The 110,839-nt window shown below is 40.9% G+C and overlaps 10 protein-coding genes across 14 annotated transcripts; 3 read left to right on the forward strand and 7 right to left on the reverse strand.

The window, feature by feature from the left end:
• Nucleotides 1–9,284: 9,284 nt before the first annotated feature.
• LOC311047509 (uncharacterized protein) lies at nt 9,285–22,528 on the reverse strand. The gene is made up of 6 exons (XM_084060248.1): nt 22,151–22,528; nt 21,522–21,805; nt 16,312–16,488; nt 13,868–14,077; nt 11,652–11,865; nt 9,285–10,819 (listed from the first exon to the last, which is right to left on the reverse strand). The coding sequence occupies exons 1-6, from the start codon at nt 22,473–22,475 to the stop codon at nt 10,641–10,643; spliced, it is 1,389 nt and encodes a 462-aa protein (XP_083916374.1). The 5' UTR covers nt 22,476–22,528; the 3' UTR covers nt 9,285–10,640.
• A 5,208-nt stretch (nt 22,529–27,736) lies between these two features.
• prpf18 (PRP18 pre-mRNA processing factor 18 homolog (yeast)) lies at nt 27,737–36,886 on the reverse strand. Of its 2 annotated transcripts, XM_084060394.1 has the most exons (11): nt 36,710–36,886; nt 35,570–35,647; nt 35,340–35,366; nt 33,696–33,797; nt 33,471–33,584; nt 31,976–32,122; nt 31,688–31,759; nt 31,019–31,159; nt 30,847–30,918; nt 30,585–30,740; nt 27,737–28,524 (listed from the first exon to the last, which is right to left on the reverse strand). In XM_084060394.1, exons 1-11 carry the CDS (start codon nt 36,773–36,775, stop codon nt 28,444–28,446), a joined length of 1,056 nt encoding a protein of 351 aa, XP_083916520.1. In that variant the 5' UTR covers nt 36,776–36,886; the 3' UTR covers nt 27,737–28,443. The 2 variants fall into 2 exon arrangements, with proteins under 2 accessions (XP_083916520.1, XP_083916521.1); XM_084060395.1 differs by lacking the exon at nt 35,340–35,366.
• Nucleotides 36,887–39,114: 2,228 nt separating this feature from the next.
• Nucleotides 39,115–48,360, forward strand: bend7 (BEN domain containing 7; the record flags this gene model as incomplete). The annotated part of the gene is made up of 10 exons (XM_084059557.1): nt 39,115–39,178; nt 39,727–39,804; nt 39,892–40,218; nt 42,348–42,464; nt 42,556–42,905; nt 43,104–43,211; nt 43,538–43,655; nt 43,870–43,983; nt 44,443–44,484; nt 48,302–48,360. The coding sequence occupies 10 exons, from the start codon at nt 39,115–39,117 to the stop codon at nt 48,358–48,360; spliced, it is 1,377 nt and encodes a 458-aa protein (XP_083915683.1).
• Nucleotides 48,361–49,851: 1,491 nt separating this feature from the next.
• On the forward strand, nt 49,852–57,661 carry sephs1 (selenophosphate synthetase 1). 2 transcript variants are annotated; one of them, XM_084060865.1, is made up of 10 exons: nt 49,852–49,897; nt 53,132–53,254; nt 53,378–53,474; nt 53,563–53,666; nt 53,791–53,898; nt 54,597–54,751; nt 54,856–54,946; nt 55,053–55,152; nt 56,062–56,274; nt 56,363–57,661. In XM_084060865.1, exons 2-10 carry the CDS (start codon nt 53,159–53,161, stop codon nt 56,575–56,577), a joined length of 1,179 nt encoding a protein of 392 aa, XP_083916991.1. In that variant the 5' UTR covers nt 49,852–49,897; nt 53,132–53,158; the 3' UTR covers nt 56,578–57,661. The 2 variants fall into 2 exon arrangements, with proteins under 2 accessions (XP_083916991.1, XP_083916992.1); XM_084060866.1 differs by lacking the exon at nt 49,852–49,897 and adding an exon at nt 50,187–50,370.
• On the reverse strand, nt 56,842–71,033 carry cpt1b (carnitine palmitoyltransferase 1B (muscle)). Of its 3 annotated transcripts, none has more exons than XM_084060862.1 (19): nt 70,778–71,033; nt 68,690–68,856; nt 67,877–68,016; nt 67,293–67,464; nt 66,737–66,838; nt 66,422–66,559; nt 66,248–66,325; nt 65,288–65,395; nt 64,670–64,754; nt 64,277–64,472; nt 63,563–63,748; nt 63,060–63,165; nt 62,832–62,948; nt 62,451–62,615; nt 61,337–61,471; nt 60,043–60,195; nt 58,741–58,854; nt 58,496–58,588; nt 56,842–58,356 (listed from the first exon to the last, which is right to left on the reverse strand). In XM_084060862.1, the coding sequence occupies exons 2-19, from the start codon at nt 68,828–68,830 to the stop codon at nt 58,225–58,227; spliced, it is 2,361 nt and encodes a 786-aa protein (XP_083916988.1). In that variant the 5' UTR covers nt 68,831–68,856; nt 70,778–71,033; the 3' UTR covers nt 56,842–58,224. The 3 variants fall into 3 exon arrangements, with proteins under 3 accessions (XP_083916988.1, XP_083916989.1, XP_083916990.1); XM_084060863.1 differs by having other exon boundaries at nt 68,690–68,860; XM_084060864.1 differs by lacking the exons at nt 67,293–67,464; nt 67,877–68,016; nt 68,690–68,856; nt 70,778–71,033 and adding an exon at nt 66,927–67,052.
• Nucleotides 71,034–72,091: 1,058 nt separating this feature from the next.
• LOC311046979 (kelch repeat and BTB domain-containing protein 11) lies at nt 72,092–76,213 on the reverse strand (the record flags this gene model as incomplete). The annotated part of the gene is made up of 8 exons (XM_084059558.1): nt 72,092–72,274; nt 72,397–72,554; nt 73,625–73,779; nt 73,920–74,071; nt 74,231–74,582; nt 74,801–74,985; nt 75,100–75,288; nt 76,070–76,213. 8 exons carry the CDS (start codon nt 76,211–76,213, stop codon nt 72,092–72,094), a joined length of 1,518 nt encoding a protein of 505 aa, XP_083915684.1.
• Nucleotides 76,214–78,739: 2,526 nt separating this feature from the next.
• On the reverse strand, nt 78,740–92,375 carry chkb (choline kinase beta). The gene is made up of 11 exons (XM_084059334.1): nt 91,848–92,375; nt 89,880–89,988; nt 88,779–88,892; nt 87,993–88,126; nt 87,565–87,669; nt 85,104–85,162; nt 83,690–83,777; nt 82,970–83,078; nt 81,909–82,015; nt 81,272–81,353; nt 78,740–80,031 (listed from the first exon to the last, which is right to left on the reverse strand). Exons 1-11 carry the CDS (start codon nt 92,312–92,314, stop codon nt 79,975–79,977), a joined length of 1,431 nt encoding a protein of 476 aa, XP_083915460.1. The 5' UTR covers nt 92,315–92,375; the 3' UTR covers nt 78,740–79,974.
• A 1,970-nt stretch (nt 92,376–94,345) lies between these two features.
• Nucleotides 94,346–96,009, reverse strand: LOC311046980 (zona pellucida sperm-binding protein 4-like; the record flags this gene model as incomplete). The annotated part of the gene is made up of 5 exons (XM_084059559.1): nt 94,346–94,417; nt 94,504–94,645; nt 94,753–94,945; nt 95,047–95,201; nt 95,999–96,009. 5 exons carry the CDS (start codon nt 96,007–96,009, stop codon nt 94,346–94,348), a joined length of 573 nt encoding a protein of 190 aa, XP_083915685.1.
• A 4,899-nt stretch (nt 96,010–100,908) lies between these two features.
• LOC311046981 (zona pellucida sperm-binding protein 4-like) lies at nt 100,909–103,087 on the reverse strand (the record flags this gene model as incomplete). Its single annotated transcript, XM_084059560.1, has 7 exons — nt 100,909–100,980; nt 101,078–101,222; nt 101,307–101,499; nt 101,601–101,755; nt 102,183–102,280; nt 102,372–102,556; nt 102,817–103,087. 7 exons carry the CDS (start codon nt 103,085–103,087, stop codon nt 100,909–100,911), a joined length of 1,119 nt encoding a protein of 372 aa, XP_083915686.1.
• Nucleotides 103,088–105,927: 2,840 nt separating this feature from the next.
• On the forward strand, nt 105,928–109,148 carry LOC311046983 (zona pellucida sperm-binding protein 3-like; the record flags this gene model as incomplete). Its single annotated transcript, XM_084059567.1, has 6 exons — nt 105,928–106,356; nt 106,586–106,701; nt 107,310–107,413; nt 107,537–107,714; nt 108,853–108,970; nt 109,062–109,148. The coding sequence occupies 6 exons, from the start codon at nt 105,928–105,930 to the stop codon at nt 109,146–109,148; spliced, it is 1,032 nt and encodes a 343-aa protein (XP_083915693.1).
• Nucleotides 109,149–110,839: the final 1,691 nt, after the last annotated feature.

Below are 110,839 nucleotides of genomic sequence, written 5' to 3' on the forward strand. Positions count from 1 at the left end.
AGAGGCTTTTCACTAAAGTTATTAGTGAAAGCTGTATCACTAAGTAGACACCGCCTGCTTAAATCTTCAAATTCTTCATTCACTTTAACTCACAAAACACGACAGTCCCCATAGGCGAGTAATGAATAATCATTAGCAAAAGGTCCACAAATTATTGATGTAAAATAAGCAATGATTTTTTTTTTTGTTCCGCAATTTATTGCCATTAACAAGTAACTTGCAATCCAATAAATGTCAGTGTGGCTTTCAGTTAATTAAAGGGAAAGATATTACACAGTAACGCAGGGTGGCGTTTATATCTCAATTTCCACAGACTGCAATTTACTGCCGGGCCTTTATTTGAAGGGACCCACAAATAATGGCCATTAAGCCGTCAGGAGATGGACAGGAGATCACATTAATGAAATTAGATAAGGTAGTGCAGTGATATACACGGTTCCACCTCTGAAGACCCACAGACACACACTATGGAGGCACGTGCGCTTGCACACTCACAGAAACGCATGCACAGAAGGAACGCACAAAACCATGACACGTGAGGACCGCATGGAGGTTAGGGCTGCATGTTCCACAGTTGCTCATCCGTTTTTCCCCAAAAAAACTCCTTGCCTTTGCCTGACCCGCTCATCTAGAACCCCCCCCCCCCCCCCCGCTCTTGTCTCCACCTGTGCTGTACTTTTCTTCCAGCCTTCCTGCAGCCCAGTTAGGTGCTCAACATGAGGGCCGCCTGTCAGCTCATCAGGGAAACTTTCCCTGTCTGTCCTGAGAAGTGTAGTCAGTCAGTCAGTCAGTCCGTCAACCCCTCCATCAACACTCCTAACCAACACACACACACACACACACACGCTCGCACAAGTGCACAGACACACACACACACACACAGGCCTACACATGACCGCGTCCCGTCCCCCCCTTTCCCCACAGTAACGGGGAGGTGTCACTCGGGGAGGCAGCAGCAGTCGCTGGTGTGACGGCTCTCCTCAAATCAGAGACCATCGTCCCTGTCAACAGCAACCTGGCCCTGAGGCTACCACTGTCACACCACGTACAACCACTCCACCCCCACCACCACCACCACCCCCTGCCTGCCCAACAAAGACTGGGGAGAGGAGGAACGAAGAAGTGGAGGGTTAGAGGAGGTGGTGACGGTATAGTGCACTAGCTGGAGCACTGCTGGGGCTCATTTCCACTGCACCGTTCGGGGGTGGTTGGTGGCTGGTGGGGGCGGGGGAGGGGGGGGAGAAGGCGAGGGGAAAGGGGAGCAGGATAAAGGGAGGGGTGAGGGATGTGTGTTTTAGTTGGAACAGCGGGGCTGATTTCCACGCTGACAGAGAGGCCCAATTATTAGCTGTGACAGTTTAGGGAAATTGTGCGCGCGAGTGTGATGGAACAGAAAGAGCTGAACAGATAGGGGAACTGATAATTGTTCTCGCTGACGCGCGGGTCAGGCAGCCAGTAACCCGACTGTGGGGCTCAACTTATTCATTTTTCGGTTTCACTAGGGCAAAGGAAGAATGAAAAATAAGCAACATTCTTATAATTGTTTTGTATTTAAATTGTTAATTACATAATTACATAGTCATTCAATCATTATTCATTCTTTCTCTCTTTTTTTTTTGGGGGGGGGGGAGTATTTCTTCCTAAACAGGATGGTAAAGACATCTTTATCCACACCATTCTTTGTCTTTACATGTTTTAGACAGATTTGAACCCAAGACATTGTGGTTAAGGATATTTAACTGATTGAGACACCACGGTGCACCGAGGACCATAGTTTCTTGAATATTTCAAGAAACTTTGTTTTACAACCATTTCCATTTGTCTTCTTTTTTCCCTGCGCATTCTCTTTCTGTCGCTCTCTTTATGTGTGCATGTATATGAATGACTTAGGCTGTGTTTGTGCTGGCAGCAAACACAAGAGACCCTGTGTGCAATCGGACAAGGTGCCGATACCTCAGTCATGTGACAGTGACTTCCTGTCTGCATGTCAAGACGGCGACTGAAGGCTTGTCAATACTGTCTCGTGTTCACACGCCTTCCCATCTTCTCAAAAACACATGCTCGCACGGCACAGCCAATACAGATCTGGTAACACTTGGTGTTTTCTCTTACTCTCTGTATGTGTAGGTATTTTGTGGATATCCTGCAAAGCACTGGTCGTCAAAGTGGGGTCCGGGGACCCCCAGGGGACCTGAGGGGGTTCCAGGTGGTCCCCAGCAAACGACACGTGAGCTTGCCTTGTAGATTTCTTACCTAGTCCCTGACACAACAACTTTCCTTCCTGAAGGTTTTGAAAACCACTGCTCTAAAGTAATGCTGAATTCTTCAAAACTTCAAAATAATTACATATACATGACTTAAGATTCATGCTTTGGATCTGTTCATTTGAGAATAATTTCATGCTTTGAAAACCAAACGCTGTAACTGAATTTCCAAGATTCAAGATAATGTTACTTTAATCTTTAATAATTAATATTAGAAATTAAACCATCACCATCACATTATTTTAACAGCGATTATTTTTCTCTTTTTGTTAAGAAAATCCTTCTTAGATCCTTGGTCCAGACTGAGGCAGCCACAGTGTAGGGTTTGCCTCTTGGCCTTGCACCCAAACTCACAGAGCCCTGGTGCCATTTCAAAGGACAACACTGCCCTCCCGTGGCTAAATGACACCACAAAGAAACTACAAAATAACATTACGGTTGTTTCACTTTCAAGTGCTTGTCACAATTTATATTTCTTTTAAAATGACTTCATTACCTTGATTACCAATGCTCAGTGGCATTCTCTATATCTTGATCTACGCCAACCTGAATATTAATTTAACTAGCTAGGCCTAATGCAACACACAAGGACACACACATGCAACTCATGAACTGGCACAAGTTGATAAAGAAGTAAAAGATCCATGATCCAGTAACATAATTTCATACTGACAGCATAAAGGCTCTATAGTATAGGGCCTTCTGAGTTACTGCCCCTCTCTGTGGAACTCACCTCCAACCCATATCAAAACAGCCCCCCACCCGTTCATCTTTCAAAACTGCCCACTACCCACTTATTCAGACTTGCTTTCCCCACCAAATCCCTTTTCCGTTGTATTACCATTCTATTTGTAGATTTTGTACTGTATTTTTGATTGATTGATCTAATACTTTATTTACAGTTTGCAAATAGTACAGTGGTACGATTATACAATGATGCTAAAAGGATAACACAAAAAGCCCTAAGGGATTGTTTCCATTGGGGTCCTGTGTATTCAATTCATCAAGATATTTAAAGACATACAATAACATACAAGAAATTATCAACACAAGTAGCAATAAACGTATATGTACAGGAAACAATGGGGGGATGGGGGTCATTTCTGGTTCTAAGCTTGAGATTAGAAGACTTTTCTAGGACCAGTTACAAATTGCAGACAGGTGCTCTTTAATGGCGGTTTTGAAGGAGGGTAAGGAGTCGCACCTTTATGTCTCTGGGTAGGGCATTCCACATTTTGGTAACATAGAAGTAGAACGAATTTAACCCCATGTTTGTGCCGAATCTGGGTTGAACGAGATCAGTTCTCTGGTGTTGTGCCTGTTTTCATTTTTTTATTCTCTATTTTATTTAATAAAGTTATTTGTCTTTGAGTACCTAGAAAAGCACTATAAGTTATTATGCATGTTTGGACTGAGCGAGGCACGTTGCTGTGACAACAGCCTCTCCCTGCCCTCCTACGTCTGCTTAACATTTGCCATTGATTGGTGCCAAGCCCCCATTGGCAGGTCTAATTCATTTACGAACTTGTCATTCCCCATCATTGATTAAGTTGTCCTTCATCCCAGTTTTAATTATATGCAAAGATAAAAGATTTTCTCATTATTGTTGTTTAATCTAATGAAAGGCCTCATGCTACAGCGGGGCCAGTTCAGAGGTGCAGCCTATTGGCCTTGGAGGCCACAGCTAGCCGATTAATGTTTTTAATTAGACCGAGCGAATGGGGAACGGGAGGGAGAGTTTTAGCTGTCTGTTAGACAAGAGGCCTGGACAGGCTGGCATGGTGTACTGTTTAATAGATCTCAGCAGGTCACCGCCTCTCACCTCTATTGACTACAAATCAAGGCCTATCACTCTTTAGCATCCACTCCGCTGTAGGTCCACCCCTAAAACTGCCCGAGCCCGGATGAAGACCAGCTATCCTAAGAGAACTTGAAATGTGTTGTTGGGGGGGTTTTCACCAAAGCGCAAACATGGGAATCAAGAGGCATGTTCAGGTCAAGCAGCCAGGGAGGCAGATAGCCAGTCATACAAAGCATTGTTAATGGAGTTAACAGTGAGATGGCCTCTAGAGGGCGTCTTTGGATGCATATAAACATACATGGCATCAAGTCAACACCTTTAGTGCCTTAGAATGTTTTTTAACCACTTCAAGTGGCATACTGACTGTAGGCTACACACACACATGCAAACACAGCAACACTTTTCTGATCATAGCCTCGATTGCTTTGCAAAAACGGTTCATTATACACTTTGTAGATTTGTGTACTCACTCAGATCGACTTATTCATTTTGTTGCTTTGTTGTTATTTCTTCTGGGATTGTTGCAAGCTGTCCAGTCGAGCAGTAGTAAAGCGTCCTGTCCAGCGAAGATTTTAGTCATCTATGGGGTATAAACGCGAACCATAAATAGGCCTGTCACCAGTAGTGGAAAGTAACTAAGTACATGTACAAGTAGTGTACTTAAGTATAATTTTGAGGTACTTTTACTTTCCTGGAATATTTCCAATTTTCTATACTTTTACTTCTACTCCACTACATCTCAGAGACTATTGTAATTTTACTCAAGTACAATTATTTGTAAACTTTAGTTACTTTGTAGATTTTGATTATTATTACAAAACATACATTAACCACTTTAGCCCTATTTAAACTTTGGCTTTTTGAAATAATATATATAGCTATATAATAAATAGCTGCTCACAACGCAGCTTGTAGATCTGCTATTTTAAAATATTTTCTTATACATTTTATACACTTGAAAACTTGTGAAATTGGACATTGTGCATAATGAGTACTTTTACTTTTAGTAGCCTACTTAAGTATACTTTGATGCCAATACTTTAGTAGGCTACTTTTACTTTACTCAAGAACATGTTTTATATCAAACTTGTACTATTTCTAAATTGCAGTATTGCTTTTAATTAAGTAAACGATTTGACAACTTTTTCCACCACTGCCCATGTATGAAGGGAACTTCGTACTTATGGTCGCACGTTTCCTTTTCTACACCACACACCTGATCCTCGGTAACCGCCTTCCATTTCGACATCTCGCCACTCTGACTAGTGGCAGGCAACCGAACAACAAACATTTGTGCATCTTTTCCAACGCTTGATGATGGTAGCAGGTCTTCTCTTGAGTGCGTTTAAGATGTTTATTTTAATGCAGGTATGATGACATGACAGCATAAACAAAAGCCGGGTTGTAAAACGGATAACTAACCAACGAACTTATAACACGAAAATAAACCGGGAAAGCACTCAAAACACAACAAACTATGGCTTCCCCTGGCGCCCACAGCTGAAACCCAAATGACTGCACCGTGAGTTCCAGCCTGAAACCAGGTGAAACAGCACAACATCACAGCGGTGGCGTTTCACTGTTTTAACCCAGCAACCCTATTTACATCATGCCAATGCTAGTGTAAAGCATTCCCAGCCCAAACATTAACGTAACTAATAATTGGGCAGCGGGACCCGGAAATGACCGTAATCATAACACCGGTGCCCACCGCCAAATGACCAGTCCGCCCCTGAATTGGTTTCATACTACTGCCACAAATGTGATGTTAAACATCACATTTGTGACAGTAGCCTACCATTTGTCTACTTGGGCTGCTATACAGTTCAGAAACCTGCCTACCAATGACATCATCTGGGCAGGGTTAGCCTGTATCAGGGTTAGGGTTAAGATTTCAAACTTTTTATTTCTTTCTTTTCTTTTTCTTTTTTTACTTTAATTTATTGATGCAATAACAATGGTTTCAGCATGCTAACTTTCCAATGAAGAGAAAGGCTAGTTTTTATTAGCTTGGAATCTCCACGATGATGTCAATGGTAGGCAGCTCTGGTAGGCAGGTTTCTGAACTGTCAAAATACTACTAATAATATATAATAACAATAATAATAGCCTAATAATAAAGGTTTCTGAACTGTCCACATCCAACCAATAAAACATAGTGAGTAGAAGGAAATTGCACCATTTTATAGGCATTAGTAAGGACCAATTAATTTGCCCCCTCAAGTGTTTTATACAGTATATAGTGATATAGGCCTGGTTGAAAATGGGTGTAGGCCTAATAATAGTTTTGCCGTAATTACAGCAAAACTAAAACAGTATTACATAGGCCTAAATTAATTATCTTTAAATGACAGGCTAGATCAACTAAGAATGTGAGATGGGCCAACAAGTGGAGATTCACTGATTTAGTTCCCTGTGTGGACCAGTTTGACAGTAACAAGGTGCAAGCAGGTATTTTGAAATAGCTTTACTTAAAGCCTCATTATGTAACTTTTATGAATAAAATGTAATTTTGTCTAATCTGTGTGGTAGAGTATGTTAATACAATAACTATACAATTGGGGTGGTTGTATTTTGTCTCCCTGCTCTTCTATTGAGACATTTAGATGTGTCAAAGGTCATGTCTCACCTATAGACACAGGATCTGACAAGAATTCTGACCTGATGGTCGAGATTCAATTTATGCCCCGAGAGCAAGCAGGGCGGCTCTATTAGCTCATTGGTAAAAATGTCAGCATTTGAGCAGGAAACCGGGTTCAAATTTGGGGTAGAAGAGGAAAGCTGCTTTAAAAGCATGTTGTGATGTATGTGTGTTTATGTAGTCTTGTATGTTATATCAACGCGATCTCTTTTTTGTATAAAATGCTATACATTTGTACGTGTATATACGTGTATGTAACATAAAAACTGTAAAATAAAGTTGTAAAAGCATGTTGTGTTAGTTAGATACTTTGCTAACCAAATGACATATCAAACAAAAAGAAAGGCCTGGGGATCCCTCCCTATCATTTTGGTGTCAACATTTTTGCTTAGCACTATGTGTCAATAGGCACGACCCATACACTAACTATAAATAAACTATAAACTATAAATATTTGAAGTTTTTCAGAAAACTTAGGTCAGGATTTAGATGGTGTTTTTAGAATCGGCCTCAGGTCTAAATGGGTTGTGAAATGTATACAGTTTTCTTGTGTGCAGTAGGCTAATACAAGCCAGACTTCTTTGCAGGGGACATCAATCATTAATGCAAAGTAACTTGAGTAATTTCTCTTTTTGGTTTTGCTGCAGAGAACGACACTCTAAACTCACAAAAAGGACTGGCACAATTTACTGCCACACATAATAAAGGCTGGCGTAAAATCAGTTAATAGTGAACTTTGAAAAGAAGGTTTCCAGTGGCAGCCTCTTTGAAAAATCCAATAATCTAAATGCTGATCAATTTTATTTGATTGGTATTTAACCCCATGATCTTTAATTTTGGGGAAAGGTTTTGTTTTTATTTTCCCTCCATCGCTAATAAAGTCTGCCAGTATTCAATGGAACATATGAAGCATTAAAGTCAGTTTGATGGAGAGTTGATTGTAAAGTGGTTTGGTATCACAGTGGCAAAGTGACATATTGAGTAACTCAAATATCAGAGGGATTTAAAGGTTTAGATACATGTCTATAACATCCATACTACCAACGTGCTCTGTATTGTTGTATTGAGCTGTAGCAGCCTAGTTCACTACAGCCACCCAGTGAGTCATATTCTGACATCACTGGGAGGCAGAGAAACTACTACAGTCAGGCAGAGTTTCATGCATGTGGCTGCAGAAGCAACCTGACCAACTCACATCATTTGGAGCAACCTTACATGAAATGCACACAGTCACTGGTATAGGCACAGCATCAGCAGGGCTCTGTGACTGTGAGCAGGAGAACTCAGATTTCTCAGTCAATATAGTACGCAGTGAGGATTGTATTGTTTCCATTGATTTCAGTAATGATGATCATCCACAAAAATCAAGAACAAAAAAACAATAATTTAGCTGTGCTCTGCTCACTCTACAGCATAGAATAGAATAGGCTGAATACGTCACATTCACATAACCTAAAACCATTTGGTTTTTGGAGGAATTCGTCTCAAAAGTCTGTTCAAATGTATTCTGATTCTTACTAAAAAAGGTCTCTGCGGAGCACATATCTCTCCACCAGGCTAGGTTGGTTACCCAAGGCTGTGTAAGTCATAGGTTGCGGCTGCCAGGACCCTAGGAAGCTGTGGGGGGAAATAGCTTTTCTTTGACATACAGTTCAACGTTTCACATTTGTAGCACGCTCTATGGGCTGAGGAGAAACCACTTTTGGAGGTGCAGTCTGTACCGCAACATGGGGTTAATTGGATGTTGCGTTCATGAGATATATGGCGTTTTTGTAAGAAATAGGTCCAATCACAGGCAAACCATATTAAATATCAAAAAACAGTTTGACATTGTTTTGTCTCATACCTTGGCCTACTGGCTGCATGCATGAAAAACTGTATGCTTATCGGTCCTGCGGTTTGCGAGATTGTGCACAGACAGACAGACACACAAACAAGGGCAACAATAGGCCTGGCTGAAATAATGGGTTTTAGTAGGAGTAGCAGAGGAGACGTAGTAGTCTTAATAGCGGTATATGGTATGGTATTAGTAATAGTAGTAATAGCAGTAGTGGTCCCAACAGTAGGGAGCAGTACTAACAGGAAGGAGTAGGCTACATGATTTTGTTCTTCTGAATCTCTCTTTGGTGAACTGTTTATCTTTGTCAGACTGAGGCATCCCACCAGTAAGGCAGGGGGCACTGATAGTTAGCAGGATAGCTGTGACCCTGAAAAATAGACTAAGCATTCTTCACCCATGTCTTGAATGAACCCATGGTGTTGTCTTCCCACAGACACACTGGGCATCCAGTTACAGATGCCAGAGTTCTCTACCTCTCTACTTGAACACATTCATAATATAATAGATCAGACCAGACTCCTATCATGTTCCTCCTCAAGTTGATGTACTGTATGTACCTGATGCAGTACACATTTTGTACCAGTAGAGGGTAGTACTGCTCTATATTGGTTAGTCTGAGAGGGAAAGATATGTTAAAAGATTAAGATTAAAATACTTTCTGCAGTATTTATTCAAGGCAGAGAAAATACCTATGTAAAATAGTAACATACATAAGCAGATAAAGCAAATTTAGGCCCATACGTATTTTATTAAACAAATTTAACAATGATTTGCTTTGCATAAATAACATATTCTTTATCACTTCACTCTCTGTATCACTTCAATCAGACCAGTGTGTACAAACAGGCTCTTGCTTGGCACTTGCCGCTGGACATAAGGGCACAATAACAATTCTATATTATAAACCTTCCATCATACAAATAGATGTATTTTAGTGATTATTGATGAGCTGAGGTGAAAATCTGACATCAGATCCCTGCAAAATGCACGTAGTAATGTGCGTTGTGTAGTTGGAACACACATTACATATACACAACCAATACAATCTTTGAAACAAAATGTTCATTTACGTTAGAAAGGACATACAGATGTTCTCACAAAAATAGCTAAATCTAGTGAACAAACATTAGATATCACAGAGGATGACCCAACACTAAAAGTTTCAAGTTTCAATCAGCTCCACAAAATATGCTTGTATCATTTCACCTTTTCACTCCTTCCTTGAACGCATCTTACACATTTGCACATTACTAATCAAGATTTCTCAGTCTCCCAGTGACAAACCAAACCTAAAACAAACCACAAGCATGATCTCTTTGGCTCTTGCGGCACATGGACAGTAAATACTTCAGGTCTAAGACACAGCTGTCCACTAACACTGGGACAGGGACACAGGGAATCCTCGGTCTGCCTTTCGTCTCTAAGTTCTGACACCACTGAATTCACAGACTGCAAACAATCAGCCTCGCCCTGGATGTTAAGTCAAAAAATAATTCTTTAACAATCACGCAGTAGCAGTAGCAAAATACCTCCTTGAAATCCATTTATTCATCTGGATGTGATTCAGATTGACTATAGGCTCTGCCCTGCTCTACTTGTTCACTCTCCGTGGGGAACTTGCAAATACACCAGCAGTAAAAGACTGGGTTTTCACAGCAGAGTTTTATTTGCACAAAGTCTGTGGAAATAATTATCGTATTATTAACCTCTTTTCTAACTGTCATTGTTTCAGTTACAGAAAAAGCTGCAATAATATGTTGGTGTAAAGAGAGCCCACGAGCACGGTCCTGTTTTCAGTTATGGTCTCTCCACTTAACAATATCGGTTCGCATCAATCCAGTGCATGTTTATTGTGTTGGCCATCTGGTCACTTATATTACCCGGAATTATGGTAAGTCCCTGGTCAAATTCTCACATTCATTATACTTATCTGCTTAGATAAGGTCAGGCACACACAACTGTATTCAGCACATAATTGCTAGCGATCCATCTCGCACTGTAAACACAAGCAAAGATACCGTCGTCCGCCATCGTGACTCACACTCAGATTCATGAGTGGCGATACTCATCCTCCAGGTCCTGCTGCCATGCATGTCACTCATACATGGACTGAAGCAGACCTGTCTGCTTGAAGGTATCGGCCACCTGTCTGGTGTGCTGGATCTTAGCTGATAGGGCCTCCAGAACATCGTTCTGGTCAACAGCAGTGGCTGTCCGGTAGATAAAGGTCCCCAGGGACTCTAGTCCACGCATGCCCAGGTTCACTCCGCAACCTGGAGAGGAGAGGCAGAATGTCATGAATAATAGACATTATGCAAAACAACTCAAAATAGGTACAAAGAGAAGTCCAATGTGCTTCAGCCGGTTCAAGGTAGAAGGGACTTGAATCGGAGAGAATAATACCTGGGCACTTCAGGAGAGACTATACCCAAATAAAATCCTGGAGCGCTCGACTGGTCAGCACGTATTTATTATTTAGCAGCGGTGACTGACGTTGAGACTGTCGTTTTCCTCAGAGTCAAACAGTTTGACTTTGAGGAAGACGCCAGTCGAAATGCCTGCTAAATAATAAATGTGTGCAGACCAGTCGACAGCTCAAACTAATCTCAGAGGTGGCCAGTTAATTGATTTAATAAGGGGTAATAACATATTTTTTGGCAGAAATAACTTAAATTGTAGCCTTGAGGATACACTTAAGCTCTTAATGTAAGACATTGCAGGGAACATAAATACAAATTTAAAGGCTTCTGAGTACAGTAGTGATTCGCAGTTCGCACGCACACACACATGTACACATACATACAAACGCAAGCGCACATAGAGTACATACACTGTATACAGTGCATACTGCACGTTGCATCATCCACTCCTTCCTTGCAACTCACTCTGTCCTGCTCTCTTTGTGTCAGCCACACAAATGGCTTTCTGTTCTATAAATAGGGACCCTTGGTGTTTCTTTCACTTGGTTCTCCTCCTACAGTCATAGAAGATGATGTGTGTATTTGAAAAGGGCTTTCCACAGGGCACAATAAATATGTTATTCCTATGTCCATCTACATCCTTATTCCAAACAATGCCATTCAGCTGTGTTTGGTGCACAGCTACCTGTGTCAAAATTGAGAACACGCGCTGCTTCGCCTTCCACAGTGACCGCCACGTTGTCTCCCTCGATGTACGCGGCGCTGACCCGTCTGTGAGACAACTGGATCTCAAACAGCCGACGGCTGCACTGCATGTGATGCAGCGTTAGGTCGTTGAGGCGAGGCTCGACGTCTGTCTTGTAGGCGTTGAACGACTGGTGGAAGATGTTCTTCATGATCTGAGCAGAAGGACATGAAGGGGTGACATTTTGTTTTTTTCTTTTCAGTACAGTAGTCCATTACTGAATGCACTGGTGTTTTATTAGGGCTAGTCCATTAGTAAACAACCCCTCATAATGTATGTTTGAGGGGTTCATCAAACGCATTAATTGCAATGTTCCCAAAACAATTCCAGCTCTCTGTCCTCGGTTTCCAGTCTTACTTGTCCCCTCTAAATAAGAAAAACAAAAACAACCTGTCCTCTGATGTGCTTTGTGTCAATTCTCCAGATACTGGCAAATTGGCCTCCTCTGTTCTCTCTCCCACTTACTTTCTCTTTCAGCATATATCTGCACTTCTTCAACCCAAACCAGCAGTCATCAGTTACCAAGTAACCAAGGCTTTTGCGTGTATGTGAGCACGCTTGTGTGTGTGTGTGTGTGTGTGTGTGTGTGTGTGTGTGTGTGTGTGTGTGTGTGTGTGTGTGTGTGTGTGTGTGTGTGTGTGTGTGTGAGAGAGAGTGACATCCTTCGTCTAGCCTTGCTGCTGGCCTTGGTGTGTGGGCTGTTGTAAAAGAGTGTGAATGTTTGCGCTCTGTGTGGAATGCCACCCACATAGCAACAGTAGTACCAAGGTTGGTCAGACAGCGGTCCTGACTGCAGGCTATGTGATCAGACCAGAATTTGACATTAAAAAGCCAGACAAAATAGCAACTGCTCAGAAGCAGCATCTGCTCCTGCCGGGCATTGTGGGAGAACAAGGAGTCTGGCAGCTGTAGGTGATGCTGATGAGAGGATTCAACCCTCCATTTACTCCCCGTCGAGTAACAGCAGGGTACAGATGGCCTCTAGACTCTCACTCACTCGCTCTCTACTCTCTCTCTCTCTCTCTCTCTCTCTCTCTCTCTCTCTCTCTCTCTCTCTCTCTCACACAAACACAAACACACACACACACACACACACACACACACACACACACACACACACACACACACACACACACACACACACACACACACACACACACACGCACACACACGGATGATGTCTAGCGGCTCCCTCTCTCTTTCCCATTTGTATCCGTCTTTTGCTGTGTTGTTTCGCAATCTCCTCACGTGGACACTCATGCGGGTGGGCACACACACACATGCAGGCACGCATCCACGCACACACAAACGCACGCGCACACGTACGTACGTACAAACACACACACACCAGAAATAATGGTAATCATACGACAACCAAGTCTATAATCCGATGCCATTAGCTGAGTGAATGTTGGAGAATAAGCAGGGTTGAGACCTGTGGCCTGTGTCATTATTAGCCCTTCTCTCCTCTATTAAGATGGAAATGTCATACAGTATATCAGCCTGGCCAAGCAGGCAGCAACGGCCCATATCTGGCCCAACAGAAGAGGGAGCAGGAAACGGCCTGAAACCAACATTAATTTCTCAACTCATAAAATTCATTTTTGGTGGTAGAGTATTATTATTCAAACTCCTCTGTCCTTTTTCTGTCATTAGATTTTTTCAAGAGCTACCTCTCAGGGACAGAATTCTGTATTGCGTTGACTAGAGCCCAACCGACATCTGTACTGGCAATTGTGCAACCTTTTAAGAACTAGATTTCCAGACCTTCAAATCTAGTCCTATATTGCGCTGATCAGAGCAAAGGTCATTTGACACTCCTCTAACACTATCGTAGTGCCCCATATGTTAGCAAGTTAGGTTTTTTGGTGTGACTATTCTCATACCACATACCTCTAGGCTTTATGCCCCCTATGTTTTAATTCCTATTGTTTTGTTTCAGTTTCTCAGGTGTTTTAATGGTGCCAATTTTGAGGCGGATTGGAGAAATGGAGCACCTGTGGTCTCTTAGGGCCACACATGGCCCCTGGTGTTACTATTCTCATGACACACCCATGAACAGTGATTGTGGCAAGTTTGGTGCAGATTGGATCAGCAACGGACACGAATATCTGGCATTGATCGGGCTAGTATTGCATATTAAAAGAGAGCCTTACTGAGGAGTTTGCAGTATGCCGGAGGAAGCGGACCATCTTGGTGTCCGTGGTGGGACAGACTAGGGCCATGTAGCGGTTCCTGAATGTCCCGTAGATCTTCAGATGAAAGCCAGCCTTTGCCGCAGGGTTCCGATGTTCTCGGAGCGCCTCCACTCCGTAGGCAGACAGGTCAAAGTACAGGCTGTGGGCGCGGATCTCTGGAGTGGGTACCTGGAAAGGCGGGGGCAGGTAGAGAAGCAGAGGGGAGGTAAAGGAGAGAGAAAGGAATACAGAACAGATGTTACTCACCTAGATCAAATCAATTCACAGTCATAATCCAGTTTTACAAGCACCAGAGATGGGATTACTGTCATGTTTGCTGTCATCATTATAGCAATAAGATGTGTGTACATAAGCACTGCCAGAAAGCCTTTGGGGCTCAAACAACAAGCTAATGCTACTTGACTGCACACGTATGGTCTGTAAATATGTTCTAACATACACCATGTCACCATTCTCACGCGAAAATGTTGATTTTTAACAGTATGATCATGCTAAAACACTCTCGCCTTCTCTCCTGAATCGTCTGCCTCCCTCAAGTCAGAGCTGATCCCGTTTCCCATGACAGAAACCAGACCAAACGGGATCAAACAGCATTTTCGTCTAACCGTTGTCAGGGGAGACGAACAAGTGATGGGGGTCCGTGTATGGGAGAGACAGAATGAGATGGAAGGGGTGAGGAGGGGGGAGATGGCGGGGTAGAATGGGAATGTAAGGCCAACAGGTCATATCCTAGGAGGCAAATTCAATAACTGGAGGAAACGGCCACAGAGGAAGGGGGCCAATGAAGCCAGCTGCACAGATCCTGAGGAGAACATGATGTGACCGACACATGAGGCTGTGATGACTGAAGGTCGTTAAGGGGTTTAATAGAGTGTAATCTGGCTATTTATCTGCTAACTAATTGCTCTTTGAGTGACACTGAGTTAAGCTAAAGGTCAGCTAACCATTTTCTTGTTTAGAGATACAAATGAAAAAATACAGAACCGAGGCCTCCTTGGATATCAAATAAAGAATTGGCAATGTTGGCTTGTGTCTTAAGAGCTATGCAGGATATGAGATGACTGCTGTGGTGAAGACTGTAATGTAACCTACGTATCTTTCATCAGTCTCCATCTCAGTGGAACAGCCAGGGAGTCTCTCTATCTTCGTCTGTTTCAATGCCTAACAGGCTGTTGGTTTTTGTCTGCAGGTTGTTTGAGGTTGTTTTTAGCACTAGCTGTCAAAGGGGCATTGTGCTGCAGATGTATTTCACATCTCTACATCTATAACCATCCATCCTTTCTGGACGTCTGGGCTTTATCCCTGAGTCATCGTACTAGGGACCATCTGCTTATATTCATGACTGATGACCTTTGGCAAAGGATGTGAAAAACATCACGGCTGATGAATATGCTCCGCATTCATATCCACCAGCCAGGGAAGAGAATAAATGCTTGGTCCGAAGCAGGTAACAGTTGCTTTATCATTAAGGGCTTGAGGTACTTTGTTGCGTGCAGTGTCACACACCGAAAATAGCTGATCTACAAGCTCACAATGCGTCGCACCATGCCGCAGTGTATCGCGTTGTGAGCTTGTAGATCGGCTATTTCCGATGTGCAACACTGCTGCGCAACTATAGGTATTAATCCAGTTTAAAAGTTACACATGATGAATTATTGATATAGTGTAGTTGATGCCTCATTCATACAGGTTGATACTATTATTTTGCTAAATATTTTTGATGCTCCATCGCCGTGTGACAGTGTAATGTCGTGCACCGAAAATAGCCGACCTACAAGCTCACAACACGAGGGCTCTTTTCAATGCGTGACACCATCGGAAGTATGAATCTGGCTTTACTGTCTGTCACCTGACAGTGTCAGGACAGCAGCTGCTTCACTCAGGGTCAATGAGCGGTCTGCAATAACGCCAGTAGTGCTGCAGATGGGATCCAGCCAACCATTGATGGCCGACTGCTTTTATTAGTTAGTTATTGTGCTGTTCCACGTTGCTGTTTGCTCAGACCAGCTCTCTGGGTCAAACAAAGTTAGCTAGCCTCTCCCACACAGCAATATCCTGTCTGTACTGTCCTCACTCTGTTTACACAAGGCCCTCTCCCTCTCCACAACCTGTTTGTTATTACCTAAGTATGTGTGTGTGTGTGTGTGTGTGTGTGTGTGTGTGTGTGTGTGTGTGTGTGTGTGTGTGTGTGTGTGTGTGTGTGTGTGTGTGTGTGTGTGTGTGTGTGTGTGTGTAAGAGAGAGTGCATCCATTAGCGGAGCTGTGTGTGTAGGTGTGTGTGTGTGTGTGTGTGTGTGTGTGTGTGTGTGTGTGTGTGTGTGTGTGTGTGTGTGTGTGTGTGTGTGTGTGTGTGCGAGCGTGTGTGTGTGTGTGTGTGTCCATTAGTGTACAAGTGTCCAGACCTGTCTCTGGTCCAGTCTCTCTATAGTTGCATTAGCTCCGTAGGCATGGCAGGATTCCACAGTGTAGTCAGAGCTGATACCCAGCACAGAGCAGGAGTCGCCGCACGAGCCATCAGCCACCACAATCACACGCGGCCAGTCATTGCGTGGCATCCTGCGGAGGTACTCCTCTGTGAACTGAAGCCGCAAGGGAACACAATAACATCCTGAGCGTTAATTTAACCCATTTAGACCTGAGGCCGATTCTACAAATGTCTTCTAAATCAACGTTTTCGTGCCAAGGACCCCCAAAATTATATGTATTTGGCCGCGGACCCCCATCTGAAAATAGTTTGTGCCAGGGACCCCCAGAAGAGAAGATTTGTGTTAAAAACACTTTCAAGATATATATATATATATTTTAAGAAATAGCAAATGTACAAGCTTGCAGCACGGCACAAAGTGTCACGCTGTGAGCAACGCGAAAATAAATAATTACACAGAGGCTTTCCCGGTTTTAATGCGTTCGAGAGTGTACAAAAAGTAACATTCAGGATCTTACAGTACAGCTGAATGAGGGAGGGAAATAATAGATGACGCTAGGCGATTATTCACACTCAGTGGCCGTTTTGTTCTTATGTACACAGTATGACTGTTTCCGTCAAACAGTTTCTCACAACCCGAGTGTGACATAAAAGTGTGTGGCCGCCGTGTGACAATTGCATCAATAACATTGGATGTTCATGTTCCTTTTAAAAAATATATTTTTAGGGCATTTCTAGCCTTTATTTGACAAAGTCAGTGGAGAAAGACAAGAAATGGTAGAGCAAATGATTTGGCTGGCTGGGAATTGAACCATAAAAATGGTGTTAGGGGTTTGGTGTCTTGCTCAAAGACACTTCACAACTAACCCAGGGGGACCCAGGGATCAAACCGGGAATCTTCCATTTCCCAAGCGGTTACTCTACCACCTGAGCCACTGACGCCCCATGTTCATGTTTATATGAGCCACTGAAGTGGGTTTACAAGGCCTGAGTGTAGCGTGCAAGCATCACATCCATTTATGAACTTTATTTCTGTCCTTGTATGCATTGCTGCTCTTTAGTACAATAGTAGCGTCTAGATCCTGCAACAGACTAAAGAGAGAGAGAGTGAGTTAGGGAAAGAATGACAGACTGAAACGGAGAATGAGGGGGCAGTGCACCAGACATCAAAACTGAAAGTGCTTCCTGGGGGCTATATCAGCTGAGCGCCTAAGAACTACGTATGTTTAATTCTTAAGACTGCAGAGAACAGGTGCTTCACAAAAGCCCTTCTCTGCATTCAAAGACCTCACAAAACCTACAAGCTGGGAGGGAAAAGAATCAATCATTAAACACAATGTTCTGCGCAATAAGGAGGAAATGGGTGACTTGGCAGTTACTCTAAACAAAACGGAAGTTTGGCGCGATCAAAGGCCTCCGTGACCTTGGCCACCATGATTCAGTAGGCAGCCGGGACTCCTGCAGCACTGATGAGACCAGACACTGGGTCAGGAGAGGTACTGTAAGAAGAGCTGCTGCATGGCCATGGAAGTGATGACTAGTAACACATTACTGTACAATGAACTAGCACCTCACACAAGATGTTGCTAGATGTTTTATGATGTTGTCTATCTGGGCGTTATTTGATCTTGTGGTGTGCCACCGGATGAAACAATGAAATAAGGGAACTTTGAGTTGTGGTTTTGGTTAGCTCTAAAGAATCCCACATAGCATCTACCCTAAGACAGCTTGACAGATACATATTTCACGACATATGTTAAGCTAATATTCTGGACTTTCACAATGTTTATTGTTTATTCACACTTTTACATAGAGAACAACTTAATCGACATCTGTCGATGGTGTGTTGCATGGCGAAAATAGCTGATCTACAAGCTCGCAATGCATCACATGATTAAATCACAACACGTTGTGGGCGTGTAGATCTGACATTTTCACATTTCGGACAAATTTGTCACTTTTATGAAGTATTTGAAAACTTTGGATAGTTATTGTCTCTGCCAGGCCGTGTGTCTGTCCGTCTGTGAGCAGCTAATCTCCGGCACCGTTGGACCAATCGGCAGGAAACTTTGCACGCATACTCCTTTGAGGCAGAGTAAAAATCTCACCAGGAGGCAGGTTTTTGCAAAATAAATGTTTGACTGTGGTGACACCGCAGTCTAACAATCATTCTGTTTTTTAGAGGCGTTTCTTTGCGAAAAACAGGGCGTGACCTTCAAATGTGGGCGTTTCAACATTTATTTAGCCGGCAAAAATGTGTGTGGCTTTGCGGAAAAAAGGCCTTTTCTGCTAAATGTGGGGGTGTGACCTTTGTGATGATTGGTTCGCTCTTGCTTCCCAAGTTCCCATGCTCTGGAGGAGGTGCGGCCCTGGCTTACACACACACACAGCCAGAGAAGGGCAGGACGACGCTGGCTGCAAACTCATATGTTTTATGAACGAGAGGGCGCTTTGGATATCATCTCCATAGTACTAGCATGCAGATTGACACGTGCAACTCAGACAACAACAGCACTCTGAGCTGCCACTACCTCTTGGCGCTAATAGCGTTAGCGTATACATTGTTTACTCATTGATACAATGGAGCAGAGCATCGGCGAGCGCTGCAGCTCCGACATTCCAGCGCGTGTGTGCGCGCATCCGCCCCTCTCCATTCTGCCAGGCAGTAACCTTGTGTCAAACGGCGCTCCTCAGAGCGGACACAGGCAGCTTTCACTGGCCGTGATTTTTGGCTTCAAGCGACGATAGCACCCGAACGGTGGGTCGTACCGGACGGGGGGCTATTTGTCGGGAAGCTTTGCACGCACACTCCCAATAGGCCAAGGAAGAATCTCCAGCCAATTTATTTGCAAATCGGTTTTGCAAAGTTTGCAGGCCCTGGGTAGACAACCCAGCCTGGCCGGGTTGCCTACTAGAAAAGTGTGCTCAGAGCGAGGAGCACACTTTTCTATTGAAAATGTTTTAAACATTTTTACCATCATCTACAGAGTCAGCTCCCCCTCCCCCTTTTCTCCCTATTCAGTCATTGCCAACTCCTACTGCTCCAACTACTCCAACAACTACTGCTGTCCCCATCGGAGTAGCCAGGTTCTGAACCCTAGTCTTTGCCTCAAAGTCAGTCAAATCTTATAATGGAACAGGAAAATGTTACTGGCTTAAAATAACTGCACAGGAGACTTGACCCTCTTCTTTGTGCCCTTTGTGCCCTTGGGAGAAAATGTGGCTAAACTTTTTCCATATCACAAGATAGCATTTATTTTCACAGAAGTTTGTATCATCTTCCATGCATCATTTGTCAAATTTTCACCCTGAAATCTTGAGTTATGAAACTCACAGGTCAAATGTGAGCTTAGATTTCCAATTACAAGCTATCTAGTCAAATGAAAAAGCTTAGCACAGGGCTTTGCTCACACCATCTCACACTAAAGACCCTTGTTTGCACTACTGTACATGTTTTGCACTATCATCTTGTGTCCCATCTTGTTACCATTGTTGCACAAATCCTTTCAGGATTAACCTCTTTTGATTTCAGCATCGTTATCTAATACATTTGAATTGAATTTTCTTGAAAGTGCACAAATGGAACCAAATGGAAATGGACCTGTATGGGTCCTGTGGTCCAACAGGCTCGTAAGGGTCCATTTGGTTCCATTTGTACACCCTCAGAGTTAAAATGAACACTCAGGACTTCACAGTGTGTCTAGACCAATCACTTGACTTTCCACTGGCCTTAAAAACCTCACTGAGGAATGGCCTCATCTGCTCTCAGACTAACATTATTCACTGTGGTGTTATGATGTAAGGAGGTTTTTGGAGATTTGTTGAATCCAAAGCTTAATCTACAGCAGGGCTGATGTAAGTATGTTATTGGGTCTCTGGGATGTCATATGAAATACTGGTTTCTCTTGCTGTAGAAATTTACAGTCAGCCATAAATCAAGGCTTGCCTGACAAGGAAGATACATTCAGTGTGTTTACGTCTGCCCTGAGGGTTAAACTGGCTCATAGCGAGACCCATAAATAAAGTGGGAAAAATAGGAGCGTTCTTTCATAGACAGATAAAGAGTGTGCTATTGGGCTGCAGCCCTTTTCTGTTTGTTCCAGAGGAGAATGAAACCCCCAATGACTGTTTTCATTCACTGGTTCTGTCACCATCTATGCTGATGGTTATCGGACCCTTGCCTGAGTCAGCGCGCGCACGCACACATACGCGCGCACACACACACACACACACACACACACACACACACATAAACGGCAGACCCCTGGATTTGATCGCTAGCACCTGGGGAGGATCAGGTTTTGACAGAGGGACAGTGAGGAAACATCAACAACACCCCACCCCCAGTGTCTGAAATGTGATGTAGTGGCGGATAATTTGAGTCTTTCTCCCTTAACACCCCCCCTCCCCCCCTCTCTCTGTAATATCATACTGTATGCTGTGTACATGTATATCACAAATCAAATTAGTAACAGAACATTAGGTGTGACAATTGCTGTTAGAGTGGAATATCATTTTCAATCATGTATAGCAGATAACCTATTAACAAAGGCACATAGGGATTATTTAGGACTATTAAAGACTTAAAGCCGGGGTGCCGTGATTTTCAGTGATCCCCCCCCTCCCCCATAAAACATAATCATCAGGTATTATAGTTATACTAGGAGGAAGATTTTTTTCAAAAAAGTGTACAGAAATTGTTAAAATTATGTTTTTATGTGGACACGCCTCCAGTTCATTAAGTATACCTGGTTCTCACCTTAGCACCACCCACCTGTCCTAGTCCCTCCTCCTCCTCATGCCCACACCTGTTGTGTTATGATAATGAGGGGGAGGGTATGTTTTTACTATGTCACTAAAGCGCTGTTTTTCTATTGGCACGTTTGACCCTCAAGGTTTCAGCCTCCAGGTAGAAACTCAAAATAGTCAGAGAAGACATAAAACAACATAAAAACACCACCAGGGGGCTTAATGAAGTTCTATCAACCTCATAGACACATGAAAAACAGAACAAGTGCAAAACCATGGCACCACCTCTTTAAAGCTGGTTCTACAAACTACATGATTGGGCAACTGACCAATTGCATGAGGGCCTGATTAATACTGTTTCCCTGGGCTGCAAAGGTAAGTGGTAGTGCGGTATGGGCTATATAAAACCTCTCAGAAAGCAAAGGGAGACTTAGCTACCTTGGTGCCCAGCTTCACTTTGACGTCCACCTTCTGCTTCTTCTGCTCCAGGATGCTCAGGAGGTACTCCTGGAAAACCCCGATCTTGGTGAAGAAGTGCTCGTTGTGCCAGCACCCCTCCATGTTATCGAAGTCCACCCCGAGTCCCAGCAGGAACTCCACGCTGCCGGGGTCCAGGGCGATCTGCTGGGGGCGGCAGAGCAGGGCTGTCCGGTACCTCTCATCCAGCACGGTCAGTTTCAGCACCTTGCCCGAGCGGACAGCGACCAGGGCAGCCGTCAGCCCTGTCACAATTATTACATAATCGACTAAATCGCAATTATTTGAGATAATCGCAATTAGCCGATCTACAAGCTCACAACGTGTGTCATCATGACGCGTTGTGAGCTTGTCCATTGACTATTTCCACTATTAATGTTTTTCTTAAAGTATAAAGTTATTAAATAAGTCATTTCTTTGTATATTTACGTTATGTCTTATGTGTCATCATTTTCCCTGTGCAACTTCAAAACACAGAAATGTTATTCGTAATTCTCCAGTTTTCAATTAAATCGTCAATCGCAATTATTTGAGTGACAATTAATCGTCGTGGTAAAAACATATATCATAATCGTGACAGCCAGCCCTACCTATGGGTCCCGATCCGATGATCAGAACCGATATCCTCGCCCGCCACTGCCTGATGCCGTCCAGGCTGACTTTCACCACCGTGTACACGATCACCGCCAGCAGCGTGCTGAACGCTGTGTCGTAGGCTACAGCACGATACTTCTCCTCCGCGCTGCTGACTCCAGCGTTGTTGTCAGTCTGCAGCCCGTCCATGCTGTGCAGTGTGCGTGCGGACACAATTGTGTTTCGTGTGTGATTGTGCCAAGAGTGGTTTTGCGACGATGAGCGCCTATATGTTAATGTCGCCTCATCATCATCATCATCATCATCATCATCGTCGCCCATGCATTCATTCACTAGAGGAGAGAGAGATGCAGGCACTTACTGCCGCAAGTTGAGCTCTCGGCAGCAGCAGCAGCAGCAGCACCTTGGATGTCATTCCTTTTCTCACACTCTCCTGTGGGCTGTAATAGGCTGTAAGTTTAGAGGGCGTGTGAACGAATAGCTCCCCCACTCCAACCAAAGCAATGACATTATTAGATCTCTGAATTTGCACTGAGTTCAGGGATGAAAGGAAAGTCACAGAAAATGGCCTATCTAAACCACAGGAGGTGGACAGTGTCAGCTGTGTGCATGAACCTGAGGGACGTAGCTCTCTCTTTCACCCCCCCCCCTCTCTCCATATAGTATCCCATACTACACACACACACACAGACTGTGTGTGTGTGTGTGTGTGTGTGTGTGTGTGTGTGTGTGTGTGTGTGTGTGTGTGTGTGTGTGTGTGTGTGCATTATACATGTACATTTGTGCATCTATATATATATATATATATACACAAAATGTATTAATACATTTTAATCACACTTTACCAGTCCATTTCACATTAGTCATCTGTTCTTTTTAACCATTTGAGAGCTATTTTTCTTAATCAGTTCCCCTCCCCCCATTTTTTATATTTCTTTTTTTTTGCATTACCCCCCAAAAGTCACCTATAATGATATGCCCAAAATAGGGATGCCAGAGAACGGGTTAAACCCAACCACTGTTCCCCTCAGCCCTGGCCCACTGCTGTCATCCACTTCTCATCTCCACTCTCTCTTATGGTCTCAAACTAAAGGAAGCTGCAACCATGGTAATGTAAAGATGTGACAGATTTCTTCAAGGCCAAAATGTCTGTTGTAAAGGTATTGTTGTGGTGTTCCAAGTTACAATGGAAAGACATACGCCGAGCACACTCTAATCACAAGTGGTGCAATGAATTTTCTGTCCCTTTCATCATCCCCCGGCCACATTCGCCTTTCATCTCCACTCTCTCGCCTGGTCTCATACTAAAGGAAGCTGTGGTAAAGATGTGACTGATTTCTTCAAGGCCAATATGTCTGTTATATTGCAGACATATTGCAGGTATTGTTGCAGATTGGGACCCACAGGGCCCCATAGGGCTGAGGAACCCAAGCAATTTTTTGCAATACCTCAAGTCGGCGAAATGCATTTGGCATCAAGGTCTTTCTCTGAAATTGACCAGTGTTGGTCTTCTTAACAGTTTGTCACTTGATTAGTTGATTGAATACTTTATTAACAGTTTGCAAATATTACAGTGGTACAATGATGATAAAAGGATAACACCAAAAGCCTTAAGGGCTTGTTTCCATTGGTCCTGTCTGTGTATTCAATTGAAATTGCTGTAAGTGTGATCCAACCATGATTGGCCCAGATTCATTGCACTGTTTAGCATTTCAACTCATATTCTGACATTTTAGTCTGTTTGAGCTCAGTCAGTAAAATGAGCATTTTAAGAGGCGGTGATGACATCCTGTGATGACCCTCTACAGGGAGACAGGAAGGTTCATAAACTGTCTATACAGAGAAGAAAGGCAGAGGAGAATTTTGCCTGTGTGAGACAATACTGCAGCATCATTTACCCTGTGTGTGTGTGTGTGTGTGTGTGTGTGTGTGTGTGTGTGTGTGTGTGTGTGTGTGTGTGTGTGTGTGTGTGTGTGTGTGTGTGTGTGTGTGTGTACACTAGATGTTCAGCCACTACCTTGGCCTTCACACCTAGATTTTAAATCTACTTCGCAGCTTGAAAATCCAGTTTCAATAAGGGCATGTTAGGTTTGTGACATAACATACAGTATACAGTATATGTCATATAATAATAGATGTTCAAGCCATTCACATCTTGAAAATCCAGTAGCACTGATCAGAGCATTATACGTATATATATATATATATATATATATTCAAAAACTGTAATAACAGCTTCTGGATATTTGTTTTCACCTATAATGACATAGGTGAAAAAAGGGACGTTGGGTTGAAACTGGTGAACTGCCAGTTATCCACAGGGAGAAAGAGAAAGAGAGCGCGAGAGAGAAAGAGAGAGAGAGAGAAAAAGAGAAAGAGAGAGAGAGAGGGAGGGGGAAAGAGCAGAAAGACCCACTAAGCCTTTACAGGTAATTGGTTTCCACCTCTGCTCAGGAGCCTGGCAACATCTACGATTACCCAGCCAGGACCCTGATCAAAAGAAAAATAAAGCACTAATTAAAGACTGGCAAGCTGGCGGACGACCACAGACAAGGCACTTCCAGGAAAATAATAAGTGGAGCGAGTGGTCACCTAGGAACAGAGAGATGGGCTGAAATATGCCACTGTTGGCCAATGATGCTCACCTTATTACCTTATGGTAATAAGATGCTGTCCTTTATGTTGAGAATCAGCTGAAAGGACGAGCTCAATGAAAACAGGATTTTCCGGCAAGCAAAAGCACATATTTAGCGAATGTTGCCATAGTCCATGCAGTTGCATAAATGTGCATTATGCATTTTTTGTGAAATCTACCATGAAATTTAGATAGGGTCATAATGATCTCAACTAACCCAAATGTTTATCGACATAATCGAGTGTAAAACAATTCTCTAAACAACAAGCATCCAAACAAGACTCTTGTCTTGAATCTAACATTGGCGCTGCGTATATGCAATTACACAGGGCAATGATGCTAATCCTTCGATTAGGCCTGGAGATTTGTGTTAATGACACGGTATGGATCCCCACTAAACCTACTCAATTCCGAATGGGAACAAAGGGACAAGAGAGCAGTCACTCACCAGCTATCCCATACTTATGGCCATTAATGTGGCTCTGCATAGATGACAGGCCACTGCAGAGAAAAAAGATGAACGGCCCTAATGGCAAGAGTACAGCTCTTCATTGTTGTGAGGAATCACAGGCAGCATTAGAACAACATAACCCAAATACAGGGCCGATGCCAGTAGAATGGGACCAGGCCTCAGTTTAGTGTGCAGCACTTTCAAAAGCATTGCACCACTTGAAACAAACAGGACAGTCAAGTGGCCCAGAGATGACAGCAGCATAAAGAGACGTAGAGAGAGACAGAGAGAATAGAACAAAAGGCTACACATATCAAGTGAGCCCAATGTTTTGGGGGGTTTCACGCAAACAATACAGAGGTCAGCCTTGTCAGAATGGGCAGACGCTAATATTGAAAAAGAACCATTGTACTGAGGCATATCAGTTATGCCTCTTAGGAACAATAAGGTGGAATTTGGAAATTGCTTGACCTTGGACATTGCTTTATGCTTGGAGACTCCATTATGGAGGAATAATTGTCCGTGAAGTTGTTTATTGATTTCCCAGGAATAGATGACTCACACGCCTGAACAAATGCTTCTTTTTTCCACTAACCTCTCTCTCTCTCGAGCTGACAATAGAATTTGAACAAACATGAACTGATTTTCACACTTCACATGCTGCAAAGAATATAGAAAGCCACATTTTTGAACATTTTTTCGAGTGGAACTCAAAAGATACATTTGTCTGTCATGATCACCCAGTATCTGCAGTGTCTCTGATAGGCTATCTGAAGAAAAAACATCGGTCATCCTGTTTTACTTTCCACATTCAGTGTCTTCCTTTATTTAATTCCTTCCTTACACCACAAATCACTTCCCTGCACAGCTAAATCCTCTGTGTCAATTGAACTCTAAAGTGTACAAATGGAACCAAATGGCCCTGTAAGGGCTTTTACTGTGTGCGCTCCCCTATGGGCCCATGGAGAGAGGTGTCATCATGTGTCATGCCCACTACCTCAAGTGTGTGACGGGTACAATGTGCCAAGTGTTGCCAGCAGTGGTGGAAAAAGTACTCAATTGTTTTACTTAAGTAAAAGTATCTATGTTAGAAACGATATAGAAATACTCTGTTACAAGTAAAAGTCTGGAATTCAAAATTTACTTGAGTAAAAGTTCAAAAGTATTGGTATCAAAATGTACTTAAAAAGTACCAAAAGTAGAAAGTACTCATTATGCAGAATGTCCAATTTCACAAGTGTTCAAATGTATACAAATCTTTTGAATTGTGAGCTTGTAGATCTGCTATTTTCAAACGGCCAAAATGTATATAGGTAATCTATATGCCTCTGAGATGTAGTGGAGTCGAATAACTGATAATTAGAATTACTCAAGTAAAGTAAAAGTACCTCAAAATTGTACTCAAGTACCGTGCTTGGTTGACCTTGGTTGGAAAAAAAAACATAACTTTCTCCTCTAGTTGGATAGAGTGCTGGCTATGAGATAACACAACCAACACACATCCCCAGTGTTAAGATAAACACGCACAAAGAAACCCATTATTCATTTGAATTTGTATGTAAATATCAGGTTTTGGATAGTATCCCTTTTGGCAGCGGGGCCATAAACTGCACTAAAGCCAAGATGTGTGGTTTTCCTTTACCCACCAAGGACATTGAGCGGGATAGTACCACATTTGAATGCCTTTTTAACTCCTGTTAGACCATAATATATCAGATTATGTTACAGTAGGCATTATATGCATTCATGTACCCTACAGATATTTGCAGCTTTTTACAGCGATGGAGCTGCTGTTCTTTGTACGGTTGAAAAAAACGCCCCAAAGAAATGTAGAAGAGATTTGTTATGGCAGTGCCACCTAACCCTTTGTTCTCTCCAGCTGAGATTTGACTAGTGTGACGCGTTCCAGAACTGACACACACATACAGTGACGTGGGCTGAGGCGGTGAGGAACACACTAATAACTACAAGGAGCAGATCAGGTCACCATGGTTACTGAATGTAATAAGGTCAGAGTGTCTCCATTATCATCAGCAAGGATTTCCATCAGTGGCCAGGTGGCCGTGTAGGTTCATCCATAAACAATGTTTGACATTACAGTAGAAGACGATGGATAGGCTTGTTCCTTGATCAGCTATTGTCAACTTGTACGTCTTAAACGTATTTCAGAGTTCTTATTGAGCCGCGTCACATGGTATCACAGAGGTGAGTCTTTATTAGGAGTTGTTTTCCTACAGACACATTTTATAGTGACACCAAATGGATGAGAGGGGATATGCTATAAATAGCCCGGCTCTTCAGCGGGTGGAACAAGGGAACACATTCTTCTGAATTTAAAATAAAATCAATAGGGGGCAAGTACAGTGAGCTCTTGGAAATGGGATTATTTATCACAGGATCATATAAATAATCTAAAAATAACTTCGATACTCATCATAAAACATAATTTGATTGCACTAAAATGGAGACAAGTACGCTGCTTTGACTAGTTCCAGCTGCTGTTGTAAAACTTTATTATTGAAATGAAAACTCAAAGACATGGTTGACATATTATTTTGACATTTCCTCTAACAGAAGTCTTGGGTGTAATAAAACTTACAATCAATTTCAGCCAAGGACATCTTCCTTGAGATATTAAATCTTTTTAAAAAGGTCATGTACACCATTATCCTGTCTCAAAAGCAAAACAACTCAGTAAAAATGGGTAACTCCTTATTTTCCTTTTCCTATTTCCCTTGGGCAGTGTTTCTCAAGCAGTTGTAAACTAAAAGCAGGTTGCAGGATGTTCTGGCAAGTTCAAGGACAAAGAACAACTTCCAACGGGGAAAAACATGTTATTTAATATATTGGGTCATTGCTTTCATAGTCACAGAAGTCCTGCCCTCGTGTGAAACCAGTTCAGGCACATTGCCTCAACTGGTTGCAATATACATGGCTGCAACAAGTAACTGTGACAGGGGTTCTATTTTTGTCAGACATTGAAAAAGCTCCAGAGGTTATTAACTTTAAGGTTGTTGTCATTACATTTATTAATTAACATCATTGTGATAATGTACTGATAGAATGGGTTCACCCCTGACACACACTGGAACAGTCATGTAAAATCTGGGTCTACCCATTTCCTCAAGTTGGAGTCTATCACTATCCTTTTGAAAGTCCATGGTGTAAGAATACATCTAAATCCTTTAACATATTCAGTGAACTTATAGGGCATTGTACTCAACACACTTTGATGGGTCAGTTGTGAAGTGTTTCTGGCAAATGGTCATTAGTCTCTTCATTCCCTGTGGAGATAAATTAAACAAGACTTAACACCGAAACATTATTTGTCAGTTTGACTCGTGCCAAACTAACCCTAACCCAAGAAACACAGGCACATATATCGAGACCCCCCAACATCACCGCAATTCTGCGTTGTTAGGCAACACCCCAGATTCCGACAATGGACACACTCAGCACAAAACTGGTTGTTGTCTCCGCCAGAGGTGGAGAGTATGTTTTCGTCTCGGTCCTTCCGTGTGTCCGTCCGTCTCAGCCAAGCTAACATTGGTCAAGCTTCACGTGACACGTGACAATATGTTGTCACCGAATGCTTTGATTGGCTAGCGAGACGCATGACGAAATAAAATCCTATAAATAGGTGTGTCACTTCAAAAAATCATTTATATTTTTGGATGTGAGCTTCCATCAGCCAAGCAAACATTGGTCAAGTGACACGTGACAATATGTAATATAAATAGGTAAGACAGGATTAATCAGGAACAGTACTGGCGGAGACCTGTGCTCCGAGGAGCACATTTTCTAGTTAAATAGTGTTTTGGGTTTTTGGTTTTTGTTTCACTGGAGATAAAGGATTATACACGGACATTTGTGCCAATGATGAGTCATTAAACCAGTGAGATCTTTTTTTATTTTCACTGCTCAGTTGTGGATTTCCTGATGCCTTCTGTTCCAAATGCCAACAGCCTGGGTGTTGTCCCGGACAGTCAGCTGTCCTTCAAGGCACACATTGCAGCGGCCACTCATTCTTGTATTAAATTCATTCTGCTCCTTATCCAGGCCTCAGTCATTTCAAACTTTGACTACAGTAACTCCCTCCTTACTGGCCTCCCAGCATGCTCACGTAAGCCCCTCCAAATGATCCAGAATGCCACAGCATGCATGGTCCTCAACCAGACAAATTGTTCACGTCTCCCCCCTTTTCTGCTCCTTTCATTGGCTTCCAGCACAAGACCTACAAGGCAACCAAAGGCATGGCACCCCCATATCTTCAAGGCATGATCCAACTGTACATCCCTTCCCGCTCACTTTAGATTAGTAACACAGTAATGCTGTACGAGCCTTCCCTAAAACACCCTGGACAAAGTTCCACACGTCCTAGACTCTTCTCCCTCCTGGCTCACAAACTGTAATAAACTCCCCATTACAGTCAGAAGAACTGCAGATTCTCCAATTTTCCACAAAGAGTCACTTCATCAGACTGCACCTCATCCCCTAGCACTTCACTCTCCTTGCATACCTTTTCTTGACACTTTTTCTTTCAATTGACGCCAGTCTACTAGAGATACTGTATATATTGGTTACTTCACGTTTTGTTTCGTATATTTGTTTTTCTCGACCACAACTGTTAAGATAACACGTTGTTTAGACATATGTTAGGTTCCTTGTTTACCTGGTATCCTAGTTTTGTTGAGGCACTAAATTGTTCTCTCTGCACTCCATTTGTATGACAATTTACCTTGTTTATTGACTAGAGTTTATGCTTACTCTGCTTATTCTGATCTCTTACTTGTCGCTCTGAGTAAGAGCGTCTACTAAATTCTAAATCAGATTAGCTATATTTTCTGTCTGATTATTGACTGGACTATGGATTCTTTATTGATATATCCTGACGAGTTGTAGGATTATTTTTGTTTGTTTGGAGTTTTTCCAGGATCCTTGATAAATTCCAGGACCCTCGATGAATTCCAAACCTTTTCCAGGACTGGAAAAAGTTTTCTAATTTTCAAAATATTCCCAGGAATTTCATGACCGTGGGGACCCTGAATATAGTTAATCAGAATCTCCAGGAGATCGACCCGTCGCTTCAGCATAACAACCCTGGCAACGTCGGGCGAGCTAATAACGCAGCTAATAAAGAAGTGCCAAGTTTTTCCCTTGTTACAAATAATACAATCTGTTTTTATTTATAGACTAGAGAGAACAATTATCAAATTGCGAATTGTAAAGTTATTTCCTTAAGACTACAGTACAAAACCCTGAGTGTCAATTTAACTCTTACTCGCTACCTCTTAACGCTGATGTTTGTGTATCTAGTTGTTTAGGGATCATCTTGGGTTCTCACCTGAATGTATTTTCTCTGCGTCTCATCGTTCAGGACATGCGCCACGTGTTTGGAAAAGATCTTCTCTCGCCCTGTACGAGCATGGATACCCACCATGGTCACACCGATGGGCCAAGGAGCATTACCGATGGCCATCTGCAGATATGCATCATTTGCCTGGGAAGGAATATGTGTACGGTATATATCAATTTCATGAGCCCAAAGACATGTGAAACTTCAATTCAAGGACAACATCTTTTACGAGTAGTTAGAAATTACTTACCTTGACATATTCTCTTTCCAACATGAATTTGATGATATCAGTGATTGACTCTTTGATGTCAGCTGGTAAACTCTGGAAAAGAACAAAGTAAAACATCAAATACGAGCAAAATAATATACTAACTAAATCATACGCCTTTAACCAATTCTACTGATTGTTAAAAAATGGTTACCTTCTTTCTCAGCTTCCTGAAGAGGGGTTTGAGATAGGTCTCAGTTTGTGAGTGAGTGGCGCTCTGCAGCTTGCCCTGAACACTGCGCTTCACATGGTCCTCTCGGCTGTTCAGATCTTTGGCCCAAACACCCAGGAGAAACTACAACACGAGTTGGAATGGAATACAGAGGAATATGATAACTAACAACAAGTGAATGAAAATGATAAACTGAGTAAATTAACGATAAGTGAATAAAGATGAATTGTTCTGCTGGCTAAATGTCTCTCCCAAAGACAACCAATAGTACTACACATCTATTATCAAACGGCTCCCTCTAGTTTCAAAGGCAGTGAATTGACCCTATATGGAGTTACCTTTCCTTGGTGCACGTAGACCTATGTCCCTTACCTGTTACACTGGTCTAGTGAACTTTAACTTAAGAACACTGCACCTGCTGCTAACTTTTAATCTTGCCTCATGGCGGCATGTGTACACATCTGCATTTGATGCTAATGTTCTAAACATCATGTACATACCTCCTACTACATATGCTATCTGTATATAGCATTTATTTATTATTTTACCTGTTTCTATCCTGTTTGTCTTTTCTATCTATATCCACTCCCTTCTCACGAAAAACTACAAAATGATGGGATTGAGTTGATTCTGATGCATTCCCAGTCTTACCCTCAACACTTGGTAAATTATATCCTGGTCACGATTGTCATCTCCTGTGCCCAGGCAAGTTTTCCCAATAGCCTATAGGACATTCGGAAAATAAGTTGAAATTGAAAAAACTTTTTCCAACATTAACGTATTAAAATGTAGTTAGACAGATGGATTGATTCATGATTCCTAGATTTTACAAATAACAAATAAATCAACAGTTAGATTAGGAGATGGAATTTAACACACACTGACCCCATGGCTAGTCAAAATCGTCCCCCCCACCCACACACACAAATTGCACTCTACCTCCAGTTCTTGTATGGTTGTATTCTCCTCATGAACTTTGAGATCAAACTGTGTGTCTATTTCTCCTGGCTCTGTTCCCCCCACGATCTCATTCAGGTACTGCAGATCAATCTTGTCCATGGCTGCCTTCAGGTCGTTCCTCAATCCCTGGTACCAAAGGACAGCAGAAAATATCAACATACCAGTGCCTTCAAATGGAAATTGTGTGTCTGAGAAAGATACAGATGGTTTACTAAAGCACCAGATTTATGTACAGGCACAGTGCAATTTGTTCTATTTGTGCTTGCAATCTGTGAAATTAACATCTGATTTACTTAGGCAGCAGTTAATAACATAATCAGCAAATGGGAACCTCACCTCCAAGCATTTTGGTGTGTGTAGCTAAAGTTCAAACATGGATTTCCCGGTGGCATACCCATTTCTGGTTCAGTTTCCCATAGCTTCACTTCACTGGGACAGCAGCAAACCGGAAACACATATGAAGATGTCATGTGTGTTTCCGGTTTAAATCTGAAGCGAAGGGAAACTGAACCGGAAACACATATGCCAATTTTTGGATGGTGGCCATCACACAGCTCAAAAATGAAAATAAATGCTACATTTAGTGATGCTGAAATTCCAATATTGATTAATGAAATAACAGAATGCAGATATATCTTGGGAGTGATGCAAATCCAACTGAGAGAAATAGGGAACTACACAGTAGTTCACAAAAGAAACTAGTTCACAAAAGATGACAGGACATTAAAGAAAAATAAAGGGAAAGGTTGCTTATAATAAGATACAGTGGTGGTGAATCACTACTGACCCAGAAGGTGTACATGGTATTGATACAGCTGATATCTCCCTAGAATCCAGAACATTTTGTCTCAACTCTTGTGTTTTCTGCCTCAACAATCCAGATGCCAGATAATGTATTTGCAAAGAGCTTGAATATTGCCAGGATGGCATGGGAACGTTGTGTGGGAGGTTAAAGGTAACCTTAGACTTCTTCCAATAGGGTAATTACTACGCCATTGCTTAAATTGGTATATTTTGATTTACTGCTCGAGTTGACATGGTGTTAATAAATTATCTCGTCTTTGAGCCTACAGTCATCTCTTTCTTGCTGCATTTACTGCTGCCATCCCGACCCCAACATTCCTTAAATATACATTAACATATTCATTGGCATCTACTAATTAGAGCTAGAGAATTTCCCACAACAAAACTGCTGTTCAAATTGCATGAACGTTAGTAAATCCAGTGAACCACCCTTTGCACAATCCTATGCATAGAAGGAGAGAAACACTTTGTGATGACAGGAAAGGTGCAATTCAGATCACAACACAAGCAAACAGCACTTCCAGGCCAGTTCACCTCAGGATAAAAGACACATGTCTAGAATGTATTTCTAAAATGTATTTCACTGCGAAATTTCAGTATGAAACAAGATATGGCTATGCCGTAATTCAAAAAGAGCACACCTCGCAGTACAGCTTAGTATAATTCATACCTTGTTAACTTCTGGGGCCAGAATCTCAATCTTCCGGAGTCTTTGGAAGGCATCGTAGTCTGACTCTCCAAAAAAACGGACCGGCTCCCCTCGCTCCCTCAGCCGTCGGATTACCTTCACGACCACAGCAATGGATTATGGGTTTCATATTTTATATTATGTAGTTTGGGGATAAACAGAGGAACTGGTGTAAACGGAAGTTATTCATGTCATATGGTGACTCACCTCCTGCCGTGACAACGTCATAGGCAACTTCTCTTCTGTAAGCTCCAACTCCAACCCTGGATTAGATGTGGTGGATGGCTCACTTTCCTCCTCCTTATCAGTCTTCAAAACAAAATGGATGAAATGGAAACATACTGCAGTTAGGGCTTAACTCTGGCTACACAGCATAGAGAATGCCACAATTTCCCCAGAAGATTGCCATTTAAACAAATGATATCACTTTACACACAAAATAAAATTAAAGGGTGTATTTGTGAAAGTGTGCCGCGTTTCATTGAGAGATTACACATGGAGACTTGAGAAAGGCTTAGGACACTCCTAAACCACTGGTCTGTACACATTCAAGTGCCTATCTACTCACCTGTGATGTTTCTATAAAAGCAAGCAGTCTCACAACTTACCAAAGAGACCAAACATCCACATTTTCTTAATATCCATATTGTGGCATTGTATAGCTGTCAGAAAAGAAAACAGGACTACCAGTATCTTAACCAGATACTGGAAACAGATGTGTTCAGTACAGTATCAAAAACTCCAATAAGGGCATTTCAAATGTGCTTTCAAATGTGCTGCTAGAGCATGCTATCAACGGCACATGCATCTCAGCCCACTTAGATTGTGGTTTGGAAGACACAATCTAAAACAAAAACAAAAACACAAAACCTTGTCATAAAAAGCCTTCCAAATGCACAAAAGACCTTGCTAAAATAAATACGCTGCATTTGTAAAAAGAGCGTAGCTTCATACTTTTGACACAGAAATGTAGTTTTTCCCCAAGAGCCATTGTTGCAAGGCAATGCAAAACCAGTGACATGAAACCAAGGGAAAACTTAAAGTTGGCACAGCTACGAAAGCTGCTTCCACATGTGCAACATAAGAAGCACAACTCGATAACCATGTTTTTAATAGCAAACAACAGAAATTCATTGTCTCATGCTGAAATCCACACTCTGGCTGTGTCCCATTTGGTTTTTGTATGGTTTCCTTTCCTTGCCCCGTTGCCTTCTGACAAGAACTATTAGAAATGGCAAGCAAACCTGGGTCAAACAGTATTCAATCACAGATCATTCTTAGTGAGTGTTCCAACTGCCATGAAGTACCAGAGGGTATTCACCAGATTTGGATCATTCAGATATATTTTCACTTAAATGTTTACATAAGACATTGATAGTATAACATTTCTGGCACTAACTAGCCTATACTGCCCTGTTGTCCGCTGTGTGTGCGAGCGCACACACGCACGAACGCACGCACAGGTTACCTGCAACTACAAGCACGATAAGAAAATCATTAAAGTATTATAGCAAATACGATTTGACCCAGGTTTCAAATAGTTTTGAAACATACATTATATAAATGTATACGACGTACATAGCAAAAATTCACCGGCTGATAGCCACCAATACTAATTTGCAGGATCCAGAGCATTAATAACAATTTGTTGCCATGATGACAATCATTAGAACTTTAACTAGTGAATAATAGCAAAGTTACCAACATGTTAATATTTATGTGCACATCATAGCCAGTCTTTGGATGACCATCGAGAAAGTGCCAAGGAAGGGAAAGCTTTTGGAACACAGTCCATTTGATGGTCCTGCTGTCATGCATCCTGTCAACTATCTTTACTGTACCATCCCATACCTGTCTCTCAGGAGTCTCTTTCTGAACCTACAGATGCAGGCAGAAGATACAGGTTGGGGAGAAACAGCACAGTCAACATAGACACAAAAACTTATTTACACCTCCTGATCAACCCCAGAGCTGTTTTTTATCTGGGCAAATATGCACAACACTAGGCTTAGAGTGTGGCGTAGGACTGCGTATACAATTGAATGAGTTATGTAGGATGTTTGTGGATGTTTCTTCATTACCTTATATCCACATCTTTTGTAATAATCCTCTTCCTCCTTGCGTGCCAAATCAGCCCTTTTGAAGTACTTCTTTGTATCCTGAAAAATATGTTAGTAGCATTTATTTCACTTGAAGCCAAGTACACGTGGTTACATAGGCTTAATTTGCAATTATTTTAGGTAGTTCATGGAATAAATGTGAGTACACTACACACGCAGTACACTGTAGATTTAAAGGGGGTGTAAGTGTTTAAAGGGTGTAAAGGGGCTAGCGAAATTGGAAGTGATGAAACAAAACAATAAGCAGATTTTTTTTCATTGGAACAATATAAAATTGAAGCTGATAAATGGGCTCTCTCCCCTGATTGGAACTTGGTCAGGACACATTTCGCATACAGTACAGTATGTGCAAATGTACAGTGACAAAAAATACCCCAAGGAGGACCATATTATTATTATAGCAATCGTTACTTTTACGTTACAGTTTAACAAAAAAAATATCACTTAGAGCACCTTTAAAGGCCAGTCCTATCACATAAATGTTAGATGAACTATTCTGAACAGCCGTGTTTCCACCCCACGGCCTCCAGATGACGCTGTGGATTTTACTCCACTACTAGTTACTACGCAGATTCTGATTATTATTACAAAACATACATTAACCACTTCAGCCCTATATACATTTCATGTGAACCATGGCTAGTACTGGTACAGTTTGATACCAATACTTTTGTACCTTTCCTCAAGTACACTTTTAATTCCGGAGTTGAGTGTTTCGACATTATATGGAAATGTTAGTACTTTTTCCCACTACTGTAAATACCACACAACAACGCCACCTCGAGGCCGCGGTATTAGTATCAAATATCTCAGGCCCATAGCGTCAGAACTCCTTCTACACACTATGGACCAGAGAGCTAGTATCTATAATGCTCTGTGTTTCAGTCCTCCTTATGTAGAAGAAAACTCATGAAAGCCATTTCAATCGTTCCAGTGTGTGTGTGTGTGTGTGTGTGTGTGTGTGTGTGTGTGTGTGTGTGTGTGTGTGTGTGTGTGTGTGTGTGTGTGTTTCTCTAGCAGTGTGTACAGTACTGTGTGAATCATGCCACGGGCTTCCACTAGCTAAGCTAACCAAAACAATCATCTTTTTCAAGCACTCACGTCAATAAGATCTCTGTCTTCAATGAGCTTTCTCTTCCTCGCGATCTCAGCCTTCAGTAAGTCCATTTCAACAACAGTCTTCGGGCTGTTATTTGATCTCAATAAACCTCAACACATATACAACAGGCAAACCCACAAGATTGTACGGTTAGTGATAGTGAGACGAGCCTGGCATGCTAGGCTACCAAACAACACGATAGTGTTGCCAGGTTTTGTGAAATATATAAGCAACTGGTCTATAAAAACAAGCCCAAAAGAAGCAACTTAGGTCACATAAGCACTTTAAACCTATTATGCATCTACAAGCTCACAACGCGGCAGCTTGTATCTGCTATTTTCAAGACACTTGCAATAAAATGTGTAATATTTGGAATATATTTTTTGAAACATTGGAACAACACAAATGCTCCCTGGCTGCACAAAACATTTTCATGAAAATATTTGAGAACTACTGGTTTCAATAATAATGTAATAAATGTGGAAGCAAGCCTAAATAAGCAACTACACTTTAGAAACAAGCCCAAAAAAAGCCATAGCACTTTCTTGAGTTTAAAATCTTCGTAATAGACCTTGTATTGAACTGTACTCCCCTGCGCTTGTCTTTGCAAACTGTTAAAGTATTCAATCAATCAATCAATTCACAGAAAAATAAGCCCAAAGTAGCTTATAATAAGCAGACATGGCAACCCGGAAGAAGAACTTTTGCCGGAAGTGAGCAAAGGAAGTAAGTTATGAGAGACTTTTGGTTTTGGACTTTCAAGATAAAAGTCTACAGTGACTCGTTAAAAGCTTTGAATTTGAAAGGTTAAAACTGTGGGTGGGTGGATTAATGGGATAAAATACAAACAAAGCGTTCGTTTTGTAGTGTGAGTGGGTCTGTGGGATAATTCGTCTATGCAGTGTATAATTTAAAATAAATGCTATGAATACATGTTCAGGAGAGAGGAAAACATATGTCAAAAAGGCATTTATTACATCTGGGCTACAGACATTAATGTAAATAAGTGTTCAGGTTCAGGGAACAACAAGCTAGAGGGGGAGAATCAATTGATAATCAATCAAGACTGTCTGTCACACACACACACAGTATATACGTCCTAAGTAACCATACTGCTCCTGACCATATATATACTGCTCTCTACAGGACTCTTTGATCCTGTGAAGAGCAGTTGATATCAGACTGATGCTCCCTGACAGGATGCTCTTATCTGGATGGTGCAGGTTGTTTCAATCTGAGCGGATATCCTGAATGTCTTCAGCTGTCAGAGTAGAGATGTTGCTGTGCCTTCTTCACAGGGTTGTCGGGTCCATGTCAGGTCCTCAGATGAGGTGGTGGGGGCTCGGAAAGGGGCTGCATAATGGGACAGGGAGGGATTCATTCCATTTGAATACACAGGAAATCATTCTAGGAGCTGTGTGTGGATTTGGCCACAAGTGTAGTTGGTTCATTGGTTCTCAAAGTGGGGTCTGGGAACCCTACAGGCATCCTTGGGGGTTTCCAGGGGCTCCCCGGCAAAAGTAGTTAACATAGCATAACAATCATTTTTATCCATATTTATATGTTGGCTATTCAAAAATATCAGATCTACAAGCTCACAGTTCGTAGATCACAGATCTACAAGCTCACTTCGTGCCGCGCTGTGAGCTTGTACATCTGCTATTTTTGAAAATATTTGAAAAATATCATTTTTTTAAAAATAATTTTGAATTCCTTTTTTGTAACACAAATTGTCTCTTCTGGGGGTCCCGGGCACAAACATTTTCAGATGGGGGTCCATGGTCAAATACATATTAATTTGGGGGTCCTTGACATGAAAAAGTTTGAGAACCACTGGTCTGGGTGGTCCATGGACCTCAATATCTAACAAAGGATATACACTGGACAATGAATTGGAAACTCTGCAGTATAATAATAATAATAATAATAATAATAATAATAATAATAATAATAATAATAATAATAATAATAATAATAATCATCATCATGGGTTGTTACTTGAATTACTTTGACACAAAATGTTTGGACACTGGTGTTACTATCTGGACCCTCCAGACCGTACCATCAGGTGGCGCAAAGGGATGTGACGATTTTTTAAATATTAAAGTCATTTATTGATTTACATAGCGAAAAGGACCAACCTCATGAGAACCAGAGGATGAACATGGAAATGCAGCAAACGTTGGTTAAAAACTGTTGTGGTCATTATTGACTCCATTAAGGGGCAGTTAGATTAGAATTAGCAGCAGACAGAATCTGCAGACCAAGCCTAAAGCAGAATTTTAACTGATTAATAAGGCAGATGGACTGTGATCCGGGTGCGTATAGCCTCCTGTACTGGATTCGTCTTCTGATCAGCGATTCTCGGGTTTACAACTTAATCTGTAGCCTATATTAGATCCTAAAGATGGAGTTTGGGGAAAGGAAGAGAAGAAGGAAGTCACAGAGCTATAAACTGATCACGGATGAAGGTAGGCGACAGATTGCAAGACCTTGCAAGATGCGCGTGCTGTGTGACTGTCTGGGTATTTGTCTGTCGCTGTGTTGCACGCAGTGACGAATCAGTAAACAAAAGGTTTCGCCACGTCAATATTTTGCAGACATTAATAGCAATACAAAGGCCAGGTAACGACCGTTTGTGCCTATTAACTAACAGAATTAGTTTGACATAATTAAGTTTAACTTTAATTTAACAATTATTACCTGTCCTAGTGTTAAAAAATGATGCATTCTAAAGGCATACTATCAGATCACTTCTTGGTTCCCTATCTAGACAAGTCTAGACTCTACTTCATACAACCTACAGGTGGTGGAATCTGCATCCGATGGGAGGGGGCTGTGCATGGCTAGCATCAGCATCAGCCTGCGCAATTCTCATTAAGAATGATTATTAATGATCATTCATTTCCTATTCCAGGCAGCCCCTGTGGTTTTATTGGTAAATTCTTTTTGCTTTAAAAAAAATATATATTCCAACTATAATTGAACTATATTGAAAATGCTGCATTTTGTTATGCAGATTTTGAGCCAACATATTTGGGGAACTCCAGTTGCTCGGATACTAATGGAGAGTGTAAAGATGCTGCTGTACCTGATGGTGGGTACTGTCTTTGTAAAGATTTCACATCATTACAGATGTTCAGTGGCTATATTATTATGTAATAACTCACTGCTCTCTGTTTAGTTTGGTTAGGGGACGAAAGCATGGAGATCAAGAGACAAATCACTGGCATGATGAGGCTTCTGAACGATAAGACTGGCAGGGTTTATCAACGAGTGGGAGCGGAAGTGGAGGGCTTGAAAAAGGAGCCCCGGCATGAACATCCAAATTGGACGCCAGCCACATTATCTCTCCCTTCAGAGGACCACCAGAACATCTGGGACTCCACAGAGGATCCAGGACCCTCGCCTTCATACACAGCCAACCCCACCATCAATGGCCAGAGCTGTGACCAATACAAAGCCCTCAGGATCTTCAACAACAGCAAGGGCTTGATCACAGTGAATGAAGGTGATTGTAGAGTCCCAAAGCATTTTTGGACAGATGCGAACACAGCTTGAGTCAAAATTTCAACAGAAAAAAACAAGAATGTAAAAGCTCTGGTAGCAGCCCTGAAAAGGCTACATCTAACACCAAAGTGTTTTGAGATTTGAACCGACCAAAATTTTAATCCTAGAGAGCTCTGTAATCACGCTGGGGCTATAACAAAGAATGATTCATCCTGCAATCTGACTATGAGAGTGAGCAAAATGTACATTATGGCCTGAGGGTGGTGCTAAAGGAGAGGTCACGGGGTCAGCAAAATAAGTAGAGTTCATTCTCTGGGGGGCATGAAGATGCAGAACAAATCCCTTTACAATGTAGCAGTTTTGACAAATGTTGTTTGGACCAAAGTGGTGGACGGATGCACCAACCAACCAGCTGGCCAACACTGCAATCCTTGGATCTTATCTTATTTAACCACTAAAATTAACCAAAACATTATTAAGAGGGGTTTATTTGTCACTCACTCATATAGGTACAAGAAGCTTTGGTGTGGCATTTTCCGCACGACTGTGCAACATCATCTGCATGCACTGGATAATAACTAAAATGAAAATAGTACAGTACTGTATGAAATAAATAAAATAAGAATCAAGGAAGCAAGATAGCCATAACAGTGAATGTGCAAATGGGGAACGTGCCAAATTAGGGAATGGGGGGTATTATGAAATTAAAGTCAAACATCAAGTCAAACATCAAAAGTATTTTCTGGCTATGTACATCAAGAATATATATATACATCTGTGCAGTAAGACAAACCTGGTATAATTATGACTCTGACAGCCACAGGGAACACCTCAAGCGCTTACCAGTCCACATCATCATAAACCATCCATTACTGGAGTGCTGTTTTATCTCTCAGAATTCTCGTAGCTCTCCCAAGCATCTGCTGTTGTTTGCGTCCTGCAGAGATGGGAGGGAGTTCCCACTAGTGCGCTCGGCTGACTGCACCACCCTCTACAGAACTTGCAAATCCTTGATACTGAATACCAAAACGCTCGTCCCAAAACACAGTTGCCCTGGGGCAAATCCTGCGGTATTCGCCTGGTATTCCTAAACGTAACCTCAGTAAATTATTTTTGATTGATTGAATATTTTATTAGGCAAAACATTTAAAACATCACAATAACATTTATAATACTTTGTCTAAAAGGTCCGTCCAAAAAAGTCCTTGCGGTTTTGTTTCTATTGGGGTCCTTGGAATTCAATTCATAGACATATATAGTAGCAACCAAACAGTTCAAATATCAACAAAAAAATACAGAGAAAATAACACTATATGTACAAACAAAACAAAAATGTTTAAAAAAATTATGATTAAAAAACATATGTACATATGTTCCTAAACATATGTTCCTAAACGTAACCTCAGTAAAACGGTGCCAAAACCTAACCTTATTCCCAAACTTAACCTCAGCAAAACTATGCCTAACCCTAAACTTAATTGTAATGAGCGGGGGCGAGCGTGTTTTGGGTACCTTGAAGCAGCTATTACCGTATCATTCAGTGATGGCCCCCGTCAGGATGCTCTGGGTGGTAGTGGAGTAGAAGGCTCTCAGGACCTTCTGTGAGACCTTGAATTTCCTCAGTTGCCTGAGGTGGTGCAGACATCTCGCCTTCTTTGCCATGGTCTCTGTGTGCATACTACAAGTCAGGTCCTCTGTGATGTGTACCCCCAGGTACCTGAAGCTGCTCACCCTCTCAACTCGTGTGCCATTGATCTGGAGGGGCATGTAAGACCTCTCTGCCTTTGGTTACAGAAGTCCACGATCATCTCCTTGGTGTGCCCCTCCTGCTGTGCTTACTGCAGGGGAGGAACACACCCTTTCCACAATGGCTGCTAGGCCAACCACACGAGCTGCCAGGATAGCACTCGCAAGTTGTTAGCCTCAAACCATGTGTAGAATGCATTCAGCTCATTCACATTGACAGGTAGTAGCAATGTAGCAAGTAGCAATGTAGACAATTTGCCTATACAGTATATTCTCAGCCACAAACACTCACAAATATACAGCACAAAACACATTGAAATGCAGAGTTTATAGTACAGTATGTTTTAGCAGTTGGTTGTGAACTATTGTCTTATTGTCCCACAGAAGTAGTCCCTTCTGCAGCACCAGAACACTCTTGCTGTATGTGTAATTGTAAGGGCACCTTGCAGGCCATTTTGCAAGAACTACGTGCCATGAGGCGGATAATGCAGACTCAGAAAGGTCAGTACGTGAATACACATTGAAAGAGATTCACAGGAAGAGAGTGATATTGAATTGACAAACTCTCATTTCATTGTGTTTGTCTTTCCAGCATCCCTGGAGAAGCAAGAAAAGGCAGGCTCGCCATGCCCCCCACGCCTTTGCCCCGGCCCTGCCCCTCGCCGTCGGCCTCGCAAGAGGAGGCCGATCTTCAAAGCAACACTGCTGACTACGTCAAGTAGAAGTGCCACTGTTACCTCTCTGCCACAGTCTCCAACTATAGCTTCGCCTTTAGAATCTGGAAGAACGGAGGAACACGAGACAGAGAGAGACTTTTCCACACCCGGCCCTATTTCTTCAGGGGTTTCTCCACTGTGTGCTCAGGACAATCTAGTAGCTGCTGCTGACAGTGATACACCTCTCTCCGCCAGCCAACTAAGACAGTCTCATCAATCTTCAGAGGTATGCTCTCTATGTCTAAGGCTTACCCACTACATCTGGCTTATCATCATCCCAAAGTTTGAATATGTGATACTTCCTACAATGGCTTCATGGGTGACAGCTGAAATGTTTTATCATGTAAGACGAAACTGTCCCATCAAAATCCAACCCAGCCCCACCCCCACCAGCTCACAATCCTACTGTATGTTTCCTTTTAAGTCAGAGGTGCGTCTGGCAGAGGACTATGATGTGTTTATCCCCAAGGCCCAGCTGGACTCTATCCTGGTCAACTATACACGCTCTGGCAGCCTGCTGTTTAGGAAATTGGTGTGTTTCTACTGTTTCTGGAGCGAATTATATTTCATGTGCTTGTTACAGTACACACAGTAAAATCCTGAGTGTTAATTTAACTCTGAGAGTGTATAAACGTAACCAAATGGTCCCATAGAGGTCCACTTGGTTACATTTGTACTCTCAGTAACACTCCGCATTTTACTATGTATATATGCAGTATACAACTAATGGTCAATTATATTTCCTTTATTCTGAAGACAATTAAATGTGATGGTTTTCTTTCAAGAATGTTAGCATATGATGTCAATGGGCCGATACTTTCGTGTTGATGGCTAAACTATTTTGACTTGTATGTTTAGGTCTGTGCCTTCTTTGATGATCCTACTCTGGCTAACTCCTTGCCCAATGGTAAAAGGAAGCGAGGTCTCAATGATAACCGCAAGGGTCTGGACCAGAACATTGTGGGTGCCATCAAAGGTACACAACAGACCATACATTTCATCCCCCACACTGGCCACACACAATATCTAGTTGATTAATTCACTGCAAAATCGTTCATTTCGTAAAAGATATTTACACTCTCTGGGTTAAATTGAAGTGTATAGATAGATGACACTTCTTTTTGTTACAGAAGGACATCATATTTAATTATGTTAAAATAAAGAATAGAAGTCTTGTGCACTGTGTCCAGTGTTTACAGAGAAATACTGCACTGCACATAGAATAGAGAAACTCCCTGGACCTCGAGACTGGGTCCAGATCCTTCAAGACCAGATTAAACTTGCCAGGAGAAGACTGAAAAGAGGTACAGTAAGAATAATTTACTTCTGTATACATATTAGGGCTTGGAGATATGACTTCAAATCAATATCATGATTATTTCATGATCTCGATTACGATTAATGAACGATTATTTAAAAACAAGTTCACAATGCATCGAACTTGTAGTCTGGCTATTTTAGCCATTTGTGTACACCACCATTGTACAACAAAGTGTAATACAGGGTTTACGTGGTTAATCAGACTAATCAATTTAGTTGAATACAAAATTCTGTGAGAATTGTTTTGTGTTGATTCATTGATATATAAGAAAATAATTGTACAGTAAGTCTGTTATTGGTTCTAAATATCAGTTTTCGATATATTTTCGGTTTATTACCCAGCCCTAATACATAATACATACAACAACATTCACTGGTCATCATGGAACAGTTCCTGCTGACATGCATCTTTGTAAAACCCTTTTTCTCTTTTGGCTGATCAGATGCTGCAGACAACGAGGATGCCTTCAGTAGACCATGCACAAGTATGAATGGGCATTTGCACATACCATGCATTTGGCCTCAAAATATATTTTCTATTTCTATTTTTTTTGTATTATTATTGTCTCCGCCAGGCCGAAGGCTATGTTTTCGGCCCTGTCCGTCCGTCCATATGTCCGTCCGTATGTCCGTCCGTATGTCCGTCCGTATGTCCGTCCGTCCGTCCGTCCGTCCGTCCGTCCGTCCGTCCGTCACACACACACACACACACACACACACACACACACACACACACACACACACACACACACACACACACACACACACACTGTGCGTGTGTGTGTGTGTGTGTGTGTGTGTGTGTGTGTGTGTGTGTGTGTTCGTGCGTCCGTCTGTGTACAGCTAATCTCTGGCACTGTTGGACCGATCAGCTGTGCACACACACTCCCTGGAGGCCAGAGCAGAACCTTCGGCCTGTTATAAACTTTGCTTTCACGCTCATTCCCACCATTTACCACTAGGCCAAGGAAGAAATGCCACCCTACATTTTTCAAATTGGCCTCCTGGTGGCGTTATAACAGGCCGATTCACGTTTTTGCCTATAACTCTTGAACCTAGGTCATACAATCAAAATAATTTTCCACCTGACAAGTCCAAACATCACCCAAATTATCTCTGTAGTCATGTGACCAAGATGCATCTGTCCGATTTTTCGGATTCTATTCCGATTGACTACGATTGGCTTTCAAAGTTTGCTGGAGGGGCCCATTTTGCACGACATGCTACAAGCATCGCTGAACCCTTCAGCGGGAAACTTTGCACGCAAACTCCCAGTAGGCTATAGGAAGAATCTCCACCCATTTATACAGATTTTCGGTCAGTCATAGCGCCACCATGAGGCAGACTTTTGCTTAACACATTTTTTGTTACTACTCCTACCGATTTTGGCTCTAAACCTCACGCAAATCAGTATACATTATACGTATCTGTCACATATTCTCATATTCCATTCCAATTGGCTTCCAAGTTTGTGGGGTTGGCCATTTTGTTGCATGCACATTCCCACTAAGCCAAGGAAGAACCTCCATCCCACATTTTTTAAATCTCCTGTATGGTGGCGCTACAACAGCCCACTTCACGTTTTGGCCTATAACTCTTGAACTGTAGGTCGTACAATTAACATCTTTTGCCTCTGGATTCCTTGGATCATGACGCAACTTATAGGCCCTGTTTGTGCCAGATTACATTTTCTGCCATAGTGTGTTTTCTTCAAAACACACTTTTTGCTACTACTCCTACAGACTTTGTCTCACACCAATCGGTACACATTATCTCTGGGGTCATGTGATCAAGATGTATATCAAGATGATTTTTCAGATCCCATTCCAAGTGGCTATGACCACAGTTTGCGGTTTCCGGCTTGGCGGAGACCTGTGCTCCAAGGAGCACACTTTCTAATTTATACATCATTATTTGTTATTATTCTATACATTTGTATTTATTTATTTTTCTTAACGGTGTTAATTGCCTGTCTGCATATATATTTATTCAAAGAAATAAATAAATAATGTATGCACACATACTGGTGTATATAGATACAGTAGTGCATACTGTAATATATGTTATGTTTATGCAGGGCTGGACTGGGTCAAAAATTCGGTGATTAATATGTGCTGTCCCTTCAAAATAAGCATAAGAATAAATCAAATAAAAATACGATAGTTAGCCTCTACAGTACTCACTAACATGCAAGAGTGTGTTGCTCTTATAAGGAGGATGCTGGCTAAAGCACATCATGGCACAGGCAGCAAGCTACCCTACTCTGGGTATTGGACCTACTGTATTACAAACGTATGAGCATGATTACATGCAAAAAATTGTCTGCATGTAATCAGAACTTTGGCTAGTTTGCTAAAGTACAGTATATAAAACAAGGGTTGGCTATAATGATCTGAGAATGCATCTGTTATAGGCTAGATCTATAGTCTATATGAGGATGGCATAACAGGAAATGCTTAACTTATACATAGTGAAGGCTGTAATGTGCGTACTGTGTGTATGCAAATAGGTTGTTTTATTGTAACAGCAAAGTAATTCAGTGTTTTTAATAATTATGTATGACCCTGTGAGCATTTTGAAAGGTCAGTAAACAATAACACTGTGACTGAAACAATATTATGGATGCCTAGATTGCCTAGATATTGTAATAAATGTCCTTTAAGCCCATATGGGCTTCCTGGGCACCAGGAAAGATGCATGACACTCAAATTAACCTTGGTTTTGGGGATGTCATTATTGGCAGAAATTTTAATTAATTGCAAAAATAGCAGATCTACATGGGTCTGTTACTTTTTGGGGTGTTTTTGTTACATTAATTCGGTTAATTCGGTTAATTTCAAACATTTTACTCCATGAAGTGTAGATGTCGGAGGTTTCTTCTTTTTCTTTTTTCTTCATCCCAAAAGTGGGGCGATATCCCTCCCCCCAATGGAACTGAGTATGTCCAAAGCCAACCCCCCCCCTGCGTTATTTCCATACTTTAGATAACTAGACATAGTTGCAACACACCCGTTCACACAACATGCAGTTTGCTATTTAACGGTCTTCTATGCAACCATTCTGAACCCTTTTTTGATAGAAACCATTTCTATCTAGCATGCTAGATGTTTGATAAGGAAGACATGCAGTCCGTCTGTTGTGCTTGCTTACCACATCACCTCCTTGGCTCCTTAACATGGGGGTTAACTTTCCTCTCTACAACCACAAGTGTGAGCTAGTCATCAGACACTGTTTCTCCCTCTTTCTATCTGTGTGTGTGTGTGTGTGTGTGTGTGTGTGTGTGTGTGTGTGTGTGTGTGTGTGTGTGTGTGTGTGTGTGTGTGTGTGTGTGTGTGTGTGTGTGTGTGTGTGTGTGTGTGTGTGTGTGTGTGTGTGTGTATATATATATATATATGTATGTATGTATGTATATATATATATATATATATATATATATACTGTATATGTATGTATGTATGTATGTATATATATATATATATATTTATTTATTTGTAATAACGTGTCGGCCAACGGCCCCATGTATTGGTCGGTGTGTTTATGCTTGCATGTTATGATATATGAAATAGGTTTTGCTATGAGATCCCACATGTTTATTTTATCCGCTGTTATGTCTGTTCGATCTGACCTCTCCGTCACAAATGCCTTTCCCTGTTATCGCTTTATCACTCAGCACTTACAGTAAGTGTGGCCTGCAGCCTCCCTCATTGCCAGTCCACCCACCACCATCCACTCTCACACACACACGCACGCACGCACGCACGCACGCACGCACGCACGCACGCACGCACGCACGCACGCACGCACGCACGCACGCACGCACGCACACACGCACACACACACACACACACACACACACACACACACACACACACACTGCACTCCATAGTCAAAGGTGAGCAACATAATGGTTGCTCACTTTATTTCTCATTTCAAGGTGAGCAACATCACTTTGGACTGGATGGCTTATTCACTGCCTCACATGCACGCTATCGCCATGACATCTAACATTCCTGTCCAGCTTCCCAAAATGTCAACTTATTACTAACATCTCATTGTGTGTAATCTCTCTCGCCTCTATATCTCACCCTCCTTGCCACACTAGCCTTTGTTTTACTGTATCTCAGGTTTTAATTGAGAGGGAGGCTTAAGAGATTGTTATGTCAACTATCACCCAAGTTATACTATGCATACTTTCGTATGCATGTGAAGGCTGCTGTGCGGTCTTCTTTCATGAAGACATTACTGATATTTGTAATGTCTCTGAAAGACCACATACAGTACATTGTCTTCCTTCTTTTTCAGGCTGTGACTATAACAAGCCTGGAAGTGTGGTAGACACAGCGGAGAACGTGACTGGTTGACTGTTCAAGTGTTGCCACAAAGGCCTTGCAGCAGATTTGTTGCAAGTAGCCTATACTTTCTTCATCTATGCCTCTAAATTCATGCATTTGGCACTCTAGATTAAAGCTGTGACTGCTCTGTATTTGTAAAGACAAAAAAATACACAAGTGGACCAAATAATGAGTAAGTTACTGAATTAAATTCTCTCTCTGTGCGTGTCTCTCTCTGCCCCTCACCATGTACACACTAACTATTAGCTTTTTTGACAACTAAACTTCCAGATACTCTTTACTTAATAAGCAAGAAGGTTATGTAGGTTTAAGATAATTTTAACATTCAAACCTTAATTACGGTATACTGAGACCTTGTATGCTACTGCCTCATACCTTAAGTAAGTGGGGCTGCAGGTTGGGAACAAAAATAAATATTGTTTATTAATTAGGGCAACATTTGTATATTTTGCAAAAAACAGCCATGTGTCTTTAAGTGACCAGTTTTTCAGTGGGAGTAATATACGCTAATCGTTTTACATAGTGCAGCATCTGACTTGGTTCCACATATTGCATTCAGAAAATAAATGTAATTCGTATGTTTTTGTCAACTTTGTCATTTAACATTTACAAATTATGGCACAAAGATACCTTAATATAACTTTCCCTATATATGCACATTTCTCAGTTTTAGCTACAGTATGTTGTTGTATGTTGCAGAACACTGCATGTGATCATGTTACTATGACAATTTGTGCCTTTATACCTTTAGATTTTATACTTTATACATATTTTTTACATTCACTCGTCATTATTCTCCTTTACACATGGTGTAAACTTGTGATGTGACAATAAAGTTCAAGTGTATTACTGTTACTGTTGTAAATACTGTGATAGACATGTCATTTATTTTTGCTTTTGCTCACTGTGGAACTTGTATGTGTACAGTTGACTGTGCTCATCATTAAACATGAATTCAGTGACCTCTGCTGTTTGCTCCCAAATTATTCATTTCAGCCACTGAAATCAAGAAAGTTTGGCAGATATTTGTATAGTCACACTATTAAAAAATATATTTAGACAGATGCCTAGTGATTAAAAAAAAAAGTACACAAAGCAAGTAAATCAGTCTAATACCAGGTTTTATACATTGGCAATCTATCTGTGTTTTGGCCTTTTGGGCCTAAATTGGAGGGAAAATACTAAAATTAAAGGTACACTCCATTGTAGAGTTTTTATTGCCAGACTTCACAGTGCATTAAAGGGAATGTCTAAGCCACCAGCGTGCAGGCGAAGGACCCTTTGAGATCTCTTTCCCCCCCTCTTTGTATGAAGAAACACATACTTTATTTTTTCAAGTTGCAATGCAATCAAACGCATACATATTATTTCCGCAGCCAATACTAATTAACACATAGGATATTATCGACCTAGTGGGGTAAATACAATATACAATCGTCGTAGTTTTCGTCAGGCATTCTCTACGGACTCCCGATTTCTCCCCAATGCATTGTGGTACCGTCCCCGCTCTTCTAGGATCGGGATCCGCCGCAAACCGTGAAACTGGGTAAGATAAACTGGGCGAGAGCAATTAAAGGGGAAATGTTGCACGAATATAACTCTGCTTTGGTCCTAAATCGGCACATATACCGTTATAAACGGCTTTAATGTGACACACGATCGTAAACATCACACCGATTGCTCGTTTAGGCGTGTTTTAATTCATACGAACTATGTTGTGGCACACCATCGCATGGCGCGGGGCAGGAAGGGGTTAATTTTTTACCCCGCCGACATTTTTGTTTCAGTGGCTCTGAACCCTGCAACTTTGTAACTTCTAATGTTTGCGATCAACCGCCGTTCTGTTCCGCGGCTACACCGTGACCACACAGCGAACAGTGCACGTTCTTGGGTGCAGTATGTTAGTCCGACAGCGCATTCCTCCGACAGCGCAGCGCTCCGACGTTTCCAATACTAAACCCGAACCAAACCCTAACCCTAACCCTAACCGCACGCGGATGCCACATAGTCGGAGAAAAGGTCTGTCGGATTAACGCATGCCTCCCCACGTTCTTTACTTGTTACTAATGTCACTGGTAGATCTGTTAAGTGTCGTGCAAACGCTGCTTATGCTCAACATTATCACGCATCGATCAGCGTTTCATAGTCGGGGTTGCCATGTCCTTTTATTATAAGCGACTTTGGGCTTGTTTTCGCTTGTAAAAGTCGCTTGTAAATCATTGTTTTTGGGGGCTTGTTTCTAACGTTTACTTGCTTATTTGGGCTTCTTTCTAACGTGTAGTTGCTTGTTTATTTGGACTTGTTTCCATTTTCCATTATTTATCATGGACCCCCAAATTAACGTATTGTCCCTAAACCCCATCTGAGAATGTTTTGTGCCAGAGAGCCCCGCATACCAGATTTGTGTTGTTAGAATGTTTCAAAACATATTTAAAATATTCACCTTTATTTCAAGATTATTCTTTTTTAATAGTCAATGCATATAGGTTTTAAAGTGCTCATGTGGCCTCCCTTTGCAACTTTGTAACTTAAAATGTTGCGGCTGCACGGTGAACACAGCGCACAGTGCATGTTCTTAACCTAACATAAATGTCAATGGTAGATCTGTTATGTGTCGTTTTAACTGCTGCTCGGTGTTGCCAGATTTTGCGAGAGAAATACGCGCCAGGTCTATGAACACAAGCCACGGCTATTTGAAAATAACCGATCTACAAGCTCACAACACGTCGCGATGTGACGCGTTGTGAGCTTGTAGATCTGCTATTTCAACAACAACAAAAAATCTGTTGGAATATTTTTGAAACATTTTAACACAAATCTGGTATGGTGGTCTCTGGCACAAAATATTTTCAGATGGGGGGGGGGGGGGGGGGGTCTGCGGCCAAATGCATATTCATCTGGGGTCCTTAGATCACTGGCTGTTATGTGTCGTGCAAATGCTGCTAAATGCTCATCATTATCATGCATCGATCAGCGTTTCATACAGTGTTGCCATGTCGGCTTATTGTAAGCGACTTGTTTTTTCTATAAAGTTGCTTGTAAGTATTTGTGGTTGCGGTTTTTTGGGCTTGTTTCTAAAGTGTACTTGCTTATTTAGGCAAATTATATTACTATTTAAACCAGTGGCTATCGAGTATTTTCAGGAAAATGTTTTGTGGGACAAGTGCTAGTGTGGCGTAGTTGCTTCTCTTGGGCTTGGTTTCCTAGACCTTGTTGCTTATTTCTCTCTCCAAATATGGCAACACTGGCCGTTTTATAGCAAGCCCCTGCAGTAGCAGCGCACCAAAAAAAAAAGACAACTGCGATTGTTATTTTTTATGTTATCAAATAAAAAACTAACATCTATATGCAGTAGAGTTTCTGTCCATGTAGGGATTGCTTTTTAGAAAACGTTGTCTGAACGGCTGGGAAACTGACCTCATGGTATTTTGTGCAAATGTTATTGTTATTAAGTTTGCAGCATTCTTTGGTCTCTTGAACGCCCCTCGATCCTCTTATCCCTGATCCTAGGCCCGTTTCAGTGTTGCCAGATTCTGTGTGAGAAACAAGCAACCAGGTCTAGGAAAACAAGCCCAGAAGAAACCACATGAGCACTTTAAACACGTACATCGGCTATTTTCAATTAAAACCGGGGGGGGGGGATATTTTAACAACGCAAATCTTGTATGGCGGTTCCTGGCACAAAATATTTACTTATTAAAGTCGCTTATAATAAGCGGACATGGCAACACTGGGCCCGTCTAGTAAATCAGTTGAATAACAAGACGATTTCATCACCTGTCTTGTTATGCATTTGTTATAATGACATCTTGGTCACATTGCAGAGTTTATGTAAATGAACATCATTGTTTGTGTATGTTTTATATTATGTTGTGAATCGGAAATCTGTTACTCTGGCCTGAATTAAGATTCATCTATTGTAGGCCAGGGGCCCTCAACGTTGCCTAAGGACCCCTTAGCTGAGATGAAGCAGGGACCCCCACTACTGTATAAGATTGTGTTGCAGATTAAACTTTTTCATTGATTTCATAGATAGTTGGATTCATGCTAATGTGTATTTTCAGATAGTTAACCTTTTAAACCCTCAATATTTAGTCAACTTGATCGGTGGCTCTGTACTTGGTCTGCTCTTTTTTCCCTCTACACAAACTCAGAAAATAGCCGATCTACAAGCTCACAACGCCTCACAAGCTCACAACGGCGTTGTGAGCTTGTACATCTGCTAATGTTCGGCTAATGTTCCCCATCACACAAAGATTTGGTGTTGGCCCTGTAGTAACTCTGAGGACCCCCTGTTGAAGACCCAACAGGATAGAGAATAGTACTCTGTGAAACAGGGAAATATATTGGACATAATTAAATAATAGTACTATTATTTTAATAGTAATAATAATAATGGATTTTATTTTCAATGCACTTTACATTTGTGTAAATCTCAAAGTGCTTCTACAATAAGCATTTGCATTAAAACAAATCATCACACCACTATAAAAGAAACAGAAACCAGTGTAGATATATAATTTAAAAAAAAAGCTTTGTTAAAAAGGTAGGTATTTAGTCCTCTCTAGTAGTGGTACTATTGTTTTACTATGACTTATTTTACTATTTGAAGAATAGTGTTATTACTTTAATATTGTGAATTCATTAACAATGAATATGTTCATATTTTTCAGTTTGCATGGGGCTTTTCTCTCAACTTGTTCATGTTTTAGGCAGAGTTTCCAAGTATGTATTCTCTTACCTTTCCTATTCTGTGCACTGGTCGTTGTTCCTGCTCTAGTGGTGAAGACCCAGTGTTTATCCAGCCATGTCTGTGAGGGAGTCATTTAACCCTGAGAGCTATGAGCTGGACAAGAATTTCAGACTCACACGCTTCGCTGAGCTCAAGGGAACAGGCTGCAAGGTGGGTGTGTTGCCTCGCTGATGGATTATTCTCCCTGCACACAGCAGGTTACACTATCAGGCTGATAACAGGAAGGCTACGAGGATGTCAACATGTAAACAGAGTTCATTGTCTTGACTGCAGGTGCCGCAAGAGGTGTTGCAGAAGCTGCTTGAATCCCTACAGGAGAACCACTTTCAGGAGGATGAACAGTTCCTTGGAGCAGTTATGCCCCGACTGGGTATGTCCAAAACACAACACAACACACAGGTTTTGACCTGCAAAGTATGAAAGAATTGCCATTATTTCTTATTTATTTTTGTTTGCAGGCATTGGTATGGACACCTGTGTTATACCCCTCAGACATGGAGGCCTTTCATTGGTCCAGACAACAGACTACATTTATCCAATTGTGGACGACCCCTACATGATGGTATGAAGCTCCTGTCATTGATGTGTGTCCAGCTGGTGGTCTTAATTGCACACACTGACCGGAGGTTATAACAGTGATACTCTGGGTACCTTCGTTTCCCTAATCCTCCTGTTTTTTCTCATAGGGCCGAATAGCTTGTGCCAACGTTCTAAGTGACCTGTATGCCATGGGAGTGACAGAATGTGATAACATGCTGATGCTTCTGGGAGTCAGCAACAAAATGTCAGAGAAGGTAAACTAAGTATTTTGGAACCACTATAATAACATCTGTGAGTAACCCACACAAATGTCATGGAGATTTTAATAACCATAACCAGCCTATAATAACCTAAAAGTAAAATAAATGTTTACTTAACCCTATTTAAATAATATACCTAGGGGTAAGTGATATTTCCTTGTTACAATCAGTGTTAAATTGCTTTATATTCTGGTAGTACTCATTGGTAGAGTGTTTGTTCAGTAACAGTAACGGGTCTCCCCGTCCCTCCAGCTCTTGATTAAACAGAAAATGCATTTTCAGGTCGGGATACCAATTCTATCCAATCAGGAGAGAGAACTCACACAGGATAAACAAGTGCATTTGGAAGTGATGACACAAAGAAATGTGCAGACAAAATTGGAACTGGATCTAAAATTGAATCTGATAAATGGGTACTTTCTCCTGATTGGCTGAAGATTGGCCACCCAACTGAAAATTAATTTTCAGTTTATTAAAGAGCTGGAGAGACGCAGAGACCCATGCTACTGAAAAAACACTCTATAACAATGATTACTATCAAAATATTGTGTTTTAATCTTTTAACAAAAAACTTTTTGTTTCAACCAAAAAATATCACTTACCATACCTTTAACCCAAATGGAAACTAACATGAAAACTGACATTGATTTGCATCTGTTCTTGGTTCTCTCCCTGTCCGGTGTCCCTTGCAGGAGAGGGACAAAGTGATGCCACTAATCATTCAGGGCTTCAAAGATGCGTCAGAGGAGGCCGGCACATCTGTAACAGGAGGCCAGACGGTGCTCAACCCCTGGGTTGTGATGGGTGGAGTGGCTACAACGGTCTGCCAACCCAACGAATTCATCATGTAAGGCGTTCTCACAGCACAGCTCCTAACTTTAATTCACGTTTTTCGCAATCAGTTTGGTATAACACAACCTAACGCTGAACCGCTATGTGACGTGATCCTAGGCCAGACAATGCAGTGCCAGGGGATGTGTTGGTGTTGACTAAGCCATTGGGGACTCAGGTGTCAGTAGCAGTTCACCAGTGGTTGGATATTGTAAGTCTGCCTTGTGCCTACTGTTCTTGGCCTCAGATGGTGCAGTCTTCAAATGATCACATGGTGTTTGTGTTTGTAACAAGTCCCTCTGCGATTTGTCTCTCAGCCAGAGAAGTGGAATAAGATCAAGTTGGTTGTAACCCAAGAGGACGTAGAGCTTGCCTACCATGAGGCCATGATGAACATGTCTCGACTCAATAGGACAGGTACGTGCACACACATATACACTATATTAAAATGGATCCTCTTCTATTTTATAATGAGACCAACAACTTAAAAGTAGTGTAGCAGAGGAGCCCTGGCTGCAAGCTTTGAAGCCCAATGTCTCCCTTGGCTAGAGGGAGAGTCCCTTTTAGATGAGTGATAGATGTTAATGTTTCAAAATGTGGATATTATACAATATAGGCAGGTTTCAGTGGGGAGAAATCTCAGTAACAGTCACCATTTATCAAGTAACTAGTGTCTAGGGCTAGTATAACCACTAGTCGACCTTGTTGGTACTAGTTTTTTTTTGTTTTTTGGCATTGTTTTTATTCCGTTTTAAGGGAAGCGCTTCTGGCACAGCAGCGTCTCCAAAGATCCTCAAAAGAGGGTTACCCAATAATAGCCTATTGGATTAGAAATAAATAATAGGCCGAAGGATAATAATAATAGTAGTAATGGCATTAAAACTTAAAAAATAAAAAAATAGGTAAACATCGACTACTGGGTCAAATTAGTCGACCAGTAAAAATCTCAAGTCGTGAAAGCCCTACTAGTGTCACATGCAAAGAAGGCAGGCAAGACCATTAAGAATATAATTGTGGCCTGGCATAAGGCAAGGTCTTTTTAAGGAAGAGGGGAAATATGGGCTTAAGCTAAATCAATCAGGTTAAAAGCAAATAAAACACACAGTAAATCACAAAAGCACAAGATAATAGATGAGATACTGTAAGATAAACCTATATTGATCCCTGCTTGAAAATTCAGGTGTCATAGCAGCAACCACAGTAAAGGCCTTGATTATACTTTGCGTGTCTGTGTAATAATAACCTCATCTATTACATACTCAAAAACAGCTAAAAGACAACCTGCCTTTGTAACTTGGCTTTTCCTTGGCTTTTCCTATCTTCTAGCGGCCGGTCTGATGCACACCTTCAATGCGCACGCAGCCACAGACATCACAGGGTTTGGAATCCTGGGCCACGCGCAGACCCTTGCACGACAACAGCGAAGCGAGGTGTCATTCGTCATCCACAACCTTCCGGTCCTCGCCAAGATGGCTGCTGTGTCCAAGGCATGTGGGAACATGTTTGGACTCATGCACGGCACATGCCCCGAAACATCAGGTGTGTGTTTGTGTCTTAACTGGCAGGGTGATATTCTGTCCCATATCTCTTGTCACTGACCCATCTCTACTCTGCATCTTGCTTGTAGGAGGCCTGCTTATCTGTCTGCCTCGGGAACAGGCTGCCCGCTTCTGCGCTGAAATCAAATCTCCCAAATATGGCGAGGGCCACCAGGCGTGGATCATCGGTATAGTGGAGAAAGGGAACCGCACGGCCCGCATCATCGACAAGCCGCGAATCATAGAGGTGGCACCGCAAGCCGCCACTCAAAATGTCAACCCAACCCCCGGTGCAACGTCCTAATCCTTCCTCCACCGCATCGTACACCGGACCCCCTCAGACCTCTGCTGGGTGCTTTTTTAGACACATAAACTAGACAACCATCCCAGAGTGTTTAAGCATATACACATACAGTATGTATACAGAAGACTTGAGTTGGTGTGTATCCAAATGTAATGACATGCCCCCGACAGTGACCTTAAGGGCACGTCGTCACTCAACGGACTCAGACTACAACACAAGATAACAATTGGTAAGAAAAAGAACATGCATCCAAACCCATTTGCCTTTTGCGTCTGTTGTATTTTCTTTTCTTTTTTTGTTAACTGAAAAAAACGTTTGATTAGCAGGCAGCTTCAGGTTAGAAATATGATAATCTGATACTGTTGATTCAATTTGAATCTGAAGAAGTCTGGTGTGTCTTGCCTCTTTGGTGCTTTTAAAAAAAATGCTGTCATCAAGCAAATGTGATGGCATTTTTGTTTTTCCATTCACTTTGTACAGTTCTAAAGCCTAGTTTTAGTTCATTGCTGTAACCGATGCCTTGTAACACTTTGAAAATTGACCAGAATGGGTTGCTTTTCTTTTCTTTTTCTTTTTTTGTCCACATTGAACTATTTTGTATTACCCCCCCATGCCCAACTAATAAATCAGTCAAATAGACACATTAGGAAATCACGTATCATGTACTTAAATAATTGATAATTTGATTCCATATAAAACAATTGATGCAGGCCCAATGTGCTTTAGCACATAAGAATTGTTTGCAATACTGTATCACAATGGGAAACCTTTTTTCCGTTACATTTTGTTCTCTTGAAGGTCCCAGAGGCTGTAAGAATCCGATTTTAAGCAAATGTATTCTTTGTCATATGACCGTATAACTGGCCGAACAGATTTTCAACTAGTGACAGTTGTATTACAAAGTATACATTAGGCCTCGCCTACGAAGATCCCAATTCACAGCTGGTTACATTTTTATCTAAATGATGGGATGATACAGTTCATGTACCACTTGCGGAACCTTTGTTAATGTCTCTAAGATGGATATCAAAAGGTGTAGCATCCCAGCTTGACAATAAATAAAGCTGCTTTCTCTCTAACAGTGGATGAGGAGTTTTGTTTGTGTGTACACTTAACACCAGTTCCTAAATTGCATTGTTCAGACCCATGTGTATAACCAATGGCACACGCAAGGTTTCTCTCTTGTTGGACCTAAGAACCCACAGTATAATGAGTGATGATTCATAAATGTATTTCTTCTTGCTTTAGCAAGCATTTTCTTTTATGTGGCGCATCAGAAATGAACACGTATGAACAGAACAGCTAATTAATAAATACTGACACGTAATAAAGGACTAAAATTTCCAAACATATACAGTACTGAATGCTTCAAGGATATTTACATATGCACATATTGACAAAGACCTAAAAAGTCCAAATAATTTCATATCAAAATTACAACGAATGCAAGAAAAATGTGCCATTATTGAGCAATGTTGAAATTGGTAACAGACCCAATGTTCACCACCTTTGAGGTGTTTTTGTGACCCACCAGAAAATCTTGACCAAACTGATCTGAAGTCGACAACAGTCCTGGAACATTGCTTTATAGTCATGCTAAAGACCGGTGCAGAGGTCTAGGTTTATCCATCCATTGATAGTTAGCTGTTACTCTTCTTTCTTGCCATTAGCTAGCTCTGTCTGCTTTCCCTGCTGCTCCTTTTTGTTGTTTTCAGGCATAAAAAGTGTTTGGATATCCAACATGGCCTTCCGAATATTCTGACCAAAGCGGAATGAGTCCTTGGAGGAAGAACAAGGAAGAGAAATTGACCACAAGTATGCAACAGAAATTTAGATTTAAAAAAAATATATATAGTTACTTTATTGATATTTATTAGTTTCTTATTATAGCTATACAAGTCTGTGTTGGTGTTCTTACTGTTTCAGTACAGGAGAACTTGCAGGAGATGTGGAATGTGATGAGGTTCTCTCCAGTGATGATATAAGATACTCCATAACCATCATCGGCCACCTGGGGGCAGAGAAGTGCCATTGTCCCTTTTCGTTGTACTGTACATCACCCTCACATAACACATGATTTACAAGCCTCTTGCAGAGCAGAGGCAGAATGAAGCAGGTGCTGAATTTTGTGCTCGTTTATTGTGTGTTAAGCGGTCAACTCACCGGGCCGAACCCCACACCAGCGCCTACATAGTTTGGGAACTTGTTAAGGTCAACCAAGTTGAGTTGCTGCTGAGGTGTTTGGCTGGTGGACAACTTCCATGGCTCCGAAAGAACCTACAGAACAAGGATGAGATTAGTGTTGTAGTAAGGCACATGGGACATTAGAAAGGGTTAAGATGGTGTGAACCAAGAATTTATATAGGTCTATGCATTTTTGTCATTTGTTCTGCACTTCCTCATTGATACTAGTGATGTTTAACTATTTATTCAATTAAAGGATTGATCAAATGCTATTTTCTCACTTTGTGGAAAAAATAAGGCTATGGTTGATTATATGATTAGCAAATTCTTGTCTGGCATTCAGCCTTGCCCTCGGTTGGATAACCTTGTGCAAAGACAAATTACTTGGCGATAATAAGCTTAATGCAGAACAATTGCTCACTTTGTGTATAAGTGAGCTAACAATTATGTATGGAGTCCCCCTGCCCTCTACTGGCAACAATGGTGTACTGCTGCCACTATATACACAGTTGATCATTATTTTATTGTTTGAGTCGATTAGAATTTTACCGTTTGTCTTTATTACTACTTCTACAGTGTCAGAGGAGCATAACAAATTAAGAGTCAGTATCATGGTCAGTATCATTATCAGTATCATGGTCAGTACCATGTCAGTATCATTGTCCGTCCGTATCATGTCAGTATCACTGTCAGTATCATGTCAGTAGCAGTCCAAGGGATGCACACACATCCAAACAAATATTTCAACAGGTGCTGGATCACATGGGCAACACTGGAGAGAGGCAAAAGATCCACGCACGTCTTAATGCTCCCAATTCTTTTTATTAATAAAGTGACAAAACAAATGTCAGGTATACTGAACAGTGTGTTCAAGGTACAAGATCCCCTTATACCTTGACCTTAACTGCAGTCCCGGTTTCCTATTCTGGTTCAGTTTCAAATAGCCTCACTTGATTGGTGAGGCAGCAGATTTGAACCGGAAACACATAGTATGACACCTTCATATGTGTTCCCGGTATAAATCTGCTGACGTACTAATCAATTAAAGCTATGGGAAACTGGACCAGAAATGGATAATGGGTATACCACCTTCGGGAAACCCAGGACTACAGTTATGCACCGAGTCTATTCCATATATATACTGTATATAATATAAAGGGAGAGAAAAAGATACAGATATGGAAGAGTGAAGACAGTCAGGAAGAAGCTCTGTGATTTGCGTGATATCTAAAATGCACAGAATACCTGTATACACCCCTGAAATGACCCACTGCCACTGACCTTTTTAAGAAACGGGGAGTCGACACCCAGATATTTGGACATGATGTAGAGACAGAAGAGATGGCGGTCGATACCAGAGCCAGTCATGGCCAGCCTGTACATGTTCTGATGCTTATCTGCTGCTTGGCGGAACAGCGAAAGTCTCTGGGCAGTCTGATCACAGAAACAGAACAAAAAACAACAAACTCTTATCTCTGGACATTCAAGCCTTAGTATGTCAAGGTTCAAGGTTACTTTATTTTGTCTCCCTTGAGAGAAATCTGTCTTGGAGACACAGACCAGCAGTATACATACACGATACAATACAATACAATACCATTCAATACAGTACAAAAACTAAAAACAATAAGGCACACAGAGACACGTACAACCCTAATAGTCATTTAGGCCTATACATCAGCCTCCAGCATGATAGTATACCACCCCAACCAACATACCTAGTGCAACAAGACCAACACCTTAGCACCACCTCCATTGAGGAGTGTGATTAACAGAGGGACAAAAGAGTGCTCGAACTTATTATAGCTCCATGCAGGGACCCCTGTACCTCCTACCTGACGGCAGTAACTCACACTCAGGGTATAATACATGTGAGGGGTCAGACACAATGTTCTTATAGCCTGCCCAATGGTGGACTGCTCAAAAATGACCTGTGGGGTGATGTCACGTTAATGTCACAGCAAACAGATTCACCCTCCGCACGGATGAAAGGCAAACCTCAGCTGAGGAGATCAGGGTCCGTGGAGTTGACAGGTGAGACCAGACCTCTGTCTCCTGGTCACCTAGTCCCAGTAGAGACAGTGTAACCTAACCACTGAGGTCACCATGTTATTCATGTGACAAACTGCTAGCACTCAAATCTGACATTGGATAGCTCAAAGTCTGACTGTCCATGAATTGTCGATGACGGGGTGGCTGGTCATGAAATTATTGGCTCAGGAATGCAACAAAAACAAAAACAATTCCATGAATGGTGTGTAATTGATAGAAAATATGTCATTTTTTGGGTGAACTATACTCGTAAGTAAGTGATCGCTGGTCTGCTTTATCAATTGTGTCATCTCAGAATAACTGTATTGATTGATCATTGATCATTGTGTGTTTGCGTGTGTGTGTGTGTGTGTGTGTGTGTGTGTGTGTGTGTGTGCGTATGTGTGTGTGTGTGTGTGTGTGTGTGTGTGTGTGTGTGTGTGTGTGTGTGTGTGTGTGTGTGTGTGTGTGTGTGTGTGTGTGTGTGTGTGTGTGTGTGTGTGTGTGTGTGTGTGTGTGTGTGTGTGCGTGCATGCGTGCTTACTGTTGCCCCCTGGTCTTCCATGGCTCTAACAAAGGCCACAGCTTCAGAGGTGCAGGAACGCACAGTCTCTGTGCGACCATCTCGGTACATACGAGTCATGGACGACTCGTACGTCAGACAGAACACTCCCTGGTCCTACAGTAAGAACACATTTACACCCGTTTAGTTACTGTGGAGCATATTGTTGCTGTTGGGCAGAAACAACTCCCTATTTCATCTTTTTCTCATCATAAGTTGATGCCCCATATTGCACTCCAGCGTATGACAGTGTCATCTAAAAGCAGCAAAAATAGCCAAGCTCACCTAGTGAGCTTGTAGATTTGGTATTTTCACGTAACCAAACTAGTGAAGCGACCCTTATGTTTAACCATTGAAAGTATCAACAATAGTTTGTGACTAAATAATAACTGCATTGGAACCATTGGAACACCTTTTCTTTCCTGAAAATGTACGGTTTTTGACATACAAGTTTTCTGTCTGACAGCAACGGTATGTTGATACGGAGGAAAGACAACAGTGATTAACAACTAACATAGCAAATGCATTGTGTCATAATAACACTGGAGCATATTCTATAACAGTGATTCTCAAATTATTTCATGTCAAGGACTCCAAAATGTATTTGGCCGTGGGCCCCTATCTGAAACTACTTTTGTGCCAGGGACCCTCATACAAGATTTTGTGTTGTTTAAATGTTCCCAAAAGATAATATTATAAAGAATCTTTGAAAGCAGAAGATCTACAAGCTAACAATTCGTCGCATCATGGCGCGTTGTGGGCGTTGTGGGCTATTTTCAAATAGCCGATAGGGTTAATGCTATATTAATGGTATATTAATTCAAACCAGGAAAGCATTGGTGTCATTTTTTATTTTGCGTTGGCTATTCAAAAATAGCAGATGTAGTACAAGCTCACAGCGCGTCACGTTGTGCCACGCTACAAGCTTGTACATCTGCTATTTTTGAACATTTTTGAAAAATCTTGAAAGTGTGAGAACTACTGATTTAGAAGGTCAGGTCTTATTGGGTTAACTCATTTAGCTGGGGACCGCTTGGAACCCCCTCAAGGACCCCTGGGGGTCCGTGGACCCCACTTTGAAAACCGCTGAACATACCCTGAACTGGGCCAGCTGCAGAGCCAGCTGAATGAAGGCATCTGGGCTGGTTCTGCTCTTCTTAATCAGACCTTTCCCAAACTCTGCAAACAGACAGCCATGGAAGTCCACGTCATCAGCAATGTTCTTGGCAAAACGGTATGAACTCTCAGTGATTTCTCGGCACTAAGAGGGAGGAAAACACATTTTCAACAATATTTGTGGCTTTTTGAAGGCAGCTTATTTATTTTTAAAGCTAAGCGGTAACAACTTAGGCCATCAGTTGGGCATTGGCAAATAATTTAAAGAGAATTATTTCTTGGCAGAATTGAACCATAAACCGTTTATCTCTATGATGACATTTTATTATATATCATACAGTATGTGGTTATAATGTCATACTTCTTTTGGAATCTGCCACTGTAACCTAGTGGGGGGAGGCAGGCCCTTGTTCACGTCCCCCTTGCAGTGTCCCTCCTCAGTGTAGCCAAGATGGAAACAGTCTGTTGCGAGGACATACTACATAAACACAGATAGGGGCAATGATGGTTGGTTGAGCATTACTGATTAATGACATTCTTTGGAAAGACTGATTTAAAATACTTCACTGGGTATTTGTGTATACCGTACCTCCCACATGTGTCCCACGATCGGGGCGTCTGCCCAGGAGTGTTCTGTGTTCACACCCATTTTGCCATTGGTGTACGAGATCAAATTGAAAGACTTGTCAAACCACCTGAGAGAAAAGGAAATAAGTTAATTATTGAAACACAGCACTAAAAACTAGTGGTGTAAAGTAACTAAGTACATCAACTCAATTACTGTACACACAATGCGTCGCGATGCAACGCATTGTGAGCTTGTAGATCGGATATTTTCCAAAGATTTTCATACATTTTATACATTTGAAAACATTCTGCATAATGAGTACTTTCTACTTTTGGTAATTACCAATACTTTTGTACTTTCACTCAAGTAAATGTTGAATTCCAGACTTTGACTTGCAACAGAGTATTTCTATTGATACTTTTACTTTAAGTAAGAAAATGTGAGCACGTGACATTTTTCCACCACTGCTAAAAACATTAACAGGCTTGAGGCTTCCCTCATCTTAGTCTCTGCCTATACAGTACCTGTCGTAACATTTCCCATGCAGCAGGGATTTGGCGTAACTGTCCAGTGAACCGGGCCTCTCAGGGTCATAACCCTGCGCCTCATCATCCAGCGTCAGGAAGAAGGCAGCCGACTCGACCGCGTCTAGTGACGCTCTGTTCACTCCATGGCTGAAGTACCTCATACGAGCCCGGGCCCAAGGGATTCTAGAAGGGAGGGAAAGAGAGCACAATGACAGTTTACTATCCCATGATGTGTGTGTGTGTGTGTGTGTGTGTGTGTGTGTGTGTGTGTGTGTGTGTGTGTGTGTGTGTGTGTGTGTGTGTGTGTGTGTGTGTGTGTGTGTGTGTGTGTGTGTGTGTGTGTTAGTTAGTATACTATGTGTGCGCATGTTCAACAAGGCTATTATTATAGTTCATTATACGACCGAAATAACAAAAAGGATTACATTTTAGTTATTGAACAAAATAAAAAAGTAACTCAAACCATGAACCATGAAAAACTATTTTCTGAGCTTTTTGAATCTCACCCCTGAGTGCCCCACATTACAATAACAAATGAAAACTAACACTAAAACTGATAAAACCTGAATTAAACTAAGCCTTTTCACAAAATAAAAACTAAGCAAAACTAGCAAACCCATTTTAAAAACAAATTCAAACTAACTGAAATGGAAATCATGGAGTCAAAATGTAATTCAAAAAAATCAAAACCATAACCTTGATGTTCAATACCTGTTCCCTGCAGTCAGGGCAGCCAGTTTCAGTTCTCCCGGCTGGGGCTCTGTGGTGTCATTGAGGATCCTCTGGAACTGCATCTCGAGCTCACTGGGTAAGAGGTGGCGCCCCCCAGTGTACAGCCACACCTGGAAGAACCGGCCCTTGTGGTAGACTACCAAGTGCTTCCGGTCAGTAAGGTGCTGCACAATGTCTGAATGTGAGAGTACAAAATAACTGATCAGTTACTTTTGGCCATGTTGCAAAAGCATAGAAAGGGTAGGAAAAAAAGTTGAAATATCATAGGTGTACTTCGACTACGAAGCAGCACTCACTCACTCTCTCTAAATTAACACTGAGGATTTTACAGTGCATGACTGGTTGAACTGTAAGTTGCTTGGATGATGATACCTGTCTCAACCCCAGGCAAGCGTGTAGTGTTGAACACCCTCTCCATCTGAGTGGAACACATAGGAACAATGCCCAAGGCCCGCAGCTGGGAAGGACAAAGAGAGACATGTCAGTCATGAGTCCAAGCTGCTTTAGAACAGTGGTTCTCAACCTTTTCAGGCCGCAACCCCCCATAAGAATCATATTTAGATCTGCTATTTTCACAATTCATGCCTCTTTCTTATACTGTTATGACAATTTGGCCAATGTTTGACCGTTTTTTATAGTATAGTTTTCATAGTATTTTTGTTTTTTTGTTGAGGTATAAAAAGGTCTTAAAATTCCTTAAATTGTGACTTCACTGGACCCCCCCGCAAAAAAAAATAAAAATAAATCATGTGGGGACCCCCCTGGCGGTCCCGGCCCACAGGTTGAGAACCACTGCTGTATAAGACAGACAGAGTAACAATAAGAACTAGCAAAAGGGCGTTTAGTTTTTGTTGAGCAAACAGGTAACACAGAGAAGAGTGCTGAGAGAATGGACAAGAATATTATTAGGAGTATACAGATGTTTTGAGAATAGTGAGGAAGGACTAGGAAGATGTAAGCAACAACAGGTAAAATAATGGAGACATTTACAGGCTCGTGCTCTCCTCGTTCCAGCTTGCGTCTGTACTGTAGCATCGCATTGACCACATTCCCTGCCCGTGCAGCCTGCCTGTGTGTTGGGCTCATGTACAGGAGGTCCTTCATTCAAACATACACGCCACAGAGAAACAAACATAACACACATAACATTCAGGTTTCTCCACTATTATAGGTACATTTATGGATCATATGGCATAAAATATGTATGGCTTTTGGGATTGATTCCAATTTCAGATTTAAGAATTTAGCAGACACCCAGAGCAACGAACAAAGTGCAAGGTTGTAGTAAAGTGGCATGAACGCTAGTAAACCAACAGGGTGGTAAAGTAATTAAGAGTACTAAGAAAACGGGTATGTTAGCAATTCAACCCATAATAAAAATGAATTCCATCACAAAGGGCCAGACTCAGATTGTGCTGAGCCTTTCACACAATTTGTGCTTTCAATTTACGTATGTGTAATTAAAGTCTGAATTACTAAGGCAGTAGCTAATTACACAAGCAGCAAATTGGACCGCCTTCTATAGTCGCATTTATGCATGTATGGCACAGTGTAACATCAGGTGCTATCGAATGTGGGAATTTTGCTAAACATTAAGCCCTTAAACAGCTCAGGAATGAAAATAAAAGCTACATTCAGTAAAATGTAAATATTGATTAATGAAGTAACAGAACGAGCAAGCAACCACAACCTTTAAAATGTATTTTCCAATTTGCATCAGCTCTTTATGGGCATTGGATAATGGATATCCGACGCAAGACGGACCCTTGAAAATTGCATGAACATCAGCAAATCCAACAGATATAATGTAACCTGCATGCATATGCTTAAAGGATATAATGTAAGCTGCATAAAGGATGATCAAATGTTTCATACATTAGGGGTTTTCCACTCAGCACTTCTTATGCAAGATAACGAAGCAATGAACACAACATCAATGTACTCTCTTACCATGACATAGAAGTTACTGTTGACCATGATAGGACTCCTGCCTCTGAGGTAGATGTACTCCTCCCACCAGTCACTCACCTAGGATAAGAAATACATGATGTCACATGGTTCTAATATGGAATCAAATTAAGGAATTATTTGCCAATTCAGAATAATTTCTAAAGGAATACATACATAATTTGCTGTCCACCAGGATTTGAGGATGAGGTATCTCTGAAGTCGGGGTGCTATGGAATCTTTAAAGTTATTGGCCAAAATCTCCATTTGATTGTACTGTTGATTGTCAAGCAGTGGACGGACTGACTCAAGGTACTGTTGGAAAAGACAGGACCGTTTTATGTCAGTACATTGGACTGCTGTTATCTGCAAATCATAACGATAGCTATATATGATTGTACTCTCGATGTAATTATAGTCATGGAAGGTCAGTCCGGACAGTCTGATTCTAATTACACAGATTGTCAGTGTCCCACCACACCCCAGCCTCACCCTAAGGATGGTGTCATCCACACTAGGCACAGGTTGCCTTGGCAAGGAAGCCTGGAAGCTGTAGAGGAGTGGTCTGCGACCCGAGAACATCTTCACCAAGCTCTGGAAACAGATGATGTCAAAGCTAGTATAAAACGTAATATATACAAAACCTGTGTTTTTACAGTTTAATCCATATAACAAACGGTACCTGAATAATTGTTGCTGAACATTATTGCATGGTTTATGTCACTGATGTTTGAATTTAATTCGTAATCGTAAATCCATCTTTTCTCCAGGGAGTGGGACTATTTTTTGCTGGACTTTTCAAATCATAGTCACTGCAAGCTGATTTCATACCATATGGACCTTGAAGAAAACCATAGCATGCTTTGGAAAATGGTCTACAACACAGTAATGTCAAGTATACCTTGAGTCATAATCAATGAGCTAAATATACCAGATCATCTGTGTGGTCCTTTAGCTGTCCCACTGTATAATGGACGGACAGACTCTACAGACTATAAGAGCTAAGATGGAAAGAAAAATAAACACATAGATAAATGGACAGACGCACCAGCCACACTTTAGTAGAGTGGCACATCTTTCCATGGGATTCAAAGATCCATCCATGGTAGGAGAGCAGGGCTTTGAGAGTGTATCTCAACAGGTAGATGAGGAACAGCCACAGACCAGTGGCAAACAGGATCGCACTCAACACGGTCCGGGTCTGCACTGACATGCTGTCTCTGTTCAGAAGAAGGCACAATGCTGATCTTGTTACACTGTCATGTATAGGGTTAAAAGGTCAAAGTTAAAAAAAAAATGTTGTAAAAAGGCGCTTTAGCTTGGCTTATGTGACTGACATGTGACATACTGTATACGGTCTAACAGTCTCATCAGAATCAACTCTATTGTCATATCACATGATTACAGGTCTAAAAGAGTGGGCAAAACATTCTTCCTGTAACATTGTAGTTACAGGAAGAGTTAGAATAGGGAAGAGAGAATAGAGAACAAAGGAAGATGCATGATTACTAATTAGCAATGGATGGATGGCACTATGGAAAGCAGACAATCTGTACTTTTTGTTAAGAACCGTGACTCTTATGCCGTGTCTTTGTATGCTGTGAATATAACATATGCTGTACGGTTTCTGACCTCTGCGGTAGGTTCTCTGCGATGCTGTCAATCATGCCCAGAGAGGGGTCTATGCGGATGTACAAGGTGCTCATGATAGCGATGACAACTATCAACCAGCTGGACGGGCTGGCGGGGTAGACACCAGTTAACACACCATTCTAAAGAGGGGGAAACAGTGATGTCATTCTCCAAACAGGCCTGAATCACTGCCATTCAACTTGCATTCACAGTCCCTGCACATGGCAATGGCCATAAATGCTCTATGATCTGCTATGATAGACTAATTCACATTGAAATTTCATGTAGACATATTGAGTTACATAACCTTTTTCAAACTTGTCTCATCTGCTTGTAAGACACACAAAGGCCTATGTCTATTACTGTTCTATTGTTGCTGCACCTTATGTCTGCACCTTTTGCTGTTTATTTTCATTGTTAATTTACTGCTGCTGTTTATTTACATAGAGCTACAGATATACATAGCGTTATGCTATGTATATTTGTATATTCTTTTGTCTTCTTTCTATCTATCTGTTTTCTTCCCTTTCCTGAAAACTACAAATGATGGAGCTTGTACGAAAAACTATAATTTCACACACTTCTTCACACCTGTAAACCTGTGATGTGACAATAAAGCTGATTCTGAAACCCTGCTAGGTCAGAACTGGAAGCTAATCATGGGCTACTTTTAATTTCAGACCTGTAAGGGTTCATTTAGGTCCTCCTACAGTAACTAACAACACATTTTCTGGGGACCCCCTGGAACCCTCCCAAGGACCCCTGAGCGTCCCTAGACCCAACTTTGAGAACCACTGTATTACAGTTTATTACCTTAAACTGTATAGCTCTTTTCCTCCATGCTGTCACCCCTGACAGGTAGATGTTTTTGATGACCTCTTGGCTCAGTTTAATGTCCAGACCATCTGGTCGTACGGTGAACTGGAAGCCCACCGCCTGGTGCGCCTCCGCCATCTCTAAGGACCTTCCTTCGGTAAGTCCTGACTATAACAATAACAATATTTGATCAATTTACAGTTACGCCAACAGTATCAACTCACAGCAGTTTACCTGCTGCATTTGCTTGATTATAACTATACTGCAGAAGAATTCATCGGCTAACAATAATTTTCTTTGAATCAGTGAGTTGATCTATTGCATCGAGTAGCCTCGGCTATGAAGGGAAAGTCATTTCAACAAGCTAACTAATGTTAACCATTAGCCTGATTGAGCGCAACACACACACACACACACACACACACACACACACACACACACACACACACACACACACACACACACACACACACACACACACACACACACACACACACACACACACACACACAAAGTGGTATTCAAGGTTACTTAATGTTGCCTGGCAACTTGTCAGTCACAACAGAAGAAAATGTTGTGACTGGTGGGTTGTGTGGGTGAAATAGGCTCTCTCCTCCCTCCCTCTCTCTCGCTGATCAAGCTCTGGTATGACATCACACACAACCTCCCTATCCATATCTCTCTCTCTGTCTCTCTCTCACTGATCAAGTTCTGTCCTGAAGTCATGCACAACAGAAACGGTTGCCTAACAATGGCAATTTGCATTAACGTCAACCAACGTTGATTTGCACTGATGTCGGGGATCTACTATTATGCCACCAAAATGTGGAATGCCCTACCAACAGCCATCAAAAAGTGTGATTCCCTACCCTCCTTCAAAACTGCCATAAAAGAGCACTTGTCTGCAATTTGCAATTGGACCCTAGAAAAGTCATCTAGCTTGCCAAAAGTCACCCCTCAATGTTTTTATGTAAATAATACTTTTACTGCTCCTTGTATTGATGATCTCTTGTATAGTATGTCTTTATACTGAATGATGAATTGAATACACAGGACTACAATGGAAACAAGCCCTCAGGGCTTTTTGTGTTATCCTTTTAGCATTATTGTAGAACTGTACCTCTGTAACTTTTGTAAACTGAACCAATGTTAACACCCAGAGAATGGGCACTGAATGGGCAATAACAATTGATATGGTCCATAACACTATACCATAGTAACCAGGGAAGAAAATAAGAAAAAATAAGTTAATATACTGTTCAAATCTCAAACACAAATTATGTAGCATAGGCCATAGCCAATTTTGACTACTGAGTAATTATTGTCAGCCTTGCATTGTTCTGTTTCATTGCTGTATTGTGTTACTGAAGGGGCTTGTACTGTACTGTTTGCCTCCAATGGTTATCCATAACATGACCCGCTGAAATAGGATTTCAAGATACACAAAAACACAAACTATAGCGGTTTTACATTTAGAATATTTCACAGTGAGTACATTGGTCTTTTCAAATTCCACAAATGAGTATTTGCAGATCATAAATAAGTCTCTGTTAGGGCCAGGGGGACATGGTAAGCTTGGATTTCTTTTTCCATGTCATACGACGGGGACAGTTCTGTAGCCAAGTGGGACAAAGGTTAACCACCAGATATAGCGGTGCAGTGCACCGGTTAAGCATGTGCTCTAGCCTAGGATGGGCATGAAAATATAAACAGAGAGTACAGTCCACATTTCAAAGGGAGCTCCACTTGCTTTACTTAACAAAATGAGATTCTATTAAACAGATACATTGGGTAACCATGAGTTTATTGTCTCATCTCACAATATTTTAAACTAAAAACAATAACAAAACATGCCTAAATGACTGGTTTGTACGCATTTGCTTTGGTCTATATCTGACCCATGACACATTTTCTAACAGTTTGCAGTTCACCCAACAACTCACACAAAGCATAATGTCATTATTTTATTGTTATTCAAAGCTGTCATACCCTTCTGTGGTATTAGTAGTTTTAAATGCACTACAGTTAACAACCAGAAAATCTATCTTCAGAAGATGCATGCAGAACGGTCTAAAATCCTCTTACCTTTTTTGAATCAGATGCACTATAATCAGCTTACGAAGGTTGTTGTGACATTGGTTTCTGTCACAGTGGCAGTGAAATTCCTCTGGACCCAGTCTTGTATGCTCTGTGTGACTCCAGTGTCCTTGAAGTGGCTTTCCTCAGGTACTGAGATCAGAGTTGTGCCCTCTGTTCTCTAACCCTCCTCCTCTCACACAACACACACACACACACACACACACACACACCCCCACACACACACACACACACACACACACACACACACACACACACACACACACACACACACACACACACACACACACACACACACACACACACACACACACACACACACACACACACACACACACACACACACACACCCACACCCACCCCCACCCCCACCCACTCTCTCTCTCTCTCTCTCCCTCCCTCCCTATCCCTCCCTCCCTCATAGAAAGCTTCTGTTTGTAACCAGACACCATAGTTAGATGGTAACCTCATATGCCTACAGTGTACTGTTCTCCAGTACAAAATCACTTCTGCTAATAAAGAGCCAGAAGACAAACTGCAATGACAGACTTGGCAGTGATGAGCTGTCATTCTCTGGATAAGGGCTCTGAGATCTGACTGATATGCCCATATATGGAGATCCCTGATGTCATCAGTATATGCCCATATATGGGCACGCCCCCTATTGTGCCCATATATGGAGCTGACTGAACAACACACTCCATATTTGGGCGTAGTTGTATTGGGAACTCCTTGGTTATGGCTGAGTCATGGTGACCTGAGCGTGATGTCAGAGGTCTGTCCGTGACATGAGCGTGATGTCAGAGGTCCGTCGCCCACCCGCCCGCCGGCTGGTCCGCTGGCTGGTCCGCTGGCTGGTCCTCCCTTAAGCCAATTTTAATATTGTTGCACTGCCACGCTGCTCGTCTAAAATAACTGATTTTCAATAGAAGGCAATATGAACTAACAATGCAAAGAACAACAGGCATGAATGCATTGAAGCCATTGTGCCATTGCAGTTTGTCCATGACTATCCTGAAATTGGCATTGTATGCCCATGGCAGCTTGGGAACAAAAACGAAATGAAATAGAAATAAAAGCCTCATCAGCATTGCTTATCGCACGTAACGTAAACAAGGCTGATGGAGTAGCCTTGACTCACAAAAGGTCACACACTCTATATCCAGGTCACTATAATCCACCATTGCTTTCAAGATGGAATACTTTACTGTTAAATTCAGCTTGTGTATTCTCGTCAATCACAAAATGTTACATAATCACAGTATGCATGGGGGGGAGAAACAGCAACAACCAAGTATTGTATCAGAAGTGTAGGTGAAAGACGGCCTCATAGCGGGTGGATATAGGAAGAGGAGGAAGGATGCTCAGGGAGAGGGACTGGAGGTTCAGCCTTACAATGCTGTTGTACTCTATGCCTGGCATGAACAGTTGGTCTCCTAAAACTGTGCCCTGCCCTGCAAAGGCCATCTTCTGAGTCCCATGCACCTGAAGGAAGAGAGAAGGGTCCAACGTTAGTTACAATATGCATATCAATGAATGATGAAGTACTACTTTAGAGTTAAACATTAACAGAGGCTTCTTGTCAGTTGTCTATTCTTGCTTCTTACCTGACCCCACTTTTGAGAGTGCACACAGAATGATGTCACCACATTCTCAGAGTTGTTTCCACCAATCACAAGCAGCCTGTCGGTGGCACCCAGGAAGTAGAGGGTGGGGAGGTCTGCTTCAGCTCTGGTCAGTGTGGGGAGCAGCTCAGACCATGAGTCTAGAGGAGAAAAACAGGGTAAGGGACTCCTATTTATGTAACATCCTGTGAAAAGGTGAGACAGCACGATCAAATGACCCGCTGAATAGGTTACATTTTCACGGACAGAAGCTGACATAGCTGATTAGATACCTTGTTATTATTTGCCTTGTCAGTAATAATCATGTAACTACAAAATGCACTCAGTAGAGTGGAGAACTTTCTTTTATACTCTTCTTTTACCTATATTTTAACTGCACAATGATGAGCATCCAATGTCATCCAATGTCATTTTGGCTATGTATGTACCTCATGGTAGTTTAGCACCACAAAGGCATTAAAAACAAAGCTGCAGACCTCTAAAAACAAACTGGTCAGGTTTCTACTTGGCCTATCACCCAGAACTCACCTAATCCCGGCTCATTATGCTAGGGTGGGATGGCTCAAGGGTAGAGGACAGAGTAAAGCAACTTGCAATGGGCCTGGTCTTCAAGATGCGCAAGAAAACAGGGATACCCATGTACCTGTCAGACTACTTCACTGGCGTAAAAGAAACACACAGGCACAACACCAGAGGGAGCTCCACTGATGTCACTCAACCCAGATTCGGCACAAACATGGGATCAAATTTGTTCTACCAAAATGTGGAATGCCCTACCAACAGACATCAAAAAGTGTGACTCCTTACCCTCCTTCAAAACCGCCATAAAAGAGCACCTGTCTGCAAATTGTAACTGGTCCTAGTAACATACAACACCAGAAATGATCATTCTTGCGGGACCGAATAATCCCAATTTGTTTTTGATCTACAGGCTCACAATGTGTCGTATCTTGTAGATCCTCTATTTTCAATGGCGACACTATCGAACGACAAAGTAGAAAATAGGCCTTAAGTGGTTTAAGGCCTTAATTGTACATTTTAATGCTGACGACAACATTTTTATCATTTTAATAATGACATGAGTCAAAGCAAATGAAGACAAAACTGACAAACAGCAACTCATGCAATTACAAAATAGATAGGCTCAGGCCACTGCGGGCTGGGGTCAATAATCTTTCACTGTTGGGATAGAGCTGCTGTTGTGCCTTACCTTGTGTGGTGTCATACTGCAGAACCAGTTTCTCCCCTGTCCGCTGGATGTTTCCCAGCACATAGAGGCAGTGCCCAAGGCTAGTGGCCAGTGGAACATCATGGGACAACGACATGGTGAACTGGAAGTTAGTGAGTGGTAGCGAGGAGACAAACCTATAAGGCAGAGTTCACAACGCACACTAATAAATGTACGTCGGGGACATCATCTTGAATGCCCATTTCTAATGCAAAAGAATGGAACAGATCTACTGGTACAGAACAAATCAACTGGCAGTGTTAAAATCAGAGAGGACACAAACCTCCACGTGTCCTCCCAGGGGTCGTAACATTCAACAGCGGTGTAGAGGGATGTGCCGGAGTCAGGAGTCACCAGGGAATCCAAGTACCAGCCTCCTATAGCATAGATACAGCCTCCACATGCCGCTGCACTGAAGTGTCTTCTGTGCTGTGGAGATAACAGAGGTTGTGACAAGTTTCATAACTGTATCATATATATTACCTGTCAATGCAAGAGAATTTAGAAAGACAGAATGATAACCAGCAGCTTTTTTTGTTGCACGATGCCAAAATACCAGATATCCATTTGAGAGGAGACTTAGCTCACCTTGATCAGAGGAGTTGTGGAGACCCAGGTATCAGTCATGGGGTTATACCTGAAGCAAGCCATCTTGAACTCCCAGCCTCTTTTCATGCGATGCCTGTAACCCCCCATGATGTACAGGTAGTTATACAGGACTACTGTGGTGAAACACCACTTGTCAGCCTTGAAAGGGAGCTGTTCAATGGAGCGCCAATACCCATCACCGTCTGACGCCTCAAGGATGAAGATGTGTCGCGCAGCTTCCGTTTCTGGGTCATTCCAAGTGGTCAAGTTCTCCTTCCTGAGACTGCAGAGACACCGATTTCCCCGTGTCCTCAGATGAATGACTTCCTCTCGCTCCTCCTCATTCAAACACCTGAGGAGACCATATTAACCAGTCGCAGAGCCTCATATAACCACAGCATGGTGCGAAGACCCAGTAACAAACCCAGCCCACAAAGACAATGAAAAGACTGCATGAAAAACTAAATTGCCTCAACATTGAATGATGTGGTGTAAATGGTAAATGGAACATGGCCATGTAATCAAAATACAAAATGAGGATAGCTATGCTGCATCAAACCAAAGCTATACCTGATGAGTTGGGGCAACTCTAGCAGGTTTCTGCTCAGATAGATGAATACGGTCATCTTCAGCTCATTACAGCATATCTCCTGAGCCAGAGACAGGTAGGACAAACAGTTATCAGGGCTGAGTTTTTCTGCCAAGGCTGATAGACACTTTGAGAGGAAGCCCTCAGCCAGGAGGTAACTGGCCACCTGCATAGTCAGAAAGAGAGCGGGAAATTTGGGTGGATTTGTGGATATGTTGACTGTGTCTGGCTTTGCAGAGAAATCGGTACAGTTCACTCAAAGATGTGACAATCTACCCACCTGGATGTGTTCTCCAAGCTCCTCTTGGGAAACCTGAAATTGACCACAGAACGAGAACTCTAAGAGATGATAGAAGACAGAGGAAGACACGTAGTCCAGGCTGATGAGGCTATCTGAGGTCTCTCTCATTCTGGACTGGGACAGGCCTCTGAAGTATTCGCTGCACTCCGAGAGCCTTCGGATATCCACCTTAGAAATGGAGTGTAGAACCATTATGAAGCAATGTTGATCTCATGATCTAATTCAACATATGCACACTGAATACAACACACTTACTTTAGTGCTGAAATGTTCTCATCTAACCGCCTGCAATCTTTCCCCGGGATGGATGCCATGCATAAGAAACCAAACAGCTACCACTCGACCAAAGGGGATTCACCCCTAGTCAATTGAGCAATATAGTATAAGCTAGGACATAAATGTAGTTGTCGGGCTTATGAGATAAGATATTGAATGTGATTTTGGATACCATATTATAAATTGGCACAAGTGTTGTCTTTTCCTGTTATTAAAGTCTGCATTGCTGTAAAGTGATGTAACTTTCTGAACTCACCTGACTGTTCTATAGCTGTTCGAATATTTACCAACTTAGATATTATATAGGCATTACTGATTATTTATCAAAAATAATATTTTGTGAAAGCACCAATAGTCATCCCCACAATATCGACATGGAGGTATTTAGGTAAAAAAAACATCATGATATTTGAACATTTTATTTTGTCCATATGAGCCAGCGAAACATGATCCGGATAAGCCCCCAATTTAATTATCTGGATTGGAACCCTGCACCAGGGTTCCACAGGGTTCTAACCTAGGAGGTCGCATTGGTGCCGTGACCTTTACCGGGTAGCCCTGCCTGAAACTCAGAAGTCGAATATTCCCACGGTCAGGAGGGGTTCCCCTTTGACTGAGCTGTAAAGTTTCTGGCTTCCGGGTTTCCTGGGTTTGAATTCAAGTAGTTACTTACATGAAATGCATGTGTGCAAGTTTGGACTGTGACCATGATTCCATGTCCGTCTCCATGGCCATAAGTGCGGAGGGCCTCGCTGGTTTCCCATTCCTCTGATTCAGTTTTGTGCGCTCCTTTACCTCTCACGCCTGGTGATGACATCCACCGATTGGCTGCTAGAAAAGCTCCACAAAGTCTCTTAAGAACATATTTCAACCATGAGTTGATCCACAATAACAGCATTATTAGATACTGTCTGAGCGGATCCATACCACTGAGCAGGAAATGTCACTAAATCGGCCTCATCTACATTCGCTTACATACTGAAATGCATTCAAGTGTAATGACAGCAATGGTTCAATGTACCCACATATTTGCCCAACAGCGTACAATGTGCAGTAATAAATCAAGTTTATATTCCCAATTATCAAAAACCTTTCAAGTCCTAAATTCAAGATTGCTTCCGTAGCATAGGTTCTACCGTTCTACGTATCTTAAAATAAAGTATCTACATAAAGTATGACCCCTTACAAGAATTCTGAACTACCCCAGGGATGGAAAATTGTATAACTGTACAGTCACTCCAGTACATCTGCTCGTCTTCCTCTTACTGTCTCATCCCTCTATCAAGTGCCATTGATATTGAAGTAAACAAGGGAATAAAACAGCTGTGCCTAGGTACCAATGGAAAATACCAAACATACAACATAAGAAGAACGTATACAACACCTCAATTAAAACCTTAAACTAAGTTTGAATTTAAGTTTAAGCATTTGAACCTAAACAACTAATTCAAGTTTGTTCGGATGTGAAGCCCCTCTGCTCTGAAGCCAACAGTGTTCATGTGGAACTGTGTGCAGCATGGTTCTTTGGGACAGGTCTATTCCTGGATCAGGGTGAAGGGGCAAAGAAACATGACACCGTCTACACTGCTGTAAGTCACGTCACGATGAGCTCAAGTTACTGTCCTCCTGACACATAAACGTGAAGCAGAAGAGCATTACATAACATGATTATGGTTAATCTGAATATCAACCACTTTCAATCTGATGTCCCTAATTTGGGCATGTCATAATAGGCAACACATTTAAGGTCCAAAAAGAAAAAGTTTAAACATAAACATAAGTTGGAAATCCTTAGAGTAATCTTTGGTTATAGGTACAAACCATGTATGTTTATTAAATTAAAGTACAGTTCTACAAAATGAAACGACAAAATAAAAAGTATGGTGAAAAGACAACAAAACAGAATGCAACAGCTGTAGTGTTAAATTGTTAAGAGCAAAGGGGGGTTAATGAGGCACTGTTCAGCATGTTTCTTAATATCGCGTCCGGGGTGATGAGTAAACTGATGCTAATACATTTGTATTACTGGGTCAGCGCATTCAATCTAACAAGAAAATATGAACTAGCTGCATTTCTTTTTCCATTTCAAATAATTGCTGCAGGACAACAATAAATCTTCTTTCTCCCTCGTTATCTTCTTTAGATCTGATCCTCCAGACATGCAGTCCATGTTGAGATTTATTTTCATCATGCTCTATACACACATGAACCAGCTGAACATTTCCGTGCTAACATGTTAATTTCTAATGCACACATAAACACAGTTCAAGTCCTTGGTCTAATTGGATGCTATTGCGGTTCTTGGTCTGAAATGAAAGAACTTACAGTAAAAGGACCACATGGGTATTCATGTTTACCCCATCGACAACAGGTTGTGTATAATTTACATAATGTCAGCATTTTTCAATGCATTCCAGAGTTTCTTTTAAATATTTGTATTAAAAGCTTCTAAACCTTAAATGCCAGCATGCAGTTATGATCATTTGAATTTTGTTTGTAAATCTACCCTTTCAACTGCATTAAAACGAAGCAAAAAAAGGAAATTTGAACCCCCCCCCCCCAAAAAAAAAAAACTAGAAAAAGTGCCCCTCGAAGCACAGGTCTCTGCCAGGTCAGGTAGGTTAGTGTGGGCCAGCAATTGATCGGATGGATCAGTCTTGATCACTTGACTAAAGACATAATATGTACCGATTTGCGTGATGTTTGGACAACATTTGTAGGAGTAATATAAAAAAACTTTGTGTGTGTTCCTTGGCCTCTAGGGAGGCCAAGGAACACATACAAAGTTTTACAAAGTTTTACAGATTGGTGCAGTTATAGGTAAAAACACAAATCGGCCTGTTATAGCGTCACCATGAGGCTGGTTTGAACATTTTCAATTGGCATTTCTTCCTCGGCCTAGTGGGAATGTGTGTGCAAAATTTCACGTAAATTGCATGCTGATGCTGTGTTCATGATTTGAGGAATTTTGTTCAAAACAGAGCACTCCTGCAATCTTAGCCAATCAGGATGGAATATGAAAAATCTGAAAGACTTGTTTCGTTTCATGACTAGAGATACTGCGTACCGATTTGCATGATATTTGGATTAAATCTGTAGGAGAACTGTCAAAAAAAGTGTTTTGCAAAAAGCGGCCTCCTGGTGGCGCTAAAACAGGCCAGGAGGTTCTGAATTGGCATCCAGGGAGTGCGTGTGAACAGTTACGCTGCGATCAAGCCAACAGTGCCGGAAATTAGCTGTTCACAGACGGAGGGGGCGAAAGACGGACACACACGGACGGACGGACGGACGGACGGACAGGGTGCGAAACATAGTCTCGGCAAAAAACTACAGCAATGTCAAATACAGTAATGTAAAGTATAATCAATGGGCTAAACATGCAACAACAACAATATTGTCTTCAAAATGCTCTCAACTCTCATTAAAGGCAGGGCAACAGATATTCAAATGTTATGAAAAAACAGTACTTATTATAATTTTGTATTTTTGTAAACAATAAATGTTTTATAAATGTTGTAAGAAAGGTGTTTGAACAGCTAATTCTGCCCCGCCCCCAACATGCAGCTGAGCATTTTTGTGATGTCAGGAGTGGAGGAAGTCCACCCGAACTCCCTATAAACAAATATAAGGATACTTATATCATCAATAAACATTCAATGTAACCTTTTACAGTAGAGAGGCTTCCAGGGCAATGCAAATGTATCTGGTTTTGAATGCTAGACATTTACAATGTTCATTCAGTACTGACAATACAGTGTACTGTACATCTAGGAGTTTCCTCTAACTGTGATATCATCGTTTCCTTCTACTACCTGTAGTTCACCTTTTCAAAACTTCTAATTTTAAGCCATTTCCATACAATTATATGAAAAGAATAAACTGATATTGTTGTTTAGATAGACTAGTTGGTGTTTAAATATCAGAGATTGTCCCTCATCTGTTGCCCTACCATTAAATGAGAGGGAAATTAAACACAGGATGAAACCAGTGGATTCAAATCCACTGAAATACATAATGGAAAAGTACAGTACGGTATGGTCTGTTAAGAAAACTCCTATCTAGCAGTGGTGAGTAGAGCCATTTACAGTTTTGATAATTACAGTGTGCAATAGATGTTTTCAACTTTTCAAGTTCAAAAACTAAATACAAGAAACACAGGGGTTCTTTGGACCCTCAAGAAAAAAATGCAACACAGAAAAGTGTTCAATAAAAATGGCTTGAAATAACACAAAAATAGTCCCCCCCAAGCCATTTGTAAACAATAGATAACATAAAATAGGCTGTGATTGTTCTCACTGCATTTCACTATTTGGGACGAAGTGCATTACATTGGACTAACAATACAGAGTTGTCCTTGTGCATGACATTCAGGAATAGATACTCCATCATTTCAACAGTCTGCCTTTCATTCACTATCAATTGTCAAGAGCAGGGTGCATTGTCTTGGATAATATTTCTACAAGCTTCACATTTAGTGGAAGAATTTTCACTTACAAAGTAAGAGCTTTTCTACGGGATGGTTCATATGGAAAGATGAAAAGAAAATGACAGTACATTCAGATGGATAAGAGGTGGAATTTAGCTAAAGAGCTTTTTTAGTCTGAAGTAGTCATCAAACCGGCGCTGGGCGTAGTCCTGAAACACAAGCACCACATTTTAGCTGACGAGAAAGCATAAAGATATGACCACAATTTGATATCTATAACTGTTATTGCTGCAACTATACAAGTAATTAGGGTTTGATTGATATATTTAAGACCAATAAATATAGCCAATATTTTGTGGCCATATTCAATATCTTGCATGTATTAATTCCTGTGCAAATAAAAACGATATATATTACATAACCAGAGCAATTAACCTTTTTTATATAAATCATTAAGTAAATAAAATGTGCAAAGAACCCTTCATTGATATTAAACAGAAAACAAGATCCAAGATCCAATTGTTGACAAGCTGTCAATAGACAGTCTTGTGGTGTGCATTTTAATGTGAACAGAGATGTATTTATAACTGTGCTAGTGTACTAACAAGAATATTTTTGAAACTCTGTTTTAAAAGCAAAATACCCATACACGTGTACATAGCCTGATGAAACTATGAGTACACAGTGACATCCTCATTGTTCATTTAACACAGAAAGTGTACAAATCAATATAACCAAATTAACCAGTGAAGCCCATGAATCCGACCGTGTTGCTCACCGAAAATAGCAGATCTACAACAACCTCACAACGGGTCACATAGTGGCACGTTGTGTGCTTGTAGATCTGTTGAGTGGTCGTATATCTGTTGTGTACTTGTAGATATGCTATTTTCACTTGTGAGCTGGTAGATCAACATTGTACATTGCTGTTAAATTAACCCATTTTGGGCGGGAACCCCTATTTGTAACTATACCTTTGTTGCTATGTATATATAGCAATATAGCTACATATAGCTATGTATATAGCAACATACATTTGTTGTAATTTTTGAATAAATACGTTTTTCAGAAAACTTAGGTCAGGATTTAGAAGGTATTTTTAGAATCGGCCTCAGGTCTAAATGGGTTAACACTGAGCATTTGACTGTGTAGTAAAAATAAGAAATATGCCCAGAACAGATCTCTGCCTCCCTAAGTCATATCTCTCATAGCTCTTCTAGACTAGCATGAAAGGTTTGTTTATTTGCACATAGTTCAATGTGATGTTGCTCCTGAAATAGGAAAATCAACAACACATTTTAGAAGGCTATTCATCTATTATGTAATGTCCATCGTCCAAATCCGCATCGTGATGCATTTTAAAATTTCCACGCCTCTAGTCTCAACAGTTGACATAGTTTTTTCATCAAGGAGATGTCACCTAAAGTGAACTAAAATGTTTCTGCTTACCATGTATCCAAACTCAATCTTCGATATTCTGGCCTGAATGATGGACCACAGGCCCCAGAGAAAGTGCGATGCTAATGCATACCTACAAATCACACAAAAGGAGAATCACATCATCTTTCTGCAGTCCATCCAAGACTACCCATCCCCTCCCCAAGAGCATCTTCCCATTATTTATCTATTTCCCATCTTAGCCAGTTCTTCCAAGACCCGAGCCCCAAATCTCTGGACTTTGACTGCTCATCACACACCCCAACTGTACACTTGAGGCTTTGCACACCACTTTATAGCCTCTGGATTTAAATGTATGACTTATTAACAATGATAATAATAATAATATTTGTATCTTTATTTATTGTGAGGACCTTTGACGAATTTGTCCAATGTTTGTCAGTATGTTCAATAAAAATAAGAGTGTTGTGATTATGATATGTCGGCGCACCACTGCAAGGCAATAGCATACTTGGTAAATTTGACCATTTCGATTCCAATTCCGACCAACTGTTGTTAGTTGTTACATTAATTCATTAGAAATGTTTGCAAGTTTGTTCTCTTATTCTGGATTATTGTGTGGATTTATCCTACTGTAGTTAACACAATGATCAGTAAAAAGATGGATGTTAACATTTACATCTCCTACCTGTTAGCTTCAATTAACATCTCCTCCTCGATGCGTGTCTGGTCCTCCTGTGTGGTATTACCAGGGAATCCTCCCTGATCAGCGAAATAACTACGAATGAAATGAAGCTGCAACACAGAGCAAAACAATCTTCAGGAAAAGAAAATGCACTGCATGAAGTAAAATAATGACTTTATTGTTGAGTTATTTTTTAAATGTATTTATTGTTGCATTTTGTATTGCAGTCTAATTTGGCAACTTTATGTGCAACCACTGGAATTAATTGAAATTGTTCCGATTAATATTTTATGTGAAAAGACATCGTAAGAGTCAACATTGGCTTTCTCTCAATGCCAGTGTGGACATGGAGGACAGTCCTTCAATCTCACTAATATAAACATCTCATCTCACGTCACAGAACAATGCCAACAACACCAAATAGATGTACAACCATACTATTCTAACATCTCCTGAATATTTTGCTGAGCATTGACTTTCCTGTATGCACCAAATGAAACTGCCTTCAGTTGACATTTTTAGCCACTAGATGGCATAGTGTGGACAGAAAAACACTCCTACACTTCACACCTAAAATTGGTAAGAAACCAAGCTGTCTAATACAGACACTTTCTGTACCGTGGAGTTATATATATATATATATATATATATATATATATATATATATATATATATATATATATATATATATATATATATATATATATATATATATATATATATATATATATATATATATATATATATATATATATATATATATATATATATATATATATATATATATATATATATATATATATATATATATATATATATATATATATATATATATACACACACACACAATTTAACAACATAAAGAAAAGAGAAGAATGGAATGATTGAATCCTAACACTGCATTTCCACGAAAGCCTGATTTATGCTTCAACAATAATAAAAAAACACTGTTGCTGACACTTTTTTCAGCTGGAATTACATCATTTCTGTTGACCAAACCATGTATTAGCATGAATACAGAAGGATTGTGCTGTCTGTTTTGAGTGGGAGGGGTTAAGACCGACCTGCTGGTCTCTGGTTGGATAATTCTCTTGTGTGGCCTTGTAGAAAGGCCACTGGTTGTATGTGTAGTCATACATCCACTCACAGAAGTGGTTCCCAAAGTCAAAGCCCCTGCAGGAAAGAACACCGCAGTCGTCACAATACGTAGTGGCACCAGAACAAAACAGTAGAAAACACTGTTTTGATAGTGGAATCTTATAGCTTTTAGAGACAGACAGTATATAGGAGGCCGTTCATAACATGTATTTCTTGACAAAGTGGAGGCATTATATTTGATTAGATTTTAAACATGCAACCAAACCTGGATCCCCACTCAAAATTATACGTAGTAGACCATTGGTTCTCAAAGTGGGGTCCGGGGACCCCCAGGGGTCCTTTAGGGGGTTCCAGGGGGTCCCCAGCTAAATGTGTTAATATAGCATCACTATAAGTTTAACCTTTTATACTTTGGCTATTCAAAAATAGCAGATATACAAGCTAATAGCGCGGCACCGAGTGCCGCGCTATTAGCTTGTAGATCTGCTATTTTTGAGAAATTGTGAAAATTTGTGCAAACCTGTGAATACATATGTTTTTACATGAACATTTGTAAGTCAAATCTTTGTTTCTGGGGGTCCCTGGAACTAAATATTTGAGAAGGGGGTCCGCGGCCAAATACATATGATTTTGGGGGTCCTTGACCTCAAAAAGTTTGAGAACCACTGTAGTAGACCACACTTCACCTGTAGTTGTAACTGCTGTACTCAAAGTCTATGAGCATGAGTCTCTCTGTTGAGGCTGGATCCTGGTCTTCCAGAAGCAGGATATTGCCTGTGGAAGCAGGTGAAAACACGTTTATTACACCAGCAGCCTGTTGCATCAGCTGTCTCTTAAGTTAGGGAGCCTAAATCCACAATAAATTATAGGTTGAAAGTAGTTTGATACTAAAGCTGTGTCTTTCTTTGGTTGCACCACAGATATGCAAGATCTTAGTTACACTGGTACAAAGTCCACATTAACCAAACAATAAGTATTGTTGCAGAAAATGAGGGTTTCACTTTCTGCCAAATAGTTAAAAGCTGTGTTTATTTGTAAGTTGTCAAATGTCATGAACATAAAGTTAACAGTCGGGCTGATCAATCTAGGACAAGGTCGTTGCCTACCGTAGTTCCTGCAAATAATTGATTTAATATTTTGTCAACAATCAAATGATAGCGCTATTCAGGTCAGGGTTACATCTATGGTGAGTACCCTTCATCATCATTGTAATTTACCACTCTTAGAGAATAAAATACGGGTTGTGTTGGCAATCGTTGTTTATTGTTTCTCTTTTATGTAACATTATTTTGTAAGTTACAATATGTCACGGATAATCACAAAGGGAGTCTTGTGGTAGGCAACTGTCTCTGCCAGCATGTTAGTAATCCTCAGAATTTCTACTCATGGTAAATGAAAGCATGAGTATAAATCTATGTCATCATACATTTCTAAGGGGCGTAATCTATTGTTGCTGACGCAACAAGTCGGTATAACTTTCTGATCCTCATCCTCCAAATGACGCACTATGACATTCCTTATTTTATGGAGGACATTACCCCTACTACGGACTAGGTGTAAATTTAAGTTGTTACTTATGCCTATGTTGCAAATTTATTCCAGATGGTGCAACCCTTAAACCATTAGTAGCGCGTCGATTCCGTCCTAAATCAGAAATTACCATCAAACTAAGTTACATTTGAACTTGTACACAGCTGGTGCAACCTAGTGCTGGTCCTTTAGAACTTTTTATGAGTAATAAATAATAATAACAAAACAAACTTTACATAAATTATATTAATAGCAAGGCATTTCTTTTTTTGACATTATGAGACATCAAAATATGACAGTCACTTTGTACAGTCTTAAAGTGTTGACATGTTGCATCATGTGCTTGAGCAGAGCAGTCCTCATGAAATAGCCTGGACCAAAGCAAGTCAAAGGTGAATGGGTGATTGATTGTTTCCTGCTTTGCCCTTGCCTGAATATGCTCTGCACATGTACAGGAAACTCAGTCAGTTCTAAGAAATGTGTCAGTGACGCCAAGAGGGCGGATCAACCAGCCCAAATTAGCAGCGTGAGGATGAGCACAACGCCTGATAGGACGAGAGAGACTCTTACCTTCCTGAACATCATTGTGACAAAATACCACTGGGGATGGGGTTGCTGCCAGCAACTCGCTGAGCAAACAGCAGAGTGGGGGTTGTAGGTTGGAGGGGGGGTTAAAAAGGGGGATAAGAGAGCATATAGTGAGTGACAGTGAAACTCAACATTATTGTATTTTCAGAGGACAGGTGTTTTGGAGTACTGTACCTATTATTCAGTATGAAAAAAAGTTAATAACAAAGTGTACTGTAACTACTACACTCATACCGAGTCAAGAGTTGCCCACAGGGGAATTGCCGGTTTGAGCACCCTATCCAGTCTAACAAGGGACATGATGCTTGTTTGCCAGTTAGAAATGTCTGTCAGTGGGATATTGCTGACAAACCCACACCAGGAAATGCCACAACCACAGTGACAGTTGATGGGAGGTTTTGCCAGCGTCAGCTGAGTGTGCCCGTTTACTCCATTCAAATTAGAGGCAAATTACTTACTTGTATGGCAGCTACAGTGTTATCAGCAGATAAGTGAGATGAGCTAAGTGAGATTCTTTGTGAAACAGCTGTCAGGTCCAGCACTGTTCGTTAAAAATAGGAAAACCACAATGCAAACTCTATAATTAAAAGGTAGGGTAAGTGATATTCTTTGGTTAAAACAAGACGTTTTTTGTTAAAAGGTTAAAGCACTATATTCTGAGTAATCATTGCTATAGGGTATTTGTTCAGTAACAGGAGTCTCCCTGTTTTTAATAAACAGAAAATACATTTTCAGGTGGGTGACCAATCTTCAGCCAATCAGGAGAAAGTACACATGTATCAGCTTCTTCTTCTTTTTTTAAAGTGGTGCAGTTCCAATTTTGTCTACTCATTTCTTTGTGTCACCACTTCCAAATTCACTTGCTAATCCTGTGTCCTGTGTGAGTTCTCTCTCTTGATTGGATACAATTGTTATTCCGACCTAAAAAAGCATTTTCTGTTTAATCATAAGCTTGAGGGACGTGGAGACACCTGTTCCTGAACAAACACTGATACCAATGCGTACTATCAGAATATAGAGCAATTTAACACTTATTTTGACAAAAAATATCACTTACCCTACCTTTAACAATCAAACAAAAATAAGTCTACATGTCCTTCTACAGGTGTGATAGCATTTGGCCACAATAATGTTGGTAGATGGGTGAATTCCTGACTGGGGCGGATAAATTACTTCACACTGACTACTGAAGCCTGATGTGTAATTCGTCGTACAAAGGTGTTGCACGTCGAAAATAGCCGATCTACAAGCACAAGCATAAGTTGCCCTGCTGGCAAGCAGAGAACTTATTGCGTTTTTAGATCTATATCTGTGCCAGTGATAGACACAGATACTATCAGCTCAGATTACCAGTATGTCAAATGGCTATACTGTGTGTATGTGATAAGCAACAAATATATGTGGAGTGGCTGTTACAACATATATGTTACATCATACTCTGGGGCACACACATCATATGTGTATTCCCCTAAATGAGACATATTGTAAAGATAAGGGTTTTATGAAGAGATTATCAACCACAATCATGGACTGTCCCTCTGTTAGCTGGCAAGGTCAGAGTGTTGTTATTATTACATAAACATTCAGGGCTGATGTCATGGAAGAATTTAGGTGAAGGGTTATGCTCTAAAATTTCACAATAATATTGTTTACAGTATTATTATTTTTCACAGTAATATTGTTTACATCATATTAATATTTTGTCCAGATACTGTAACTTAACCACTAAAGTATATGACATTAATATATTATAAAAGTAAAAGTAAAGTAAAAGGCATTGTATTCTCATCAAATAACTGAACATTTTATTACTGATTTGTTTTTTGACGTTATATCTCAACCTTATTTTCACAGTTTATGACTCTGTTATTCTTTGTACATCTTTATTCATTTAATTGACACTAATTATTACGTCACATTCATAATTAGAAAGATGAACCAAAATAGCATATCCTTGCATTTTCTATTATACTATATTTCCACATTTTTGTCCGAGCCTTTCCCAAGGTCCTGTCCTTAGTATGACAGGTGCTTGCGTTGCTAACCCCTAGGGCTGTCACTCACGATCATGTTTAGTTGATGATTAATTGTCATACAAATAATTGTGATTAACGATTTCTTTTGTGTGTTTTTCACTGAATAACACTGTCTGGAACATATAAATCTAAATTACATTTCTGTTTGAAAAATAAACAAAGATTGCACAGGGCAGATATGACAAATAATATTCTATGGCCAAAATAGGCCTTACACTTAATAATTGTATATTGAAAGTAAAAACATAATAAAATAGTGGAAATAGTCGTTCTACAAGCTCAAAACACATTGCATCATGATGTGTTGTGAGCTTGTAGATGTGCCATTTCCACTATTTTGCTAAATAATGATTATGTAATGACGTTTATGTAATAATTGTGACAGGCTTGCTAACCCCCCCACTCACCGGAGTCTTTCCAGCTCTGCAGGCAGGTCAAACTTCAGCAGCTTATTGTACTTCTTCACATGTGCTTCTCGCACAAACTTCAGCTTCATCACTTGGTCCATGTATCTGAATGAAAGCAGTGGATGAGCTTGGTCTACAAGCTCACGGTGCTATTTTTGTCATTTCCACCTATTATGACATGCCAATAATAGGCACGACAGGTTGAAAGTGATTAAAACTGTTAATATTGAACCAATGAAAAGTAGTTAATATTGAACCAATGAAAAGTATTAACAAGAGCTTTTGACCTCTTTTTTCTATGTTCTGAAAGGTTATGGTTTTGGACATACTAGGTTTCCACCGGACAGTGACGATATAGTGTGTCTGCAGAATGCTAACAATATACATGCGGAGGAAGTGTGTGCATGAGAAAGGTTTTGTGTCCTCACGTATTAATGGTCCTAAACAGCCACTTGGGCTCTTTATTGAAGGGCATCACCATTGTATGGAAGCGTGCCATCTTGTTGGCGATCTCAGTTGAGATGGAGGGGTCTGAGAGTTGCTCTGTGCGCATACGGTTATTCTGGGGGAAGAGGTTTCAGAGATATTGAACTCAAAAAGTCCCAAAACTTTCACAAATGCAGCCCTACACAGTCAATAACTTTAGCGGCCTGCAGCCCCTAAATCTTTGCAACTATGATAATGCTATACAAGTTACTTCAAACTATGGTTGAGAACTTACTTAAGTATGGTACTTGTTTTCATGGAATCACTTGATTCAACAGAGAATGTTTTAATTGCATCCTACATTTCCATCGTATACTCAACAGATTCTACAGTATAATCTCTAAAAGCTAAATGCTATTGAGGCATACAGTATGAGTTGTCTTTGCATTACACATATAAATTCAGGTTTCTACATTTGGATTTGGTTACAACAGTACTGAGAAATGTCCACTGGAAGCTTGTTAGCATTTTGGAGCAATTTAGCATTGCTCCAAAACAAATGGGGTCAAATAGCTGGTACTTAGCTAGTAGATATTTGAAGAACCATGGGATGAGCGATAAACACAAATGTGAAAACATTAAGTGAGGGTCAAGTACAATACAGAATGCACTAACTGTACAGCACGTTTCACACTTCCACAGTTGTGCGATTATGTACTTTACTTGAAAAAAGAAAGAAAACAACAACAACAAAATAAATGCTGTGTGTGCGTGTGTGTGTGTAATACCGGTATGTACTGTTCAAGGCGTCCCTGGGGGAAAATACCGTAGAGCTTAGGCCCTAGAGTACGCTCTGCCAGGATGGCAAACATCACACTCTCCAGCACCAAGGCGTCCTCTCCCTACCACACATCATGCACAGACAGACAGACAGACAGACACACACACACACACACACTGTTAGGATGGCAAACATCACACTCTCCAGCACCAAGGCGTCCTCTCCCTGCCACACATCAAGCACATACACTGTTAGGATACCAGACTATATAGGATATAGCGGTCGGAGTTTGTAGAGGGGAGGCACAGGCAATATTAATATTACCTTGCCAATACTGACAGCTGCCCGGAAATTGATTTTTTATTCTATGCTACGCCATTTATGCCAGCGTAGTCTTCTAAGGCAGTTAAGTGACAATGTAAGGACGTTTAAGGACAAACAATACTATAAAAACTGGTGAAACATTGGCCAAATTGTCAAATAATATAAGAAAGATGCTACAATTGTGAATATAGCCAATCTTGTAGATCTGCTATTTTCACAAATGTATCTGTGGAACCGAGTCAAAGTAATGACTCAACTCCTACAATTCCAAGAAGTGCCTGTCAGGGTGGGGGGTCCCTAGATCAATTATGATTATTTTGGGGGGTCACAGCCTGAAAAGGTTTATAACCACTGTCCTAGGGATGTCTTCAGACATTGGTGGAGTAGTGATTCTGCTAATGTGCCATTTATGTTCAAAGATGGATTAATAACTTTAACCCCGGCATCAATATTTTAGGTAGATTTTCAAAACTTTGTCAAAGGATTTGTGAAAATAGATCTACGAGGTCACAACACATTGTGGTTGTGAGCCATTTCCCTCTACTACACCAGATGTCTTTGCCGAAAATACCCGATCTAGAAGCTCAAAATGCGTCGTAAGACGCTGTGTTGTGAGCTTATAGAGTCAGCTATTTTCGCCAAATCTTTGCCCCTGAACAGGAACACTAGGGTTCAAATGTTTATGTGAAGATAATGATGCCTCCATACTGCCCACACGCATTTCAACAAAGACATGTAGATATTAACGTTGCGACAAACACTACAGATATGTAGAAGGACAAACCTGTAGAATGGCTCCATATAGTCGGAGTAGGACCCTGCGAGGCTCCTCCCCCACAGCCTGAACGTGGTCGGGCAAACTGCACATGTATAGCAGATTACTCAGTCCACCACTGCAAAACAAAGTAAAATAAATAGAATGTCAAGTTTTATTGTCTTTAAGGTAGATGGCAGAAAGAGGCCATCTGCATAGAAAAGGGACGTTATCTGTCTAGGAGAAGAAAGCTGCACACTGTTCCAACTGTAGTGGTCCACTACACTAGTTCATTTATAAATGGACTGTATATATAATAAAACGTGTCAGACTCAAAGTGCAATATTTTTATACAGCAACAAGTCTCCCTTGTCACCACATTGCATAAGTGTCATAGCCAAGTCAGTCATGTCCAATTCAAGTTTAGTTTTTTCTCTACTAAGTTGGTGACTTGGGTTTGTTTGATTTGGTGAGATGTCTTTATTATATAGGTTTGTGATTTCCACATGTTGTGTGTTTTGTTGTGCTCAAGTTTGGTCTATCAGAGCATTCATTTTCTTTAGTAAATCAGGAATGTTTGGTTAGCAATGTTTCAGATTTGATATTTTTCTTAGTTTTTTCCTTTGGTATTCATTCTCAAACCATTTTTTATTGCTATTTATTGTTCTTATGTTTTCGTTTGACTTTGGCAATGATTGTCTTAATGCCGTATTGAATTGTAATATTTTAACTATTATACATTGATAAGACTGCTTTTGTTGATAAACATGCATATACATGAACATACATATCTGTCAAAAGTATAAAACAAAGTACAGCTCGAAACCTTACATCTGTTCCCCCCAGGGGTCATCGCCATGCTGGCTTGTGGTGGATTTTTTTTTTTTTTTTTGCGATGTAATGGACTTACAAAATGAGTAGACAAACACATAAAGAGCTAACCTTAAATGACCATTACTGGTCTGTAACTCTGAGAGTGTACAAATGTAACCAAAAGGACCCGCATTTGTACTCTCAGAGTTATGGGGGTCCTTGAAAATAAAAAGTTGGACTCACTCGATCCTAATTTGCCATAGTATCATAGTAAATCAGTGTGTCATCATACATATTCTGAAGAAAACCTGGAGAATAACACTCAGTAATTGGGTCTTATGGTCAAAATAGGAACATTATAATGTTAGGTAAAAAAAATGGGGGGAAAATGACAAAGTCTTGACTCTTGCGGCTTGCCATGGACACATTTGTCTGTGTACGGACATATTGATGACCCCTGGTCACCCACCCGCCCCCTCCCCCTCCCCCCGTCCATCTCTCCGTTACTCGTTCCTTACCTCGCCATGACGAGCACACGACGGACCGTCATGGATGAACTTCAACCTGGTGTTTGCATTGTCTCCCTTTTTGGCCCGTACATCTACATAAACGTTCAGATCAGAAATATAAAGTACTTACCCCATGGCCACGGATGTTACAATTATGTTCGGGCCCTCAGAAGTACCCGTATCCTCCGTATTGTTCAATAAAAAGCATTTTTAATCCGATCGGTGGACATTTTCTCATAAAGTTATACTGTATCAGAGTGCAATAAACCTCCCAACCGATAGGGTCGCGTAGTTGAAAACAAATGGAGAAAAAACTGAGAAAATGGCCACCGATCGGATTAAAATGCTTTTTATTTAACAATACGGAACACACGGGTACTTCTGAGGGTCCGTACATTATCGTAACATCCGTGGCCATGGGGTAAGCACTTTATATTTGAAAGCTGAACGTTTATGTAGATGTACGTGCCGTAAATGAAGAAAGTGCAAATACCAGGTTAACGTTCATCCACGACTGTCATGTTTCAGGGCTAGTCCCTTACCCTGAATAATGTACTTCGCCTTGACCGTCTCAAGATGAATAACGTGTTTATTGTTACTCAACGACGTGTGCTTTGCTTATCAAACTCAACCCATATAACACATAATGCTATTCCTCTAATTGCCCACTAATTACCTAACAATGTCGATCTGGAAGTCTGCTTCGGGGAGGCTCTTCCAGGAGCCAGACAGAAAGTCTCGGCACCACACGAACGCCTTGGCCTTCGTCTCCCTGTCGACCTCCTCACTGCGCCCACCCTGGTAGGACTCTGCCTCGGAGTCATCACTGCCATGGTCCACCCGGGGACTCGGAGCCCTCAGACTGTCTGAAAAAATGGTGTCAGCGATCTTCTTCTTCTGCACCACTCCAGTGTGTTCTGTTTTAAGAGTAGGGCTGTTTTTTAATAAAGCCCCCCCTGTCTCGGCACCCGAAGTGGTGGTGGTGGTCTGCATTGTGAGCTTTCCGCCGCCAGGAAAGGACTGATGGTTGCTGTGGAATCGTGTGTGTATAATATGACGGGGACTTGCTGACAGGTGATGCTGTGGGTTGGTGCGTCCAGCTAACCGTAATAGCTTGGCACAACTGAATAGCCTGAGTCGCATGGAAGTAATGTCTATCGACCGAGATAAGGGTTAATAGGATTCGATGCTGATCGCGCTTCCGCGTTTCTCCGATGACCCGTGGTGTTCAGTCAATGCATTCGGGGTTTAACGAGATTGGCATGGTTAGTGTCCAATCACCATGCGCTTCTACGCTCGAGGGAAACAGCCATTGGTCTTCACTAGGACCCGCCTTCTGATTTAGAACCGCCTATACAATGAAGGATTGTGGGCAATTGAGTGTTTAACCGAACGACATCAGAAACGGGTGGCGCATCTTGCTTTATTGATCCCAAGGGAAATTCAATTGATAATATAACTATAACATAAAATACATTATGACCTGTCTCTCTGGCCTGGGTCATAGCTCAAAGTCACTGGACGCAAAACCTCATTGGTGAACCAATTATGTTTTCCCCCCTTTCTTTCTTTTGCCTTTTATCTTAATAGAATACACTTTGTGTCTGCTACCCAACATGCTCTAAAAACGAACAAAAAAACATAGTACTACTCATGATTTTTTTGTATTCCTCATAGTTATACAATTTATTTTGGTATTTGTTTTTGTGTGTCAGGTCACAGGTCACAGGTGCATTGCATTTATGTTAATTCTATGTTTCTGTGAGGTGCTTTTGAGATGCTTTTATTTTGAAGGTGTTTGCTTGATTTCTCACTACTATCACCTGTCTGCTCAGCCAGAGACTCAAATGTTTGCAGCAGTACCAGGGTGAGGTCTGCTTGCTGGACTGTAAAGGTTTAGCCCCCTGCCTAAATGGGCACAAGGTATATTTTCATTTGCTTAAAGTGTGTTACTGTATTTTATTTGTCTAAGGTCTGTTTTGTAATAGTGTTGTTCAATGTGAATGATTGTTTTTTGCAATTTGAAAATGTTTAATGTCCAATTGTTTGTTTGTTTGTTTTGTGACAGCTTTTACGTTGTTGGTTTTAGAATAAACCTCATCTAAACCACCAGTAAAAGACCATCTTTGGGCGGGGTACGCTACACATTCCATTTGCTTATCATTTCCACATACCACCTAGTCTGGGTGCAGCACTGTTGAAACTGTTTAAATAGACAACAATTGGCAACATTAGACACTGGGGTTCCATTTTTAAAATTACTAAGTAACTGTGATGACTAAATGTTTTGTTGTGAATCTTTTCCAACATCAATGTGGCACTAGAGGCCATAATCATTCAGCAAACCAAAAATTACACCATGGACAGCAAAGGTCTGCAAGTGGGTGAAATTAACTGGATTTTTCCATATGAAGCTGCTACCCATCAAACTGTTACTTTGTGCCCTTAAGAAAAAACAGGATAATTGAGAGAGCAACCATTTTAGTCCTCTTGTTGAAGGTGTTCTATTGGTTCAGTGTTCAATACAGACAGACAGTCAAACTAAATCGAAATGCCTTTTGGATAAAAGTCACCGACAAGCACGTCTTTTGTCAGGAAGTAGTTAAAGATAATAATGTCTTGCCATGGTTTTGTTACCTGCATATACATATTCTATTATAAATATTTATTTGTATTCTTTATTTTCCAAAGTATTACAAAACACAATATGAGTGTTAATTTCATCAGTCTGATATTTACTGTGGTCGCAAACTTTCTATCATGCCATTCAATGGTACCAGAGAGTTATATTAGAAAATTTATGGTGCGCTAATGAGCAGTTCCCCACTGGAAATCCTGGTACTCTCTGTTGTGTTAGACTTGGGGACAGCAGTGATACCTCGTCCTGTATCTCTTCCTGCACAGAGTAGATATGTCTGGTCAGTTTCCATCACATTCATATTGACATCAGATTAATTTATACTCTGTCAGTGTCGCTCAACGCAAAAATAATTTGACGAGCAAAACTGTCATATGACAAATGATAAATTAGGCATAGGAGATATCTAAGGCCAAAGATGATTATGATGTGTGTATATATATATAAAAAAAGTAATACCATTGTAACAGGTAACAGTGCCCAGCAGTCTGGGGGATTCCATAATACATAGAGTATGCATACATAAATTCACACTCTTACTCACTCTTTCTATTGCATCTAGGTGCACAATTCCCTATACACACAGATGTGTCGCAGTGGATAAACACCTGTAAAAAACAGGAAACAATATTAGAAATGGGAGATCGGGTGACGAGAACGTCCTGATTTCTGTTTTTCTGGTTGTCTCTCATACCTTCTCCTTCATCGAAGTCATCGATGTTTGGTCCACAAAAGTGAACATCTTGAAAACAAAACGACTGTGGTGCGATGGGAACTCGACTTCGGGACCCACCGGCACGATTCCCGCCGTGTACCTATCATCGGTGCTGGGGCACCTGGAGAATGAAGAAAAGGATCAGGCAACATGAATGCTTGCTATTGATTAACAGCACAAATATGTCTCGGCTCACATAACTACCAGAGCAGGTGGTCTTAGTTTTACCCATCGATAATCACGGTCCACTGAGGAAGACTGAGTGGGTTAGCATTAGTGGTTGCCCAGCATCGTCCAAGAGTCAAGACGAGGTTGGGGTCAGTCCTCCCCAGCATGTGAACATCAACATACAGAGGGTCTCTCAGGACCTTTCTGACAGGGTAATCGGCTTCCGTGTAGAAGGAGCTGTAGGCCGCCTGTTCTGCTCCACAAAGAAGCATGATTAGTTAATTAGACACTGGTCAAAGACAAAAATTGTAAAAACAAATGAACAAAGAAAGGAAAACGCTTCTTCCCACTAACCTTCGTTACATCCCTTTACAGTACACTGTCCATTGGCCAGTCTGAGCTCCACTTGCAAGGGTCCAGCTTCAGCGACTGGATGATGTGGAACAACGTCGACCTCAAGGACCAGAGCCTCAATGGAAGTGGCATGGTATCTACATTGAACAATGAGCCTGAGAAGAAGAAAAGGAACAGCATGGTCAGTGTTATTGGTACATTTTGTAGATACATTTCGATTAATGCACATTATTATATTCCTGGGTCAAGTAGTGGTACCAAATAATTCATCGCTTTTTCTTTCAGAATGTTTTGAGTTGTAGATGGGACACAGAGCAATAGAATCAGTGCCATGTATTATTCAAGTATTCACAGGGAAGTATCTGAACTATCAGTTTATTACATTTTGCTGTGAGTAAAGATTTAACTGGCACGTTACTTAACTTACACTAGACTCTGGGGCAGTGGTGGAATGTAACTAACTACAGTTTCTGAAGTTCTGTACTTAAGTGAAAAGTTTCAGTGTACTTGAGTGTACTACTATGAGTATTTCCATGTTATGCTACCACTTCACTACTTTTAGAGTTGTTAACAGCTCCAAACATGTTATGTTTCCCTCTTTCATTTCAATAAATGTTGAAATTATTCAATATTTCACCAAGAATCAAAGATAAGAAACAAAGTAAAAAAAAAACTGAAAACAGGTGGTTAGTTGGAACAGTGGTAAAGTAACTGTCCACCACAGAGTCTAGTGGTTCAAATCCATTGCGTTGCATCTGCCTTGACGAGTGTCTATACGAACACAAATCGCCACAGAGAGAGAGAGAGAGAGATAGACTACAGCACCTATGACGTGTGTGTGCATGTGTGCGCACCACACACAGACATGACCCACCTGTATGGCCACCTATGGAAAATCCAAATTGCACCAATTGCATTATTTTCTAATTCAGATTTTTCTAAATGAACTTACCTGGTAATCATTCCAAATTCTTTAACACATTCTATGAGAGCTGGTACCAAACTAATACTTTTACTTTAAGTAAAGGATCGGAATACTTCTTCCACCACTGTCTGGTCCATTATGTACTCCAAGCAGTTTAAACAAACACGAAGATCCATCACAACAGTGTTCTAATAGAGACCCTTTATAAGTGAAAAGAAAAATCACCTACTCAAAGGTAGTGTCCCTGGTGATAGCTCCACGGGGTCCAATTTGCACTTCGTATGACGATGTCATCCTATTTTCATAGATTATAACACCATGTTGTTCCTATAGTAAGTCAACTGTATTTCAATGTCCATTGCTGCGATAGAGAACAAATACAAATATAACAAAATATAATATAATTCAATCATGAATCCAGCTAAGTACCTACCGTCATGATGGTTCCACAGGCAGACATAGGGAACTGGTAGATGGCAAAGGCCGAGTTGGTAGCCACAGGCTGGCAGCCTTGCTCTTCACCAAGAAGAGTAATGGAGCTTGTGTCAATTTTGGGCAGAGTGGCTTCTCTGGCCACCACCAAAATAAACTGGGCGTCCTTGGTGCACTGTAGAGTCACTGGTAAAAAGTAAAAAATATCTAAACGATCAATCATTTGATTCTTGTGATACAAAAAACAAGGACAACCACTTACCAGATTTCCCATAATAGCACATTTGTGTACTCGAACACCAACAGCAGTTGAAATCAATACAGCCATAAACGGAGGTGTCTTCGGGGCCACACCGTATCTTGTATTCGCTCTTAACGTCACATGTATTAACTGGTTCAACAGTAGGTCGTAAAGGTTGTACAGTTTGTGGAGGTGACTTTGGAGGTTTCAGGGGCCTTTGAGAGTGTTTAAAGGGCCCAGCATCCGGTTTTACGTATTGCTGTGCAGCACACAGACTGTTCAGCACAAGCACCACCACAAGGCAAACATAAATCCACTTCATCGCTTCGGCTTCACAGCAAAAGTGATTCACAAAGTTGCAGTGGCTGTGAAAAGCGCCGTGAAACTGTTTACTTTTATAAAGGATTGGACCCATTGACATGATGTCCCACATGTGATTCGCTGATCGCAGGGGGTCAGTCAACTGCTTTGGTTGGTTACGGTTATTATCTGGCAGACCAAACACTACTACTCTGCCACCAAAATGTGGAATGCCCTGACATCATTCATTAAAGGATGCGTAACACTGGTTTCTTTCTCAAAATTGGCCTGAAAAAGCATCTATCAGGATACCACAACGGGAGGAAAATGTAATTTACCATTGTACATACAGTATAGTCTTTGTATTTGTTGATGACATGCATTATCGTGTACATTTTTTATGCTATGATGATGAATTTAATACACAGGACCACAATGGAAACAAATCCCCAGGACTTTTTTTGTGTTATCTTTTTAGCCTTAACGTCTTACTGTACCACATGCTGTTTACATGTCTGACCAGTAAATTATTCATTCAGTCAATCAAAACCAGAAACTGATAGAGGCTGATGTCAAGAAAATGGTTGAAACTAATCCTTCTGTGTCTTCTTTGTTATGAGACACCATGCAGACTTACACATCACCAATCTAATAGTGTCTCTCTATATGTCATGTGACAACCACTGAATGTCACTGAAATCAGGCAGAGACTGAACACATTTCCAGCTTGTTTGAACAACAAAACCTTGAAGAGGTCTCTATGACCTGCACAGTGCGGTCATCAGAGGAACAACAAAGACGATGATAAATAGCAGGGTGCAGAAGTCCATAGAGCAGTGTCAGTCAAAAACAGATACCTATTTTTTATCTCTAAAAGCATTTTCATATGTTTAAAATGTTTTAATAAAATCTAAATTATTATAATATGAAACTTTTTGGTCCTTCAAATTTCTACACCTACATTTCTTAAAAACACATTGATATATGTGTGGAATAGCAAACTGAAAACTGTTGTACGTTTGAAAGTGAACTAAAGTATAACGTCCAAACTATTGAGTATCTCCAAAGCCTTAAAGCCTATTTATTTTATTTTTTTAACATGAACTCCTGGACAATTATTTTCTTATTGACCGTGTATGCTTCCCTTCCTGTTTCCTATATTTTTTTGCAGTTTGATCAGTTTACCAGCTTCATTTTTCATTTCATGATTTGATTCCAATGGAATATGTCCCCTTAAAGCTAAATTGAAACTTTAGTAGAGGTCTGTGTTGTGTAGTTACAATATTATGTTACAGTATAAGTCAAAATATTGGTGAGACATCTTCAGCAGTTGCACTGTAGATAAAGAATTGATAATCCAATATACTGTATTATCTCCACTGACTTACACTGCACAGTGAAACAGGTATCAAAGTTACAGTTTTAGAATTCAAACAAAGATTCTGCCAACAAATAAAATTACAAAATCTGGTTCAGCATTGTTTTTCATCTGTTTAAAGTAATTGATAAAGGCTCCTATCATCGTTCCTTAATGCAATAACAAACACTGCGATTCTGTCTCAGAAGCTATGTTCTTCCTAATTAGAATAGTAAAATGAACACGTTCACTTTTTTTATTTCCAAAAAATGCTGATCCGGTTAACGTAATTTTATACATAGTCAGAACCCACTTTGTGTTAATTTAAGAGTGTGACTTTGAGACCTGTTTCGCGGTACAATGTAAGTCAATGGGGAGCTTGTTTTCCAATTTTTAATCTACAGAGCAATTATTGAAGATATTTTGCCAATATTTTGAGTTAGAAGGCAACTACACAACCTAAAGCTGTACCAATGTTTAATTGTTCTTTAAGCAGAGGTCTACACTGTACATCTAATTTAAGTCATGGACAGAGACCTGGTCGATAGTGTAAAATCCATCCAAATCCTATAGGATTTGCATAGGATGTTGTCTTAAGCATCCCATTTGTCATGGGATTTCATGTACCAAGTAGTCTTGGTGCAGTGCTACTTCCCCCTGGGGAAACGATTTTGTTGAACCTATGTTTAAATCGATAATAATGGGCAACAGTAGACAATGAGATACATTTTAGAAAATTAAACTAAATACATGTTTGCCTGTGATGCTTTTGCAACATTGAAATGTGGAACTTGAGGCTGTACTTCTTCAGAAAACTGAAAATTACCCCTAGGCAGCAAAGGTCTTCAAGTATGTGACATGAACAGTTTTTTTGTTTTGTTTTTACATAACATTATAATGTTCTTATTTTGATCATATAAGACCCAATGATTGAATGTCAGTCTCCAGGTTTTCCTCAGAATATACACAGATTTACTATGACACTCTGGCACATTAGGAGTCCAGTGGTACAGTGGTTCTCTAACTTTTTATTTTCAAGGACCCCTATAACTCTGAGTGTACAAATGGACCCAAATGGACCCATATTTGTACACTCACAGACCTGTAAAGGTCATTTAAAGGTAGGGTAAGTGATATTTTTAGTTTTTCTTTTGTTAAAAGGTTAAAGTACTATATTCTGATAGTAATCATTGCTACAGAGTGTTTGTTCGGTCACAGGGGTCTCTCCAGCTCATTAGTAAACAGAATATAGTATAGCTGTCAGGTAGGTGACAACATTTAAGCCAATCAGGAGAGAGCACTGAAAATGCATTTTCTGTTTAATAAAGAGCTGGAGAGACATGGGAGAACTCCTTTTACTGAACAAACACTAGCAATGAGTACTATCAGAATATAGAGCTATTTAACACTTATTTTAACCAAAGTAAATCACTTACCCTACCTTTAAGGCTGTAGCAAAAAAAATATTTTGACCAAAAGGTCCACCACAAGCCAGCTGGCGATGACCCCTGGACATGAACTGTTAACGGGATAATTGAGAGCTCTATCTAGGTTAACAACCTTTTTAGTATTACCGTTTCAAGATTCAAGATTACATTTTTATTGTTACATCCCATTATACAAGTATACAGGAGTATAATTTCGTCTCCTCAACATTGCAACAAGAAGACAAAATAGAAAAATAATAATGATGCAGTAATAGTAAATAATAAATAATACTATTAAATAATTAGTACTAAATAGTACTGTTGAAGGTGCTCTGTTTGTTCAGGGTTCAATACAAAAACAACAAGTAATTCCAAGGCACTCTTAAAACAAAATGAATGCCTTTATTTACATACATACGTATATAGGAAAAACGTTTAAAGACTGATGTGTTTTGCCAAGCAACAGGGAGTAGTTGAAAATAAAAAGTTTGAGAGTACCTGGGACTTTCGTCCTTTTCTCTGTATTAATTTACAGAGAGTGTTACAGCCATATAAATATTCAAATTCCCAAAGTATTGGCAAATGCAATATAAGTGTTTATTTCATCAGTCAGATATTTACTGTAGTCACAAACTGTGTATCATGCCATTCAATGGGACCGGAGAGTATATTAAAAGACTTCAAGGTTTATTTGAAAGTCTGTCACTGTTTAGTCAGCATAGTAAATCGTGGAGGCAAAGCTCTGATTTGATGTCATAAGAGAACGAGGATGTTTTGCTTTAGAGTGATGCGCTAATGAAGTGCAGTTCCCCACTGGAAACCGTGACACCCTCTGGTCTGTAAGACTTGGTGACAGCAATGATATCTCCTCCTGTATCTCTCCCTGCACAGAGTACATATGTCTGGTCAGTGTCCATCACATTCAGAGTTTGTAAGACACAAATTGTAGACTGAGACGGTTAAATGGCCATTGGTCTTGAGCCCAATTAAAGACAAATTTACTTATATTTTTGTAACGAGCAACACTATCATATGACCAATTATAAATTAAGCATAGGAGATATTTCAGGCCAAGATGATTATCATGACTATTATAATACAAGTAATATTATTATTACAGGTAACAGTGCTCAACAGTCTAGGGTTTTCCTTCATAATAAGAACATATTCATGTACTCTATTACTCACTCTTTCTGTTGCATTTAGGTGCACAATTCTCTAGACACACAGTTGTGTCACAGTGGATAAACACCTGGAAAAAAACAGGATACAATAATTGAAATGGGAGATCAGGTGATAAGAATGCCCTGGTTTCCTTTTTTTTTTCCTTAACTGAGTGTCTCTCATACCTTCTCCTTCATCTGAGTCATGGAACTTTCATCCACAAAAGTGAACATCTTGAAAACAAAATGACTGTGGTGGGATGGGACCTCAAACTCATCGGGACTGACCGGCAGGAGTTTTGTCATGTAACGATCGTTATTTGACGGGCACCTGGAGGATAAAAAAGAGGAATCAATTAAGCATAGCACAAATATTTCCCGGCTCACATTAGTAAGAAAGGTTCATAGTTTTTACCCATCAACGAGCAGGTCCCACTGAGGAAGACTGAGTGGGTCAGGATGAGTGGTTGCCCAGCATCGTCCAAGAGTCAAGAAGAGGTTAGGGTCAGTCCTCCCCATCATGTGAATATCAACAAACACAGGGTCCCTCAGGACCTTTGTGACAGGGTAATCGAGTTCCGTGTAGAAGGAGCTGTACGCCGCATCCTCTGCTCCACAAAGAAGCATGATTAGTTAATTAGACACTGGTCAAAGACAAAAAGTGCAAAAACAAGCTAGCAAAGAAAAGAAAGGGATTCATCCCACTAACCTAAGTTACATCCCTTTACAGCACACTGTCCATTGCCCAGTCTGAGCTCCACTTGCAAGGGTCCGCCTGCACCGACTGGTGCAGGTACAATAAGGTCGACCTCAAGGACCAGAGCCTCAATGGAAGTGGCATGGTATTTACATTGAACAATGAGCCTGAGAAGAATAAAAGGAACAGCATGGTCTGTGTTATTGTTACACTTTTTAGATTCATTCATATTAGTATATTCCTGGGTCAAATTGTGATCACAAATAATTTATCTTAATTTGTTCTTTCAGCATACTTGGAGTTGTAGTTGTAGACACAGTGCAACTAAAAGAGTGCTATATAATCTAAGTATTCGAGTACCTGAGCATGCAGTTTATTATATTTAGCTGTGATTAACAATGTAACTAAGTTTCCTAACTTAGTAAGTTAAACTTATCCGTGGTTGACATTATCGGAATGCCCTTGTCTATTACGTATTCCAAGCAGTTTAAACAATCACTAAGAATTTCCTAAAAACACAAGTTCAACCACTTCTGGTTGGAGATCCAGAGTTCTAATAGAGAGCCTTTATAAGGGGAAAAAATAATTACCTACTCAAAAGTACTGTCCCTGGTGATAGCTCCACGGGGTCCAAGTGCCACTTCGTATGACGATGTCATCCTATTTTCATAGATTATAACACCAGGTTCTTCCTATAGAAACTGTAATTCACTTATCATTGCTGAAAAACAAAACAAAAATATTTCACCTTCAAGTCAACTGTGAATCCAGCTAAGGGCCTACCGTCTTGATGGTTCCACAGGCAGTGACAGGGAACTGGTAGATGGCAAAGGCTGAGGTGGTACCCGCAGTCTGGCAGCCTTGCTCTTCACCAAGAAGAGTAATAGAGCCGGTGTCAATGTTGGGCAGAGTGGCTTCTCTGGCCACCACCAAAATAAACTGTCCATCCTTGGTGCACTGTAGAGTCACTGGTAAAAAAGAAAAGAGGAAAAAAAGAAAGAAACGGAAGCAAGGGACATAAGCAGAAAATTCAACACTAAAATCTCAACAGACCTATGATTCAAAACGGTGCTAATTTGGTTTACAAAAAATATATAAAAATAATAATAATGTGAATTGTTATGTTTTTGTTGTTTGTATGAGGACCACAATCAATATAGGTCCTGGATTTTATCGGGTTTGATCCTCGATTATTATTGCTTTTCTAGTAAACTAAACTAAAAGTTACCGGATCTCCCATAATAGCACATTTGTCCATCCCAACAGCAGTTGATAGCATCACAGTCAGTATCAGAGATGTCTTCGGGGCCACACTGTATCTTGTATTGAGCGCCAACCTCACAGAAGTCAAATACGACAGGTGCGGCAGTAGGTTTAAAAAATGGTATAACATTTTTTTGTTGAGGTGGCTTTGGAGCTGGCATGGGCTTTTTTGGAGGTTTTCTGCCAGTGTGAGACTGAGCAGCACACAGATTGTTCAGCACGACCACCACCACCATAAGGCAAACATAAATCCACTTCATCGCCTCGGCTTCACAGCAAAAAGGTATTCTCAATGTTTACCAGTTGCTGTGAAAAGCGCAGTGAAACTGCTGACTTTTATAGAGGACAGGACACACTGACTTGATATCCCACATGTGATTCGCTGACCACAGGTGTCAATCAACTGCTTTGGTTGGTTATTGGTTATTGCTTTTGGCACACCAGAAACCAATTGAGGCTGATGGCAAGAGAATGGCAGAAAATCACATAAGATAAGATCAAGAACCAAACCATGATAAATAATGTCATAAGAACAAAAATAAGAATTAAATGAAATACTTAGCTGCTGGCCTTAGATATCTACTGTACACTGGATCTCTAAATGAATGAGTGAATGAGTAATTGAATAATCAATTAAAGTTAGGGTAAGTGATATGTTTTGGTGAAAACAAAAGTTTTTTTGTTAAAAGGTTAAAGCTCTATATTCTGATAGTAATCCTTGCTATGGTGTGTTTGTTCAGTAACAGGTGTCTCCCTGTCTCTCCAGCTCTTTCATAAACAGAAAATACATTTTCAGGCAGGTGACAATATTTCAGCCATTCAGGAGAAAGTACCCATTTATCAGTGTCTATAGTGTTCCAGTTCCAATTTTGTCTGCTCATTTCTTTGTGTCATCACTTCCAATTTCACTTGTTTAATATGTATCCTGACTGAATTCTCTATCTTGATTGGATAAAATTGGTATCCCGAGCTGAAAATGCATTTTCTGTTTAATAAAGAGCTGGAGAGATATGGAGACGCATGTTACTGAACAAACACTCTATAGCAATGAGTACTATCAGATTAGAGTTATTTAACACTTACCCTACCTTTAATATAGATATACACTGAATTTATGAATTGTTATACATTTACTGCCATACATCTTAATGAATATATGAATGAATATGTGTACAGCCTATTAACAATAACTATGCAGGTGTATGCTAATAATCCTTCACATAGCTACTGTATCTTCTTTGTTATGAGACACCAATCAGACTTGCATACACATAGAAATCAGGTAGCGACTGAACAAATTTCAGGTCAACAAAATGCAGGTCGTAGAGGCCTCTTCAAGGTCTCTATGACCTGTATGTGGTCATCACGATGACCAAAGACCACATTACATAGCAGGGTGCAGAAGTCCATGCAGCAGTCTCAATCTGATCATATACTGTACCTGTTTTAACTCTAAAACTATTTCAATTGATGTGTGACATTTGTATATGATGTGTTCACAGGTTGGCGGGCATGTCTCTGTCTTCTTATTGATGACATCGGCTCATAATTCTCATGAAGAACACACTTCTTTGGCCCTGTCTAACCACTGCTTTCTCAAATATTTCCAGCAGAGATCACCGTTTTTACAGACGGATTACCAAACCATAAGAATACGGAGAAGCAGAATGTGGATTTGTTTGCTGCCTTATAATAATAAAACGTCAACATAACATTCTTGTCTATACCTACACCAGTGGTTCTCAAAGTGGGGCCGTGGACCCCAAGGGGTCCCTGAGGGGGTTCCAGGGAATACCCAGCAAAATGAGTTAATATAGCGCTTTAACCCTTAGATAAACATCGGATATTTGAAAATACTCGTTCTACAAGCTCACATGTAAATCGGATATTTTCAAGAAAAGTTTGGAAACAATTTGCAAAAGTTGGAATATTTTTGAAGTTTTAACAACACATTTCTTGTATGGCGGTCCCTGGCACATAATATTTTCAGATAGGGGGGGGGGGTGGCGTCCGTGGCAAAATACAAATGAATTTGGGGGTCCTTGATATAAAAAAGTTTGAGATCCACTGACCTGCAAAATGGCGCCTTAACCTGCACAAAAAGAGCAAGCGTTGTAGGCAGCCAGGCATGTTTGTTTGTAGGTTTTCACAGAATGTACTTTGGCAAAAGGAATACTTTAGGGCACACAAACTTAAATCAAGGTCTAGATAACCTTTAGCAACTGACATTTGCTAAAGGTTCATTTTATAATCATGTTGGAACCTATACGGTTTACATAACATTTCCTTACCCAAATTATGTTTGCTTAATGTCAGTAAACAATCACACACATTTTCTCTCATCCGCTCATGTATTCTTTGTTATATCATTGATTACCTAGCTTGATACCTTCCCTTTATTTGGATTATTATGTCATTGCTCAGTGTATGCATTCTCTACGCACAATCAAGATTCCTTTCTTAACATAATATCATTTATATTTATATTTGAAAATTTTAAATGTTTTTTCAAGCCGGACCCCTTAGCTGAGAGAGAGATGAAGCAGGCCCTACTACATATTGTATAAAATTGTGTTGCACATTTACCTTTTTCATAGATAGCTTCATAGACTATCATCAGTGTTGTGTAACTTAGTTTTTTGTTTTGTTTATTTCAGACATTTAACGACTTAAACCCTCAATACTTAGTAAACCTGACCGTTGGCTCTGTACTTGGTTTGCTCCTTTTCCCCTCTAGACCAAACCTCTTTGCCGAAAATAGCCGATCTACAAGCTCACAACGCCTTGCAGCGGAGCTTGTAGATGTGCTATATTTGGCAGAATATAGAGGCTATAGGGTTCAACAGGTTAATGTAAAAAAATTGTTCCCATCACACAAAGATTTGGCAGCCCCCTGTAGTAACTCTGAACCCTGTTGAAGACCCCTGGTTTAAAGCAACACCCCCCCCCCCCCTTTTATTTTTTTGCTAAGGCCCTAGAAGGGGCGTGTAAGTCAGGCAAGTAAACATGATCACTTCATTATAAAAGTATGTGTTCTCTCACTACGCTCCAGTCCTCCAGTTGTGAAGCCTCAGCAATGAAGTGGATTGCTGTGGGCCTTGCGGCAGTGGCCGTGCTCAGCTGCTTGAGTGATGCTCAACTCGGTAGATTCACTCAAAAGCCTGCACCTGTACCAGAGGTACCCAAGGGTCCTTCTCGGACTCCGACCCAGACTAAGGATACATTTGAACTTCCACTCACCTGGAAATATCCAAATGACCCCACGCCTGAAACCGTCACTGTTGGGACAGTTGAGATTAGGGCGCCCGTCACGGCTGTCACTGTGGCTGTTGCGTGCGAAAACAACAATGCTCACGTGGAAGTAAAGAAAGATTTCTTTGGGACAGGCTTCATCATCAATCCTGCAGATCTCAAACTGGGAGCCTGCGCTGCTGTTGGGGAGGACACTCAAGCTCAAGTGTTGATTTTTGATACTCCACTGGAAGGATGTGACAGCCAATTGATGGTATGCATGATAATACTGTTTCAAAGCTGCACAGTAAAATACACTGTGTTCATTTAACTCAGAAAGTGTACAAATGTAACCAAATAGATCCGTACTGGTCCATTTGATTACATTTGTGCACTCTCTTTGTTACAAATGGATACAATTAGCACTGACGGTTTTACTGTATAAAGTCACGTAATGAGCACAACTATTTTCATGTAGAATTGTGTACTTATCTCTTTACCAGATGACTGATGATTCCCTCATCTACACCTTCAGTCTAAACTATGCTCCCACCGTCGTAAATGCCCCTGTGTTGCGGACCAGCACCGTGGCAGTTACTGTGGAATGCCACTACCCCAGGTGTGTAGAGCATCAACGGTCAGACAGAGTCAATCTTTCTTAAAGAGGGTGTAAGTGATATTGTGTTAAAATGAGTGTTGAACCCTATATTCCGATAGCAATCATTGCTACAGTGTTTGTTCAGTAACAGGGGTCTCCCCCTCTCTCCAGCTCTTTAGTAAACAGAAAATACATTTTCAGTAAAGATGCCAATTTGATCCAGTCAGGTGAGAGAACTAATACAGGATACAGGATAAACAATTGAAATTAGAAGTAATGGGAGGGGGAGGGGCAGACAAAATAAATGGAACAGTATGACATTGAAGCTGTGTAAACTACATCAACTAAATGATTTTTTTGGGTAAAATTGGTATACCAACCTGAACATTTATTTTCTATTTACTACTGGAGAGATGGGAAGACCCCCGTTACTGAATCAATACTCTATGGCAATTATTTACATACAGAACTTTAACTTTTTCACAAAACAAATACAATGTGTTTGTTTTATTTAGGTATTTTAATTTCTGTAAACAAAAACATCACTTACATTTATTTAAGGTTATGTGTAATTCCATTGTATTATTTTCTTGTCGCAATGTTTACGAAAATATGTTTCAATGTTCCAGGAAGCACAATGTGAGCAGCCAGGCACTCACTCCTCACTGGGTCCCATTCTCTGCTACAAAGGTGGTGGATGAACTCTTGTACTTCTCTCTTAAAATTATGACAGGTGGGTAAAAGAATAACTTCATTTCAAGGTCTCTAAACCTCCCTTTCCACTCTCTGTATACTATGATATAAAGTATATACATTCAGCAGGTTTACCAAAATACTTCTTCATTCCCTTGTACAGAGGACTGGCAATATGTGAGGCCAGTCAACCAGTATTATCTGGGAGATTTAATCAATATCCAGGCAACAGTCCAACAGTACTTCCATGTCCCCCTGCGCGTCTTTGTGGACAGCTGTGTGGTGACTGTGTCACCTGATGCAAACTCCAACCCCAGATATACCTTCATTGACAACGATGGGTAAGATAATTAACTAGAAAATGTGCTCCTCGGAGCACAGGTCTCCGCCAGTACTGTTCCTGATTAATCCTGTCTTAAGTGTTACTCCGCCATTTCTCAGCCATTTCGTGATTACTCCTGTCTTACCTCACTTTGAAAGAGGCCCGACTCTTTCAAAGTGACACATCTATTTATAGGCCGCTATACGTCATGCGTCTCACTAGCCAATCAGAGCACACTCTTTCAACGTATTGTCACGTGAGGCTTGACCAATGTTAGCTTGGGGGGCGGAAAGTGAAAACATAGTCTCCTGGCGGAGACAATAACTTTCAACCTGGCGCCCTGATTTTGGGCATCTTATTAAAGGTGAACATTTTCATAATATATATATATATTTTTTTTTTCACAATTTGCAAAAATGGCAGATCTACGACTCACAGCTTGTAGATCGGCTATTTTTGCTATTTGCATATAGCTATAAGTATTCCTTGCTGTCGGGCAAAAACAGCTAATTCCATTTTGACGCTTTTGCATTTTTTCTTTCATAAATCAGTGCTATTGAACACCCTTTACGTCTGTGTGCTGGTAAAAGAATATTGAACTAATGAAAAGTATTAAAAAGCGCTTCTGACAAAACCAGCTAACTCCATTGGATCCTCAAACTTTCTGCAAAACCAGCCAACTCCACCAAAGGAGGAAGGAGTTAACTGGTTTTGCTGACTCCAGGCTCCACATCCTTTTGACCGCCAACCTCATTGTGAGCTTGGAGGTCCATTCAGCTGTTCTTATCAATGATGAACAAAACCTACTAACTCCACTTTTTGTTTTGTTTTTTTGATTTCCTGAAAAATATAAAAAAAATATAATAAAAAAATAAATAAAAACATTTTGGAGTTAGCTGGTTTCTGCCTAACAGCAGAGATAGAGTCCAGGCTTAAGTGGTGGAGCTAATGCACTTGCATGTCTTCCCACTGTAGCCTCTCGCATGTCAGTATGCCAACAGCTGTGAACTATGTGTATAACCTGGCTTCAGTAAACAAGCTGCAGAACAGAATAGTCGGATTGTTCTCCTGAATGAAAACAGTCATACTGTGTCCAAGAAAAAATCTTTTATGACAAGTTAAACCTGATTTCCCGACCATGTTTCCCTCCGATCCAGCTGTTTGGTTGATGCCGCGATCACAGGCTCATCCTCCTGTTTTAAGCCCCGCACTGCTGATAACAAGTTGAACTTCCAGTTGGAGGCCTTCAGGTTCCAGGCTGTAGAGACGGACACAGTAAGAACCACTATTGTGAATGGCTACTTTTGTCGTCGCTAAATGAAATAACAGATTTTCAGATAACCAACATTTTGTCTCATTCCATTAGTTCTACATTACCTGCCATCTGACAGCAACCTCCGCTGCCCATCCCATTAACAGTGAAAACCGAGCATGTTCCTATATGAATGGGTAAGAGTGTGTGCCTGCCAGTGTGTGAGTATTCTTCATTTTTGTGAGTAGGCCAAAATCCTACTGATGAATCCTTCATATAAAATTCACTTTTCTTTCATTTTCTCTCTCCGAAGGTGGAAGGAGGCAAGTGGACCTCAGAATAATGAAGCTTGTAATTCATGTGGTCAAGGTATTGTTGTTGCACCTTCTCGTGGGTCGGGTCATGGGTCGGGTGGTCGATTGTCTGACCACTCTGTAGGAGGAGCATCATCCGGCTTTCCAAGTGGTGGCACATCACCCGGCTTTGGCGGCGGTGCTACTACCAACACCCTATATACTGCCACATCTACTGGCTTTGGCGGTGGCACTTCTACAGGAGCAGGAGGATCTTACTCTTCTACAGGTACAGGAGGAGGATCTTACTCTTCTACAGGTACAGGAGGAGGATCTTACTCTTCTACAGGTACAGGAGGAGGATCTTACTCTTCTACAGGTACAGGAGGAGGATCTTACTCTTCTACAGGTGCAGGAGGAGGAGGATCTTACCCTCCTACAGGTGCAGGAGGAGGATCTTACTCTTCTACAGGTACAGGAGGAGGATCTTACTCTTCTACAGGTTACTCTTCTTCAAGTGCAGGAGGAACTTACTCTTCTACAGGTGGATCTTCATCTTTCCCTTCAACTGGTGGCATTGGTGGATCAGGCGGATACGGTGGAGGAGGTTTTAAGCCTTCTACAGGTGGTTCAAAGCCTACAACTTTCGGAAAAGGTCAAGGATCAAAAAGGAACCAACGTGATGCCAAGGGTCAGGTGGAAGGTATGTTTAATGTGATATTTTAGAAATGGTTGTATAACAAATGAAACAATACACAGAAAGCTACTATACATCCCAGAGGTTAACGTCATGTCAAAGTCAACAACTAAAGAAATGACAATGATTTGGACCCTTTCTTGCAACTAGAAAGTTGCCGATGTTTTAAGAAAACCACATTGCTACATACTGTAGATATACTAACAGACTGTATCTTCCCTTTTCAGATCATATCGTATGGGAGGGTACTGTTGGTCTGGGTCCCATGACAATCCTACCTAGGACTGCATAACCACCTGACGATAATTTCCATGGAAATAAATTCTGAATGGTTGATAATTGTCAGAATCTTATTTAATGCTCATGTGAATCCTTTCAGCTTATGGTGGAGAACGATGGGGGAGTGGGCACCTAATCATATAATAGCCTACTAAGGTATTCAACATCCATTATATAAAGATGTGGAGAAATAAAGATATATTAAATACAAATCACTAGATCCAGATGAAAGTATTATTCTATTACATAGTCATACTGTACTTGTAATGATATGAACAGCTTATGGCCTACAGCTTCACCCAGTTTATTCCACTGTGAATAAACCCTGCTGAAAGAAATACAAATATCTTGAGTGAGTCTGTCCTGTGTGTGCGTGTGCGTGAAGCACAAAAAAAAGAATAGTACAAACTACAGTATGTGTCGCCCCCGCGTGGCAGTGCAACGACAATTGCTGTAGGAGGTGCATCAGTTTCAGCACCATGGACAGGGGAAGTGTATTTGTTAAATGCATCATTCTACACAGTAAAATCCTCTGTGTTGTTCATGTATCCATTTGTAACTGCGATAGTGCACACATGGAACCAAATGGAACAGTAACATCCGTTTGATTCCATGTGTTGTGT

The sequence above is a fragment of the Gymnoscopelus microlampas genome, assembly GCF_963454915.1.
Source record: "Gymnoscopelus microlampas genome assembly, chromosome: 6".
NCBI classification, from domain to species: Eukaryota; Metazoa; Chordata; class Actinopteri; order Myctophiformes; family Myctophidae; genus Gymnoscopelus; species Gymnoscopelus microlampas.

Bases quoted from the DNA above. Each gene is read 5' to 3' on its own strand.
- LOC311047509 (XM_084060248.1), bottom strand. From the start codon at position 22,475: ATGGGCGACGATGATGATGATGATGATGATGATGATGAGGCGACATTA. The intron at 21,806-22,150 runs GTAGGGCTGGCT...TAATTGTGACAG, and splicing joins CATCGGATCGGGACCCATAG to GGCTGACGGCTGCCCTGGTC. The intron at 11,866-13,867 runs GTAAGGCTCTCT...CCTTCTGCTCAG, and splicing joins GGCATACTGCAAACTCCTCA to ATCATGAAGAACATCTTCCA.
- prpf18 (XM_084060394.1), bottom strand. From the start codon at position 36,775: ATGGACTTACTGAAGGCTGAGATCGCGAGGAAGAGAAAGCTCATTGAA. The intron at 31,160-31,687 runs GTAAGACTGGGA...CTCGTGTTGTAG, and splicing joins TAATTTACCAAGTGTTGAGG to TTTCTCCTGGGTGTTTGGGC. The intron at 28,525-30,584 runs GTGAGAACCCAA...TTATCTCCACAG, and splicing joins CGCAGAGAAAATACATTCAG to GGAATGAAGAGACTAATGAC.
- sephs1 (XM_084060865.1), top strand. From the start codon at position 53,159: ATGTCTGTGAGGGAGTCATTTAACCCTGAGAGCTATGAGCTGGACAAG. The intron at 53,475-53,562 runs GTATGTCCAAAA...TTTTGTTTGCAG, and splicing joins AGCAGTTATGCCCCGACTGG to GCATTGGTATGGACACCTGT. The intron at 55,153-56,061 runs GTACGTGCACAC...CCTATCTTCTAG, and splicing joins GTCTCGACTCAATAGGACAG to CGGCCGGTCTGATGCACACC.
- cpt1b (XM_084060862.1), bottom strand. From the start codon at position 68,830: ATGGCGGAGGCGCACCAGGCGGTGGGCTTCCAGTTCACCGTACGACCA. The intron at 68,017-68,689 runs GTAATAAACTGT...CCCCCTCTTTAG, and splicing joins AAAGAGCTATACAGTTTAAG to AATGGTGTGTTAACTGGTGT. The intron at 60,196-61,336 runs GTAAGCACGCAT...TTCTGTGATCAG, and splicing joins TGGAAGACCAGGGGGCAACA to ACTGCCCAGAGACTTTCGCT.
- chkb (XM_084059334.1), bottom strand. From the start codon at position 92,314: ATGCGACTCAGGCTATTCAGTTGTGCCAAGCTATTACGGTTAGCTGGA. The intron at 87,670-87,992 runs GTGAGGACACAA...GCTTTCATTCAG, and splicing joins CTGTTTAGGACCATTAATAC to ATACATGGACCAAGTGATGA. The intron at 83,079-83,689 runs GTGAAGTGTGGT...TCTTTCCTGCAG, and splicing joins TACAGCAGTTACAACTACAG to GGGCTTTGACTTTGGGAACC.